The sequence below is a fragment of the Electrophorus electricus genome, chromosome 1 (genome assembly GCF_041902795.1).
Source record: "Electrophorus electricus isolate QZ-2024a chromosome 1, ASM4190279v1, whole genome shotgun sequence".
Taxonomy (NCBI): Eukaryota; Metazoa; Chordata; class Actinopteri; order Gymnotiformes; family Gymnotidae; genus Electrophorus; species Electrophorus electricus.
The window spans coordinates 8847379-8964679 of NC_137497.1; the positions used below are offsets into that span (position 1 = coordinate 8847379).

At 39.9% G+C, this 117301-nt stretch overlaps 6 protein-coding genes, 2 long non-coding RNA genes and 4 other non-coding genes across 19 annotated transcripts; 8 read left to right on the plus strand and 4 right to left on the minus strand.

Moving 5' to 3' along the window:
* The first annotated feature begins 6399 nt into the window (after window positions 1-6399).
* Window positions 6400-70991, plus strand: LOC145651825 (uncharacterized). The gene is made up of 7 exons (XM_081700118.1): window positions 6400-6724; window positions 61607-61669; window positions 62873-63160; window positions 63416-63706; window positions 68930-68946; window positions 69583-69660; window positions 70770-70991. Exons 2-7 carry the CDS (start codon window positions 61609-61611, stop codon window positions 70989-70991), a joined length of 957 nt encoding a protein of 318 aa, XP_081556244.1. The 5' UTR covers window positions 6400-6724; window positions 61607-61608.
* LOC145657015 (uncharacterized) lies at window positions 6661-13870 on the plus strand. 8 transcript variants are annotated; one of them, XR_014122789.1, is made up of 6 exons: window positions 6661-6799; window positions 8548-8610; window positions 9594-9881; window positions 10132-10422; window positions 10926-11482; window positions 12053-12187. XR_014122789.1 is itself a non-coding variant. In XM_081711180.1 (6 exons), exons 2-6 carry the CDS (start codon window positions 8550-8552, stop codon window positions 12235-12237), a joined length of 954 nt encoding a protein of 317 aa, XP_081567306.1. In that variant the 5' UTR covers window positions 6661-6799; window positions 8548-8549; the 3' UTR covers window positions 12238-13870. The 8 variants fall into 8 exon arrangements, 6 of the variants coding, with proteins under 6 accessions (XP_081567306.1, XP_081567315.1, XP_081567324.1 ...); XR_014122791.1 differs by lacking the exon at window positions 12053-12187 and adding an exon at window positions 11544-12045 and having other exon boundaries at window positions 10926-11447; XM_081711180.1 differs by having other exon boundaries at window positions 10926-11054; window positions 12053-13870.
* Window positions 16843-25143, plus strand: LOC145657014 (uncharacterized). Its single transcript, XR_014122784.1, has 3 exons — window positions 16843-16912; window positions 22401-22468; window positions 22988-25143. It is a non-coding gene; the product is annotated as an uncharacterized LOC145657014 (long non-coding RNA).
* Window positions 43346-53479, minus strand: LOC118241382 (uncharacterized). The gene is made up of 5 exons (XM_081700081.1): window positions 53467-53479; window positions 52387-52443; window positions 50894-51181; window positions 50356-50646; window positions 43346-45434 (listed from the first exon to the last, which is right to left on the minus strand). The coding sequence occupies exons 1-5, from the start codon at window positions 53477-53479 to the stop codon at window positions 45289-45291; spliced, it is 795 nt and encodes a 264-aa protein (XP_081556207.1). The 3' UTR covers window positions 43346-45288.
* On the plus strand, window positions 53742-57529 carry LOC145659939 (uncharacterized). Its single transcript, XR_014126122.1, has 4 exons — window positions 53742-54027; window positions 56181-56349; window positions 56890-56943; window positions 57267-57529. It is a non-coding gene; the product is annotated as an uncharacterized LOC145659939 (long non-coding RNA).
* Window positions 70992-71878: 887 nt separating the features above from the next.
* LOC145659692 (5S ribosomal RNA) lies at window positions 71879-71997 on the plus strand. The gene has a single exon (XR_014125795.1). It is a non-coding gene; the product is annotated as a 5S ribosomal RNA (ribosomal RNA).
* Window positions 71998-75021: 3024 nt separating this feature from the next.
* LOC145659798 (5S ribosomal RNA) lies at window positions 75022-75140 on the plus strand. The gene has a single exon (XR_014125938.1). It is a non-coding gene; the product is annotated as a 5S ribosomal RNA (ribosomal RNA).
* A 2308-nt stretch (window positions 75141-77448) lies between these two features.
* Window positions 77449-77567, plus strand: LOC145659816 (5S ribosomal RNA). Its single transcript, XR_014125951.1, has one exon. It is a non-coding gene; the product is annotated as a 5S ribosomal RNA (ribosomal RNA).
* A 1729-nt stretch (window positions 77568-79296) lies between these two features.
* On the plus strand, window positions 79297-79415 carry LOC145659767 (5S ribosomal RNA). Its single transcript, XR_014125902.1, has one exon. It is a non-coding gene; the product is annotated as a 5S ribosomal RNA (ribosomal RNA).
* Window positions 79416-93343: 13928 nt separating this feature from the next.
* LOC145651827 (cilia- and flagella-associated protein 184-like) lies at window positions 93344-96863 on the minus strand. The gene is made up of 4 exons (XM_081700186.1): window positions 96384-96863; window positions 96031-96111; window positions 93448-93618; window positions 93344-93349 (listed from the first exon to the last, which is right to left on the minus strand). Exons 1-4 carry the CDS (start codon window positions 96861-96863, stop codon window positions 93344-93346), a joined length of 738 nt encoding a protein of 245 aa, XP_081556312.1.
* A 517-nt stretch (window positions 96864-97380) lies between these two features.
* LOC145651836 (cilia- and flagella-associated protein 184-like) lies at window positions 97381-100837 on the minus strand. The gene is made up of 3 exons (XM_081700255.1): window positions 100358-100837; window positions 100005-100085; window positions 97381-97392 (listed from the first exon to the last, which is right to left on the minus strand). Exons 1-3 carry the CDS (start codon window positions 100835-100837, stop codon window positions 97381-97383), a joined length of 573 nt encoding a protein of 190 aa, XP_081556381.1.
* A 4493-nt stretch (window positions 100838-105330) lies between these two features.
* LOC145651844 (cilia- and flagella-associated protein 184-like) lies at window positions 105331-108789 on the minus strand. Its single transcript, XM_081700324.1, has 3 exons — window positions 108310-108789; window positions 107957-108037; window positions 105331-105342 (listed from the first exon to the last, which is right to left on the minus strand). The coding sequence occupies exons 1-3, from the start codon at window positions 108787-108789 to the stop codon at window positions 105331-105333; spliced, it is 573 nt and encodes a 190-aa protein (XP_081556450.1).
* Window positions 108790-117301: the final 8512 nt, after the last annotated feature.

Sequence of the window (117301 nt, forward strand, 5' to 3'; positions counted from 1 at the left end):
TATTTTCCAACTCCTGATGTGATCTATACAGATTTAGATCCTTTCTCTCTCAGTACATTCACTGTAAAGCTACTAACCCCTCTGTCTGATCACAGCCAAATCACTGTGTTCATTAATAAGACAGAGACTAGCAGTGCTGCACCCACACAGACCAGTAAGCTCTTTAATACCAGAAGACCATACAGATGGGCCCAAAACAGCACAGAAGAGTTTCAGAAAGCAATCAGCTCTCAAGAAATTCAAACATTTTTAGACACATTTCTTCAACACTCTTAATAAATCTAAATCAGAAGAATCGGCTTTTCAAAACAGTGACAAATGGATAACATATTAAATCTCTTTACAATCAATTACTCAAAAAATACAAGACCTGAACAAAAGCATATAACTAAAAAATGTTATATATTAGAACTACCAATAAAAGACTTCTAGAATCCCTTAGACTTAGAAATCAAATTTCTACACTTAAAACCAAAAAAAGCAAGTGTGCCTGATGGCATTTGAAATAAAATGATTAAACACACAAGTAAAAAATTCCTGAAAAAGACCAAAATCATTTTCAAAGAAGAGCCAGATCTCAAACACACCAAGTTTCACAATATGGACACAAACACTAGAAACCTGTACAAATTACAATTACTCAGGATTAAAGATTAGTTCATCTGGAAACTTCAATCCAGCACAGTCAACTGAGAGAGAAAGCACGCAGGACGTTCTATGCAATCAAATGTCAAATTCACAATCAAACACCAATTCAAATTTGTCTCAAAATATTCCAGTCCATCATACAACCAATTCTGCTGTATGGTTGTGAAGTGTGAGGGCCACTCACAATGGAACAAACACCCATCTGAAATTATGCACTCTGAATTCTGTAAAAATATCCTGAAAGTGCACAGGAAAACAACAAATAATGCCTGTAGAGCTGAATTAGGCCAATTTACACTATTACTCCAAATTCAAAAAAGGATTATTGTTACGATCAGTCCCTCCCATCTTCCGTGTTTTCCCTGTCATGTGTTTAGTTCCGTTCTATAGTTTCGTTTTGTCCTCACCTTGATTGCTTACAGCTGTCCCTCGTTTCTAGTTTTGTGTTTCATGTATTTAAACCCGTTGACAAAGTACAGACTCAGGGAACACAGCCTGCCCATCCAGACCAGCCAATATAAGTCATGCAGTCTGCAGAAGAGCAGAGACTCTGTCAGCAGTGTAAAAATGACACTGTAGAGACAGAGCTGCACTTTCTCACTGAATGTGAAACCTTCAGTCAAACACAACAAATTTACTTTACAAAATTTGAGACGACTGACCCCAACTCTAAGTATCTATTGAACACTGACAAATTGTCCATCCTATTGGATGAAAAGAAAGCAGCGCTTTAACTGGACAATATACAGCTCCAGAAAAAAATAAGAGACCACTCCAATTTTTTCTTAAATCAGCATCTCCACATGTACCGCAGCCCTTCCATTCAAGTGTTTGTTGAAATCCTTCACAGACACACCTCATTCTACTTAATAAGATGCTGAATAGGTGATCACCTTAACAAAATCCTGTTCTAACAAGCAACAGGATAAAAACCACTGCTGCTGTTATCACTATTCTCTTGTTATAGAACCAGGTGGATGGGAAAAGCAGTGCTAGGACTACCCAAAAATAAGTATAGTCAAAATACAGCCACAAACCATAACAAAAGAGTTGAAAAGAAAGTTTCTTAATGAGGAAAGCTTTACTGGCAGAGGGATACAGTGAGCATCAGGTTGCTTCTATCTTGAAAATTTCAAAAACTGTGGTTCACAAGTACACAGTCCAGCAGCAAACACATGGCACAACAACAGCTCCAGACTGGCAGAGGTCAAAACGACTCTCTACCGACCATGATAATCGCCACCTCATTCAAATGTCACTTAACACCCGTAAGATGACGTCAAGTGACCTACAAAATGAATGGCACACAGCAGCTGGGGTGAATTGCACAGCGAGGACGGTTCAAAACAGGCTTCTGGGTGCAGGGCTGAAGTCATGCAAAGCTAGAAAAAAGCTCTTCGTCAATGAGAAGCAAAGAAGAACCAGACTGAAGTTTGCAAAAGTCCATAAGGATTGGACTTTAGAGGACTGGAGTAAGGTCATCTTCTCTGATGAGTGCAATTTTCAGCTTTGTCCAACATCTGGTCATGTAATGGTTAAATGGAGACCTGGAGAAGCCCACAAGCCAGAGTGTCTTGCACCCGCTGTGAAATTTGGTGCAGGATCGGTGATGATCTGGGGGTGTTTCAGCAAGGCTGGAATCGGGCAGATTTCTCTTTGTGAAGGACACATAAATCAAGCCACTTACCAAACTGTGCTGGAAGAAAACTTGCTTCCTTCTGCTCTGATAATGTTCCCCAACTCTGATGATTGTTTTTTTTTTTCAACAGGTCAATGCTCCATGTCACACAGCCAGGTCAATCAAAGTGTGGATGATGTACCACCAGATCAAGATCCTATCATTGTCAGCCCAATCTCCAGACCTGAACCCTATTGAAAACCTCTGGAATGTGATCAAGAGAAAGATGGATAGTCACAAGCCATCAAACAAAGCCGAGCTCCTGGAATTTCTTTGCCAGGAGTGGCGTAAAGTTACCCAACAGCAATGTGAAAGACTGCTGGAAAGCATGCCAAGACGCATGAAAGCTGTGATTAAAAATCAAGATTATTCCACCAAATATTGATTTCTTGACTCATCCTATGTTGAAATATTAGTACTGTGTTGTTTATAAATGAATATGAGCTTGTTTTCTTTGCATTATTTGTGGTGTGAAATTTCTGTAACTGTTTTGTTCTTTTGACCATTAGTCATTTTCATTAAAATATCATGATCTAAAATACAATATATTTAGCTGGAATTTGGAAGAAATGTTGCCAGTAGTTTATAGAATAAAACAAAACTGCTCAGCCTGGTCAAACACATACACATCAATTGTAAAACTAGAGAAACTGTTAATTTTGTAGTGGTCTCATTTTTTTTCTGGAGCTGTGTGTGTGTGTATATATATATATATATATATATATATATGTGTGTGTGTGTGTGTGTGTGTGTGTGTGTGTGTGTGTGTGTGTTGGGTTTTTATTTAATTAAAAAATGGTACCAATTGAGAACTTAAATGAACATTTATCACTGTTATTTTCTGCACTGTTTGCTTAAGTATATCTGTACTCTGTCAGCAGGGCACTTATTTTAAATAAAAATCTCCACAGGTAATAAAAAATAAATAAAGAAGACCCACCCCTCACCCCCCGCCCAACCTTCTCAGTCGACGGCAGAAAGGAAAAGAACAATGCCAGTGCTGATTATAAAAAAGACATTTAATTAGCCAATGAATCGGTCGACCACTACTTCACCCTGTGCTTCATGATAAACAACTGACATGGTGAGGTCTCGTACGGAGGTCTAGGATCCATTCCTCAGCTATGATTCTACACCAATAAATTCCCCTCCAAAAAAAGAAACCCAATTACCATAGCAACATGTTGTCACCGTTAGTCCCTCCCAGCTTCTGTGTTCCATGTTTTCCATCTTGTGTATTTTAGTTCCATTCCGTAGTTTCGTTTTCTCCGCCCCTCGTTTGATTTTCCACACCTGTCCCTCGTTTAGTTCATGTATTTAAACCCTGTCTTCTTGCTCTTGTCTTGTCTGTTCATGGCATTTGTGTGTTCATGGTGGTTGTTAGGCTTCATTGCGTCTGGTGAATGGTTTTGAAAGCCTGTATATGCATGTATTTAAGTTTGTACTCCATGCCTTTGTGTTTCCTAGCCTTTGTTATAGCCTGCTTCCCCTGTTTGCCTTCGTGTGTTTTATTTGTTTGCTCATGTATCCACGTACTCTCCGTGTTGGCTCCATCACCCTGGACTGCTACAATGACTCTGATTTTGGATTTGCCCGTAATAAATCTCGTTCTTCTCTGCTCTCGCGTCCGTCTCCTTACCGCTCACTTACATGTGTACAGGTCATTTACTGAACAGTTCTGTGGTTACCACTGTATTCATCACCCATTCCACACTGCCACTCAGTTTTTAACTGTTTATATGTGATTGTCATGTAAGAGAGAGTTAAACAGATGAAATATAAATGACCACTGTGAACCACAAACATTACTGGGTGCTGAAATAGATTCAGTAATGAACCTTCATTAATTCTAGTTAACAAAAACCTTATAGCCAGACCTGCCTAATCATGAACACACAACTAATTAGATCAGGAAACTAAGCTGTCCTTTAGACACACTTACACACCACCATAAAATAGACTAATAAACATTATCTACATGTAGTCCTGTGTGGAAAGGAATGTGTATATGATGTTATATGTGTATGTATGTATAAGTACTGTATATATTTATTTCCTTTCTTCTTGTTGTTTAAAGGAGAAACTGTGAAATTGTTTACAGTTTTTCATGTATATACTTGGTTTCTGTGAGCATTATTGTCACAGACTGCTACTCACCCATAAGTCACGTGGTGAGGCCCGCCGCATGCAGGGGGATCCACACGTACTGTGAATAAATGTTTTGTAACCACACCACTTCGGGATTACATACACAGGGTTTATTGTTAAGTGTCAATGTGTCTATTTAAACTCCTGTCCGTGTGTCCCTTTGTTGGTCATTGTCGCTACGTGTGTGTTCAATTAGATCTTTGTAGCTGTAACGTTAGTTTGTATAGTCCTGTGTTAAAGTGTATGTATTCTCCGTTTAATGTTAATTGTATAGTCATGTTCATCGTAAATGTTGAATGTGAGTGCCACCTTTTGTCTTACATATTTAATGTCAATAAATGTTCTGCACTGTCGAGGAAGTCTGTATGACCAAGTGTACAAAGGCAATAAATGTGTACTGAGAGACCTGGCACAGTTCAACTGGACCCAGTAAACAATTAAAGAACAGACCAGAAGTAGATGTTAACGTCCCATGTGATCAGCACACCTCTAACACCCGTGAGCAGCTTTTCCACATGTCCTGTCACACACAAAGATAACCAAGGTCCCTCGAAAGTAACACCACAGAGTATTTCTTGTTTCAGTATTCAGTGTTTATCTGGTCATACTATTAACCCAGGTCCCAAAAACAGACATGTAAGCAGACTAGAGAACATGTATGTTTTGATTGGTTATTAGATTATGCCCAGGTTCTGATGATTCTAAACTCATGGGTGGTGGGAGGAAGTTAGCTAGTGTGTTTAATTGAGTTAGGACCAAGTCTTTATTGTATTATGTCTCTGGTTAGGAGCAGAGCACACATACATGTATTTCATAGTGTCTCATTATCTCATATAGTGATTTAAAATTATAATAATAGTAGCATTAGTAACATGGTATACAAGATTTTTGCTTTAGAAGATTTTTGCTGGACCCAGGAACGCTGCTTTGCACAGTGAGTTAAGTATTGATGGCAAACGCACTGGCGCTTTTTCCTAATTGTATTAAAAAAAGGTTCATTACTCACAGCTTCATGATACAGTGCACAATAGCTGCATCTGGTGGTCAAAACATCAAAGTGCTTTGTGCATCTGGTTGGCAAGGTAGCTTTATTTATTTATTCAATTAGGTAGTTAGGTAGTTAGTTGGTTGACTTGCGCGTACTACCTTGGTTCCTAGGTACCGGACAGCGGCACTCTGCCAATTTCCAGCTTTTAAAACTGTTCCATCGCATTAAAAACATGACATTTGTTGTTTCAATAAAAGCAACTGATGAAACTAAATAGATTGTTGTGCATGTCTTCAAAATCTCATTGCTGATGTGGGTACATACATCCAGGCTTTGGCAGAATACCTTGATGGCTGAATAATGTGATGTATTCTATTACAATACATAAAACAGTAATATATTCAGAATACATTTAGATTGCACCCAGAACACAACTTACTAAGTCACATTTAAGAGCAAAAATATTTGATATATTTTAAATTTAATTTCTAAATTGTGAACAGCTTTAACAGAACTGATATAATGCCATCAATGTATAACTTTTTCTTTATTCTTGTTGAAGTGTTCTTTTAAAATAGTCTACCTTATTTGTTGGCAAGAGTTCAGTGTTCAGACTCCATAACGCCCTTTTTTTCACTATTTCCAGGCTGCTCTGTGGTCATTTGATCATTGTAGCCCGACTCAGGCACGGACACAAATCCACGTGTAAAGACCCTAAAAAAGGGAAGGAATTCCATATTGTTTACTGTGTATTTGTTTATTATTGTTGTACTGAGTGTTAAAAACTCTAAACTCTTTTCGAGTTTCGCGCCGGTTTTCTTGCTGGCACGGCCAGTCTCTCACCAAGGCGAGCAATCAGATGGCTGCTAGGATTGAGCGACGTTGTCGCTGACCAATCAGTGATTAGGAGGCGGGACCAGACTGGGGCGTTCTTGCGGGAGCGACACATCGGCAATTTTTCCACTTAAGTTTCGGTTGCTGGACACTTAATATACGCTGCATATAGGCCAAAACTGTAACTTTTCCCATTTTTCTTTCAAGTCTAACAGTGTTTGTTAGCGTGAAAGTATATTCTCTCTTCGGTAGGCATTGTCTGTGTGTTTCGGTTCTGTGAGGAGAGTTGGCCGTATGCGGTGGAGGAGCTCCAGCTCCAGACTGTACCGCTGAACTGGCTGCTTCTCAGCGAAGACTGAACTCTCCACGCTGCTGCTGTGTGGATGGATGAGGAGGACCAGAGTCTTAACAAAGATCATCGCACTTGTGTGAGAAGCTGAGAGGAGACGCGAGTAGGTGCTTGTTGTGGCGCTACGGCTCTTCTCCATATGAGTCATGGACTTGTGAGTATCGGAACAACCAGCTCCGTGTGTCTCAGGCACGTCATTTTGCACAACGATATACAACGCCATACCCCGTACTACGCTGGATTTAGCCAAACTCTGGTTCATGTTTGCTGTATTGACTATTTATGATTGAGCGTATATTTTCCGTGTTTATTTAATTGGTTGATTTGCAACTGAAGCCTCTGAGGGTAAGCGAAATATAAATATTGGTATTTTTTTCGCGTTGAGTTTTTTCCGCCGCTTGTCTTGACGTTAATAGATTTTAATCGGTTTTCGTTGTTTGTGATTTGCTTCTGTTATTTCGCGATTGCTTTCCTTTGTGCAGGGATAAACGCTTTAAAAAAAAATTAGTCATTTGGAGTATTTACTAACCTGTGAATCATTCGGGTCCTTAATCACGAGAGGGTTTAAAATGATTTATTACTATCAGCATAGTAGTAGACACATTTCTGGAGGCACCGCGCTGACTTACATTGATCTATTTCAGGTTTACTACCATGTTTGTCATGTACATTTAAGGCTGGTAACTGCACCCACTGGCGGACAGTTTCAGGTTTTCTGGCTCATCAAGTCTTTCATGAGCTGCATCAGATGGGAAACTGCAGGCCGATGACCCCAGAACCTCATGTGTGTTAAGAGGTTGCGACCCGCTAAAGCAACGTATCACACGTGGGTGTAGTAGTGAGACGGTAACAGATCCAGATCCCCACGAGTCACGTGGTACAGCCTGCTGCGTGCAGGGGATTCACAGCCGTGCTTGTAACCACGCCCCCCGGGATTACGCACACGTGCACAGGGTTTAATGTTGAATGTCTGTTTAAACTGTCAGTGTGCGCGGCCTGTAGCTCCTTCTCACTACGTTTGTGTTAATGTCGCTCTCTGAGCCGTAACGTTAGTTTGTGTAGTCATATATTAATGTGTTCTTAGTTTAATGTTAAGTGTCTCATGTTTATCGTTAGTGTTGTGTGAGTGCCACCTTTGTTGTATGTGTTTAATGTTAATAAATGTCCTGCCCTGCGCATTCGGGCCAGCAGCGTTACACAGAAATGTCTGTAATTTATGCTGAGGTTTCTGCTCCTGTGTGCGAGTCTGTCACTCTAGAGATCTTCTGGTAAAGTTGCTTTACGTACACATGACTGGAAAATGAGTCCCGTCTGATTAGTAGTTTAGTGTTGCCAGAAATATTAAACACAGCATGACTGCTGGGAATAAGGGAACTAAAGTGACACAATGTACTGGCAGGCAGGACTGTGATGTTCTGGACCCTGGACTAACCCCCTCTGGTAAAGGAGGATTACTGTGCTGCTGAGGTGTAGTGGGGTTTAGTCCCGTTTCTACTGTGGGATAGATGGTGCTTTAGTCCTGTTTCTAATATTGTTTAGTAGTTTACTCCTGTTTATTTTTTATAGCAGGTGCTGTAATCAGGGTACTGTAAATTATTGACTTTTTTCCTAATAGTGATCACTCTGCTCCTACCTGTACAGTACTGACTGGGCTCTCCTGTCTCCTCTGTACAGTACTGACTGGGCCCTCCTGTCTCCTCTGTACAGTACTGACTGGGCCCTCCTGTCTCCTCTGTACAGTACTGACTGGGCCCTCCTGTCTCCTCTGTACAGTACTGACTGGGCCCTCCTGTTTCCTCTCTACAGTACTGACTGGGTTCTCCTGTCTCCTCTGTACAGTACTGACTGGGCTCTCCTGTCTCCTCTGTACAGTACTGACTGGGTTCTCTTTTGTCTCCTCAGTCATGCTGTCCTGCAGCAGATGTCACTGTGTTTTGCTGTTACAGCTGCTGAGAGTCATAGCTGGTAAGTGGTCAAAACAGGTTCTCTTAGGTCATCAGAATTTCATCTTTGATTTTGGTGTGTTAACTGAACTATTGAACTTGCTTGACCTTTATGTATTATTTAATCATCTTTATATTACATAAAATTGATAGTCAGCTGGCTAAGGTAGCATGTACATAGACAGTAATGTTTTATTAATAATGTCATAGTCCCTTCTTCACAACACGGAGAAGGGCCAGGCTGCTATAGGCCCGCCCCCAGAGTCAAAATTTATTTAATTTATGAATTTAATTGGACAGATTCCCTGTCATTTTGCTAATAGACTTGCATTTCAGAACCCTTTAATTAAAAGATCACCAGAATGGTCATGTAGACACAGACATAGAAGACACAGATGTCTCTGCAGCCGTACTAATGAGCAGTATAAGTCAGTTCTGCTCTTACTTAGAAATGCATCTTTGAGTAACCAAGAATATTTAAGTAGATAAGTGAATGGGTTGATTATTTTTTGTTTTGCTGTATTTATAGAGAGAGCACGATACCAGTTTTTCTCCACTGATCTGATACCGATGTCTTGCTTTTGAATGTCGCCTGATATCAATACCAATCTGATATTTTTTCATTAAAAGCTACTGTGGTTCAGCTGTGTAGGGAATTATTTAATGTGGGATGTATTATATATGTATAATTATATATAGATACATATGCTGTATCATGCATGGATATGACAGATAAAATAAATAACATTCTAAATAATAAATATTGTTTACAAGTTGATATTTATTGCCTTGATATGTAATATTGGGTCATTTTCCTCTAAATAAATGACAGTCTAATATTTGGTTTAATTTGTTTGATTAGTTTCTTTTTATCTTTTAGAACCTGTTTGACAATCTGATGAAGTTTTAGTTCAAATATTTGCAGAAATATAGAAACTTCTAAAGGGTTCACAAACTTTCAAGCACCACTGTAATGTTTTAAACTCTTTTCTTAATGTCTTCCAGGCTCTTTTCCTTCAGTAAAGGTGAATCTTCATGAGGCTACTACTCTCCCCTGCACTCAGACATGTTCTGGTCTGGTCACATGGACTTTATATCATAAACCACATGACATACTGGCTCAGTGTAACCAGACATCTTGCCAGTCAGAGGAGGGATTTCACATGTCCCATGATCAGTACCTGAAGGGAGATCTCTCCCTCACCATCACTGATGCTGATTACACTAAGAGGTCCTTGTACACCTGCGCCTGTAAAGGTCGAGAGCTCTGTGATGTGAGTCTGCAGATAGAGGGTAAGTGTCCTCAATGGATTACCTAGTTATTGTTACTAAACCATTATTTATGTAGACAGAGAGAACTTTATTTATCTGGGGTAAATAAAGTAGAACATAGAATTGTAAACTTCAAATATCAGATATGTGGGGGAAAACAGAAGGAGCTTGTGTGTAATGTTTAAATGTTTATATCAGATTTGCAGTTCTGAGGTTACATGGTCAAATGAGTTGTATATTACATTGAAGTTTCTAATTGTTTTTTCCACAGCCTGTAATTCTTCAATTCAGATTAAGCCTGGTGAACCTCTGGTGCTGGATTTGCTCATATCAGAGTCAGTGGAGGTGATTTATAACAGCACAGATGCAGCTGCTCCCTCTAGTGGACAGATCTGCACAGTGGCTGGACACTCACTGAAGTGTAAACCTGAATACACTCGGAGAGTGTCGCTCATCTCTGCTGTGGAGCTGCAAGGAACCACACCATCTGATAGTGGAGTTTACAGCATCAGAGACACTAAGCATGAAGAGATTATACAGACATACACAGTTACTGTGGAAGGTAAGTGTGGTTACTGTGATTTTAATGTTGCCTAGAATTACTATGTTGGGGACGGGGTTGTGCATAGTATCAGTAACTATGTTTACATGCACATCAGTGGTTCAGTATTAGTTTGACTATGAATGCTAGGATCATGTAAACAGCGTGGACGGAGTGCCATAGTTTGAGGTCTTGGTCTTAGTTGAGGTCCTGTTTATCTAAGCATATCCCCAATAGAGCATGTGGACCTGGTTGGTTTTCACTGGACTCTTTGTGGTGGATTCTCACATGGACACTCCTGGATCCAGATACTGATGTTTTATGGCACTTGGTGTGATACCTGCTTACTCATACCAAAACAATCATGAGTTATTGAGTGATGAGTCAGAAAAATTGAAGTGTTGGTATTTGAAGGTGTTACAACCCTGTTTGCGTTATGGGTAGGGTTATTTGTGTTTTGTTTACGTTTATGTTACATCCTGTGGCTCCTCCCCTTCATGATGTTCCTCCTCCACCTGATCAAGTCTTCTGTCCTGTGCTGGAATTGTCCTGGGCTGCTGCCTCATTCTACCGCACGCATAAGGGGAAGCCTGGGAAGAAGCAACAGGCTGCGATTCATATCCACTGTTGCTCTGGCTGCTTGTGTTTGTTCAGTGAGTGTTGTTTGCCGATTATTGTGGTTTTGGGCCTCTGCTTGTTAAATCATTCTGACTTATCGCTTCCCCTTTTTCTGGTCGTGTTCACTGTTGTAAATATTATTCTGTGTATAGTGTATTGTAGTAGTCCTGTGTGAATCGTAGTTGGGAAGTTTGACACCATTTTTATTTGCTCAGTTCTTTACTTCTGTTTGTTTGTTTTTGGGAGTAGGGAGGGTTATTGTACTTAATTTTGTTTGTGTTCAGTTGGGACAGTTGGTTGTTTTTGGCAGCAGGGCTTGATGGTTGGCATGTTTGCCTCTCAGCCTCTGAGTCCCTCTCTGGGTGGAGTTTCCGTGTTCTCCCTGAATCTGTGTAGGTTTCCTCTGGGGTCCTCCCAAAAACATGGAGGTTAGGATGACTGGATACTCTAAAACTGTATCAATGTGAGTTGTGCATGAATATAGATAAAGATAGATGTGTGTGTGTGTGTGTGTGTGTGTCCAGTGATGGTTGGTGCTCTGTCCTGGTCTAAATCTCCTCCCGTTCTCCTACACCTGGTTCAGTCCCCCAGGGGTCTGGTTTCTGATGGAGAATACGCTGTTTGTAAATTGGTTGCTGCTTCTCATCTGTCTGTGAGTGATTTGAGTGTTAAAGCTGATGTCTGCCTGCAAAGCGTCCTTGAGTTTGAGAAAGGCACTAAATAAATGTAACCAACTAAATTAATAATTTTTATTTCTAGTGTGGCTTATGTTTTATTTTTTAGCTTGGCCTTGTCTGCTCCTGATGCTCAACCCTCTACATACGACCCTCAATAAATCTACAAATACTTCACCCCCAATACCACTGTTCACTGTAGTAATTATGCTGTGTGTTAATATGTAAATTAATCCCACAATCCCTCTCGATCCTGTCATGTTCACTCTGATACATACACATATAATTATAACTCTGTACTGTTTAAATAGTGGTTCATAATTTCTGACCATTTTTGTCTCTTTGTGTGTGTGTTGCAGAAGTCCAGCCATGTCCCAATCAGAGCTCCACAGTGACGGTGTTGACGGTGCTCCTGGCTCTGACGGGGGCGGGGCTTGTGGCAGCAGTGCTGGTGATTGTGCAGCTGAGGAAAAAAATTCAGGAGCTCCAGAAAGGAAGTACAGTGAATGGAACAGTAGCCATGACAACAGAGGAGTTAATATGAATGGACTAAACCACTCAGATGAAGAGCAGAGGTGATCTCCCAGTAATAACCATGAGAAAGTCTGAGAGAAGATAAATGACTTCGCTCTCTTATACACACACTCACACACACACACACACACACACACACACACACACACACACACACACACATATGTACCCACACTGCCTTTCTCTGTACCATTCAGGGGTTAAAGATCAATGTATGTTCAGTCATACATGATCAGAGTTTTATGACGTTAGCACTCCTGAACTCACCTGGTAGAGCAGGTACAGTAAGATACATCTCCAGAATCATGGGTTTGATACTCAGAGAGCACACATGATGTCATACTGATAAACATACATCAGTCACTATAAGAGCATCTGCCCAGTACTGTAAATGTAATGTAAAAATGTAATATAAAGCTGTTTATGTAAATATTACTATGAGATCCTGTGATGTAATTTAATGCACATATAAATACTTTTGTGTCAAGTCGTGGAAAAACAGGTATTTTTTTTCTGTAGCATCTTTTACATTTTAGTTGCCTTTTATTTAAGAGTCTCCCCTTATTGTCCAGGTTATATTTTCAAGAGTTCTCTTGTGGTCTTGGTGATTATGGTCAGTTGTTGTGGTTGGTTTTCCCAATGCTGTAATGCTGCATTAATTTCAAAGCATTCTGCTCAATAAGTAGCTAAGGTTTGCCTGCCCAGGTAAAGCAATCTCCAATATTAAGTAAATCAAACATGTATTATGGAAACAGGCCTGCTTCATGTCATTTGGTTTTGAGCAAGGTTGACAGACCCTGTGGTGTTTACTGTTTTTATCAGCTGGCTATTATTAAATGAAGTAATTAAGTGAAGTAATCTGTCTAAGGGCAAGATCAGTTCACTAGAGTTAGAGCCGAGATGCATATAGATAACAAGATGAATCAACAGGCATTAAGTAACTAGAAAGTAAAGACTGTAAACAAACAGTGAGTTGTATTAGAATCAGTAGAGTTGTCATTAAGTGCAGATATGTGCTTAACTACGTTTATTTTATGAGTGTAATAAGCTGAACATTTGACAAGTTTTATGCTTGTACCTTTAAACCTTTAAGGATCAGTATCAAAATAAATGGTTCCAAAGGGAGGATGAAGGCATTAATGAAAGGAGAGGAGAGAAGGAGTACAGAGACTGGTGCTGCTGGTATAATATGTAGTTTGGATGTCACGGAACGTTCGACTCCCGCGAGTCATGTGGTTTGGCCCGCCACGTGCAGTGGGAGGATCCTCATTTGTGGCCACACCTGCACCTCATTTGTTTATATGTATTTAAACCCTCGTCATAGTGTGCAAGATCGTTGGTCATTGTGGATGTAACATCTTAATGTCATGGTTAATGTTCTTGTCATCGTTAAACGTATGCGTGTTTGTGCTTGTTTCATGTAAAATTTTGCTCATGAATATTAATGAGGTGTTTCTGCTCTGTGCCTCTGTAAATCCAACTGCTTCTCTTGCAGTGCCTTATGGGTAAAAACCTGCCATGTGTTTTTATCTCAGACATATAAGATGTAATGCGTTTATTTTGTAATGCGTTTATTTTATGGAACTTTTTGTTTAAATGTATTACTGTATTTTGATGCCTGATGCATTGTTACCAAAATACAATCTTTTAAATCTATGGTCTGTTTATCCTGAAACTGTCGATTAGTCTGATTTGATATTTTGAAGTAAATGTTACTTCAAAAGTCTCAGTTTGAACACAATTTATTGCAGCAACAACAGACACAAAATGAATACTTTTAATGATGTTTGAGGCATTTAAAATGTTTAATAATTTGGGGGAGCCTTTATGGAAATGATTCATGTGAAATAGCCGTTATTTCTTAACAAGTGTTGGCAAGTAAAAACAACGCACTAAAAGAAAAACATTTGATTAGTGGATTTATGTTAGAGGACCAACTGGATAAAAATTTAATTTTGCTCCAAGTATTGATCTAAAACTCTAATGGATATATTTCAATTTACTTTAAGCTCTCGCGAGGAACTTGTCAGGGATCCCCACTCTCACCTTCTGTCCTGGTATCACCGTGTGGATATAAATTCAGAATTTGATGCTTTATTTGGATGATACTTTATTTGTAATTGATCCAGTTAATTCAGTGTCCGTGCTTCTTATAATTATTTAATCCTTTTTTGAGGGAAGGTTAATATTCTTAACATGAACTGTGTGTACCCAAAATTAATGATCTACTACAGTCACTTCCTCTGGAAGTTCCTCTGATATATTTTAAACAATTCGATGCTCTGTGTGAGGTTTATTTGAAATGCGAAAATTACAGCAAGCTGTTGAGAGTGGTGGTCTAGGGCTACCTAAAAGTTTATTTTATTAATACACTTTAGCCTTAGATGTTTGGCTCACTGGTCACTCCACTCTGAAAGGTCTCCCCCATGGTACAGAATTCACCATCAGCCCAACTACCACTTTTACACTGTGTCGCAGTAAAATTATCATGGTACAGTAGTTCAAACCCTGTGGCTTCAAATTTGCTAAACTTATAGAATAAAGATGTGGAATAAAGCCATATGTTTAAATGTAATCCCTATTTGAATCCTCTAACATTTCACTAAACCCAAAGTTATGTATTGCAAAATCCCCCATTATGTGAAAGGAGTGGGTTGACTGTATTATATTAAATATATATAGATAGAAGATATTTATGATTTATGAAGGGTATAAAAAACATTTTGGATCAAGACTCATTAAAATCTTTCAACCAGATGGTGCAGGTATTTAACTTGCCCAGATCACAAATTTGGAGATATTTGCAATTAAAACATCTGCTAAAGGGAACTTTTTGGCGAAGTCAAAATTATCCACAATAGGCAGAGTGGCTTTGTGAGATGTTAAATATATATGGTAAGAGACATGAAGTATCTGTTTACTATTCTTACTCCTCCCCATATCCGTGTGTGTATGTGTGAATCACGCCCCTCCCTCGTTAGTTGTGTGTTACACCTGTCCCTTGTTAGTCATCATTAACGTGTATATGTAAGTCCTTGAGTAATAGTCAGCCCTTGTCAGTGTTTAACCTGATGTATGCTGTTACCAGCCACTTCTGTAGTGTTTAGTGTCCTACTTTCTTTTACATGTAGTATCACTGGTCGTGTTTTGCTTTCTTTTTTATGTGTTTCTGTGTGCGACAGCTCGTCATCATTCCAGTGCTTCAGTCAAGATACGATAAATCATTCCTCTGTTCAAACACTGGATTCTGTTTAATCTGGTGTCCACACTGGTCAAACACTGGATTCTGTTTAATCTGATGGCCCACACCATTCAAACACTGGATTCAGTTTAATCTGGTAGCCACAGCATACAAACACTGGATTCTGTTTAATCTGATGGCCCACAGCATTCAAACGCTGGATTCTGTTTAATCTGGTGGCCACACTGGTCAATCACTGCATTCTGTTTAATCTGATTGCCCACACTGGTCAAGCATCTGTAGGCATGGCCTTGACTCTGCCACTGGCTGTAGTAACCAACCAATCAGTTAGGCTGAACAGATGGAAGGGCCATTTCCTGTTACAGTAAATCACCAATCAGATTGAAGAGTTAATTTGGGAAAAGAAGAAGCCCCAAAACAGCAGAACAACTAACATTTTAAATTATAATCTTATAATAAATGTGAGACATTGTTCCTTTATTTTACATTATTTATCTTCATTATTCATAATTATCTACATTCACAACATTTCATTCTGCTACAGATAAAACATGTTCCTGTGATATAGGCAGCACAGAGGAAGTGAGAGGTTTAGTTGAACAGACATGTTCAAGGTATACGATACTTGGATATACCTTTTCCATCTTTTCTGGATAATGTAAAAGAAAATTTTGGTCCGGTATTCCAGAAAATGACAGCAAATATTGGAAGATGGTCATCCCTAAATCTCTCTATTTGAAGGAAGGTTAATATTCTTAAGATGAACTGTGTACCCCAAATTAATGATCTACTACAGTCACTTCCACTGGAGTGCCCTCTGATATATTTTAAATAATTTGATGCTCTGTGTAAGACATTTATTTGAAATGGGAAAATTACTGCAAGCTGTTGTGAGTGGTTGTCTAGGGCTACCTAAACATTAATTTTATTATTATACTTTGGCATTAGACATTTTGCTCACTGGCTGCTCCACTCTTAAAGGTCTCCCCCATGGTATGGAATTCACTACCAGCCCCACTGCCACTTTTACACTGTTTGTAAATAAACCCCATGGTTTCAAACTTGCAAAACGTATAGAATAAAGATGTGGAATAAAGCCATATGTTTAAATATAATCCCTATTTGAATGGATCCTCTATCATTTGGCTAAAGCCAAGGTTATGTATTGCGAAATCCCCTATTATGTGAAAGGAGTGGGTTGATCGTGACATGTTGATAGATAGATAGATAGATAGATAGATAGATAGATAGATAGATAGATAGATAGATAGATAGATAGATAGATAGATAGATAGATAGATAGATAGATAGATAGATAGATGGATAGATGGATGGATGGATGGATGGATGCATATGAGCGACATTTGCTCCGCCCTCTACTTACCCTCAGGTGTTCCTGTACGAAATTATTTTCTGAAGTGAAAGTATTTTCTGAACTGTCATTTTCGAAGGTTGAGCGGACTGCAGATACGCGTGTTTAAAGGTATTTCTAAGTAAATTCATTCTGTTTGATAAGATGCGATATCAGTGCAGTTTAAATCAGCATGTTTTGTGAGATCATAGTTCCGCGTTTAATTCGTAGGTCATTTAATCCCAAAGGTGGATTAAAGTAAAGATTAAAATCCTGGTAAAGATACGCAGCTAAAATGGCGGACACCCAGCACGATTGCGCCCTTATGTTTAAAATAATTTAACGAGGTCAGATATAGATTGTCAGTTATTGTAAATCTGGATTTTAAGTTGTAGTTAGTCAGTAATCTTTCCAAATGGTCCCAGTTAAAATTCCTCTGTCCTAAACGTGAAGTCGCTGCTGTGATGTGTGTTTTTTACAGTTAGTTTTCTGTTCAGTTTCAGTCATTTTATAATGTTGTCCACATTCTCAGTGGACAGTTCAGATTCCCTGTATAGTTCATTAGCTGTAGTGTTACCTATAGTTAGGGTGGGACGGTCGACACTGACGTTTCTACGCTTGTTTGGAGTTTTTGAAGCGCAGCGTTTTGAAACGCTGATCCGAAGTGTGGCTCAAAACGGCCATGTCACGTGACCACGGCTAAACGAAGCTTGTTTCTACAAGTGTCATACAGTACCTGACAGTGTTTGAAACAAACCTGATCACACGTCTGTCTCAATCACAAACTATATGAATGCTTACAAGTCAAGAAAACACAACGCAACTTTGAGGGGTTTTGTGAGAAAAGAGAATTTAAGAGACGGAGATTCAGTGTTGTCTAGACAGAAGGTTATTGATAGGACATATTGACTGATAGGCTAGTGAGAGACATCCAGTGAGCACTAGTTAGGATAGATATAGTGACATTAATATATAGAAAGTGTATGTAGAGAGAGATCCTCTGGTTTACTGACAGGAGTGATGTGCTGTATATCCACACATTTATATAATGGTAAAAACACCTGTGCATGCCAGCAACATGTGTTCTATGTGAATGAATCTTTTCCAAGACTGAGGAGGTAATTTGGGAAGAGAAAAAGCCCCAAAACATCTATCATTTTAAAATATAAATCTTATAATAAAAGTGAGACTTTGTTCCTTTATTTTACTTTATTGATCTTCATTATCCATAATCATAATTATCTACATTCACAACCCTCAATTGCTCAAGTTGTGTTCAGTCAGAATTGTAAGTCGCTTTGGATAAAAGTGTCAGTTAAATGCCATAAATGTAAATATTTCTTTGTTTATCAAGTCATTGAGTCAGTTCTAGAGATTTGTCACTAGATGGCACCCAAGTACCAGTTACTGTATATTGATCTCACTTATTCATTACGATGATCTCACTTAGTCATTACAATGACTGTAAAAGGCTTTTCTGTGTATTGTGCATGTTGTCATTTACAAACAACATTGACATTTAAAGTCATATCTGTATTTGTGTGTTAGACCACACATTGGTGACAGAGACTTGATCTCATAGCATTATATAATATTGGATAACCTATTCTCTACTTCATAGTTCTGTAACATCAAAGTCCATGCCTGTTATTACACCTTTGAACTCAGTATGGCTTTAAGTGTTCTGGCCAACACACGAGGTTGAACAAAGTATAAAGCCAACCAGTGCCAGTCATACCAGTCCCCTACAGTAGTCTTTACTACACTTTTGAAACCTTTAAACTATTTTCAACACAACTGTTTTGAACATCTCAATGTTTCACAAAGCCTCACTTTTCCCACCACCACCTATATTGAACTGTAAATGTAGTGAACTACTGATGTACACTGATTAAGGACAAAGATACCACCATCTATATTGAACTGTAAATGTAGTGAACTACTGATGTACACTGATTAAGGAAAAAGGTACCACCACCTATAGTGAACTGTAAATGTAGTGAATTACTGATGTACACTGATTAAGGACAAAGATACCACCACCTATAGTGTATTGTAAATGTAGTGAACTGATGATTAAGGTCAAAGATACACTCCCAAACAATGTGCACATATACGGCCGTTTCAGTGTCTGTGTGCTGTGGGAACTTTGATACATATAAGAGCTTTTTCCATCCACATGAATTACACACGTTGCACACAACTCAAGGTTTTTAACTGATTAACTGTAAGAAATATCAGGGCACAGACACAGTGAAGGTATCCATCTTTCACAGGACTGTGGGGATTCTGAACCAGCACTGAAAATCTTTAGAAAATCACTAACCAAACATAATCTGTATATAATATTAATTCATTAATAATAAGTGGTTTCAATCGATTAAAAATTAATCCAGTTAATCACAATAATAGACTATGATTAATCATTATTAATCATGAAGTTTAACATCTTAATACAGTATTACAAAACTAGTATTTGCTTGTATTTTGGGGGATTAAACAAATTCATGTGTAGCAATCCACCATCGTCCCCGTCCCAAGGAAACCTCGACCCTCCGACCTCAATGACTACCGCCCTGTTGCCCTCACATCGGTCGTGATGAAGTGCTTTGAAAAACTAGTCAGAGACTTCATCACATCTTCCCTGCCAGACTCCATGGACCCACTGCAGTTTGCATACCGCCACAACCGCTCCACTGATGACGCAATTGCACATCTGCTCCACACCACACTGACTCACCTGGACGAAGGGAGGGGAAATTATGTTAAAATGCTGTTTGTCGACTACAGTTCAGCATTTAACACTATCATCCCCTCCCTACTCACTACTAAGTTGGAGGATCTAGGACTGCATACATCCCTGTGCGACTGGATCTCCAACTTCCTAACAGACAGACCACAATCAATAAGGGTGGGCAACTGCGCCTCATCCACCCTCACCCTCAGCACTGGAGCTCCTCAGGGTTGTGTCCTAAGCCCCCTGCTCTATTCACTGTACACCTACGACTGCACAGCCACTTCCAGCTCCACCATCATTGTCAAGTTTGCTGACGACACCATTGTCATGGGCCTGATCTCGGACAACGACAAGAGGGCCTACCTGGAGGAGATTAAACACCTGGAAAACTGGTGCCAGGAAAATAATCTCCTCCTAAACGTCAGTAAGACAAAGGAGCTGATCGTGGATTGCAGCAAGAAGCAGGAGCGGCACTACCAAGCTGTGAGGATCAGTGGAACCACGGTGGAGAGAGTAGATAGTTTCAGGTACCTTGGTGTTCACATCTCGCAGGACCTGTCCTGGTCCCACCATACCAACTCCCTGGCAAAGAAGGCTCATCAGCGTCTTTACCACCTCAGACACCTAAGAGACTTCAGACTGCCCTCCAAGGTACTGCGGAACTTCTACACCTGCACTATCGAGAGAATCATCACGGGGAACATCACAGTCTGGTTTGGGAATAGCATCAAGCAGGACAGACAAGCACTCCAAAGGGTAGTGCGTTCAGTAGAGTGCATCACTCACACGGAACTTCCTGACCTGCAGACAATCTGCTACAAGCGGTGCCAGACCAAGGCCAGGAGGATTGTGAAGGACTGCACCAATCCCAACAATAGGCTCTTCTTTCTGTAGAGGTCAGGGTGGCGCTTTTGCTCCCTGAAGACCACAGGCCATTCAGGCCCTGAATCAGGGAAACTGATAAACTGTGGGGACCACCACCACCATGTAACATAACTCTGTATATATATATATATATATTCAATTACCGTGTAACATAAAAACATAAAAACTGTAAATATTCTACAAAATGGATCTGTACATTCTGTACATTCTGTACATATATATACACAACCATATACATTGTACATTGTGTATATAAACATGAACTTGAATAAAGGAATCCATTGTTTTGCTTTATTGTATTGGAAAATCTCAGCTTAGTTGAATAAGAAGGAAGATTTTTAAACTTGCCTTTCAGCACATGTGTGTTAAAGGAATCAGTTCCAGCAGTTTGTCAATAAATTCATATTAGATACGTGTATGTTTAAGTAAGTGTCACGGAGCGCTCCGCCCCCCACGAGTCACGTGGTACTTTGTCGCGTGCAGGGGGATTCGTGTGTGTGTTTGTAACCACGCCCCCCAGGATTGCACACACCTGCCCAGGGTTTAATGGTGAATGTTTGTCTGTCTATTCAAACCCCTTTCAGTGAGTGCACCCTGTTGGTCATTGTTGCTACTTTGTGTAACTGTCGATATATGTAAATAACGCTGTAGCCGTAACGTCTGTTTGTGTTATCTCCATTTCATGTGTATGTGTTAGTCGTCCAATGTTCAACATGTTATCATGTTCACCATAGATGCATGTGAGTGCCAGCTTTGTCATCTGTGTTTAATGTTAATAAACCTCTTGCACTGTCAAGGGAGTCTGTGCGTCCTGCGGTACTCGGGCCAGCAGTGTTAAAATAAGTAATTTGCTTCTCTGAAAAATCCCACACTGACAGTAAAACCACAAATAGAACTCAGTGTCTTGATAGCTGTGCTTTTGCTTGAATTTAAAGTGGTCTTCACAGTTCATAATGTAAGTAATGTTTATTGTGATTAATACCATTTAAATTCTGCTAACATACCAAACACAGGAAAATAAATACTTTTTCTTCAGTTATTTACTTGAAATAAAGAGACACACATGCTCACATGCCCAGCATCCAGCAATTAAGAAGATTAATTTTTTCATTCATGTCATGGAATTTGAATGAATAAGTATGTGTACTGGATAGGACTGGACTTTACATTATTATTATAGAGCAAGAACAGAAAACTACAACCAAAACACAGTGGCACAGTTTTAAATATGAATAAATAAATGTGCAGGATGATTGTACATGTGTGCAGAGGCAATGCATCTATAGCAACTATCTATAAGAAATGTCTGGCAAGTGTCCATAACCAAAGCCATAAAGTGACAGAGTGCTGTCCATAAGTGACGAGTGAAAGAGATCAGCACTGACTACAGTGTATGTAAAGCACATGAACAGACACAAAGCTGAATGTATACCTGGAACATTAATGATTTAGTGACAACTGACATTTGAGAATGAAAAGCATTTTACTGAGTAATAAAATGCTTCAGTACAGCCTAATGCTCATGATGTTAGCTGCTACTTAGCATTAGCTTTAGGCTATAATGCTATAAATAGGATAGGTAATGTTGCTAATTAATGTTAGTGGTATTGACTCAACACATGGTGAATACAAATTACGTTTCTAGCAGATTGTCTAGCGAAATTACAATTAGCTAAAAGTCAAATACAAAAGCAAAGCAGTAAGTTAAGTTCCCCCAGCGTTTCAACCATATAAACATACTATATACAGTCTAAGGTTTCAGTTTCTGACATAGTACATATGTACTCTCAGTATAAACATATGCTTTATAACTCAAATAAATAAATAACAGAGCATAGAGTGGAAAACATGAATCAGAAGCAACTAAGAGCCCAACTTTAAACCTTGCAGTTAAACTGATGCCCTACCACCTGGACTAACCTCAGGGGTGTGTGTTTCACATAGTTAAGATGATGTCCTACACCTGTATTAACCTCAGGGGTGTGTGTTTCTCTTCAGGGGTTCCACAGATATGCACAACTACAGCATCCTGAGATCGGTCCTGATGGATCTACTGATCTTAGCTGGTATGTTTTACCTGTTTGTAGTTCTGAAACAAATATTGATAACCTCATAAATTAAATATTGGGTAGGATTTTTATATTGGAAAAACATTAACAACTAAAATAACTCGAACACCTTAGGTACAGTGGTGCCCCCAAGGGGTGGCTAGGGGATCTGCAGCCACCCCAACTGACACTGTTTCCTACAGGTTGAGAATTTACTTGTGAGGCTAAATGTGGCTGGCTAGTGTTGGTTGGTCTGTAGCAGATATAGTTGTAGTTTATTGGTGTGTATATCTGGTTTGGTAAGTCGTGTTACTTTATTGTTAAATTGACATTTTAGATGTGCTAGCCTCAGAAGTGGAGCTTAAATGGGTGTCATTCACCCGTCACAAACTATACAGAGAAGCATCCAGGAAAAAAGTATTTATAAAACGTATTGTTTTATGTTTAAGAAATACATTATACACAATTTCTGCTCATTTCGATTTATACTTTGGCTCATTAAAAGTACAAACAGCTGCAACCGTGTTGCTTCCAAAGGTTCCAGCGATCTGCTCAGACTACATGGCCTCTTTCCCTGAAGCCCTGTAGTGCGTCTCAAGAGTCAATCAGAATATGTCTGATACATTAAACACCTCCAATTACAGATTATCACATTAAGTGCATTTTTTGTTGAACAACCATATGACATAAACACAATAACATTCATGTACCCACACTGTTGCTTTTTAAAGCACAATTTCTTAGACGCTTAGTGTAATTTGTTATTATTTTTATTTTACTTTTTTTTTTACTGTGGCTACATTTACAATTTTGTATTTGTCTAATTTAGACTTTATGCAGTATTTACTGGGGATACCCATACAGTTCCCTGTATTTGGTTATTGTAGTGTTTGTAGTATTTACTGGGGTTACATGTACAGTTCTGTGCATTTGGTTAGTGTATCTTTATGCAGTATTTACTGGGGTTACATGTTACATTTCTGTGTGTTTGGCTACTTTAGGCATTGTCTGTAGCCTGTATCTGGGCGTTATGCTGTGTTTGTAGCCTGTATCTAAGGTGTTATGCTGTGTCTGTAGCCTGTATCTAGGTGTTATGCTGTGTCTGTAGCCTGTATCTAGGTGTTATGCTGTGTCTGTAGCCTGTATCTGGGCTTTTTTGCTTGCACTCGTATACTGACATTTCAATCTCTGCCTCTGTTAGTAATATTAAGATGAACAAATTACAGCAGATTGATCTGAATGGAATATATTTGTAAATATTTTTGTAATTTGTGCTGGACATAAATAAAACCTTTTGTTCTCAGCTAATTATTAATATTTATGTTTCATTAACCTACACCCTTGATTTATTGGTGATAATTAATTCAAATTGGAATTTCATAGGTTTATTGATGATCCCTTGGCTGATCGCATGAGAATATCATAATCTGATAAGGAATTAAATTGTGTTCAGTTTATTATACACTATTATAATATTGATTTGTATCTTTGTATTAACCTGCATAGCCTGAAACTACTCTGTGCTGTGATGCCTTTTTAGTGTACCACCACAACCCTAACCCTCTGCTGTAACACAGTTTAGTGTACTACCACAACCCTAACCCTCTGCTGTAACACAGTTTAGTGTACCACCACAACCCTAACCCACTGGCTGTAACACAGTTTAGTGTACCACCACAACCCTAACCCTCTGCTGTAACACAGTTTATTGTACCACCACAACCCTAACCCTCTGCTGTAACACAGTTTAGTGTACCACCACAACCCTAACCCACTGGCTGTAACACAATTTAGTGTACCACCACAACCCTAACCCTCTGCTGTAACACAGTGTACCACCACAACCCTAACCCTCTGCTGTAACACAGTTTAGTGTACTACCACAACCCTAACCCACTGCTGTAACACAGTTTAGTGTACTACCACAACCCTAACCCACTGGCTGTAACACAATTTAGTGTACCACCACAACATGTTCACTGGTCCCTTCTGTCCCCCACTAAATATTTTCTGATGGCACCACTGCATAAGTAACCAGGGTTGCAGATTGTAACCGATAATTCAAAGTTTAAATTTCTATCTATTAAATTTTCTATCTTTTCATAGGCAAATCAAATATAAAGTTGAAGAGGGACACAGTTTCTCCTTGTATTCTACACTGTCTCTCTCTGTCTGTGTATCTGCAGTTTTTTCAATCATGTTTCATGTAATGCAGCACAATTCATAAGATATGTTTTGATGTTACTGACTAACACAAAGATGTTAGTGACTTAGGTTGTTAGTTGGGAATTTGGTTCAGTATTTCATAGTAGGTGTTTTGGTATAGCAATGACTTATGCAGCCAGAAAGTATGACCTGGTTCTTGTGCAGTGATCTTGTCTCATAAATCATGATCTTTTCTCACTTACACTGTAGTGAGATTAAATGTATAAAATGTTTTAACAGGTAGTGTTAATTTGATGAAAAAGTTAAGACTGGTTCAGATCTAGCAGCTGAAGAAAGTTGAGTGTGTGCTGTTGAATGTGTTGAATGTGTGCTGTTGAATGTGTTGAATGTATGCTGTTGAATGTGTTGAGTGTGTGCTGTGTAACACAGAGTTTTCCATCCTCCGTCTTCTCCTCTTCTCCAGTTCTTCATTCTGCATCATCTCTTAGCTCACTAAAGGTGAATCTTCATGACAATGCTACTCTCCCCTGCATTCAGACATGTTCTGGTCTGGTCACATGGACTGTGTCCTGTAAACCACATGACATTCTGGCTCAGTGTGACCAGACATCCTGCCAGTCAAAGGAGGGATTTCACATGTCCCATGATCAGTACCTGAAGGGAGATCCTCACCATCACTGATGCTGATTACACTAAGAGGACATGGTACACCTGCACCTGTAATGGTAAAGACATCTGTGATGTGAGTCTACAGATAGAGGAGGGTAAGGGTTTGTTCTCTCAGTCTTTGCTGACGAACCCTTAATGATTTAGGTTTAATAGGGTGAATTAGATTGGAACCCATTTGAAGTTCCTGAGGGATTTCACATGTCACATGATCAGTACCTGAAGGGAGATCTCTCCCTCACCATCACTGATGCCGATTACACTAAGAGGACCTGGTACATCTGTGAGTGTGATGGTGTAGGGATCTGTGATGTGAGTCTACGGATAGAGGCTAAGTGTCGTCCTTTATTTTCCCTACTAAACATTTGCAATTGGAGAATAAAAATAAGGTGATTCCATTTGGTGGTAATCTGTGCGTGCGTGTGTGCGTGTGTCTGTGTGTGTGTGTGTGTGTGTCCTTGCAGCTCCTGAGGTTTTCATGCAGTTTACCTCTGGAGAATCTCTTATCCTGGATGTGCCCATATCGGAGCCAGTGGAGATGTTTATTAACAGGACTAGTGATGACAGTCCAAACGTTGTCAGATTATGTGAGGTCATAGGTCATGAAATTCAGTGTGTCTCTGAGCAGAGAATGAGCAGAGAATGTCAATCAGTTCCAGTCTGCAGTTGAAGGAGCTGAAAGCGTCTGATAGTGGCGTTTACATCATATGGGACATCAGGAATAAGGAGACTGTATTCACCTTTAGAGTCACCGTAGAAGGTAAGACTTTAACTTGCCTGAGCACAGTCATGTTCAGGATACTCTCAGGTAACCTAATGTGTAAATCAAATAGCAAGATTTCTTTTTTTTTTATGTTTCTATCTGTGTGATTTCTGGTTGCTTATAAGTCTGACTGTGCCTTCAGCAAAAGGTGAGTATAATCTGCTGTTTTATATTTTCATTATATACTTCACAATATACTTCAGTATGAAGACAATCAAAATATAGTTAAACTCACAGTTTTGAATAATAAACTCATTTACTGACCAGTAATATGAACGGTTCCTTAATAAACTTAATAAACAGAAAATACATCACCTGTGTGTGGTCCATCTACACTGATTGTACATTGTCCATAGAACATCTCCTACATGAAGCGGTTCTAGTGGAGGGGAACCCTGCACATCAGAGTAGACTCTTCCTCCTCCTCCTCTTCCTCTTATTAGTTACATAATAATATATACATTTCTCAGATTCAAGGATGCTTTACAGACATATCAGCTTTTACAAACACTCACACTGTAACGTTGGATGTTATATGTGAGTAGCAATTGGCGCGGAGCAGGACACACAGACCCCCTCATCTGTGAAAGACGTTTATTAATATAAAACGTGGACAATAGTGGCACTCACATATAACATACGACCCCTTGAAGACAGTGTGTGTATATACTGTAATGACTCTTCCTGTGACAGGCTGTAATGGAGGATAAATGTAGTCCTTCATAGTGAACAGGAGAGCTCACACTCTCAGGCAGCTGCTGGCCATGGGGTCTCATACTAGAACTGGAACTGGAAATGTACTACAGCCATTGATCTCACTATAGCATTAATCCCACTATAGCATTAACCCCTATGTAATCCCACCTACTTCCAAATACATCGATTCAATTTAGCATTAATGTCACTTTATGTGCTAAAATAATCAATCCACTCTTTTATCACTAAATCAAACAGTATTTACATATTTCCATTTCAACATTACTTTCTTAAAATGATCAAAAGTGCCTTTGTAACATCCATTGATGGGAACATCACACCTTGGTCTATGAAAAAGAAAAACCTTTTTTATGGAGTATAAATACATTTAGAAAAGGTGTGATTATCTCTCAGGTTTCAACTTGGACACACACACATGCACATGCACTGTAAGTCTTGCTTTTTTGGGAGGATTGATACCATCACCTGTGAGCTGTGTTACAGCAGGGTGTTTATTAAAAAACAGAACAAAACCCCAACTTTTTGGGTCATGTGACCAGCCAGAAACTCATTATGATGAACTTCCAATCACTGAATGTTTTACCATTGTTGTCTTACCTTTGTTTCCAAATACAGTATATTGTAAATAAGATCTGGCAAAGCTACTGAGATCACTGGTAAAATATTTACAAGTAGGTGTATTTTTGCACTGAAAATTCATTAGATTCCATTTATATGCACTGATGGAAGACTGTAAGCTTTTCTTCTTATTCTAGAGACAGTTGATTACCTGCATTGCCAAGTGAGAATTAATTAATCGTTTGTATGCTTGAAATTTAATAAATGCATTTATTCTTTTCTCCCTGTTGTTAAGTGTATTTAGGCTGTGCCAGAGGACTGTCCATTATAATTAATAAGTGTATAGTTACTGAAACATTTCTTTTATATTTTATATTCAGTGTGGAATAGTGGCACCCAGTCAGAGATGAGAGAATTGTTGGTAAAATGTTCTATATATTCTCTTCACATGTTCACTGTAGATGGCCTTCTTATCCCATGATATTTAACAACCTGTTGGTACAATCAAAGTCCTGTTGTATTATTTTACTTCCTTTGTCACATTGTTTAATGTTGTTGAGGTCATTCTCAGTGAAGGTCCTGATGAAATGTGCTGCGTCTGTGGCTTTAGTTCTGCTTTCTAGATGACAATGTCTCCAATTATATTTCATATGTATGTTGCACATCTTGGTTTGTTTTGACCCCTATGACCCCTATGTGTACAGTTCTTAGCCACAGTAAGAGAGCTTTTTAAATATTTTTATGTCGTACCATAACCCAAAGTCTGCCCTGCTATTGGGGGTATGTGTGGCTGCCTGATCTGCAAGGCAGAGGCCATTAAACCAGTTGTATTGTATATGGTTTGTTTGCACCTGGAGGTAGCTTGCATAACTGGACACTGCAGGGCACTAATAACCCATTGTAGGTGGTTACTGTGGCTTTGGAGAATAAAGGAAACTGAAGAAAAGCCAACCACCATGTCTCTTGAAGTGTTGTGTCTACTTACTCTGACGTAGTACTTTAGTGTGGCATTACTGGCTATAGATGCAACAATATTCACAGTCATTACATAAATAATTACGTGTAGAAACCTATAATAATTACGTTGACCAATTACATAAACGAAGACACTACATAGACCAATTATTGTATTAATATGTTTAACACTAAGAACTCTGCATTTATGTATAAACAGAAGATTGTTAAAAAGTTGACTATATAAGGCTGTAATTTTCAAACAAGCACATCTATGTAATGTTCGTATGTTTGATATGAAATAATGAACATGCATTTCCTGGCAGTTAAATTTACCGCCTTCCTCGTCCTGCCTCCCGCTAATCAAAGTGAAGGTACCTGCTTGTTTTGGACTGTGCATGTGCAGAACACCACACTATATTACACTACCTTTGTACAGCGTTACCTCACTTAAAGTTTATAATTTTACGGCACTGACCACATCTGCAGGTTAAACCAATTGCAGATATAGAATACTCACTGCATTAATGGGTTAATGGATCTGACATAGACCTATGAACATACAGACACAAAAGCAAATTATTTAAAGATAAAATGTCTCAAAAATTATTCTTTTATCTTGCAAACAAAGTCTCGACTAAGGAACAATATTCCTCTCGAATTTAAATGCAGTGTCTCTCGTTGCAAAACAAAATGAATAGGACAAAACAGCTCATTAAAATGGCCTAAATTTAGCTGCTAAATGGCCAGTTGTCAGGGGACTAATTAGTGTGCCTACCAAGTTCTTGGCGAACGATACGCTAGCAGATACCTGCACCCCCCTTGATACCCACAGTTTTATATTTCATTAGGCATCGTTAGTTAGCCAGCTAGCTAAACTTAACCAAATAAGACTGTAGCTGAATAAAGCAGTTCGGACCAAACACACACACATTTATCAGGCTAACTAATAGTTAGCTAGGAGATTTCTGTCATGTTCACACCGTTAAATAACTAGCTAGGTAGCTAATAAAAATGACATAATTACACCATGATAGATCCAGATTATAATTACAAAGAACCGAGTAGTTACAACACTATTTCGTGACAACTAGCTAGCTACAATATTTGCTATTTGTGCTAAAATGTGTTCGTTATGCAAGTTAAAATATACAGCTAGCCAGGTAATTTAGCTAGCTAGCTAACTAGCTTAGCTACCTTTCTTGAGGTACCTTAGCTAACTAGCTGTCTAGGTTAGCTGGCTAGGCTAGCTAAGATTCCAGTTATAATAGACGGAACATTTCGCTATTTATATCTAATAATACATTTCCTCATTTTTAGTTCCTCATTCCTCAAAACATTTTTGTTTTGTCAAATTACAACCTTTATCTTTGTGTTATATGTTGTACGAACGTTGAATGATAATTATGGGAAATGAGCTGCCGTTTCGCCGCAAGTCAATAGAAATCGGTTAAGCTTTCTCGTACTTAGATGCACAAATTTCATCTTGTTAAAGCGTTTAACATAATTAACATGATTGGGTTTTCATTTAAACAACACAGACCATCTTTTCTCCTTCACTCCCTCTGCCAGAACTATAGGGACAGCTAATCAAACCCTCACCCACAACTACCACACAGCCAGTTACCACTCAACCCTAATTATCCCCACAGCTAAACAGTCCTGGAGCTCTTGTATGTATTCATTGTTAACTACTGTATCTATTCCTTGTGTCTCTAGTTTTATCGCTGGTTATTGTTCACTCATCCTGTGTTCATTGCACTAAGCCTGCCTTTATATTAAGCCCCTGTCGTGTTCGCTGTTCGTGTAGCATGTGTTCTTTATTCCACATTTTCGCCATGTAACCTGTTCCCAGTTGTGTTTCTATCGGTGTATTTGTTCTTTGTTATTGTGCTTTCGTTTTCTGGCTCTGTCCGTCTCTACATGTTGACCCCCATTCTACTGACCCTGATTTTGTTCCAGTATGTTCCAGAATACTTGCGTCCTCTCATTGGTCTGTTCCAATTTGCTTCTCGAATTTTCATTGGCTCTCCCGTTGCCATCCCGTTGCTGTCCTGTTGCCTTGTTTCACTTCTGCTTTACAGCGTGCGGTAAGTGAAGCCGAGCGCGCTTTTTATATTTTCCCTTCGATTCTTTTTTGCTAAGTGTTGGGCTCAATTTCTTTTTGTGGCTTTAATTCCGGTACGTCAAGACCTTACTGGAAAAGTGAGATTTAATGGGCGAAGTTAGCGGCCAGAACCGCTCGAGCTAGCTAGCTGCTCGTTAACCTGTCTGTCGCTCATTTCTGTGTGAAATACAGGGTGTCTGACTATCTGGCTACATTACATGATTAAAATGACCTAAATGATTGATTAAATTCACCCAGCGCACCTGAAGTGGTGCTTCACATCTCGAGATGGACTGTGTTGCTGTATTGTGTGTTTTCCAAGTGTCGCTGCTTTTGTGGAGAGGCGTGCGTGCGTGAGTGAGTGTCTGACTGAGTCACCGAGTGCCTTTGAATGTGACTCCTTTCTGATGGCTGAAATTATTCCTTGGGTTCGTATGCAGGCAAAGTAAACATCAGATATGTTCACATTTATAGTTATGAGAAAATATGACTCAGTGAATTAACACTTTCCAGATTAAGCAAACTGTCAACACACAAATTGAGATTAATTCTGATTCACATTGTCATGATGGGATTCTTGATGTAAACATAAATGTAAACAGTTCACTTAAAAAGAAATCCTCTGAAATATTTGGTGTTCTGGTACAGGTGCAAACACCACAACCTTGGTGTTCTGGCAGCACACAGTTGCAATACACTGAAAGAACTCCATAGTATCCTTGACCATTAATGCGCAGCATTGTTCTTCAGCACCTGCAGGTGTATAAATAGGGAGACACGGTGATGAGGAGTAGGTGTCTCCAATCAGTTTTCAGGTGATTGAGAACGGGGTAGACAAACGGTATGGCCCCCGTCTGATGTGGGCATGTCCCTCTCGGTGGTGGACCGGCCACCATGACAGCATGCATACATTTTAAAGATATTGGAAAAGAAGGCACATTTATGACACATAGATATTGGAAAGATATTGGAAAAGATGACACATTTATCCAAGGTAAGTTAAAATTATGACTGAATACAATCTGAGCAAGTGAAGGTTAAGGGCCTTGCACAGGGGCCCAACAGTGGCAAATGTTTAGTATTGGGGCTTGAACTGGCATTTTTCTGACTGTAAGTTGAGTACCTTAACCACAGAGCTACTACTCATTTTTACCTGGTTTATGTTTTTCATGTGTACAAACAAAACTCTGTATTGTCTTTCCATTCATATAAGCAGTGTACTGTCTACATTTCTTTTTTGTAATTAACAGTCACTTAGGATCATTACACCAGCTTTGTCCAAATAGTGTTTAATGACTATTCCATTCACAAACAGATGTTCCTGCACATATCTTGAAAGACAGAGGTCCCATGAAAAATAGTATGGGTACATTTATTTTTAAAATCATTAGAAATTATTCGATACAATTGATATTCGATTGATAAAGTAATCCAAAGTTGAAGTAACTGGCAGAATACTCAATTACTAAAATAACCTATAGCTACAGATTAATTGATTCTTTTACATATTGCTATCTATGGTTTATCAGCCACAAGAAAACTATTTCATTTTTTATAACATGTTTGTCAGATAAATTTAAGGTTCATAGCAGTGCAGCCAATGACTGACAGTTTTTGGGTTTCCCTGTCCCAGTACACCTGATCCAAGTCATCAGCTCATCATCAAGTCTTCCATCAGCTGGATCAGGTGTGAAACTGTGCAGGGCAGTCTGTCTCCAGAACCACCAGATGTAGCAACCAGCAGATGTAAATTACTTTCATATGTAGGCGACTTTCATACTTCTCACGTGTGTTAGTGTTCCTAGAAATATCTAAATGAATGCTGGGAATTAGGGAATTTAACTGGGTGATACAACATAATGGCAGGACGTTGATGTTTTGGATCCTGGATTAATCCTCCTCTGGCAAATGAAGACTACTGTGCTGCTGAGGTGTACTGGGGTTTAGTTCTTTTTTTTACTGTGGGTTAGTGGTTTAGTCCCGTTTCTAATGTGGGTTAGTGGTTTGGTCCTGTTTCTATTGTGGGTTAGTGGTTTAGTCCTGTTTCTACTACAGGACTAAAGACTAAAGGCTAAAGGCAGACTATTGAAACACAGGGCTATAGGCCTGAGATAAAATGTGAAAACTCCTTTTTTACAGGGTATGACATAATGTTTACTCCAACAAGGCATTGTGCACATGAATAAAATAACCTGTTATTTCCACTAGTCATTACACAAAGGAGATTGAAAGTGGATTACTGTTATCTTCTGAACCCCAGTTCTGAGTACCCACTGCCCTGCAACCAGCCTTGTACCTGACAAACATGGTAATAAACCTGAACTAGTTTTTCTAGTAGCTGATACTGTACATGGCAATATGCAGAATCAATTAGTCTACAGGTCTGTAATGCACCTATAAACCAGGAATACCTACTAAAGTAGACAGTGACAGTAGGTGCAAAACAGTAGGTGCAAAAGTAGCCGTGTAAAACACAAAGACATTTATTGAAAGACACAACAAAAACAATGTAGCGCTTAAACTAACTTGGTCAAACACCGGCAACATCCACATTTAAACAAGAGACTTATATACACTCACAATAATGACACAAAGTGAGGAACAGATGTGATACACGGGGAGGGCGTGGCCATACAAACGAGCACGCACGCACACACACGTCTGAGACATTTGGGAGGAGGGGCCGTACCGTGACACCAAGAAAATGTTTCCACCTCAACTAAGCTTTAATTCCCCATATAAACGTCATTGTATTTGGCGCATGTTGTTTCCATGAACTTTGAGTTATGACACTTATACCGATACATTTAACCTGTCAATAAATAAACTTTTAAAAAATAAATAAATAAATTATAGATCTAATCTGTCAATAACCACCAACATCCCACCATTGCTCTGGTAATCTGCCTCTTTGTTTGATCTATTTGTCCTTCGGTTTTAAGTAACAAGCTGCAACTTTGGATCAAAGCACAAACTTTTGAAACTATCAAAATATTCTGAATAACTACAGGCCTTCATTTGATCACAGTATCATAAACGTTTTCGCATCTAATAACACATTAGACAGTTGCTATGTTCGTCTGCCTTACCGTCACAATGAATCTGTTCGTAGGTCAGACTTTCTGACCCTGATCACTTCTGCCTGAAATCCTGCTTCAACTATTCATAATCCAAGACATCAAAATGTTTCCATTCAAACCCAACAAAAGCGCTCGTCGCTATGATACTGCACATATTTAACAGGCATAAGAAGCACCGCTTCAGATCATGTTGGTATAACATTAAATTTACCGCCTTCCTCATCCTGCCTCCCGCTAATCAAAGTGAAAGTACCTGCTTGTTTTGGACTGTGCATGTGCAGAACACCACACTATATTACACTACCTTTGTACAGCGGTACCTCACTTGAAGTTTAGAATTTTATGGCACTGACCACATCTGCAGAATACGCGGTTAAACCAATTGCGGATATAGAATACTCACTGCATTAATGGGTTGACTGCCAGGAAATGCATGTTCATTATTTCATATCAAACATACGAACATTACATAGATGTGCTTGTTTGAAAATTACAGCCTTATATAGTCAATGGAAAAACTTTTTAACAATCTTCTGTTTATACATAAATGCAGAGTTCTTAGTGTTAAACATATTAATACAACAATTGGTCTATGTAGTGTCTTCGTTTATGTAATTGGTCAACGTAATTATTATAGGTTTCTACACGTAATTATTTATGTAATGACTGTGAATATTGTTGCAGCTATAGCCAGTAATGCCACACTAAAGTACTACGTCAGAGTAAGACACAACACTTCAAGAGACATGGTGGTTGGCTTTTCTTCAGTTTCCTTTATTCTCCAAAGCCACAGTAACCACCTACAATGGGTTATTAGTGCCCTGCAGTGTCCAGTTATGCAAGCTACCTCCAGGTGCAAACAAACCATATACAATACAACTGGTTTAATGGCCTCTGCCTTGCAGATCAGGCAGCCACACATACCCCCAATAGCAGGGCAGACTTTGGGTTATGGTACGACATAAAAATATTTAAAAAGCTCTCTTACTGTGGCTAAGAACTGTACACATAGGGGTCATAGGGGTCAAAACAAACCAAGATGTGCAACATACATATGAAATATAATTGGAGACATTGTCATCTAGAAAGCAGAACTAAAGCCACAGACGCAGCACATTTCATCAGGACCTTCACTGAGAATGACCTCAACAACATTAAACAATGTGACAAAGGAAGTAAAATAATACAACAGGACTTTGATTGTACCAACAGGTTGTTAAATATCATGGGATGAGAAGGCCATCTACAGTGAACATGTGAAGAGAATATATAGAACATTTTACCAACAATTCTCTCATCTCTGACTGGGTGCCACTATTCCACACTGAATATAAAATATAAAAGAAATGTTTCAGTAACTATACACTTATTAATTATAATGGACAGTCCTCTGGCACAGCCTAAATACACTTAACAACAGGGAGAAAAGAATAAATGCATTTATTAAATTTCAAGCATACAAACGATTAATTAATTCTCACTTGGCAATGCAGGTAATCAACTGTCTCTAGAATAAGAAGAAAAGCTTACAGTCTTCCATCAGTGCATATAAATGGAATCTAATGAATTTTCAGTGCAAAAATACACCTACTTGTAAATATTTTACCAGTGATCTCAGTAGCTTTGCCAGATCTTATTTACAATATACTGTATTTGGAAACAAAGGTAAGACAACAATGGTAAAACATTCAGTGATTGGAAGTTCATCATAATGAGTTTCTGGCTGGTCACATGACCCAAAAAGTTGGGGTTTTGTTCTGTTTTTTAATAAACACCCTGCTGTAACACAGCTCACAGGTGATGGTATCAATCCTCCTAAAAAAGCAAGACTTACAGTGTGTGTGCATGTGTGTGTGTGTGTGTGTGTGTGTGTGTGTGTGTCCAAGTTGAAACCTGAGAGATAATCACACCTTTTCTAAATGTATTTATACTCCATAAAAAAGGTTTTTCTTTTTCATAGACCAAGGTGTGATGTTCCCATCAATGCATGTTACAAAGGCACTTTTGATCATTTTAAGAAAGTAATGTTGAAATGGAAATATGTAAATACTGTTTGAATTAGTGATAAAAGAGTGGATTGATTATTTTAGCACATAAAGTGACATTAATGCTAAATTGAATCGATGTATTTGGAAGTAGGTGGGATTACATAGGGGTTAATGCTATAGTGGGATTAATGCTATAGTGAGATCAATGGCTGTAGTACATTTCCAGTTCCAGTTCTAGTATGAGACCCCATGGCCAGCAGCTGCCTGAGAGTGTGAGCTCTCCTGTTCACTATGAAGAACTACATTTATCCTCCATTACAGCCTGTCACAGGAAGAGTCATTACAGTATATACACACACTGTCTTCAAGGGGTCGTATGTTATATGTGAGTGCCACTATTGTCCACGTTTTATATTAATAAACGTCTTTCACAGATGAGGGGGTCTGTGTGTCCTGCTCCGCGCCAATTGCTACTCACATATAACATCCAACGTTACAGTGTGAGTGTTTGTAAAAGCTGATATGTCTGTAAAGCATCCTTGAATCTGAGAAATGTATATATTATTATGTAACTAATAAGAGGAAGAGGAGGAGGAGGAAGAGTCTACTCTGATGTGCAGGGTTCCCCTCCACTAGAACCGCTTCATGTAGGAGATGTTCTATGGACAATGTACAATCAGTGTGGATGGACCACACACAGGTGATGTATTTTCTGTTTATTAAGTTTATTAAGGAACCGTTCATATTACTGGTCAGTAAATGAGTTTATTATTCAAAACTGTGAGTTTAACTATATTTTGATTGTCTTCATACTGAAGTATATTGTGAAGTATATAATGAAAATATAAAACAGCAGATTATACTCACCTTTTGCTGAAGGCACAGTCAGACTTATAAGCAACCAGAAATCACACAGATAGAAACATAAAAAAAAAGAAATCTTGCTATTTGATTTACACATTAGGTTACCTGAGAGTATCCTGAACATGACTGTGCTCAGGCAAGTTAAAGTCTTACCTTCTACGGTGACTCTAAAGGTGAATACAGTCTCCTTATTCCTGATGTCCCATATGATGTAAACGCCACTATCAGACGCTTTCAGCTCCTTCAACTGCAGACTGGAACTGATTGACATTCTCTGCTCATTCTCTGCTCAGAGACACACTGAATTTCATGACCTATGACCTCACATAATCTGACAACGTTTGGACTGTCATCACTAGTCCTGTTAATAAACATCTCCACTGGCTCCGATATGGGCACATCCAGGATAAGAGATTCTCCAGAGGTAAACTGCATGAAAACCTCAGGAGCTGCAAGGACACACACACACACACACACAGACACACGCACAGATTACCACCAAATGGAATCAACTTATTTTTATTTTCCAATTGCAAATGTTTAGTAGGGAAAATAAAGGAGGACACTTACCCTCTATCCGTAGACTCACATCACAGATCCCTACACCATCACACTTACAGATGTACCAGGTCCTCTTAGTGTAATCGGCATCAGTGATGGTGAGGGAGAGATCTCCCTTCAGTTACTGATCATGGGACATGTGAAATCCCTCCTCTGACTGGCAGGATGTCTGGTCACACTGAACCAGAATGTCATGTGGTTTACAGGACACAGTCCATGTGACCAGACCCGAACATGTCTGAATGCAGGGGAGAGTAGCATTGTCATGAAGATTCACCTTTAGTGAGCTGAGAGATGATGCAGAATGAAGAACTGGAGAAGAGGAGAAGACGGCGGATGGAAAAATCTGTGTTACACAGCACACACTCAACACATTCAACAGCATACATTCAACACATTCAACAGCACACATTCAACACATTCAACAGCACACACTCAACTTTCTTCAGCTGCTAGATCTGAACCAGTCTTAACTTTTTCATCAAATTAACACTACCTGTTAAAACATTTTATACATTTAATCTCACTACAGTGTAAGTGAGAAAAGATCATGATTTATGAGACAAGATCACTGCACAAGAACCAGTTCATACTTTCTGGCTGCATAAGTCATTGCTATACCAAAACACCTACTATGAAATACTGAACCAAATTCCCAACTAACAACCTAAGTCACTAACATCTTTGTGTTAGTCAGTAACACCAAAACATATCTTATGAATGAACATGTACATGATTGAAAAAACTGCAGATACAGAGACAGAGAGAGAGTGTAGAATACAAGGAGAAACTGTGTCCCTCTTCAACTTTATATTTGATTTGCCTATGAAAAGATAGATAGAAAGATAGAAAATTTAATAGATAGAAATTTAAACTTTGAATTATCGGTTACAATCTGCAACCCTGGTAACTTATGCAGTGGTGCCATCAGACAATATTTAGTGGGGGACAGATGGGACCAGTGAACATGTTGTGGTGGTACACTAAACTGTGTTACAGCAGAGGGTTAGGGTTGTGGTGGTACACTAAACTGTGTTACAGCAGAGGGTTAGGGTTGTGGTAGTACACTAAACTGTGTTACAGCAGAGGGTTAGGGTTGTGGTAGTACACTAAACTGTGTTACAGCAGAGGGTTAGGGTTGTGGTGGTACACTAAACTGTGTTACAGCAGAGGGTTAGGGTTGTGGTAGTACACTAAACTGTGTTACAGCAGAGGGTTAGGGTTGTGGTGGTACACTAAAAAGGCCTCACAGCACAGAGTAGTTTCAGGCTATGCAGGTTAATACAAAGATACAAATCAATATTATAATAGTGTATAATAAACTGAACACAATTTAATTCCTTATCAGATTATGATATTCTCATGAGATCAGCCAAGGGATCATCAATAAACCTATGAAATTCCAATTTGAATTAATTATCACCAATAAATCAAGGGTGTAGGTTAATTAAACATAAATATTAATAATTAGCTGAGAACAAAAGGTTTTATTTATGTCCAGCACAAATTACAAAAATATATTCCATTCAGATCAATCTGCTGTAATTTGTTCATCTTAATGTTACTAACAGAGGCAGAGATTGAAATGTCAGTATACGAGTGCAAGCAAAAAAGCCCAGATACAGGCTAGACACAGCATAACGCCCAGATACAGGCTACAGACACAGCATAACGCCCAGATACAGGCTACAGACACAGCATAACACCCAGATACAGGCTACAGACAATGCTTAAAGTAGCCAAACACAGAAATGTAACATGTGACCCCAGTAAATACTGCATAAAGATACACTAACCAAATGCACAGAACTGTACATGTAAGCCCAGTAAATACTACAAACACTACAATAACCAAATAGAGGGAACTGTATGGGTATCCCCAGTAAATACTGCATAAAGTCTAAATTAGACAAATACAAAACTGTAAATGTAGCATCAGTAAAAAAAAAAAAAAGTAAAATAAAAATAATAAATTACACTAAGCGTCTAAGAAATTGTGCTTTAAAAAGCAGTGTGGGTATATGAATGTTATTGTGTTTCTAGCTTTTCGTGACTTTTACTTAAACATACATGCATCTAATACGAATTTAATAACAAGCTGCTGGAACCGATTCATTTAACACACATGTGCTGAACGGCAAGTTTAAAAATATTCCTTCTTATTCAACTACGATGAGATTTTCCAATACAATAAAGCAAAACAATGGATTCCTTTCACCAGTTTATCATGCATTCCTTTATTCCAACACTACACATGAATTTGTTTAATCCCCCAAAATACAAGCAAATACTAGTATTGTAATACTGTATTAAAATGTTAAACTTCATGATTAATAATGATTAATCATAGTCTATTATTGTGATTAACTGGAATAATTTTTAATCGATTGAAACCACTTATTATATATACAGATTATGTTTGGTTAGTGATTTTCTAAAGATTTTCAGTGCTGGTTCAGAATCCCCACAGTCCTGATATTTGTTATAGTTAATCAGTTAAAAACCTTGAGTTGTGTGCAACATGTGTAATACATGTGGATGAAAAAGCTTTTGTATATCTATTAAAGTTCCCTCAGCACACAGATACTGAAATGGCCGTATATGTGCACATTGTTTTGTAGTGTATCTTTGTCCTTAATCATCAGTTGTTCACTACATTTACAGTACACTATAGGTGGTGGTACCTTTGTCCTTAATCAGTGTACATCAGTTGTTTGTCTACTGTATTTTGGTGCACTACAGGTGGTTGCTTCAAAACACCTGACACTGATCTCCATGGTGACACCTACTAACCACGTTTACTAACATTTTGATAATGCTGTTCTGTGAAACTACAAAGTCTAAACTACATTGCCTAGATATTGTTCTGGTGGGTTATGCCAAGTTATCAATACATATGATCAATAAATATTTCAGAAAAATCACCATATAATAATAAAAGAAACAAAATATTTCACATTTTCAGAGACAGCAAGTTGGTACTGTAATTAACGATGTGTTTCAATACATTTTCTGTTGTGTTCTGTAAGTTTTATGTTTAATATGTGACATTTAGAAAGATAAAAAAAAGGCCAGTATGTTTACTGGAATAAATAACAACATGGATTCTGTGGGTTCACATGTACTCTGTAGCGTTGTGTGGGTTCACATGTACTCTGTAGGATTGTTTGGGTTCACATGTACTCTGTAGGGCTGTTTCAGTTCACATGTACTCTGTAGGGTTGTTTGGGTTCACATGTACTGTGTAGGGCTGTTTCAGTTCACATGTACTCTGTAGGGTTGTGTGGGTTCACGTGTACTCTGTAGTCTATGAAGTGGAGACCTATTTAATGAACTTTCTGTGTGGAACTGTCACGGTAGGCCGGTCCCCTACCGGGAAGGACACGCCCACTCCAGACCAGAACCGTACCACTTACCTGCCCCGCTTGCAATCAGGAGACACCTGCTCCTCATCACAACCTAACACTATTTATATTCCTACAGGTTCGGAGGGACAGCGCTGTGCATTAGCGGACAGGGTCACAAGTGTTGGTGCAACACTACTCCGACTCAGGAGATTTAACTGAACCCATTTATTGCTTCCTTAGAATTCAATGGAAAATAAAGAACATATCTGTTCGACTTCGCCTCTCGCTTCCTCTGTGCCGCCTACATCACAGGAACATGTTTAATATATGGCAGAATGAAATGTTGTGAATGTAGATAATTATGATTATGGATAATGAAGATAAATAAAGTAAAATAAAGGAACAATGTCTCACATTTATTATAAGATTATATTTTAAAATGTTAGTTGTTCTGTTGTTTTGGGGCTTCTTCTTTTCCCAAATTAACTCTTCAGTCTGATTGGTGATTTACTTTAACAGGAAACGGCCCTTCCATCAATTTAGACTAACTGATTGGTTGGTTACTACAGCCAGTGGCAGAGTCAAGGCCATGCCTAGAGATGCTTGACCAGTGTGGCCACCATATTAAACAGAATCCAGTGCTTGACCAGTGTGGCCACCATATTAAACAGAATCCAGTGTTTGACCAGTGTGGCCACCATATTAAACAGAATCTAGTGTTTGACCAGTGTGGCCACCATATTAAACAGAATCCAGTGTTTGACCAGTGTGGCCACCATATTAAACAGAATCCAGTGTTTAACCAGTGTGGGCCACCATATTAAACAGAATCCAGTGTTTGAACAGAGTCGCCACCGGATTAAACAGAATCCAGTGTTTGAACAGAGGAATGATTGAATGATTGAACACTTGAATGATTTAATGTATCTTGACTGAAATGTTGAAATGATGATGAGCAGTCTCGCACACAGAAACACATAAAACAGAAAGCAAAACACAAACAGCGATACTACATATAAAAGAAATGTTGCAAACACTAAGTAGGACACTAAACACTACAGAAGTGGCTGGTAACAGCATATGTCAGGTTAAACACTGACAAGGGCTGACTATTACACAAGGACTTACATATACACGTTAATGATGACTAACAAGGGACAGGTGTTGATGATTAACACGCAACTAACGAGGGAGGGGCATGATTCACCCACAAACACACATACGTACACACACACACACACACACACACACAAACACACACGGATATGGGGAGGAGTAAGAATAGTAAACAGATACTTCTTGTCTCTTACCGTATATATTTAGTAAAGATACTTCATGTCTCTTACCGTATATATTTAACATCTCACAAAGCCACTCTGCCGATTGTGGATAATTTTGACTTCGCCAAAAAGTTCCCTTTAGCAGATGTTTTAATTGCAAATATCTCCAAATTTGTGATCTGGGCAAGTTAAATACCTGCACCATCTGGTTGAAAGATTTTAATGAGTTTTGATCCAAAATGTTTTTTATACCCTTCATAAATCATAAATATCTTCTATCTATATATATTTAATATAACACAGTCAACCCACTCCTTTCACATAATGGGGGATTTTGCAATACATAACTTTGGATTTAGTGAAATGTTAGAGGATTCAAATAGGGATTACATTTAAACATATGGCTTTATTCCACATCTTTATTCCATACGTTTAGCAAATTTGAAACCACAGGGTTTGAACTACTGCACCATGATAATTTTACTGAGACACAGTGTAAAAGTGGCAGTGGGGCTGATGGTGAATTCCGTACCATGGGGGAGACCTTTCAGAGTGGAGTGACCAATGAGCCAAACGTCTAAGGCTAAAGTGTAATAATAAAATAAACTTTTAGGTAGCCCTAGACCACCACTCACAACAGCTTGCTGTAATTTTCAAATAAATCTCACACAGAGCATCGAACTGTTTAAAATATATCAGCAGGACCTCCAGAGGAAGTGACTGTAGTAGATCATTAATTTTGGGTACACAGTTCATGTTAAGAATATTAACCTTCCCTCAAAAAAGGATTCAATAATTATAAGAAGCGTGGGTACTGAATTAACTGGAAGGTGAGAGTGGGGATCCCTGACAAGTTCCTCAGGAGAGCTTAAAGTAAACTGAAATATATCCATTAGAGTTTAGATCAATACTTAAGAGCAAAATTACATTTTTATCCAGTTGGTCCTCTAACATAAATCCACTGTTCAAATATGTTTTTCTTTTAGTGTGCTGTTTTTACTTGCTAACACTTGTTAAGAAATAACATCTATTTCACATGAATCATTTCCATAAAGGCTCCCCCAAATTATCAAACATTTTAAATGCCTCAAACATTATTAAAAGTATTCAAGTTTCAAGTTTCAAGTTTGGTTTATTTGTCACATACATAGTCATACACAGTACAACACGCAGTGAAATGGTGGAGAGTGCTCTGTCCAAACTGAGGAAGAGAACCAGGGGTGCATAGAGAAAAAATATATATACAGATAAATATATATTCTATGTATGTACAAAAATATATTAACAATGTATGTACAATATATGTATATTATGATTATATACACAATGTACAATGTATATGGTTGAGTATATATGTACACAATCTACAGAATGTACAGATCCATTGTATAGTACCATATCTACAGTTGTTGTAACAGGTTAATTGAGTATAAATCTAAATCTATATATACAGATGTACAGATATACAGTCATGTTACGTGGTGGTGGTGGTGGTCCCCACAGTTTATCAGTTTCCCTGATTCAGGGCCCGAATGGCCTGTGGGAAGAAGCTCCTCTTCAGCCTCTCTGTCTTGGCCTTCAGGGAGCGGAAGCGCCTCCCTGACCTCAACAGAGAGAAGAGTCTAAGTATTCATTTTGTGTCTGTTGTTACAGCAATAAATTGTGTTCAAACTGGAACTTGTAACATTTACTTCAAAATATCAAAAATATCAATCAGACTAATCGACAGTTTCAGGATAAACAGAGCATAGATGCATTTAATATATTGTATTTTGGTAACAATGCATCAGGCATCAAAATACAGTAATACATTTAAACAAAAAGTTCCGTAAAACATGATTTCTTCTTGTATTTCAAAATAAACGCATTACATCTTATATGTCTGAGATAAAAAAACAAAAAAACAAAAAACCACATGGCAGGTTTTTACCCATAAGGCACTGCAAGAGAAGCAGTTGGATTTGCAGAGGCACAGAGCAAAACACCTCATTAATATTCATGAGCAAAGTTTAAAACATCATTGGCTCAAAGTAGTGCTGACAGATGAAAAATAAAATTTCTAATTTTTTAAAGATAAACATTAAGCAACTCCTGCCAGCAAATTGCATTTTGTACTGATGACATTTTATCTCCCTGAATTTGAAGGCTACAGCCACCAGGCTTGGCAAAGAGACTCAACAGTGGACCTCAAGCTCCAATTTAATGCGTGGTGGCCCGAGTGCTGCAGGGTGAGGCGCAGGACACACAGACTCCAGTGACTGGGACGTACATTTAGTTACACAGAACAATAACGGCACTCAAGTATTACACACGAAAAACATGAACCTGTAACAGTTAACATGAAACAAGCACAATAAACACGCATACGTTTAATGATGACAAGAACATTAACCATGACATTAAGACATTACATCCACAATGACCAACGATCCTGCACACTATGATGAGGGTTTAAATACATATAAACAAATGAGGTGCAGGTGTGGCCACAAACGAGGATCCTCCCACTGCACGTGGCGGGCCAAACCACGTGACTTGCGGGAGGCGAGCGTTCCGTGACATCCAAACTACATATTATACCAAAAGCACCAGTCTGTGTACTCCTTCTCCTTTCATTAATGTCTTCATCCTCCCTTTGGAACCATTTATTTTGATACTGTACCTTAAACCTTTAAGGATCAATCATAAAATTTGTCAAATGTTCAGCTTATTACACTTATAAAATAAACGTAGTTAAGTACATATCTGCACTTCATGACAACTCTACTGATTCTAATACAACTCACTGTTTGTTTACAATCTTTACTTTCTAGTTACTTAATGCCTGCTGATTCATCTTGTTATCCATATATATATCTCAGCTCTAACTCTAGTGAACTGATCTTGCCCTTAGACAGATTACTCTACAGACTGTTAACTAGCAAGTGCATTTAATAATAGCCAGCTGATAAAAACAGTAAACATCACAGGGTCTGTCAACCTTGCTCAAAACCAAATGACATGGAGCAGGCCTGTTTCCATAATACATGCATGATTTACTTAATATTGGAGATTGCTTTACCTGGGCAGGCAAACCTTAGCTACTTATTGAGCAGAATGCTTTGAAATTAATGCAGCATTACAGCATTGGGAAGATTAACCACAACAACTGACCATAATCTCCAAGGCCACAAGTGAACTCTTGAAAATATAACCTGGACAATAAGGGGAGACTCAAATAAAAAGCAACTAAAATTTAAAAGATGCTACAGAAAGAAATACCTGTTTTTCCATGACTTGACACAAAAATATTTACATGTGCATTAAGTTACATCACAGGATCTCATAGTAATATTTACATAAACATCTTTATATTACATTTTTACATAAACATCTTTCCATTACATTTACAGTACTGGGCAGATGCTCTTATAGTGACTGATGTATGTTTATCAGTATGACAGCATGTGTCCTCTCTGAGGATCAAACCATGATTCTGGAGATGTATCTTACTGTACCTGCTCTACCAGGTGAGTTCAGGAGTGCTAACGTCATAAAACTCTGATCAGGTACGATCAAACATACACTGATCTCTGATCCCTGAATGGTACAGAGAAAGGCAGTGTGGGTACATACGTGTGTGTGTGTGTGTGTGTGTGTGTGTGTGTGTGTGTGTATACAAGAGAGCCAAATCATTTATCATCTCTCAGACTCTCATGGTAATTATTGGGAGATCACCTCTGCTCTTCATCTGAGTGGTTTAGTCCATTCATATTAACTCCTCTGTTGTCATGGTTACGGTCTCCATTCACTGTACTTCCTTTCTGTATCTGCTGATTTTTTTCCTCAGCTGCACAATCACCAGTCCTGCTGCCACAAGCCCCACCCACGTCAGAGCCAGGAGCACTGTCAACACCGTCACTGTGGAGCTCTGATCTGGACACGGCTGGAGTTCTGCAACACACACACAAAGAATTGCCAGTAAATATAAGCCACTATTTAAACAGTATTGAGTTATAATCATGTGTGTATGGTTTTAACATGTGCCATATACTGTTTAAACTGTGGTTCATATTATGATAGTTCAGTGTTCACTCTGGTACATACACATATGATTATAACTCTGTATGTTTAAACAGTACAGTTATAATCATATGTGTATGTACCAGAGTGAACACTGAAGTATCATATTAGTTGTGAATATAGAATAGAAATATTTCCAGCATTTAGCTAACACTTTTATCCAAAACAATTTACAATTAATGTAAAGTTACAATTAATGTAACAGTGACAATTGTCCAACAGTGGCAACTTGAACTGGCAACCTTCTGATTACTAGTCAAGTATCTTAACCACTGAGCTCCCACTACCCAACTATACTCAGTTTAACAGTGACATATTGTTGTGAATGTAGAATAGAAATATACTCAAGAGTTCAAAGTGAATGACCCAGTGGAAAGAATGAGCTACACAAAGGGGGGGGGGGGGGTTACACAACAACAACAACAATAATAACAACCACCCTGACCACCACCTTCCTCCGATGATCCACCTGTGCTCTGTCATAACTATGATCACTGCTGAAGCTCCAGACCATCATATTAACACACAGCACAATTACTACACCATCATTGGCTGTATATATACAGTGCCTCCAAGTAGTATTCAACCACCTGCAGATTTTGCAATTTTTGGCTAAAATCTCCAGGTAGGCTGTGCTATCCATCTTCCTGTGGATGCAGACCAGATGGCCGGGCCCCTTGGCTGAGAAGCAGCCCCACAGGATGATGTTACCACCACCATGCTTGACTGTAGGGATGGTATTCTTGGGATCATATGCAGTGCCATCCTCTCGCCAAATGCCCCGGGTGTGGTCGGCACCAAAGACCTCGATCTTGGTCTCATCAGGCCAGAGAACCTTGACTCAGTCTGCCTCGGAGTCCTCCAAGTGATCATGAGCAAACTTTAGACAGGCATTGACGTGACGCTTTGAAAGTAAAGGTACCTTACAGGCTCGCCTGGAACGGAGACCATTGTGGTGGAGTACGTTATTGAAAGCAACGTCCCCACCACCATAAGATCTTCCCGGAGCTCCCTCCTTGTTGTCCTTGGGTCAGCCTTGACCGTTCGGACAAACCTGGTTTCAGCACGGGAGGAAACTTTGAAAGGCTGTCCAGGCCGTTGAAGGTTAACAGTAGTTCCATAAGCCTTCCACTTCCGGATGATGCTCCCAATGGTGGAGACAGGTAGGCCCAACTCCTTGGAAAGGGTTTTGTACCCCTTGCCAGCCTTGTGACCCTCCACAATTTTGTCTCCAATGGCCTTGGAATGCTCCTTAGTCTTTCTCATGTTGACTATGTATGAGTGCCGTTCACTTGTTTGGGGGGGGGGGCTTTTATAGTCAGAAAAGGCGGGAAAAAACAAAATTAATCCAAGCATGTGAAACTCATTGATCTTAATACCTCAATTACTTCTTAATACTTGAGGGGGCCAAACAGAATTCTGGTGGTTTGAGGGGTTGAATAGTAACTGACCCTCTGGTAAACTTTTTTTTTTTTTTTTTTTTTTTATTTTGCAAACAGAGAAATAACATTCTTTTTTGCTGCAGTGCATTTCACATGTCCAGGCCCATCTACAGTCCAAATTTCACAATGCTAAGTTAACTCCAAATGTGTAAACCTACAAAATCTGCAGGGGGTTGAATATTACTTGGAGGCACTGTACATATTAACACACAGCACAATTAGGTAATTACATTTATGTGCACACAACAGCAGGACTATGGCTTTGAGAACCAGGACTCTGTTTTAAAGACTAGTCTGTTCATATTTATATATTTCTGTCTCATTTACATGTACAACAGCACAGTCTGACTTTACAATGATAAACACCCTCTTCATGACACAATAAAGTTGATCAATGTGTGAGTTTATAGATTTTTTAAAAATAAAATCACACTACTAGGGTTTTTTAAGATGACAAGATGCCATTCTTTAACAGTCTGGAGCTGTAATGCAGTTATTGAGAACTACATTAAATGTAAAAATATCACAACTCCTTTCCTTGAGTCCCTCTACAAACAGGATTATAATGACTATGGGATTATATTTATGATGGTGTATTGGGGCGTCTTGCCCTTCTCCTTGTTATCACCTGGTCTGGTCTTCAGGTGCTACAGCACTGAGAGACTTGAACAGTGATATTGAGGGTGAAGTGTTTGTTGATTTATTGAGGGTCGTATGTAGAGGGTTGAGCTTCAGGAGCAGATAAGGCAAAACTAAAAAAAACCCATAAGCCACACTAGAAAAAAAAATTATTATTAGTTGGTTACATTTATTTAGCGCCTTTCTCAAACTCAAGGACACTTTACAGGCAGAAATCAGCTTTTATTCTCAAATCACTCGTAGACAGATGAGAAGCGGAAGCCAATTTACACACAGTGTTCTCTCTATCAGAAACCACAGAACCCACAGGACTGCAGGGTGCAGGGGAAGGGGAGGAGCTTAAGACCAGGACAGAGCAACACCCATAGCTGGGGGACACACACAGAGCACCAACCAAAGCTGGGACACACACACAGAGCACCAACCAAAGCTGGGACACACACATGCGCGCACACACGCGCACACACACACTCAGCACCAACCATAGCTGGCACACACACACACACACAGTGCACCAACCATAGCTGGGACACACATACAAACATACACACACAGTGCACCATCCATAGCTGGGACACACATACACACACACACACACACACACACACACACACACAGTGCACCAACCATAGCTGGGACACACACACACACACACACACACACACACACACACACACACACACACACACAGTGCACCAACCATAGCTGGGACGCACATACACACACACAGTGCACCAACCATAGCTGGGACACACATACACACACACACACACACACACACACACACACACACACACACACACACACACACACACACACAGTGCACCAACCATAGCTGGGACACACACACACACACACACAGTGCACCAACCATAGCTGGGACGCACATACACACACACAGTGCACCAACCATAGCTGGGACACACATACACACACACACACACACACACACACACACACACAGTGCACCAACCATAGCTGGGACACACACACACACACAGAGCACCAACCATAGCTGAGACACACATACACACACACACACACACACAGAGCACCAACCATAGCTGGGACACACACACACACACACACACACACACACACACACACACAGAGCACCAACCATAGCTGGGACACACACACACACACACACACACACACACACACACACACACAGAGCACCAACCATAGCTGGGACACACATACACACACACACACACACACACACACACACACACACACACAGAGCACCAACCATAGCTGGGACACACACACACACAGAGCACCAACCATAGCTGGGACACACACACACACACACACACACACACAGAGCACCAACCATAGCTGGGACACACACACACACACACACACACACACACACACACAGTGCACCAACCATAGCTGAGACACACACACACACACACACACACACACACACACACACAGTGCACCAACCATAGCTGGGACACACACACACACACACACACACACACACACACACACACACACACACACACAGAGCACCAACCATAGCTGGGACACACACAGAGCACCAACCATAGCTGGGACACACACACCCACACACACACAGAGCACGAACCATAGCTGGGACACACACAGAGCACGAACCATAGCTGGGACACACACACATCTATATCTACATGCATACACAACTCACATTGATACAGGACAGTTTTAGAGGATCCAGTCAACCTAACCTCCATGTTTTTGGGAGGAACCCAGAGGAAATCTACACAGACAGAAGATGGAAACTCCACCCAGATAGGGGCTCGAAGGCTGAGAGGCAAATATGCGAACCACCAAGCCCTGCTGCCCAAAACAATCAACTGTCCCAACTGAACACAAACAATATTAAGTACAATATCCTTCCCTAACTCCCAAAAATGAATAAACACAGGTAAAGAATGGAGCAAATAAAAAAGGCATCAAACTCCCTATTTCCTGACAACAATTCACACAGGACTATTATAATACTCTATACACAGAATGTCATGTACAACAGCAGAAAAGCAATAAGTTAGAATGATTTAACCAGCAGAGGACCAAAAACACAACAATCAGCAAACAATGCTCACTGAACAAACAAAACCAGCCACAGCAAAAGTAGAGATGAATCTCTGTCTCTCGCTTCTTCCCGGGCATTCAGCGTAGGGTAGAATGAGACAACCAATCAAGACACAACACAGCAGCCCAGCACAATTCCAGCACAGAACAGAAGACTTGATCAGGTGGAGGGGAGGAGCATCAAGAAGGGGAGGAGCTACAGACTATAAGATAAATGTAACCAAACCCAAACAACCCTACCCATAATGCAAACAGGGTTCTAACACCTTAAAACAGAAACACTCATGATTGTTTTGGTATCAGTAAGCAGGCATCACACAAAGTGCCGTAAAACATCAGTGGCTGGATCCAAGAGTGTCCATGTGAGAATCCACCACAAAGAGTCCAGTGAAAATCAACCAGGTCCACATGCTTTATTGGGAATATGCTTAGATAAACAGGACCTCAATTAAGACCAAGACCTCAAACTATGACACTCAGTCCACGCTGTTTACATGATCCTAGCATTCATAGTCAAACTAATACTGAACCACGTATGTGCATGTAAACATAGTTACTGATACTATGCACAACCCCCTCCCCAACATAGTAATTCTAGGCAACATTAAAATCACAGTAACCACACTTACCTTCCACAGTAACTGTGTATGTCTGTATGATCTCTTCATGCTTAGTGTCTCTGATGCTGTAAACTCCACTATCAGATGTTGTGGTTCCTTGCAGCTCCACAGCAGAGATGAGCGACACTCTCCGAGTGTATTCAGGTTTACACTTCAGTGAGTGTCCAGCCACTGTGCAGATCTGTCCACTAGAGGAAGCATCTGTACCTGTACTGTTATAAATCACCTCCACTGACTCTGATATGAGCAAATCCAGCACCAGAGGTTCACCAGGCTTAATCTGAACTGAAGAATTACAGGCTGTGGAAAAAACAATTAGAAACTTCAATGTAATATACAACTGATTTGACCATGTAACCTCAGAACTGCAAATCTGATATAAACATTTAAACCTTACATACAAGCTCCTTCTGTTTTTCCCCAGATATCTAATATTTGTGAAGTTTTCCATGTTCTACCTTATATACCCAAGATAAATAAAGTTCTCTTTGTCTACATAAATAATGGTTTAGTAACAATAACTAGGTAATCCATCGAGGACACTTACCCTCTATCTGTAGACTCACATCACAGATCCCTTGACCTTTACAGGCGCAGGTGTACAAGGACCTCTTAGTGTAATCAGCATCAGTGATGGTGAGGGAGAGATCTCCCTTCAGGTACTGATCATGGGACATGTGAAATCCCTCCTCTGACTGGCAGGATGTCTGGTTACACTGAGCCAGTATGTCATGTGGTTTATGATATAAAGTCCATGTGACCAGACCAGAACACATCTGAGTGCAGGGGAGAGTAGCAGCATCATGAAGATTCACCTTTACTGAAGGAAAAGAGCCTGAAAGACGCATTAAGAAAAGAGTTTAAAATGTTACTGTGGTGCTTGAAAGTTTGTGAACCCTTTAGAAGTTTCTACATTTCTGCAAATATTTTAACTAAAACTTGATCAGATTGTCAAACAAGTCCTGAAAGATAAAGAGAAACAAATCAAACAAATTAAACCAAATATTAGACTGTCATTTATTTATAGAGGAAAATGACCCAATATTACATAATAAGGCAATAAATATCAATTTGTAAACAATATTTATTATTTAGAATGTTATTTATTTTATCTATCATATTCATGCATGATACAGTGTATGTATCTATATATATTATATATTTATACACATATAATACACCCCACACTAAATAATTCCACAACTGAACCACAGTGCCACAATGGCTTTTAAAGAAAAAATATTGGATCTGTATTGCTATCAGGCAATATTCAAATGCAAGACATCAGTATCAGATCAGTAGAGAAAAACTGGTATCATGCTCTCTCTATAAATACAGTAAAATTAAAAATATCAACCATTCACTCAGGCTACTTAAATATTCTTGGTTACTCAAAGATGCATTTCTATGTAAGAGCAGAACTGACTGATACTGCTCATTAGTACGGCTGCAGGGACATCTGTGCCTTTTATGTCTGTGTCTACATGACCATTCTGGTGATCTTTTAATTAAAGGGTTCTGAAATGCAAGTCTATTAGCAAAATGATAGGGAATCTGTCCAATGAAATTTATTAATTTTATGTTTCTCACTCCAGGGGCGGGCCTATAGCAGCCTGAACCTTCTCAGTGTTCTGAAGAAAGGGTTACGACATTATTAGTAAAGGATCACTGTGTTAATGCTACCTTAGCCAGCTGACTATGAATGGGGTCTATGAGTGAGACAGACACTGTAGGTACAAGGAGCCGAGCATCCACAGTGAGTTATATAGTACAGTTCTCATGAATAGCAGCAATGCAGTAAACATGTTTATCCATTTAAATGTTATAAAAATGGACGGCATTGTTTACGCTGTGCAGCGCAAAATGAATTATTAAAAACAACCATCAGAATTTATTAATTAATTTAATAATTAAATTATTTATTAAATATAAAGAAGATTAAATAAAGATAAAGGTCAAGCCGGTACAATAGTCTGGTTAACACACCAAAGTCATGGATGAAATTCTGATGACCTGAGAGAACCTGTTTTGTCCACTTACCAGCTATGACTGTCAGCAGCTGTAACAGCAGAACACAGTGACACCTGCTCAGCATGACTGAGGAGACAAAAGAGACACCAGTCAGTACTGTACAGAGGAGACAGGAGAACCCAGTCAGTACTGTACAGAGGAGACAGGAGAACCCAGTCAGTACTGTACAGAGGAGACAGGAGGACCCAGTCAGTACTGTACAGAGGAGACAGGAGGACCCAGTCAGTACTGTACAGGTAGGAGCAGCTGAGTAAATCTCAGAGTGATCACTATTAGGAAAAAAGTCACTTATTTACAGTACCCTGATTATACCACCTGCCATAAAAGAAACGGGACTAAAGCACCATCTATCCCACAGTAGAAACAGGACTAAACCCCACTACACCTCAGCAGCACAGCAATCCTCCTTTACCAGAGGGGGATTAGTCCAGGGTTCAGAACATCACAGTCCTGCCTGCCAGTACGTTGTGTCACTGTTCAGCTCCCTTATTCCCAGCAGTCATGCTGTGTTTGATATTTCTGGCAACACTAAACTACTAATCAGACGGGACTAATTTTCCAGTCATGTGTACGTAAAGCAACTTTAGCACAAGACCTCTAGAGTGTATGACAGACTCGCACACAGGATAAGAAACCTCGGGATAAATTACAGACATGTCAGTGGCTACTGGATTTACGTATTACCGTCTCACAGAAATATCCACATGTGATGCGTAACTTTCGTTGAAAGAAACCACAGAATATTTTTCACACATCTGCACAGAATTCTGTTATTTGATGAAACCACTTATAGTAATAATGAATTGGGTTTGAATATTAGCAGGTTACATACGTGTAGGGGAATTTACTTAAAACTTCTGAGAAGTCATTTGCCTCCTCGAGCACTTCCGTGATTGGAGATAAAAGCGCCCAAACTCTACTATGTGAACCCTGGATATTCACCCGGGATTAAAAAACCCCTGAGATTACAGCAAACGGACGTTTATAGCAGGAAAAAGGTACAAGAATTCCTGCTGACGCTGAAGTAGGTAAAATGACTGACATGGCGAGAGTAAAATCACTGAGGAACGAGGGAAATGATTACATTACCACACCTCGCCATGTCAAATGAATCCTGTCTGAATATTCTTAACACACATGAGGTTCTGAATCCGGTTCTGGGGACCCACCGCCCATGCACAGTTTCCCATCTGATCCAGCTCATGAAAGACTTGATGACCCAGAAAACCTGAAGCTGTCCGCCAGTGGATGCAGTGTTACCAGTCTTAAATGTACATGGCAAACACAGAAATAAACCTGAAACAGTTTTTCTTTGGGCTGATAAACTGTTCCTGGCAACATGCAGAATCAATTAGTCTGTAATGCACATATAAAACAGGAGTATTGTAACGGTCAGTAATTTGCGGACTGTCCCCTTAAATTACCTTTACGTAAAAGGCGTGTGCACGTTGCCCACGCGGAAGAGTTGGTTTTGTACTGTGCGTGACGGACGTTGCTGGACCCAGCTCTTCATTTATCGTTATTTACTTCTTTAGTAACGCGTTATGAGCTGTGGATGTTTTTACAACTCATGTATAAGCTGTCTACAATACTCCAGGAGCGAGCCTGTGTCACGTGGTGAATAAACCAGCAAGTTTACTACTAAACTGAGTGAGTCTGGTCAGCATCTCCTCCACGTGTTTCACAGGCTTCTCTCTACCAGTTCCAAAGATCTGCTCATCTGGGTTGGAGTATAATTTAAACAGGACTAACTCCAAGCGTTACAGTATGTAATAAAATAGACAGTTACTGTATGTGCAAGGCAGGTGTTCTTAATAAAGTGACCGGTGAGCTTATGTAGCAACATTCGTACTTGGGATATTTATCTAACGACCTCGCAAATATTATTGTGGAGAAAAATGTGTGATAAAAAATAGAGGCAGTGAAACCCACTGGCTAATCACAGAGTGCGACAGTGCTTTTGAATATTATTATTATTATTATTATTATTATTATTTAATAGCAATAAAGGTTTGTACGCCACATGGACATTATCTCCTACCAAACGCATGTACTCTGAGGTACCTGCACGCCAGGAGACACACAGTCCATCTACTGAACTGCAGCATAAGAAGGCAGAACAGCACGCGGAGGGAACAAAGCGCACAGCTACTATCGCTCAGTGCACGAGCTAAAGTCCCTAAATGAACACATGAACCCGTTCAACAGTCCGCGAGAACAACCAGAGTTCTTAGCAGACATGCAAACTTTAAAACAGCTGCACTAAACATTACATATTAATTTATTATCTATGCAGTTGCCTAGTTGCGTTCATAAATCAGACTTTCTGACAGCTAGCGCGCATATTTGGACGGTAATCAGAAGTACATCGACATACAAACACTTTTAAACTCACCGCTAAATGTCGAATTTGAAGTTCGCGCTTCAGAAATGAAACCAATGGATTTGTGCTCGTGCTTGTGCTTGATTCGTTCTACAATGATCACGTGACGACAGAGCCGGAAATAGAAAAAGCGTTTTGAAGTTTGAACACTTTTACCATCAAATAAGGTAGAGTATTTTATAAAAGCACTATTATAATAATAATTATTTATAATTCTTTAATTTCTAAAGTCATAAATTGATGGCATTTTATCAGTTTTGTTTAATGATAAGCTGTTCACAATTTAGAACTTCAATTTAAAATATATAAAATATTTTTGCTCTTAAATGTGACTTAGTAAGATGTGTTCTGGGTGCATTCTAAATGTATTCTGAATAAATTACTGTTTTATGTATTGTAATAGAATACATCACATTATTCAACCATCAAAGTATTCTGCCAAACCCTGGATGTATGTACACAACTCAGCAATGAGATTTTAATGACATGCACAACAGTCCATTTAGTTTTATTAGTTGCTTTTATTGAAACAACAAATGTCATGCTTTTCGATGCAACAGAACAGTTTTAAAAGCTGGAAATAAATACATAGATAACTAACAAACTACCTAAATAAATACTACTATATAGTAGTATTAATAAGTACTACATATGTAAGCTGCGTCACATCCCAGTGTGCTTCAACGAGGGTGAAAATACTGATGATGATGATGGAATATTGGAGCACTGTGTTGTAGAGTAAATGTCTTTCAACAAACATTTTAGGTATAAATGTCAGTGCCTTCAGTGTCCTACTTTGGAACACTCTTCCTATATGACTGAATAATTATATGTTCCTGTAGGCCTGAGTAACTTTTACTCTGTATGTTCCTGCATGTTTGAGTAATTATTATTGCACTGTATATTCCTGCATATCTGAGTAATTATTATTATTATTACTCTGCATTGTCACGGTTGTCCCCTCCCTGTCATCTCGGTCACTTTAGCAATCCTGTCATGCTCTGTTTACTTTACAACTTGGTTTTCTTTCCATGAGCTTCTTTGTTTTGATTTTTCTGTTACTCCCCCTTGTCTGGTTGTTCTGCCTGTTTTCTCCTGTTTCTAGTTGTTCCTTGTTAATTCGTGTATATGTTCCTTGTTAACTTGTGTGTATATTCCTTGTTAACTTGTGTATATATTTCTAGTGTCTCTCCAGTCTTGTCGCTGGTTATTGTTCACTCAGCCTGTGTTCATTGTACTAAGCCTCCATTTATACTAAGGTCCTTCTTCATTTCATGTTGTTGCCTTGTAACCTGTTCCCAGTTGTGTTTCTGTCAGTGTATTGGTTCTATCGTGTTTAGCTTTCATTTTCTTTATCTTTTGTGGGTCTGTCCGTCTCAATATGTTGACTCATTCCACTGACCCTGATTTTCTGTTCCAGTATGTTCCAGAGAGCTTGCGTCCTCTCATTGGCCTGTTCCAATATTCTGCAAAACGCCGCAGAGCACCATTGGTCTGTTCCAACGTGCTTCTCCAATTTTTATTGGCTCTCCCGTTGCCATCCCGTTGCTGTCCCAGCATCCTACCACACTTCTGACTTACAGCATTTGGTAAGTGAAGCCAGGCTCCCTCTTTTACATTTTCCCTTCAATTTGTTGCGCTCAATTTATTTCTATGGCTTTTATTCCCCATCTCGGTACGTCCAGACTTTACTGTAAAAGTGAGATTTAATGGGCAAAGTTAATGGCCAGACCGACAGACCGAGCTAACTAGCTGCTCGTTAACCTGTCTGTGTCGGACACAGTGCAAGTTTTCTCTCAGACATCTTGGTTATCAGTTGTGGGTGAATGAATGAATGAAGTTAATGAAGTCGTTTCCACTTCATCTGAAGTTAACATTTGCGGTACAATGACCTGTGCTACTGAAAATGACTGATTGTTATTTCAAACAACAATTAAATAGCACTTAAGCTTCACTATCTGGGGATACAGAGTTATCTGGTTAACTGCAAAGAAGCTCCTTTTATCAAAGTCCATTTTCAAACACATGTTATTAACATAGTCCTGAGTAATGTACATTAATGCTGATTTAAAAAATGTTTAGGCATCAATTTTAGCATTAATTTTGGTTTGTTTCTCTTGATCCCTTAGAATGTTTTCCAAACTGGTATCTCCATATTCCAGGCCAGCACCTGTGAGGGTGAGGTGAGTGGCTAAATATACAGCTGAGAGAGCAGAGACATACAAATTAGTGGAAGGTGTGGTGGTTAAGTCCACCAAGAGGGTTGCTACTTGTGCTCGCTCTGACGGGGAGCATTTTGTAGTGGCCCATTTAAAAAAAAAAAGATGATAGTCATCGAATTGGTTGTCTTATTTCAATAGCTACAATTTATCAGAAAAATATGGTAGCTCTAAAATGTATTTCAGTCCATCCACAGGAGTGTTTATAACAGATGAGGTCACAGTATCTTCAGATCTGGAAGTATAATGCCGCAATGCTGTCTGTCCTCCCTCCCCAACCTATAAAGACCTTCCTGACTGGAAAGCAGACTAGTGTGCACTCTCAGGGAGGGTTGTCAGTGTAAGTATTATTTGTAAAAATATTAGCCTAATTAAATATATGCTATGACCCTTAGTGTCATAAGAGATAAATTTAACCTTAATCTTAATCTGCACATATCTTATACCGACCATAACAAACCATTACTGAAATGACAAACATGACACTTGTTTTTAAACTCTAAACTCGATTGACTGTTTAGATCTTGTCCATTGGTGTCCTCACAATAGCAGAGTGTAAATGAATTTTATATATTGTATCTAAGAACATTTATATAAATACTGTCTATGAAATCATTTCCAAATAGCATATGGCTAACAATACACTTTCTTACATAAACTGTGAGTCAGTGAAAGCACCACAGCAAATGTTGATTTTGCCTTTTAACACAAACGTTTGTGAAAATCCACGTACTAAGTTGCTGTATTGACCAATTTTTATTGAGCGTTTATTTGCTAATTTCAGTAATTATTCAATGTGGTTGATTTGCAACTGAAGCCTCTGAGGGTAAGAGAAATATTAATATTGGTATTTTTTCACGTTGTTTTTTCCGCCGCTTGTGGTGACGTTAATAGGTGACTGCATTAATCGGTCATACTTATGTTGAATCGGTTTTCGTTGTTTGTGATTTGCTTCTGTTATTTCGCGATTGCTTTCTTTTGTGCAGGGATATACGTTTTGTTTTTTTGTTTTTTTAATTAAGTGTCATTTGTTGTATTTACTAATCTGTGACTCATTCGGGTCATTAATCATGAGAGGGTTTAAAAGGATTTATTACTATCAACATAGTACTAGACACATTTCTGGAGGCACCGCGCTAATTTGCATTGATCTAACACGAAATTTCTGAGATGTGCTCCCTCTGAATGATTTCATTAGGGCGCCTTTAGGCAGAGGTTACACGCGGGTTTAATTTTTGAAACATTTTGAATCAAGTTTCAGGTTGAAAGGCGACATCTGTAACGGTGAGTTTAAGAGTTTTTATATAGATGTACTTCTGATTACCGTCCAGATATGCGCGCTAGCTGTCAGAAAGTGATTTATGAACATAACGGCTCAGCAATATAGGACGGAAAAAGTATCCATCTGCATAGATAATAAATGAATATGTAATATTTAGTGAAGCTGCCAGGAATGGCAAGGGTGATGGTTTCTATAAGGTAACAGTTAATATAAAATATTAATTTATACACTTGATCATCTTACTGAACCTGAGCTTACGCGACAATCGGCGACCTGCCTCCAAACGTCTCTCCGTGTCCGTGTCTCCGCCTCGGCCGCTGTACTCGAACAGAAAGCTGAAGTCAAACTCGGGTTCCCATTTCGGGTCGGCGTGGCTTAGACTGCGTGGATACGGCTGCCTATCCTCTGCTCGGAGAGGAACAGGGGCGCTCGCATCCTGCGCAGTCACACCGCACCTCTTAACTTTCATGTGAAAAAACAAATAAACCGCACACACATTTATCCGCAAGCATATATGCTTGCCTGAGTTGAAACGGATTGGCCTGCCACTTGTGTGTCTTGGTGAATTGTAGGTTGAAAGAACCATAAAGAGAAAGATAAGGGTTTGGAGGAGAAAAAAATTTGACATTTCAAGTTCCAACATCTCTAGCAGTTAGTTTAAAAGTGTTTATATGTCGATGTACTTCTGATTACCGTCCAAATATGCGCGCTAGCTGTCAGAAAGTCTGATTTATGAACGCAACTAGGCAACTGCATAGATAATAAATTAATATGTAATGTTTAGTGCAGCTGTTTTAAAGTTTGCATGTCTGCTAAGAACTCTGATTGTTCTCGCGGACTGTTGAACGGGTTCATGTGTTCATTTAGGGACTTTAGCTCGTGCACTGAGCGATAGTAGCTGTGCGCTTTGTTCCCTCCGCGTGCTGTTCTGCCTTCTTATGCTGCAGTTCAGTAGATGGACTGTGTGTCTCCTGGCGTGCAGGTACCTCAGTAAATGCGTTTGGTAGGAGATAATGTCCATGTGGCGTACAAACCTTTATTGCTATTAAATAATAATAATAATAATAATAATAATATTCAAAAGCACTGTCGCACTCTGTGATTAGCCAGTGGGTTTCACTGCCTCTATTTTTTATCACACATTTTTCTCCACAATATTTGCGAGGTCGTTAGATAAATATCCCAAGTACGAATGTTGCTACATAAACTCACCGGTAACTTTATTAAGAACACCTGCCTTGCACATACAGTAACTGTCTACTTTAGTACATACTGTAACGCTTGGAGTTAGTCCTGTTTAAATTATGCTCCAACCCAGATGAGGAGATCTTTGGAACTGGTAGAGAGAAGCCTGTGAAGCACGTGGAGGAGATGCGGAGCAGAATCACTCAGTTTAGTAGTAAACTTGCTGGTTTATTCACCACGTGACACAGGCTCGCTCCTGGAGTATTGTAGACAGCTCATACATGAGTTGTAAAAACATCCACAGCTCATAACGCGTTTCTAAAGAAGTAAATAACGATAAATGAAGAGCTGGGTCCGGCAACGTCCGTCACGCACAGTACAAAACCAACTCTTCCGCGTGGCCTACGTGCACACGCCTTTTACGTAAACGTAACTTAAGGGGACAGTCCGCAAATTACTGACCGTTACAATACTCCTGTTTTATAGGTGCATTACAGACTAATTGATTCTGCATGTTGCCAGGAACAGTTTATCAGCCCAAAGAAAAACTGTTTCAGGTTTATTTCTGTGTTTGTCATGTACATTTAAGGCTGGTAACAGTGCATCCACTGGCGGACAGTTTCAGGTTTTCTGGGTCATCAAGTCTTTCATGAGCGGGATCAGATGGGAAACTGTGCAGGGCGGTGGGTCCCCAGAACCAAGGTTCAGAACTTCATGTGTTAAAACCTTTCGGACAGGATTCATTTGACATGGCGAGGTGTGGTAATGTAATTATTTCCCTCGTTCCTCAGTGATTTTACTCTCGCCATGTCCGTCATTTTACCTACTGCAGTGTCAGTAATAATTATTACGCCCTTTTCCTGCTATAAACGGCTGTTTGCTGTAATCTCAGGGATTTTTAATCCCGGGCGAATATCCAGGGTTCACATATCAGAGTTTGGGCGCTTTTTTTTCCAATCTCGGAAGTGCTCGAATAGGCAAATGACTTCTCAGAGATTTTAAGTAAATTCCCCTACACATATGTAACCTGCTAATGTTCAAACCCAAGTCATTACTATAAGTGGTTTCATTAAATAACAGAATTCTGTGCAAATGTGTGAAAAATATTTAGTGGTTGCGACCAACGAAGGCTACGTATCACACGTGGATGTTTTAGTGAGACAGTAATACGTAAATCCATTAGCCGCTGACATGTCTGTAATTTATCCTGAGGTTTCTGATCCTGTGTGAGTCTGTTATACACTCCAGAGGTCTTGTGGTAAAGTTGCTATATGTACATATGACTGGAAAATGAGTCCCGTCTGATTAGTAGTTTAGTGTTGCCAGAAATATCAAACACAGCATGACTGCTGGGAATAAGGGAGCTGAACAGTGACACAACGTACTGGCAGGTAGGACTGTGATGTTCTGGACCCTGGACTAACCCCTCTCTGGTAAAGGAGGATTACTGTGCTGCTGAGGTGTAGTGGGGTTTAGTCCTGTTTATTTTATGCCAGGTGCTGTAATCAGGGTACTGTAAATAAGTGACATTTTTCCTAATAGTGATCACTCTGCTCCTACCTGTACAGTACTGACTGGGGTTGTCCTGTCTCCTCTGTACAGTACTGAGTGGGTCCTCCTGTCTCCTCTGTACAGTACTGACTGGGTTCTCCTGTCTCCTCTGTACAGTACTGACTGGGTTCTCCTGTCCCCTCTGTACAGTACTGACTGGGTCCTCCTGTCCCCTCTCTACAGTACTGACTGGGTTCTCCTGTCTCCTCTGTATAGTACTGACTGGGTTCTCCTGTCTCCTCTGTACAGTACTGACTGGGTTCTCCTGTCTCCTCTGTACAGTACTGACTGGGTCCTCCTGTCTCCTCTGTACAGTACTGACTGGGTCCTCCTGTCTCCTCTGTACAGTACTGACTGGGTTCTCCTGTCTCCTCTGTACAGTACTGACTGGGTTCTCCTGTCTCCTCTGTATAGTACTGACTGGGTCCTCCTGTCTCCTCTGTACAGTACTGACTGGGTTCTCCTGTCTCCTCTGTACAGTACTGACTGGGTTCTCCTGTCTCCTCTGTACAGTACTGACTGGGTCCTCCTGTCTCCTCTGTACAGTACTGACTGGGTTCTCCTGTCTCCTCTGTACAGTACTCACTGGGTTCTCTTTTGTCTCCTCAGTCATGCTGTCCTGCAGCAGGTGTCACTGTGTTCTGCTGTTACAGCTGCTGACAGTCATAGCTGGTAAGTGGACAGAACAGGTTCTCTCAGGTCATCAGAATTTCATCCATGACTTTGGTGTGTTAACCAGACTATTGTACCTGCTTGACCTTTATCTTTATTTAATCTTCTTTATATTTAATAAAATTATTATTAAATTAAGTAATAAATTCTGACGGTTGTTTTTAATAATTCATTTTGCGCTGCACAGCGTAAACGATGCCATCCATTTTTATAACATTAAAATGGATAGTAAACTTGTTTACTGCATTGCTGCTATTCATGAGAACTGTACTGTATAACTCACTGTGGATATGTGGCTCCTTGTACCTACTGTATAACTACAGTGTCTGTCTCACTCATAGACCCCATTCATAGTCAGCTGGCTAAGGTAGCATGAACACAGTGATCCTTTACTAATAATGTCATAACCTTTTTTTCAGAACACTGAGAAGGGATAGGTTGCTAATGGCCCGCCCCCAGAGTGACAAAATTAATCAATTTCATTGGACAGATTTCCTGTCACTTTGCTAATAGACTTGCATTTCAGAACTATTTAATTAAAAGCTCACCAGAATGGTCATGTAGACACAGACATAGAAGGCACAGATGTCCCTGCAGTCGTACGAATGAGCAGTATCAGTCAGTTCTGCTCTTACATAGAAATGCATATTTGAGTAACCAAGAATATTTAAGTAGTCTGAGTGAATGGTTGATTATTTTTAGTTTTACTGTATTTATAGAGAGAGCATGATACCAGTTTTTCTCTACTGATCTGATACTGATGTCTTGCATTTGATTGTCGCCTGATGTAAATACCAATCTGATATTTTTTCATTAAAAGCCACTGTGGTTCAGTCGTGTAGGGGATTATTTAGTGTGGGATGTATTTTATATATGTATAATTATATATTATATATAGATACTTGCGCTGTATCATGCATGGATATGACAGATAAAATAAATAACATTCTAAATAATAAATATTGTTTACAAGTTGATATTTATTGCCTTGATATGAAACATTTTCCTCTATAAATAAATGACAGTATTATTTTGTTTGATTTGTTTGATTTGTTTCTCTTTATCTACTTTCAGGACTTTTTTGACAATCTGATGAAGTTTTAGTTCATATATATGTAGAAATATAGAAACTTCTAAAGAGTTCCTAAACTTTCAAGCACCACTGTAACGTTTTATACTCTCTTTTCTTAATGTGTCTTTCAGGTTCTTTTCCTTCAGTAAAGGTGAATCTTCATGATGATGCTACTCTCCCCTGCACTCAGACATGTTCTGGTCTGGTCACATGGACTTTATATCATAAACCACATGACGTACTGGCTCAGTGTAACCAGACATCCTGCCAGTCAGAGGAGGGATTTCACATGTCCCATGATCAGTACCTGAAGGGAGATCTCTCCCTCACCATCACTGATGCTGATTACACTAAGAGGTCCTTGTACACCTGCGCCTGTAAAGGTCAAGAGCTCTGTGATGTGAGTCTACAGATAGAGGGTAAGTGTCCTCAATGGATTACCTAGTTATTGTTACTAAACCATTATTTATGTAGACAGAGAGAACTTTAAGTAGAACTTAGAGTATGTTCTAAGTAGAACATAGAATTGTAAACTTCAAATATCAGATATGTGGGGAAAAACAGAAGGAGCTTGTATGTAACGTTTAAATGTTTATATCAGATTTGCCGTTCTGAGGTTACATGGTCAAATCAGTTGTATATTACATTGAAGTTTCTAATTGTTTTTTCCAAAGCCTGTAATTCTTCAGTTCAGATTAAGCCTGGTGAACCTCTGGTGCTGGATTTGCTCATATCAGAGTCAGTGGAGGTGATTTATAACAGCACAGGTGCAGCTGCTCCCTCTAGTGGACAGATCTGTACAGTGGCTGGACACTCACTGAAGTGTAAACCTGAATACACTCAGAGAGTGTTGCTTATCTCTGCTGTGGAGCTGCAAGGAACCACACCATCTGATAGTGGAGTTTACATCATCAGAGACACTAAGCATGAAGAGATTATACAGACATACACAGTTACTGTGGAAGGTAAGTATGGTTACTGTGATTTTAATGTTGCCTAGTTACTTTTTGTTGGGGAGGGGGGTGTGCGTAGTATCAGTAATTATGTTTACATGCACATCCGTGGTTCCGTATTAGTTAGACTATGAATGCTGGGATCATGTAAACAGCGTGAACTGAGTGTCATAGTTTGAGGTCTTGGTCTTAGTTGAGGTCCTGTTTATCAAAGTATATCCCCAATAGAGCATGTGGACCTGGTTGATTTTCACTGGACTCTTTGAGGTGGATGGACATGCTTGAATCCAGCCACTGATGTTTTACACCACTTGGTGTGATGCTTGCTTGCTGATACCAAAACAAAAGAGTGATTGAGTGGGAAAAATTTGTGTTTGTTTACGTCCCCTTCTTGATGCTCCTCCTCCACTTGATGAAGTCTTCTGTCCTGTGCTGGAATTGTTCTCGGCTGCGGTGTTGTCTTGATTGGCTGCCTCATTCTACCCAGCGCATAAGGGGAATATAAGGGGAAGACTGGGAAGAAGCGACAGACAGAGATACATCTTCACTGTGGTGTTCTTGTGTCTGTGTGGGGGTCGAGTCCCTATCTGGGTGGAGTTTCCATGTTCTCCCTGTATCTGCGTAGGTTTCCTCTGGAATCCTCCCAAAAACATGGAGGTTAGGATGATTGGATACTCAAACTGTCCTGTATCAATGTGAGTTGTGCATGAATATAGATAAAGATAGGTGTGTGTGTGTGTGTGTGTGTGTGTGTGTGTGTGTGTATGTTCAGTGATGGTTGGTGCTCTGTCCTGGTCTTAACCTCCTCCCCTTCTCCTACACCTGGTTCTCCTGTAGTTTCTAATAGAGAGAACACTGTGTGTAAATTGGCTGCTGCTTCTCATCTGTCTGTGAGTGATTTGAGTGTGTCCAGCTATGGTTGGTGCTCTGTGTGTGTGTGTGTGTGTGTGTTTATGTCCAGCTATGGGTGGTGCTCTGTGTGTGTGTGTGTGTGTATGTCCAGCTATGGGTGGTGCTCTGTGTGTGTGTATATGTCCAGCTATGGTTGATGCTCTGTGTGTGTGTATATGTCCAGCTATGGTTGGTGCTTTGTGTGTGTGTATATGTCCAGCTATGGGTGGTGCTCTGTGTATGTGTGTATATGTCCAGCTATGGGTGCTGCTCTACGTGTGTGTGTATATGTCCAGCTATGGGTGGTGCTCTGCGTGTGTGTGTATATGTCCAGCTATGGGTGGTGCTCTGCGTGTGTGTGTATATGTCCAGCTATGGGTGCTGCTCTACGTATGTGTGTATGTCCAGCTATGGGTGGTGCTCTGCGTGTGTGTGTATATGTCCAGCTATGGGTGCTGCTCTACGTGTGTGTTTATATGTCCAGCTATGGGTGGTGCTCTGCGTGTGTGTGTATATGTCCAGCTATGGGTGCTGCTCTGCGTGTGTGTGTATATGTCCAGCTATGGGTGGTGCTCTGCGTGTGTGTGTATATGTCCAGCTATGGGTGCTGCTCTACGTGTGTGTGTATATGTCCAGCTATGGGTGGTGCTCTGCGTGTGTGTGTATATGTCCAGCTATGGGTGCTGCTCTACGTATGTGTGTATATGTCCAGCTATGGGTGCTGCTCTACGTGTGTGTGTATATGTCCAGCTATGGGTGGTGCTCTACGTATGTGTGTATATGTCCAGCTATGGGTGGTGCTCTATGTATGTGTGTATATGTCCAGCTATGGGTGCTGCTCTACGTATGTGTGTATGTCCAGCTATGGGTGCTGCTCTACGTATGTGTGTATATGTCCAGCTATGGGTGCTGCTCTACGTATGTGTGTATATGTCCAGCTATGGGTGCTGCTCTACGTATGTGTGTATGTCCAGCTATGGGTGCTGCTCTATGTATGTGTGTATATGTCCAGCTATGGGTGCTGCTCTGTCCTGGTCTGAACCTCCTCCCCTTCCCCTGCACCCTTCAGTCCCACAGGGGTCTGTGGTTTCTGACAGACTGTGTGTGTAAATTGGCTGCCGCTTCTCATCAGTCTATCAGTGATTTGAGAATAAAAGCTGATTTCTGTCTGTAAAGTGTCCTTGAGTTTGAGAAAGGTGCTAAATAAATGTAACCAATAATAATAATAATAATAATAATAATAATAATATTAATAATAATAATAATAATAATAATAATAGTAGTTTTATTTCTAGTGTGTCTTATGTTTTATTTTTTTTTAGTTTGGCCTTGTCTGCTCCTGAAGCTCAATCCCTCTACAGCCGACCCTCAATAAATCAACAAACACTTCAGCCTCAATACCACTGTTTACTGTAGTAATTATGCTGTGTTAATAAGTAAATGTAGTCAGTGAAGGTGCAGTAATTATGCTGTGTGTTAATAAGTAAATGTAGTCAGTGATGGTGCAGTAATTATGCTGTGTGTTAATATGTAGATGTAGTCAGTGATGGTGCAGTAATTATGCTGTGTGTTAATATGTAGATGTAGTCAGTGATGGTGCAGTAATTATGCTGTGTGTTAATATGTAAATGTAGTCAGTGATGGTGCAGTAATTATGCTGTGTGTTAATATGACAGACTGGAGCTTCAGCAGTGATCATAGTTATGACGGAGCACAGGTGGTGATCAGGGTGGTGGTTGTTGTTGTTGTTGTTGTTGTTGTGTACACCCCCCCCCCCCTTTGTGTAGCTCATTCTCTCCACTGGTTCATTCACTTTGAACTCTGAGTATGTTTCTATTCTACATTTACAACAATATCTCTCTACAAGATCCAGATTTGTTTTAGTTTGATTTCTAAACAGTTCTCCATCACTGTACTAGTTACTTCCTGATTGAATTTGATTGAATTTGATCCCACAATCCCTCTTGATCTTGTCACAGTGACCAATCTCGTACATACACATATAATTATAACTCTGTATGTTTAAATACACACACACACACACACACACAGATCCGCACTGCCTTTCTCTGTCCCATTCAGGGGTCAAAGATCAGTGTATGTATACATGATTAGAGCGCTCCTGAAGCTCACCTGGTAGAGCAGGTACAGTAAGGTTTGATCCTCAGAGAGGACACATGCTGTCATATTGATGAATATGTATCAATCACTATAAGAGGATCTGCCCAGTACTGTAAATATGTTGATGGAAATATTACTATGCGATCCTGTGATGTAATTTAATGCAACTGTAAATACTTTTGTCAAGTCATGGAAAAACAGACAATTTTGTCTGTAGTATCTTTGAATAGTTTAAATAGTTTAGTTGCCATTTGTCAACATGTTTTATTTAAGAGTTCCCCTTATTGTTCAGGTTATTGTAATGGTGAGCGGTAATGAGGTGGTCGCATGTGCGGAGGAGAGCGAGATTTCTTAGGGGCAAATCCAGAGTTGTAGTCAGAGTAGTCCAGGGTCCTAGAATACATAACAAAAACAAGGGCTAGGATAACAAAGCCTAGGAAACACAAACCAAAAGCACACGAAGGCAAACAGGGAAAGCAGCTATAACAGAAAGAAGTAACATACGGAGTTAAGGAAATACAAAACAGCTAGAATCAAACAGGCTAACATAAACAGAGGCTTAGAAACAAAGACGAGCTTACACACATGCAATACATGCAATACATGCAATACATGCAATACATGCAATACATGCAATACATGCAATACATGCAATACATGCAATACATTCCACACAAACACACGCAATGAACAGCAAAAACACAGGGAACCAGACAGGGTTTAAATACTTGAACTAATGAACACTAAACAAGGCGCAGGTGCAAATCATGAACAGTGAAAACCAAAACAGGGACTGGAACAGGAGTGGAAAAGTGAAACATGAGAAAGGAAACCATAGAGACGGACAATAGGAAGGACCAAACAAGACATTCATTCATGACATACATTCTGTTTCACAAGTGATGGGCACTATGTCCACAAACTGGACAACAGACTAAAGCAAACCAGGGGGAAAGAGAAGAAGAAAACACATCTGAGAAATTCATCTCATGCGATTGTGAATCCAAATTAGATTACAAGACACTTTTCTTGGTTTCTGTCTTTGAGGTTGTGATTACATTTTAATTTTTGCCTGATTTTACATTATCTACGTTTTGTCCTTTTACTGGAATCCCAGAGATGACCATAAACATCTTACGAGGCTTGTTTTAAATTTCATAGTTGAATTTCCTCTCAACTAAAACAAAACATTTATTTTTTAAATATCTGCTGTGGAATTCCCTACATGTTCATGTGAGTCGGGTAGAATGTCAGGCTCTCTTGTTAATGCTTCCTTGATGTTTTTAATATGGTGCACCACCTAGTTTGAGTGGCTCACACCCCTCACTTCTACTCCTCATTCTCACCCTTCACTCCTATTTACTCTCTCACCCCTCACTCTCACTTCTCATTCTCACCCCTCACTCCTACTTACTCTCTCACCCCTCACACCTACCCACTTTCACCCCTCACTATCACTGCTCACTCCTACTCCTCACTCACCCATCACTCCTACTCACTCTCACACCTCACTCTCACTCATCACTCCTACTCCTTACTTTCACCCCCCTCCTCAATCTCACCCCTCACTCTCTCCCCTCATTCCTACTCACTGTCAACCCTCACTCTCACTCCTACTCCTCACTCTCACCCCTCACTCCTACTCACTCTCACCCCTCACTCCTACTCACTCTCACCTCTCACTCTCACCCCACACTCCTACTCCTCACTCTCACCCTTCACTCCTACTCCTCACTCCAAGTGAGATACTAGTGATGGCCCCTACTGTGCCGAGGCTTCTGAGCACGTGTCGAGAGCTCCAGGAAGTCTTTTATGAAACATGTATCGAGGCTTGCTTCTTTAAGGATGAATGACGTCACTGATGATGCCTGAAACCTCACTGGTTCAGGAAGCATTTCGAGTGTTGGCACAATTTATGAACACACATAAAGCGCAATGGATCCATGCAAAATTTGCATGTTTGTGTTCTGTCAATTTGCCTGTGACATTGATGAGCTTGTTTTCATGGAGCCTGCTAAAAGGAAAAGGGTTTCCCCTGTATGGAAACACTTTGAGCAGATCTCTACAAATAAGGTATTGCACATAATATGCCTGTAAATAATGAAATGTGTTACTACTATAATATTCACAAGGCATTTTTTTTTTTCTATTCCAAACCACTGGGATACAACAACAACATCTCATCTGTGTTATTGTACTTGTCATGTATAATGAGGGGGATAGAGTTGGATCCAGCCAAGGTGGGTATGGGTTTCCAATTTTCATATTTGTTAATCAACCATGATAATAATGACATTGACCACGATGCTACATTCATCACACACATCAAAAAATAAAAACAAAACATGTGCACATGTTCATGTAATGACTTCTGACATGCAAATACTGTAATTAAACCATAACCTAATTTAATTTTATTCACTGTTAACATTAATATGCATATATATATATATATATATATATATATATATATATATATATATATATATATATATATATATATATATATATATATATATATATATATATAAAATATAATGTGTATATACTGTGTATATATATATTTATATACTGCATTATTCTCTGCACCTTACATGTTATTTGCAGTTTGGATTGGATTACAAAGTGTAAAAATGACAAAGTGTAATCTAATCTTTACAAAGCAGTGACCAGAAAGGAAGAGCTGGATGAGGCTTTGGTCTTCATGATTGTTAGAGACACACAGCCATTTAGCACAGTTGAGGATAAAGGCTTCAGGGATTTAGTAGCAAAATTTGATCCAATCTATATTTTCCCAACTAGGAAAGTATGTGTGGTGACATGGATAAATTATGAGAGTAGTATTAAAAAAATAATATTTTCTTCCTTCCCTTTAGACCGCAAAGGCCATGGTTGAGACCAAATATCAACAAGAGAAAGAGAAGACCAAAGTTGAGGTCCAGAAAGTTCCTGCAGTGAGTGTGACAGCAGACAAACTAGTTGGCTGTGACCTGCCATTTTATAGATGACAACACATGACTGAAGTCCACATTACTCGGTGTAGTGAAATTCCCACAGGCGCACACAGCTGAAAATTTGGCCTGTGTGAAATCCTCTCTTATGGAAGAATGGGAAATAAAATCCAAAGTAACATGTCTAGTTACTGATGGCGCATCTGATATGATTGCCTGTGGTAAACAGCTGAAGCTGCATCATGCCTTCTGCATTGCTTACACCCTGAAAATAGTTGTTAAAAAAGCTCTTGAACTAACCCCAGTGCTGTCTGCCATTCCTACAAAGGCAAGGAAGCTGGTGGGCTATTTTAGAAGCAGCACAACTGTCAAAGTTAGTAACATTATTTTCACATTTGTTTACACATTGTTTTATATTGCTACATATGTAACGTTTAGGTTTTTATTGTTAAAGGAGAAGCTGGACCTTGTTCAAGAGCATATGGGAAAACCAAAAAAGAAACTGATTCAGGAGGTTGAAACAAGGTGGTACAGCAGCTTTCAAATGCTGGAGCGATTAGTAGAACTCAGGGAGCCTGTAAGCATTGGCAGGCTTACAAACTGGTATTCCTGCGCTGACCTCTGATGAGTACAATAATGTTTGTGAGCTCCTGTCTATACTGTCTCCTTTTCACACGGCCACTGTGGTGCTGTCAGAGGAGAAAAAGGTATCTGGCTCCAAAGTGGTGCTATTATTGAAAATGGTGGAAAAGATGCTCCAGGAAGAGGCAGCAAAGGCAACGGTCCCAGTAGCTAGTGAACTGGGAGAGACCTCATCAGGCTCATTAGGGAAAAGCTCCACACAGCATGAGCATTATATCACTGGCAATGCTACTAGACCCAAGATACAAATCACTTGGATCCTTTAGCCTAAAAAAGGCAGATAAAGGAATAAAACAACTCACCTTTGAATGTACCATTGTAATAGGGTCTAGACAGTCACATTCAATACCAGCTGCAGCTTCAACATCACAAGATGCTGTAGCTGAAAGACCTGGTTAATATTTTTGCATTGGATTAAAGTCAATTTCAGAGTTATGACCTCATTCATATTATCTGGTTTTGCTTCTCAGGAAACAAACTGTGGTGTGATTTTGATGCCACATTCATGGAGGCCAGAAGAACACACAATGTCACTGCTGATGCCACAGTTGAAGTGCAGACCTGGCAGAACTGAAGAAAAGCAGAACACAGGGTCCCCTCCAGTAATGGGAGAGGCAGAGGTGCATATATCCAAATCTCTACAGGTTTGCTGTGGGATACTTGTGCACCTCTGCCTTCTCAGTACCATGTGAAAGTGTTTTCTTCAAAGCCAGGGAAGTTATTTTCAAACAGAGAAACCAACTGAGTCCAAGCACAGTGGAAAAAATATTATTTCTTAATAAAAGTGAATAAAGTCACCACAGTATTCATAAGCATAACCATATTCCCATCTTTGAAAAAGTGGTTGATCATTCCTGTTTATATTTGTTATTATGACATTAGGCTACTTACGTTATTTATGTGACCTACAGGACATTGTTGTGCTGCGCTTAACATTACACAGCACAATATAGCAACTTAGATTTCCAGATGACATTTTTTTTTTACTAACGGACCTTGAGGGGAGGAGAGTCTGCCAGTCTCTCTCTCTCTCACATGCACACACACGCACGCAATTTCATTTTTCCATGTTTTTACAGTAAAGGTTCACAGACCCAGTACTGCCGCTTGCCTCGTGATGTTAACAGTGCCAGAACAAAACGCAGCATCACAGCGAGTAGACAGAATTGTCGGGGTGCACAAGCTGGCTTGGTATTGTGAAACAGTGCGGTTGTGCACAGCTGGATCTCTTGAGTTGTCGCGTATTTGTTCACTGAACGTATGGATGGACAGGTAGCTAGCTCACGTTAGTTGTAGGAACTAAGCACAGCTTAGCTTGCTCTAGCTAGAAGTGTCCAATACAGCGATACGCTGTATAATGATCCCATAAACTAAACTTCATATCATTTTAAGCAACGGATCATCCAGCATATTGCAGAGAGGAAGAGCATGTTAAAGCAATGAAAAAAAGAAAGCAAAAACATGAAGGCATTGTGTAAGGCATTGTTTTATCGCTTCGACAAGAGCTTAATCGGGTGATTGTGTCTGTAGCCACGCTGTCGATGTATTGCATAAAGGCGCATTTTTCGCCGCTTTCATCGCTTACGGCCATACCACTCTGAACACGCCCGATCTCGTCCGATCTCGGAAGCTAAGCAGGGTCGGGCCTGGTTAGTACTTGGATGGGAGACCGCCTGGGAATACCAGGTGCTGTAAGCTTTTCTTCTTAGCTATGTTTCTTTTCATTTTTGCCTCTTTTCACGTACAACGTGGCTTCATTTCTTTAGGGTTTTATTTTATGCTTTCTTTCTTGCTTTTAGGTTTAGAACTGTAGCATTTTGGAGCTTAGTAAGTGCACCGGGTTCTCATAAACGTATGTATGTTTGTCTTATCAATTTCACCAAAACAACTCCATGTTTCTTTACTTTTACATCTTTCTCTTACCTTCATGTATTATGCCGTTTGTGTGTGCGAACACTTTCGGAGCAATTATCTAGGTGCGTTGGACCGCACGCCACTCAAAGCTTTTATTAACGGAACTGGAGGTTGGTTGCGTCGAGTTCAACTCCGTCCAATCATTTTGGGATTAGAACATGGTTTTACTCTTGAATCCCTTTCGACATTATATGTGCTATGTACATTTTAATGGGTGTTGTTTTGGGAAGGGATAGACTAATTTTAGTTACTGCAGCCTTTCTTTCGTTTGCTAACTATATTCATTCTGTTCCTTCTACCAGGGGAGCCAAGTCTGTCTCTCACTCATACATACACACACACACACACACACACACACACACACACACACACACACACACACACACACACACATTAACAAGCAGTTGATTTTTTACATGTTTATATATCATCACAGGTACAGAGATATTATTTTTTATTTTATGTTTCTTTTGAAAATGTTAGTTTGCTAATCGCAATGTAATGAAATCTTGTATCCTGTGGAAAAGCACAGTGGAAAAAATATTATTTCTTAATAAAAGTGAATAAAGTCACCACAGTATTCATAAGCATAACCATTTTTCCCATCTTTGAAAAACACTGCAACAGTCTTAAAAACATCTCAACATAAACATCTCATGTCCTATTTGGTTTATTTAAACATTGACTGAAATCAACCTGTTTTTTGACACTAGTAGACCTCCAAAACCATTACCTACACATCAAAAACAGATTAGATGAATGAATGAACCACACAAAATCATATTAAGGTGTTTTTATTTCTATTGTTGGCAGTGACTATTCCCATGCTGTCACTGGTGCAAAACAGCCAAGAGATCCATCACAAATAGTTGAAATGACAATAAAGGTTTAGCCAGCAGGGGGGTTTGTGTGCACATGAAGCCTCCAGATATGAACCTTTTTTTGAATCAATTGGATGGAAAGCTTCAAGGATTCATCTGGCAATCACTACAAAAACAAACAAAAATGTTTTAAAAAATAGAATTTAGCATTTACAAGTTACAAGTTCAATAAAAGAAAATCAGCAATCATAAATTCTCCAAAATAAGTCAACATCAAAACTCCACTCTTGAAATTTCCTTTGGAAACTAATACAAGGAAAAACAGGAAATTGGGTGATGTCACTTCCTGTCTTTAAGCAGGACAATTCCCCATAAAGCTCCCCTTCAAAGACAACATGGAAGACTCTCCACAAAAAAAGTCACAGGTAAGTTCATTTTTTCTTAATATACTTTTGTTTTACCTACTTTGTTAAAATATACCAACTTTTCTGTGTTAATCCTGTGTTTTAATTTACATACATATATAAATATATATACACACAGCATATGTGCATTTCAAACCCACAGTCCATGAACACACTGTGGTGGAGGGTAACTATCACAAGACATTACACTCATACTGTGTGCATCTGTGCCTGTATCACTCCACCACACAGAAAACAGCATGAAAAACCTTTCCCAGTTTCCAAAGATTTCCAACTTTAATGTGTTGATTTGTACAGAGACTTCTACATGTGTAACTTGTAGAACAGCGTGTATCATATGTACAGAAATAAACTGCAGCTGAAGAGTCCTTTAGCATCATTTATTGTGCATGTGTTTTTTTTGGGGACTTCTCACTGGTGCTCACAATTTATTATTACATGGGTAGTACACACACACACACACACGCGCACACACATACTAACAAGCAATTTTTACATGTTTATATGTCATCAAAGGTACAGAGATATTATTGTTTATTTAATGTTTCTTTTGAAAATGTTAGTTTGCTAATCGCAATGTCATGAAATCTTGTATCCTGTGTAAAAACCCCAGCTGCTGTGGTTGCTATGGTGACAGCGATGCTTGTTAATGTTAGCGCAGATCTTTTCGACATGTTATTATGTTGTTTTTTGTTGTTGTGATTTTCTATCTTTCATTGGTTAAATGATAGAATATGGGTTTTCTGGTTAAGTTTCACTTTCTAAATGTTTACTCGATTTGTAATCAACTCGTTATTTTTAGTATTTTAACATGCTGTTTGTAGTGGTTGATCATTCCTGTTCATATTTGTTATTATGACATTAGGCTACTTACGTTATTTATGTGACCTACAGGACATTGTTGTGCTGCGCTTAACATTACACAGCACAATATAGCAACTTAGATTTCCAGATGACATTTTTTTTTTACTAACGGACCTTGAGGGGAGGAGAGTCTGCCAGTCTCTCTCTCTCTCACATGCACACACACGCACGCAATTTCATTTTTCCATGTTTTTACAGTAAAGGTTCACAGACCCAGTACTGCCGCTTGCCTCGTGATGTTAACAGTGCCAGAACAAAACGCAGCATCACAGCGAGTAGACAGAATTGTCGGGGTACACAAGCTGGCTTGGTATTGTGAAACAGTGCGGTTGTGCACAGCTGGATCTCTTGAGTTGTCGCGTATTTGTTCACTGAACGTATGGATGGACAGGTAGCTAGCTCACGTTAGTTGTAGGAACTAAGCACAGCTTAGCTTGCTCTAGCTAGAAGTGTCCAATACAGCGATACGCTGTATAATGATCCCATAAACTAAACTTCATATCATTTTAAGCAACGGATCATCCAGCATATTGCAGAGAGGAAGAGCATGTTAAAGCAATGAAAAAAAGAAAGCAAAAACATGAAGGCATTGTGTAAGGCATTGTTTTATCGCTTCGACAAGAGCTTAATCGGGTGATTGTGTCTGTAGCCACGCTGTCGATGTATTGCATAAAGGCGCATTTTTCGCCGCTTTCATCGCTTACGGCCATACCACTCTGAACACGCCCGATCTCGTCCGATCTCGGAAGCTAAGCAGGGTCGGGCCTGGTTAGTACTTGGATGGGAGACCGCCTGGGAATACCAGGTGCTGTAAGCTTTTCTTCTTAGCTATGTTTCTTTTCATTTTTGCCTCTTTTCACGTACAACGTGGCTTCATTTCTTTAGGGTTTTATTTTATGCTTTCTTTCTTGCTTTTAGGTTTAGAACTGTAGCATTTTGGAGCTTAGTAAGTGCACCGGGTTCTCATAAACGTATGTATGTTTGTCTTATCAATTTCACCAAAACAACTCCATGTTTCTTTACTTTTACATCTTTCTCTTACCTTCATGTATTATGCCGTTTGTGTGTGCGAACACTTTCGGAGCAATTATCTAGGTGCGTTGGACCGCACGCCACTCAAAGCTTTTATTAACGGAACTGGAGGTTGGTTGCGTCGAGTTCAACTCCGTCCAATCATTTTGGGATTAGAACATGGTTTTACTCTTGAATCCCTTTCGACATTATATGTGCTATGTACATTTTAATGGGTGTTGTTTTGGGAAGGGATAGACTAATTTCAGTTACTGCAGCCTTTCTTTCGTTTGCTAACTATATTCATTCTGTTCCTTCTACCAGGGGAGCCAAGTCTGTCTCTCACTCATACATACTCACACACACACACACACCAAAATAAGTCAACATCAAAACTCCACTCTTGAAATTTCCTTTGGAAACTAATACAAGGAAAAACAGGAAATTGGGTGATGTCACTTCCTGTCTTTAAGCAGGACAATTCCCCATAAAGCTCCCCTTCAAAGACAACATGGAAGACTCTCCACAAAAAAGTCACAGGTAAGTTCATTTTTTCTTAATATACTTTTGTTTTACCTACTTTGTTAAAATATACCAACTTTTCTGTGTTAATCCTGTGTTTTAATTTACATACATATATAAATATATATACACACAGCATATGTGCATTTCAAACCCACAGTCCATGAACACACTGTGGTGGAGGGTAACTATCACAAGACATTACACTCATACTGTGTGCATCTGCGCCTGTATCACTCCACCACACAGAAAGCAGCATGAAAAACCTTTCCCAGTTTCCAAAGATTTCCAACTTTAATGTGTTGATTTGTACAGAGACTTCTACATGTGTAACTTGTAGAACAGCGTGTATCATATGTACAGAAATAAACTGCAGCTGAAGAGTCCTTTAGCATCATTTATTGTGCATGTGTTTTTTTTGGGGACTTCTCACTGGTGCTCACAATTTATTATTACATGGGTAGTACACACACACACACACACACACACACACACACGCGCACACATACTAACAAGCAATTTTTACATGTTTATATGTCATCAAAGGTACAGAGATATTATTGTTTATTTTATGTTTCTTTTGAAAATGTTAGTTTGCTAATCGCAATGTCATGAAATCTTGTATCCTGTGTAAAAACCCCAGCTGCTGTGGTTGCTATGGTGACAGCGATGCTTGTTAATGTTAGCGCAGATCTTTTCGACATGTTATTATGTTGTTTTTTGTTGTTGTGATTTTCTATCTTTCATTGGTTAAATGATAGAATATGGGTTTTCTGGTTAAGTTTCACTTTCTAAATGTTTACTCGATTTGTAATCAACTCGTTATTTTTAGTATTTTAACATGCTGTTTGTAGTGGTTGATCATTCCTGTTCATATTTGTTATTATGACATTAGGCTACTTACGTTATTTATGTGACCTACAGGACATTGTTGTGCTGCGCTTAACATTACACAGCACAATATAGCAACTTAGATTTCCAGATGACATTTTTTTTTTACTAACGGACCTTGAGGGGAGGAGAGTCTGCCAGTCTCTCTCTCTCTCACATGCACACACACGCACGCAATTTCATTTTTCCATGTTTTTACAGTAAAGGTTCACAGACCCAGTACTGCCGCTTGCCTCGTGATGTTAACAGTGCCAGAACAAAACGCAGCATCACAGCGAGTAGACAGAATTGTCGGGGTGCACAAGCTGGCTTGGTATTGTGAAACAGTGCGGTTGTGCACAGCTGGATCTCTTGAGTTGTCGCGTATTTGTTCACTGAACGTATGGATGGACAGGTAGCTAGCTCACGTTAGTTGTAGGAACTAAGCACAGCTTAGCTTGCTCTAGCTAGAAGTGTCCAATACAGCGATACGCTGTATAATGATCCCATAAACTAAACTTCATATCATTTTAAGCAACGGATCATCCAGCATATTGCAGAGAGGAAGAGCATGTTAAAGCAATGAAAAAAAGAAAGCAAAAACATGAAGGCATTGTGTAAGGCATTGTTTTATCGCTTCGACAAGAGCTTAATCGGGTGATTGTGTCTGTAGCCACGCTGTCGATGTATTGCATAAAGGCGCATTTTTCGCCGCTTTCATCGCTTACGGCCATACCACTCTGAACACGCCCGATCTCGTCCGATCTCGGAAGCTAAGCAGGGTCGGGCCTGGTTAGTACTTGGATGGGAGACCGCCTGGGAATACCAGGTGCTGTAAGCTTTTCTTCTTAGCTATGTTTCTTTTCATTTTTGCCTCTTTTCACGTACAACGTGGCTTCATTTCTTTAGGGTTTTATTTTATGCTTTCTTTCTTGCTTTTAGGTTTAGAACTGTAGCATTTTGGAGCTTAGTAAGTGCACCGGGTTCTCATAAACGTATGTATGTTTGTCTTATCAATTTCACCAAAACAACTCCATGTTTCTTTACTTTTACATCTTTCTCTTACCTTCATGTATTATGCCGTTTGTGTGTGCGAACACTTTCGGAGCAATTATCTAGGTGCGTTGGACCGCACGCCACTCAAAGCTTTTATTAACGGAACTGGAGGTTGGTTGCGTCGAGTTCAACTCCGTCCAATCATTTTGGGATTAGAACATGGTTTTACTCTTGAATCCCTTTCGACATTATATGTGCTATGTACATTTTAATGGGTGTTGTTTTGGGAAGGGATAGACTAATTTTAGTTACTGCAGCCTTTCTTTCGTTTGCTAACTATATTCATTCTGTTCCTTCTACCAGGGGAGCCAAGTCTGTCTCTCACTCATACATACACACACACACACACACACACACACACACACACACACACACACACACACACACACACACACACACACACACACACACACACACACACACACACATTAACAAGCAATTGATTTTTTACATGTTTATATATCATCACAGGTACAGAGATATTATTTTTTATTTTATGTTTCTTTTGAAAATGTTAGTTTGCTAATCGCAATGTCATGAAATCTTGTATCCTGTGTAAAAACCCCAGCTGCTGTGGTTGCTATGGTGACAGCGATGCTTGTTAATGTTAGCGCAGATCTTTTCGACATGTTATTATGTTGTTTTTTGTTGTTGTGATTTTCTATCTTTCATTGGTTAAATGATAGAATATGGGTTTTCTGGTTAAGTTTCACTTTCTAAATGTTTACTCGATTTGTAATCAACTCGTTATTTTTAGTATTTTAACATGCTGTTTGTAGTGGTTGATCATTCCTGTTCATATTTGTTATTATGACATTAGGCTACTTACGTTATTTATGTGACCTACAGGACATTGTTGTGCTGCGCTTAACATTACACAGCACAATATAGCAACTTAGATTTCCAGATGAAATTTTTTTTTACTAACGGACCTTGAGGGGAGGAGAGTCTGCCAGTCTATCTCTCTCACATGCACACACACGCACGCAATTTCATTTTTCCATGTTTTTACAGTAAAGGTTCACAGACCCAGTACTGCCGCTTGCCTCGTGATGTTAACAGTGCCAGAACAAAACGCAGCATCACAGCGAGTAGACAGAATTGTCGGGGTACACAAGCTGGCTTGGTATTGTGAAACAGTGCGGTTGTGCACAGCTGGATCTCTTGAGTTGTCGCGTATTTGTTCACTGAACGTATGGATGGACAGGTAGCTAGCTCACGTTAGTTGTAGGAACTAAGCACAGCTTAGCTTGCTCTAGCTAGAAGTGTCCAATACAGCGATACGCTGTATAATGATCCCATAAACTAAACTTCATATCATTTTAAGCAACGGATCATCCTGCATATTGCAGAGAGGAAGAGCATGTTAAAGCAATGAAAAAAAGAAAGCAAAAACATGAAGGCATTGTGTAAGGCATTGTTTTATCGCTTCGACAAGAGCTTAATCGGGTGATTGTGCCTATAGCCACGCTGTCGATGTATTGCATAAAGGCGCATTTTTCGCCGTTTTCCTCGCTTACGGCCATACCACTCTGAACACGCCCGATCTCGTCCGATCTCGGAAGCTAAGCAGGGTCGGGCCTGGTTCGTACTTGGATGGGAGACCGCCTGGGAATACCAGGTGCTGTAAGCTTTTCTTCTTAGCTATGTTTCTTTTCATTTTTGCCCCTTTTCACGTACAACGTGGCTTCATTTCTTTAGGGTTTTATTTTATGCTTTCTTTCTTGCTTTTAGGTTTAGAACTGTAGCATTTTGCAACTTAGTAAGTGCACCGGGTTCTCATAAACGTATGTATGTTTGTCTTATCAATTTCACCAAAACAACTCCATGTTTCTTTACTTTTACATCTTACTCTTACCTGCATGTATTATGCCGTTTGTGTGTGCGAACACTTTCGGAGCAATTATATAGGTGCGTTGGACCGCACGCCACTCAAAGCTTTTATTAACGGAACTGGAGGTTGGTTGCGTCGAGTTCAACTCCGTCCAATCATTTTGGAATTAGAACATGGTTTTATTCTTGAATCCCTTTCGACATTATATGTGCTATGTACATTTTAATGGGTGTTGTTTTGGGAAGGGATAGACTAATTTTAGTTACTGCAGCCTTTCTTTCGTTTGCTAACTATATTCATTCTGTTCCTTCTACCAGGGGAGCCAAGTCTGTCTCTCGCTCACACACACAAACACACACACAAACACACACACAAACACACACACAAACACACACACACACAAACACACACACACACAAACACACACACACACAAACACACACACACACAAACACACACACACACACACACAAACACACAAACACACACACACACACACACTAACAAGCAATTGATTTTTTACATGTTTATATATCATCACAGGTACAGAGATATTATTTTTTATTTTATGTTTCTTTTGAAAATGTTAGTTTGCTAATCGCAATGTATTGAAATCTTGTATCCTGTGTAAAAACCCTAGCTGCTGTGGTTGCTATGGTGACACAACAGCATGCCTGTTAATGTTAGTGCAGATCTTTTCGACATGTTATTGTGTTGTTTTTTGTTGTTGTGATTTTCTATCTTTCATTGGTTAAATGATAGAATATGGGTTTTCTGGTTAAGTTTCACTTTCTAAATGTTTACTCGATTTGTAATCAACTCGTTATTTTTAATATTTTAACATTCTGTTTGTAGTGGTTGATCATTCCTTTTCATATTTGTTATTATGACATTAGGCTACTTACGTTATTTATGTGACCTACAGGACATTGTTGTGCTAAGTTTAACATTACACAGCACAATATAGCAACTTAGATTTCCAGATGAAATTTTTTTTTTTACTAACGGACCTTGAGGGGAGGGGAGTCTGCCAGTCTCTCTCTCACACACACACACACACACACACACACACACACACACGCACGCACACACACGCACGCAATTTCATTTTTCCATGTTTTTACAGTAAAGGTTCACAGACCCAGTACTGCCGCTTGCCTCGTGATGTTAACAGTGCCAGAACAAAATGCAGCATCACAGCCAGTAGACAGAATTGTCAGGATACACAAGCTGGCTTGGTATTGTGAAACAGTGCGGTTGTGCACAGCTGGATCTCTTGAGTTGTCGCCTATTTGTTCACTGAACGTATGGATGGACAGGTAGCTAGCTCACGTTAGTTGTAGGAACTAACCACAGCTTAGCTTGCTATAGCTAGAAGTGTCCAATACAGCGATAGGCTGTATACTGATCCCATAAACTAAACTTCATATCATTTTAAGCAACGGATCATCCTGCATATTGCAGAGAGGAAGAGCATGTTAAAGCAATGAAAAAAAGATAAGCAAAAACACCAAAGGAATTGTTTAAGGCATTGCTTTATCACTTCAAGAAGGGCTTAATCAGGTGAGTGTGTCTGTACCGACATATTCTGGAGGAGGAGCGGACGGCATGCCACACCCACCCTCTATACTAACCTCAACTCTCTATAGCAGGGTGAAACTTTGGAGCACGGCTCCATCCCCCATGAATATTTCTGCTCCATTCATGATGCTGGTTGAGAAACTGTAGGGTTATGCCTCCTAACATGACTGATATCAAAAATAGGCAGCTATCACATTTTTCTAGATGGCCCATGTTTTAAACTGTCTGACCGTTTCAACCGGTTATTGTGTCTGCTCTCTGCCTAACCTCATTTGGGCGGCTTACTCTCTCCCTTACAGGTCTGCTCAAGAATCTGAGCTGATGCTGTTGACCAGGGTCTGCCATCTACTCCAGGATCAGGTTGTCACCATCTACACTGATTCTCATTCTGCATTTGGGGTTGCTCATGACTTCAATAAGATTTGTCACTCCGGGGGTTTCGTGTCTTGGAAGGTAAGCCCATTTCTAATCCAGGACTAGTGTCTGCAACTTTGTCTGCATGTACACTACCAGCTTGGCTGGCTATCATAATGGTCAAGGGTCATGACTCAACCTCTGAGTCTGACACGGCCACTGGCAATGCTTCAGCAGATGAGATTCCACGTTGGGCAGCTGTTAATGCCCCCTCATGCCCATACACTATATCCTCGATGTGTGAAGCTATCGCCATGTTTTCTCATTGCTTTGTGCCGAATAATATCAACCTGCATTTCTTACAAACTCAGAGTACACAACAGGACTGCTCTCACTGGGTTGATTAGGGCTGTAGTCCTGATTAAAATGGTCTAATGGCGTGTCACCCTTCCTAAATCTATTTTTCCATTTCTTGTGCGTCATTTTCATGGGATTTCACATGTTGCACAAAGGGGGAGTGATGGCTAGCATTCAAAAAACAGTTTTGTATTCCTGCAAAACGTCTCACTGTAAAACTCCTCCTAGATTGCTTTTTAACCTGTGCCAGAAGCAACCAGGGTAAAACACAAGCCAAATATGATGCCTTACCGGCTCCAGAATATCGCTTTCAGTGTCTACAGATAGACTTTATGCACATTCCACCTTGTGGTCAGTTGAAGTACTTGCTAGTGATTGTAGGCAGGTTTTCCAAGTGCACTGAGGCATTTCCTTGTTCTAAGGAAGACTTTCAACAGGCCTGTCATCACACTGGAACTTACACTAACTTCATTTAGATTTAAAAAACTGATCAAAATGTTTCCTCCTTCATTTAAATCATCACATCCGTGTTCAGGGAATTCTTGCATCCTTACGGGACTCCCAGGAAGTTCAAGAAACACGTGTAAGAGCCCTGCTGTTCACACTGCTTTTTGTAACCCTATTCAGATATTTCTATCAACAAAAATTCAAAAGAAAAAGAACAACAAAACTCCCCAAAACTGTGCAAACCATCTTAAAACAATAAAGCTGTTCTAGGTACAGCTGCAATTTAGCGAATCCTGAAAAATGTATTTCATCAGTTCCACTCCTTGGGCCTCTGTGTTTCTTTGCTCCTATAAGGCTTGTCTTGTACATATTTGTTTGTTGGTGGAGTTGTTTGTGTTAACATTGCTTGTTTACACTCACCTGCTGTCAGAGGGTATATGTATTTTTTCTGTCATTTAGGCATCTGATAAAGTGACAAAAGAATTAATCTACAAAACCAGACTGAGTCGATCTACTAATAGGTGGTAGCGTTGTAACACTGACAGTGGTAGAAAAGAGAAATTTTTTAAAACCAGAATTTATTTTTCACGTTACATTCTATATTAAATAAAAAATAAATTTACTTCAGATCTCAAGGCACAGCTGTCTACTGTATGGAAAATAGTAAATTGTTAATAAATAGATTTAATTAAGTATTGAACGCAGAACATTCGCATTGGCTGAATGAACCTTTCACTCTTCTGTCATGTCTATCTGCCTAACTATCAGGTGTTTGTGTGTTTTTACTCACTCACTCACTCACTCACTCACTCACTCACTCACTCACTATCTGTCTCTCTCAATGTCACATTCTCTCACTCTCATTCTTGCATGCTGGCCTTCGGTAACACTGCCCTCCACCACCTGCACCTCCCGTTCTCCACCTGTACCTTGTGGCCTCTGCCCCCTGCCCTTCCACCCCACCTGGCTGACTGAGTGAGTACTTGGCCATTCCAGCCAATCCAAGCATCAGGGTCAGCTGTTACAGAGGACAGACGAGTGTCACACAGTACACTGATCTAAGCCCTCTATTCACCCCTACACTGTTCTAAGCCCTCTATTCAGCCCTACACTGATCTAAGCCCTCTATTCACCCCTACACTGATCTAAGCCCTCTATTCACCCCTACACTGATCTAAGCCCTCTATTCACCCCTACACTGATCTAAGCCCTCTATTCAGCCCTACACTGATCTAAGCCCTCTATTCAGCCCTACACTGATCTAAGCCCTCTATTCACCCCTACACTGATCTAAGCCCTCTATTCACCCCTACACTGATCTAAGCCCTCTATTCACCAGTACACTGATCTAAGCCCTCTATTCACTAGTACACTGATCTAAGCGCTCTATTCACCAGTACACTGATCTAAGCGCTCTATTCACCCCTACACTGATCTAAGCGCTCTATTCACCCCTACACTGATCTAAGCCCTCTATTCACCCCTACACTGATCTAAGCCCTCTATTCACCAGTACACTGATCTAAGCCTTCTATTCACCCCTACACTGATCTAAGCCCTCTATTCACCCCGACACTGATCTAAGGCCTCTATTCACCCCTACACTGATCTAAGCCCTCTATTCACCCCTCTATACACTGATCTAAGCCCTCTATTCACCAGTACACTGATCTAAGCGCTCTATTCACCAGTACACTGATCTAAGCCCTCTATTCACCCCTACACTGATCTAAGCCCTCTATTCACCCCTACACTGATCTAAGCCCTCTATTCACCCCTACACTGATCTAAGCCCTCTATTCACCCCTACACTGATCTAAGCCCTCTATTCACCCCTACACTGATCTAAGCTCTCTATTTTCCAGTGTACTGTAATGATACATTGCAAACTGCCCTGACTACCCTGTCAGAAATGCAGAGCTCCAGTGTGAGATCTGTCATCAACTCCACTAGCCAGTAGTCTGGCAGGAATTATCCACAAAGCATCAGCTATTATGGATCTCTGTATGGACCTCCGTTCTCAGACGAGGACCATGGCAAGACTTTAAGGCCCATGCAGTCAAGACCACATCTTGTTTTATTAATGGACTAAACAAGGTGCAGTTTGTTTGAGTCGAAACATCTGGTTTATGAAGCTCATGTGATACACCCATCATCTTTAACCCAAACTGGATCAACTGCACCGGTCGTTGAAGCTATGGCGGCATTCACGACAAATAAACAAAGAAGGATATATGACTGGAGGAGAGCGGCTCAAAGTGGTGTGTGTTTTACTGCTTGCGGTGAGCTAGGAGAGTGGTGGATGTTGTATAAAGGCTTTTCGCCAGATACTTATGACACAAGAGTATGTGTCCCTGAACTATTTCCCTAAGGAGAGAGAGCATGAGGGGAAAACAAGAAAGAAAAGAGCCTGAGATTTGGAGAAACATGTTTACCCTCAGCACATCTTTGTCTGGCTTCCATGAACAAAGTTGAAGCTCTCAGATGAATACAATCTTCTGAAAGGCACAAACAGGGATTGAAACTGTGGGCTTTGGTTTATAAAACTAACACCTTGCTACTTGGCCATCATGCCTTAGAAGCAAGTCATGAACTGGTCTTTAACAATGCACGAGCTTGCACCTTAAGTCTGACAGTAGAAAAGCCTTGAAAGGGTTGGAAGTTACTAAAATATTGACAGCCTTCTGACTCATGAGTAACTGTCATTGGAAGCTGATCGTGCACTATCGATAGCATCAGCATAAAGCACAGCTGTATATGCTTCCAAAATGAACCCCTTCTAGAGAGGATATATCTAAATTCTAAAGCACATGCAGTTATTCTAAAGATCAGTCAACTAGGCTGGAGGTGCTGAGTATGGAACCAAGGACCTCTGACATGCAAAGTATGCACTCTAGCACTGAGCTACACTCCCACCACTCTCAAACTTTGAGGTAATAACGCTAAAAAGAATATCTGCAACTGTTTGTCAGCTAATTTGCAGGAGTCAAATGTGTAGCAGAAACGTTGCGTTGGGTGCCTGAGGACTGTTCAATTTCTCAATCAACATTTTGGTGTAGTCAACCAGGATCACGTCCATGTCACCTCAAAGAGAAACACCTGGGTTACCTCTGGCACATGGGGTGGTAAATAGTCTACCATAAATTACCTCAAATGGTGACAATTTGGTGGTGGCACTGGGCATCATTCTGATCTCACAACACTGCTGACCACCTTGTGCTCAGATTCAGAGGTTGTGTCATGACCCTTGACCTTTACGATAGCCAGCCGAGCTGGTAGTGTACATGCAGACAAAAGTGCAGAGACTAGTCCTGGATTAGATATGGGTTTACCGTCTGAGCTGCGGAACCTCCTGGAGTGCCAAATTTTACCCAAGTCATGAACAACCCCAAACGCATAACAGGAGTCAGTGTATATGGTGACAAACTGATCCTGGAATAGATGGCAGGCCCTGGTCAATGCCATTAGTTCAGCTGCTTGAGAAGACCTGTAAAGGACAGAGTGAGCCTCCCAAATGAGGTTACGCAGAAATCAGACAGAATAACCACAGACAATTTCAGAGTCAGACGGTTTAAAACATGAGCCATCTACAAAAATGTGATAGCCGCCTTCCAGCAGCGTGCTAGAAAGTTCAGAACGCATGCTAGAGGACTCATGGATAACCTCCATGCAGTCATGGGGCACAGAGTCAGCAGAATGATTTAGCGATGTCAAAAATGATTGTAACAGACTAGGTGAGCGCAGGGTCATGTGTGATTTAATGGTTAAGTTCCGAGTGGCACAGAGGATGGCCTCAAGGCCTGAACGTTGCTGTGCTGTCATGTGCTGTGTTTGAATGTTATTCAGAATAGTAATAACTTGATGTGAAGTGTGAAGAACCATTGGATGAGACAGTGCCAATTTCTCTACGTCAGTGACCAGCAGGGCAGAGGCAGCCACGGCGCGTAAGCAGGCCGGCATGCCTTGAACGACCGAATCAAAAGGTTTGGAAAGGTAGGCCACAGGTTGATAACTGCCACCATGCTCCTGGGCCAGGACACCCATGGCTGTGGAGCCGTTTTCAGAAACGTAAAGGTGGAAGGTCAGATTATAATTTGGTAGGCCAATTTCAGATTCCTGAATGAGTGATACATGGGTTGAGTCCAGACCAATGTATCAGTACAGTTTTTTCCACAGCCGTTCCTGAGGACTTTATCATGAAACTCAACATGGGTTGTTTTGTGTTGGGCGGAGGGATGTCACGTATGATTCCCCACACTCATTAGAGAAAGGTACTGTAAGTATTTGAGATTAAATATTGTTCTTATAATTTTATTTCTGGAGTTTAAGTTTAATGTTTATCTTGCCAGGAAAGTTTGTTTATTTTAACTAAGTAGGTAAAACAAAGTAGATAAAGAGAAAAATTAACTTACCTGTGATTACTTTTGTGGAGAAGCTTCCATGTTGTTTTAGAGTGAAAAGAAACTGTAGCCTGTGTTGAAGGGGACTTTTATGGGGAATTTTCCTTCCCAAAGAAAGGAAGTGATGTCACATAATTTCCTGTGGTGATGTTTCCTTATATATGTTTCTAAGGGAAAATTCACTAGAGTTGTGTTTTGAAGTTGATTGATGTTGGAGAATTTATGATTGCTGGATTTTTTCCCCTTGAACTTGTAAATACTTGTAAATACTGCATTTTCCTTTTTTTGAATATTTTTGTTTGTTTTTTATTGGCTATGGATTTTTTGTTTGCACTGGACTACTGAGAGCCAATAAATACCTTTTCTTTTGTATCCACTAGGAGTGTATCCGTGTGTCTTTACTAGTGGACCATTGCAATGATATTTCCATATGTGCAGGATTAAAATACTCTACAAATAAATGCTCTTAAAATAGTCCATAAATAAATATTCTTAAATACTCCACAAATAAGTACTCTTTAAATACTGTACAAACAAATCATCTTAAAATACTCCACAAATAAATGAGTCCAGTCTGTGTTTGAAGAAAGCAAGAGTGTTAGTTCGTCCCTGCATCTGGGAGACAGGTCAGAGAAGAGGGAATGGAGAGGGCATGAAGCATTTAAGGCTCACACTTTATAATAACGATAGTTTATAGAGCATTTATATGCTTGTAATTCATAATGAACTAATCATGAACTAATGAGTTAGTGTTATTCATCATGAATTAATATATTAGTGATCATTTATAAGATGTATCTAAGCTCTCACTTCATAATTATCTGATCATGAACAGATCAGGAAGTCAGATGTTATGCTTAATTGGGTTTTTAAGCGTTATTCTTTATTAGATAATGAATTGTGCCATTGCATACGTGCAGGAACAATGGAACTGCATTTAGTTAAAGTAAATGTTCAGAATGTTGTTAGGTTACTGTGTGTAGGGTTTGGAGTTGGGGCTCCAGGGGCTTTAGGTGGCAGGTCGTTTTTCCTAGAATAACAAGTGGACCAGTGGAGTGGAGCTTCAGGTGCAACCTGCTTAACCTCCATCCTTTAAGAGGCCTGGAAGACAAGCATCAAGACTCCTTGTTGTAGCCCTGCAGGTGGTGAAGTTTCTCTGGTTGTCTGAACACCAGAGTCCCTCATTGTCTTCATACGCCGACTGAAGATGCACTTACCTGAACATTAGTTTTGCACTTATTAAATCTTATTAAAAAATAAAAAAGTTTTAATTGCATTTATGAAATATGCTATTGTGTTATGCACAACAAAGTCACTCTGGATAAGAGAGTCTGCTAAACACCTTAAATGTTAATGTAAATATGTATGTTACAATTTCAGAATTAATGGTGACCAATTCAGGAATTCAGAGGATATGCACCATTAGTTAATATATTATTAAAATGACAGCTTTATTAATCCTGGCTCCTAAGAATCTTTGTGAACCTGTTAAAATAATTAAAAAGTGTAGTCATACAAATTATTTGTTAAACAGTAACAAACAGCAGCTGTAGTTTCTAAATTACTTGTCATATAGAAATTGTCTGTAGCATTTTACAGCCGCTAAGGTGAAAACTATTCAATATACACGAATATCTATAAATGTCTGTAGGCCATTTATAAACGACACACTTTCAAATAAACTTATCATTTGAAGTTGTCTGTTAAGAAATGTATAAATTACTTGGTAATATTTTATAAAACACACATTAAAAAAAAGACTTGATGTCTTCAGACTAATGTGCTTGTTAATAAATATGCAATAGTAGGAGTTCTCATTCATGGAGTTTTCCAAGATCATGAATGAATCGTCCTAGAGGACCATTATTGTGTTTTTTGCTAGCCGTTCATACATTTCTATCTCCGGTTACCTCTAAGCCTCCAAACAGTTTCCTTGTATGTTCTCCAGGCCCTCCGTATATTCTACGTGTGAGCCCCTGTAGGAGCATCCATGTATGATATACTGTGGTTAGCTGTGTAATGTCTGTAGCCAAGCTGAGACAGAGCCTGCTGGTAGACACACCACTCACCACTGAGGATTGTGGATCGCCTCCTTACATGCTGAATGATAAGTGGCACTAGTTCCCTTCTGGACCTTCTCTGAACTAGGTGAAGAACTGGCTGTCTTTGTTTAGTGTGGACAGCATTTTCACCAAGCATCCCAGAGACCCACTGCCTCCTCCACAACGCCCGGCCATCCGCCCTCTTCCATACCGTGTAACATAAAAAGTAAAGCATTATTACATTAATTAAGAACTATTAACAAGATGAAAAAATTACAGATATGAAGCATGAAGACTTGTATGTCCATTATACATTATTAAGACTATACAAAATTCTATACCCACATAAAAGATGCACCTGCATTTCTTTTATGCCTGAAGTTACTCTCATCTATGACAGTGAACTGTCTGCATCCTCCTTTCCTTCTTCTGAGTTCTTCCATCGCCACCACACAAGCCTCTCTCACTTTCTTAGACAATTTTGACAAGAAACTTGAGAAAACCTGAAGGGACATAATGGTGCTAAATTGATTAAATAACTGAATAAATGGATTTAACACTTAGTAAGATATTGAATGTACTCAGTAAAATTGTAAAGTTTATTTGTTAATTAAGTTAATTTGGTCATGTGAACTGCTCTGGTTATTTTGCTTCTTTTAATCAAACAATTTACTTGATTTGAATAAAACCAATTAACCTGCTCGTTACACATGGATGTTTGCGGTTGCACCATTAAAATATTTCAGCACTGCAGAAAGTATCTAGATGTGCTGAACAAAAATCTGTTTGATTACAGTTCAAATGGCCACTCAGTCCACACTTGTTGTATAAAGTAAGACATATAAGCCTGCGTGTGTTAGCTGCTCCCACCTATACGTTGTAAATTAAAGTTACACTAAAACATCTAAGTAAGCTCGTTAGTCTACCATTCACATCAGTCCCAGCAGTCGCTGTTGTGTAGTTTCATTTTATGATGACAAAGATCGCATTTAATCTCTTTGTAGTACTTTCTTATTTTGCAGCCACTTTATACTTTTTAAATGTTTCCTTTTTTATTTTTTGCCCTCCATCAACTTCCTCAATTTCTTCGGCATTTTGGTCCAATTAAAACCGGATGTGTCCCCTTTACATTTGTTATAGTGGAATTTATGGCATTCCAGATTCTCATCGAGTGTACAAGATTTTAAACTTAACAATGCAATGAGTAATACATCCAAATATTTTTATATATTGTGTATGCTTATATTCAGCAGACACATTCATATTTTCTGGACAAACAGCTCTTTGTGAATTTCATATAAACCATCAACAGTAAAGGTGGAGCGTTCGTGGACGTTGGAGTTCATTCAGGTCTGCGCATCTAATGAGGAGACGCCGGTACAGGTGTGTTTGGAGTCGGATGACAGTGGAGATCAGCACAGCACCTGACGCTCGTCCTCACAGTACACAAAGATGAGGAGAGTTCACAGTTCAGAGAGAAAACCAGGGCAAAAATCATCAAAAAACAAAACAAAACAGCCAAGACACTGGAGAGAAATACAGATGGAGAGGCTGGAACAGGTCAATGCTGTACTGTACTGTAGCTACAGTGCAGCTTAAACTAGCGTTAGCTAGAAATCAACATTAGCAAATGTGTTTTCAGTAGCTTTCTTGAATACTAACATTAGTGGGTTATGCTTGAACAACGCCATGGTAGTTCACCGTCTTTATGACCTTTAGTACATTTTATTCAGTATGAGTGGAATCTGAACACATCCGCTTTGTTAGATTACTCTGAAAGAAAGCTGTCGTACGTTAGCCAACTAGCTAGTAAACTAGCGCGACTGGAAAAGGTGCCGAACACCAGCTGACTGTCTCCGGATTACAGTGGAGATCAGCACAGCCGGTTTCTCCTGTTGTCTGAAGTTTAGCCCTTCGATCCGTTTTCGGTAGGTTTTACGCTCTGGTTCTTTACCTGGCTTTTATTCCCCGTCTACGTACGTCAAGAATGTAAAAGTGAGATTTAATGGGCGAAATTAGCAGGCACAACCGACCGACCGAGCTAGCTCGCTAAATCGGTCGCTCGTCTCGGTCATTTATGTGTAAAATACAGTGTGTCTGACTGTCTGGCTAGATGACATTAAAATGGCTGATTAAATGCACCCAGTTAGCTTGCATGCGTGTCCGAAGTGGTGCTTCACAACTCGAGATCGACCGTATTGCTGTATTGTCTGTACTGTATGTATTGCAGACGTGCAGCGGTGTACCGCGTTCATTGTAAGTGTTCACTAAGCAAACCGCGACCGTGTCGGTACTATTCTATATGTGGCACTGATGTGTGTGTTCTTCTTTCTACAGTTTGGGTATCGACTATGGATTCAAGTAAGTAGCCTGTCAAAGATTTATGCGTGCGCATGTCGTATTTTGTCTCCACAGACGTGCGTGCGCACGATGTCTCTTCCTCTCGTTACCTTTTGGACAGAATTGGATTGCTCAGTGGCCCAGCGTCAGCCACCTTGTCCAGGCCGTGTGCCTGGCGATTTGTCCACTTCACCTGGCCGGTCAGACCATCGTCAGGGTGAACAGGTGGGTTGTTGTCATGAGGGACTACAGTGTCATCTAGGACGTAGTCCTCAGCAGCCCCGGCCTCATGGCCCAGACCCGTATTCAACTTGTTGAGTTGAATCTGCAGACACTGACCCAGTGCTGAGTTTACCGGGTTTTATATTTACCTTATTAGCACTGTGGACTATAAAGGCTGAGCACTAATAGGCTGGGCTGCATTTTTCGTTACAGGTACAATGCAAGGAACAAAAAGCAGGAACAGGATGTTCTGCACCTGAGCGTTGGCCAGTCCAACACACCCATGTTGGCCCTGAAACCTCTCCCTCCCGCGCCGAGTAAGCTCCCAGAGCGTCTGACTCACGGGCACCCTGCTTTTGACTTTAACATCCAGCAGGATGTGTCTGGGTAGGCTTCTCAGCGTGTCCGAGGCCAGCCTCCTCTTCCTCCCAGTGAGACCCTAGCACTAATGGATATGTAGATGTCGGAGAGTGATGTCTTATTATTGGTCTTATTTTGGCACAAATATATTTTACCTGGTTTTTCAGTGATAGACACTTCTGACCTTTTTTCAAAAATGCCGGTAACTCAGATACCACAGGTGCAAACTAAAATTAATTTCTTTACTCATAATGTCTTTAATCATATAGTCAATGTGTCAGCAATCCCTCTTCTGGCCAACAGAGGTCCTCCTAATCTGCAGTGCCATGGTATGAAACATTCATTGAAGTTTAGATTTTTGAGGAGTTCAATTAACTCACTGACTCAGTAGCCACGTGTTCTTGTACTATCTTAGTGTTTTTGAAGATGATCTTACATATAAAATATGCATGTTACACCATATACATAAAAGACACATTTTACATGCTTTTTATGTGTAAGACTCATCATCTAATTATAGGAGAAATATAATCTACTTGTGTGTTAATATTTTTAAGTAGCTACTAGTATAAGGCCAGAATGGGAAATGGGAAATATTATATACTTTAACAAGCTTTAATATTACTATGCTTCAGTGTAACCAAAACCATATCTCATAGCTAGAAACACTACCAACCACAATATGAAAGTCCTCTGTAGTGACAGGTGGATCCTTTTGAGTTTCTCTCTGCACTGCACTGGCCAAATCTGTCAGCTTCTTCTGTAGCAGAAAACAAACACATAATACAACATCAAGTTGAAAACAATTTGACCGTGGATGTCTAAGCATTACATAAGCCCAATTTTGGACTGATATATCAGCCCTTTTTTATCTCTGACCATCTTTCAGACTGGGTCACAATCATCCTTCCCTTTGTTGAGTTTTAGCCAACTGAGTAACAAAAAGTGAAGCTAAACAAAACAGAAAAAAAGACTAGTTTGTTTCATACTGTTGAAACGGTAATAAAAAGAGTGTTTACAGGAAAAAGAGGTTTAGCATTGAATTAGACATATTAATAACATAAAACATAAGGTAGTATAGAGATTCTGTGTCTTCTCAGTGTAACGCATTGGCCCGAGTGCAGAAGGGTGTGGAGCAGGATGCACAGACTCTCTCGACGTGGACATAAAACATAAAAACTATAGTGGCACTCCCATATAACGCAAACAGTGAACATAGAGACACTTAACACTAACAATTTTTAACATTAACACAAGCTAGACAAACATGGTTATGAATGTTGCATTTAAACATAAACTCATGAACAACACGCTACATCAACAATGACCAACAACACTGCACACACTGATGCAGGTTTAAATACACAAAGACAAACAAGGCGCAGGTGTGTGCAGGTGTGGATACAAACAAAGATCCACTCGCTGCACGTGGCGGGCCAAACCATGTGACTTGGGAGAGGCGAGTGTTCTGTTACAGAACCCCCTCCCAAGGGGCACGGCTCCTGACGCATTCTTCCAGTGAACACGAGTCTCAGGACACCGTGTACATGTACACACAAGCAGCTGCCTGGGAGAAAGGCAAGCTCTGTCTCTCTCAGGGCAGTCCGGTACACCCCCAACAACGTTACGCCTGTAGATGTACAAAAGTTGTAAACACAAACAAACAATAGCGCCCACACACAAACATATAAGGCGCTGTGACATGGTGCCCGCTGTCTGCGCAGGCACCTTGTACGTGTCCGTGGCCTCAATGGACATGCGGGGGTGCACGTCCGCCCCGGTTCCAGACGTGCTACCTCCCCCAACGGTCCTCCACTCGCCTGACACTCTAGGAGCATCCCAGCGGCGGTTTGCCTCCGGGGCGTTGGGCAGACCCCTCCAGTCTCGCTGCTGAGTCCGCTGAAGGGAAGGGACACAGGCTTCAGCTCTGCCCGCTGGAGATCCCGATGGGTCCACCCAACCGCCCTCTTTCTGGTTGTTGGGGTGCATTTCGGTCTTCCTCGGCCCAGGCTCAAGCCCCCCCAGAAATTCTTGGGGGTGTTCCCCTTCACTTCCAGGGTGGACATAGACACCAGTCACGGTCCTCTGCCCAATCTCTTGGGATCCAGGCAGCAGGGCAGTGTGCCTACGCATCTCCCGCTAGGAAGTCTGTCTTTAGCTGTGGTGGTTGGTCATTCTGTAACGCGTTGGCCCGAGTGCTGAAGCGCATAGAGCAGGATGCAGAGACTCTCTCAACGTGGACAAACATTTATTTACATAAAACGTAAAGATTATAGTGGCACTCCCGTGTAACACAAACACTGAACATAGAGACACTTAGCACTAACAATTTTTAACATTAACACAAGGTATACAAAAATGGTTATGAATGTTACATTTAGACATTAACTCACACACCTCCTGCTAGGAAGTCCGTCATTTGCCGAGGGAGTAAGCGTCCTGTGGTGGTTTGTCATTCTGTAATGTTGCTGCTGGCCTGAGCGCCGTAAGGCATGGGCCAGGACACACAGACTACCTTGACTTTGTGAAACATTTATTAACATTAAACACGGAAAACACAAGTGGCAATCACATACAACTATAACAGTGAACATTATTAAACATTCAACATATCAAGCTGTACTCAGAGGCCTTGGGATGTCTCTGCAGATTTGGTAGCTAGGCAATAAATAATGAAAATGCCTCAGAGAGAGAGAGATAGAGAGAGATGGAACGAGAGAGAGAATGGACTCAATAAATCTCTCAGTCCATGCTTTTACTATTACTAGCTAATTACTTTTCATTTCCTAGCCTAGGTCCAGTTCAGACAGTGCACCATCTGTGTATAGCATCTAGCACCAAGGGGTTATTGAGCTGGTCCTTTCTGAGTTATGAAAGCTCCATCGATGAGACTGGCTGTGTGCTGGGCTGGTGACATAGATGGAAAACTGTATTGTTTTTGTCATGGTTTTAAAAATAATGCACAGTGAAATGTACCCCTGGGTCAAATTGCTTAGCTATAGTATGAATCATCTGATTAGGAACCAGATAAGTCAAAACAATGACTTGGGCAAGTGTTTAGGGCTCTAGGTCTCTGGTGATAAATATCTTGGTCAGCCCATTTAACAGTGTGTCTGTAGCTTTTCATTAACTTTTTATTGCTTATTGGTCACTGTGTATTGCCTTTTCTTACTACTCAGTTTGAAATATCAACAAATAGGACAGAACAAAACATTATCTTTATGCTATGGTCAACTAGTGTTACTGGCAAACCCAAAGAAATTGGTTAGAGTGGGGATGGTTTTGAAGTCGTATCAGCAAAAATTAGCATAACATAGATGTTTGTAACTTTGGGATTCGCCTGTCTACTGAACTTTTGGATGAAGAAGTCACGGAGCTGCTTTCTCAGTAGGACTCTGCTCTGAGTCTCCCTCCTTAAATGTAAGATATATTTTCTTCAGTAATTTGTGGCCTTTAGAATGGCTCCCTTAATTACAGCTATAATAGTGTTCATGCCAGCTGTGTTGAATCGCACAACGATGTCAGAATCTGGCACAATTTAACTGTGGAACTAGGTGGAGAGAATCTGACTAGCAGTACATTGGTAAGGTTTGATGCATATCCCAAGATAAGTCATAAAGCCTTGAGTAAAGATGAAGGCTAAGAGAGCAAAAGTTATTTAATTCTTCAAAGATGAATACTAAACGTACAATTCTGGCAAACCATGTCAATTACAATCCATTATACTGATGTGTTTATTTGATTCACTGGAAGACAACGAGTGACTTGTGTTTGGAACATAGTCTTCCTTCCCAAAGTTATACTGACTTCTTATTCTGACATTTTTTAAACATGTACAGACAGTTTTATTCCCTGGAAAGTAACATATACACACACAGACAGACACACACACAAACACACATATATCAGATATTTTGTCAACTTTCAAATATAAAAGGCACAGCACTAATTTCAAATATAACAGTGTACTGTTTTTATTTTAGCTCTGCACAAAGAGCGTACAGCATGTATGTGCATATACGTGTACACGTGTGTTCAACCGTGTTATACACAATGCTGCAGTGGCCTGCTCTGCTTCAGCTTGCTCTTTACTGTGCTACACTTGACAGAGAGCTTTTCATGCTGCCTCTTGAGAATGTCTAGTTGGCTCTGCAGGTCCTCGCATGCATCCTTCACCTTCTCAAAATCCTGGAGCAGCTTCTTGTTTCTCAGCAGGCTGCAGCGCTGGTACAGGCGCAGATTGTCTGCACGCAGCTTGTCTTTAGCTATCATTACCCCTGCCAGAGCTTTCCGTTTGGTGCCGATCATTGCCTTTATCTTGGCCAGATTGGCTAGTTTGGCCTGGATCTCCAGCTCCACAAAGTTGATCGTTTCCTTGAGATGTGACTGGAACTGAGAGTGGAGGTACACAATACTGAGATTATTTTCTATGCATTCAAGACTCTACTGTACAATACATCTTCCCATCCTACTCCGTGGCAATAAATTTATTGCATTTTCAGTTTTAAATGGGGGCTCGAAATTTCCAAGTTTTGTGGTGGGATTTATGGGATGGGTCTTGTTATTTTTTCAAGTCTACTTGACAGTTCCATGGCTATCTAAAAAATCAACAGAAATTGCACCCACATTAGTCTTAATCTACTGAGTTTTATAGGACGTCATACCTCTCTAGTGCTGGTAATTCCTTTCTTTATTCGAATAATCTCCTCTTCATACTCCAAGATCATAGTCTTATAATTCTCATTTTCAAACTTCAGTTTTTCACACTTTGTCCTCTCCTCCAGTTCTCTAATAGATTCTTCCCGGCTTTGTACCCTCATCTGCAGCGCAAGGTTCCGTATTTTTGCAGCAGTGAGCTTATTCTCCGTCTTCTGCTCAGCTGCAAGGAGCCGTTTCACTTCAACAAGAGCTGCTCGCTTCCCCAGCCGCCGGGCGAGAGCCGCAACGACTACTTCTTGCATCATCATGATGAAGGCTTGATATTCACAGTCCCACTGCTTCTTCTTCTCCTGGCACCGGGGCCGGAGTTCTTCAACTTGCTGCTGGTAGAGCTGTGATTTGCGCTGCCACTGCAACTTTAGGTCCTCTAGAATTTTTAGCTGGTCCTGGTAGCCATGGCGACTCCGCCTTGTACACACAGGCATTGGCACGTTTTCCCTTTCCAACCAGTCAGCTATTATCATCTGCTGCTCGCTGTTCAACTGGCAGAGTTCATCCCTTTCTGACAGGAGGCTCTGCAGAAGCGCTTGGTGTTCCTTATACTCAGCTTCAAGATTATATCTCTCCATCTCCAGCTGCTCTTTGGAAGATTCAATGTCATGACATCCATCCAGACCAGTCTTCTGCAGCTGCTCATCTGAACCTAAAATTACAGGGCAGAGTTATACTAAAGAATCATCCAGTTCTATTAATTAACAGATGGCAACAGCTAATTTTGCCCTCTTGAAATTGAGCTATGTTCAGATGAGAAGGCTCAGTTTAAAAATATATTACGACTCTTCATATGAAACCATGTGTTAAAAACCAACAGGAATGAATTGCCATGTAATTTTCTCTAGAATGTATAGAATTTATAGTTCTTTACCTTTTTTTCTCTGAAATGGTAGTGGATGGCTACCATTGATTGGAGGTAGAACAAGTTGAGCAAAATGTGTGCTGCCTCTAGTTTCTGGGCTGTGCACACCCACATCAAGAGCCTAAACAAAGTATACAAGGTATTTTTCACACAAGAATCTACATACTGACACACAAGCACACATAACCATACACAACCTTCCATCATAGCCAAACAACGTTTTATTAAAATGTACTAAAAATGTATTTCTATTAGTTTCTTTCTTGAGGCACCAGTACAAATATTTTTAAGGTATCCCATATCATTTAAAGATTCAAAAACACATGCTCCTTCATTTCAGCATTTAAATGAAATGTGTATACACGTACCTGAACATTGTTTGCTTTCTGAGCACTGTGGTTTGGTCTTATTGGTGGCAGCTTTGTGCAGCCACCTTTCCTCTGTTCCATATCTACTGGCGCCTCTCGTCTTTTGATGTGAATTCTAAAGATCGATAAGCCTTTTAGTTTTTGGGGAACAGACCTCAGCCAATTACAATAAGCAGCAACGAAGCAAATGAGTACTATGGGAATGGTGACAGGCGTGATTAATGTGATAACTTGTGTGACTTCACAGCCCCTTTATTACATCATAATTATGCCACAAGTACCATCTCTACATCAATATCAACTTGCTAAACCTGCTAAACCTTGCACGGTTTAAGGTTTTTTCCCCTTTAGATTTTAATCAATTTATCTGCTCATTCAACCACACGGAAATCAAGCCAACGTGTATCAGAAACAGTACACGCTGTATACATCACACGTGTAAAACCTAATAATGAAAGTTGGAAATCCGCACAGATAGCCAAGCTAGCTAGCATGTAGCAGGTGACTCAGGAATGGAGCTGGTATAGATGTGGTCTGCAAGCTAGAGATCAACGCTGCACCCTGCTCTTTAAGAAAATGAGCTTCAACCTTTCAGTAAACAGATTGGGTTTTTGTTGGGCTAAAAACATTTTCTTTATCAAGCTGAACTCAGAGGCCTTCAGATGTCTCTGCAGATTTGCTAGCTAGGCAATAAATAATGAAAATACCTCAGAGAGAGAGAGAGAGAGATAGAGAGAGATGGAACGAGAGAGAGAATGGTCTCAATAAATCTCTCAGTCCATGCTTTTACTATTACTAACTAATTACTTTTCATTTCCTAGCCTAGGTCCAGTTCAGACAGTGCACCATCTGTGTATAGCATCTAGCACCAAGCGGTTATTGAGCTGGTCCTTTCTGAGTTATGAAAGCTCCATCGATGAGACTGGCTGTGTGCTGGGCTGGTGACATAGATGGAAAACTGTATTGTTTTTGTCATGGTTTTAAAAATAATGCACAGTGAAATGTACTCCTGGGTCAAATTGCTTAGCTATAGTATGAATCATCTGATTAGGAACCAGATAAGTCAAAACAATGACTTGGGCAAGTGTTTAGGGCTCTAGGTCTCTGGTGATAAATATCTTGGTCAGCCCATTTAACAGTGTGTCTGTAGCTTTTCATTAACTTTTTATTGCTTATTGGTCACTGTGTATTGCCTTTTCTTACTACTCAGTTTGAAATATCAACAAATAGGACAGAACAAAACATTATCTTTATGCTATGGTCAACTAGTGTTACTGGCAAACCCAAAGAAATTGGTTAGAGTGGGGATGGTTTTGAAGTCGTATCAGCAAAAATTAGCATAACATAGATGTTTGTAACTTTGGGATTCGCCTGTCTACTGAACTTTTGGATGAAGAAGTCACGGAGCTGCTTTCTCAGTAGGACTCTGCTCTGAGTCTCCCTCCTTAAATGTAAGATATATTTTCTTCAGTAATTTGTGGCCTTTAGAATGGCTCCCTTAATTACAGCTATAATAGTGTTCATGCCAGCTGTGTTGAATCGCACAACGATGTCAGAATCTGGCACAATTTAACTGTGGAACTAGGTGGAGAGAATCTGACTAGCAGTACATTGGTAAGGTTTGATGCATATCCCAAGATAAGTCATAAAGCCTTGAGTAAAGATGAAGGCTAAGAGAGCAAAAGTTATTTAATTCTTCAAAGATGAATACTAAACGTACAATTCTGGCAAACCATGTCAATTACAATCCATTATACTGATGTGTTTATTTGATTCACTGGAAGACAACGAGTGACTTGTGTTTGGAACATAGTCTTCCTTCCCAAAGTTATACTGACTTCTTATTCTGACATTTTTTAAACATGTACAGACAGTTTTATTCCCTGGAAAGTAACATATACACACACAGACAGACACACACACAAACACACATATATCAGATATTTTGTCAACTTTCAAATATAAAAGGCACAGCACTAATTTCAAATATAACAGTGTACTGTTTTTATTTTAGCTCTGCACAAAGAGCGTACAGCATGTATGTGCATATACGTGTACACGTGTGTTCAACCGTGTTATACACAATGCTGCAGTGGCCTGCTCTGCTTCAGCTTGCTCTTTACTGTGCTACACTTGACAGAGAGCTTTTCATGCTGCCTCTTGAGAATGTCTAGTTGGCTCTGCAGGTCCTCGCATGCATCCTTCACCTTCTCAAAATCCTGGAGCAGCTTCTTGTTTCTCAGCAGGCTGCAGCGCTGGTACAGGCGCAGATTGTCTGCACGCAGCTTGTCTTTAGCTATCATTACCCCTGCCAGAGCTTTCCGTTTGGTGCCGATCATTGCCTTTATCTTGGCCAGATTGGCTAGTTTGGCCTGGATCTCCAGCTCCACAAAGTTGATCGTTTCCTTGAGATGTGACTGGAACTGAGAGTGGAGGTACACAATACTGAGATTATTTTCTATGCATTCAAGACTCTACTGTACAATACATCTTCCCATCCTACTCCGTGGCAATAAATTTATTGCATTTTCAGTTTTAAATGGGGGCTCGAAATTTCCAAGTTTTGTGGTGGGATTTATGGGATGGGTCTTGTTATGTTTTCAAGTCTACTTGACAGTTCCATGGCTATCTAAAAAATCAACAGAAATTGCACCCACATTAGTCTTAATCTACTGAGTTTTATAGGACGTCATACCTCTCTAGTGCTGGTAATTCCTTTCTTTATTCGAATAATCTCCTCTTCATACTCCAAGATCATAGTCTTATAATTCTCATTTTCAAACTTCAGTTTTTCACACTTTGTCCTCTCCTCCAGTTCTCTAATAGATTCTTCCCGGCTTTGTACCCTCATCTGCAGCGCAAGGTTCCGTATTTTTGCAGCAGTGAGCTTATTCTCCGTCTTCTGCTCAGCTGCAAGGAGCCGTTTCACTTCAACAAGAGCTGCTCGCTTCCCCAGCCGCCGGGCGAGAGCCGCAACGACTACTTCTTGCATCATCATGATGAAGGCTTGATATTCACAGTCCCACTGCTTCTTCTTCTCCTGGCACCGGGGCCGGAGTTCTTCAACTTGCTGCTGGTAGAGCTGTGATTTGCGCTGCCACTGCAACTTTAGGTCCTCTAGAATTTTTAGCTGGTCCTGGTAGCCATGGCGACTCCGCCTTGTACACACAGGCATTGGCACGTTTTCCCTTTCCAACCAGTCAGCTATTATCATCTGCTGCTCGCTGTTCAACTGGCAGAGTTCATCCCTTTCTGACAGGAGGCTCTGCAGAAGCGCTTGGTGTTCCTTATACTCAGCTTCAAGATTATATCTCTCCATCTCCAGCTGCTCTTTGGAAGATTCAATGTCATGACATCCATCCAGACCAGTCTTCTGCAGCTGCTCATCTGAACCTAAAATTACAGGGCAGAGTTATACTAAAGAATCATCCAGTTCTATTAATTAACAGATGGCAACAGCTAATTTTGCCCTCTTGAAATTGAGCTATGTTCAGATGAGAAGGCTCAGTTTAAAAATATATTACGACTCTTCATATGAAACCATGTGTTAAAAACCAACAGGAATGAATTGCCATGTAATTTTCTCTAGAATGTATAGAATTTATAGTTCTTTACCTTTTTTTCTCTGAAATGGTAGTGGATGGCTACCATTGATTGGAGGTAGAACAAGTTGAGCAAAATGTGTGCTGCCTCTAGTTTCTGGGCTGTGCACACCCACATCAAGAGCCTAAACAAAGTATACAAGGTATTTTTCACACAAGAATCTACATACTGACACACAAGCACACATAACCATACACAACCTTCCATCATAGCCAAACAACGTTTTATTAAAATGTACTAAAAATGTATTTCTATTAGTTTCTTTCTTGAGGCACCAGTACAAATATTTTTAAGGTATCCCATATCATTTAAAGATTCAAAAACACATGCTCCTTCATTTCAGCATTTAAATGAAATGTGTATACACGTACCTGAACATTGTTTGCTTTCTGAGCACTGTGGTTTGGTCTTATTGGTGGCAGCTTTGTGCAGCCACCTTTCCTCTGTTCCATATCTACTGGCGCCTCTCGTCTTTTGATGTGAATTCTAAAGATCGATAAGCCTTTTAGTTTTTGGGGAACAGACCTCAGCCAATTACAATAAGCAGCAACGAAGCAAATGAGTACTATGGGAATGGTGACAGGCGTGATTAATGTGATAACTTGTGTGACTTCACAGCCCCTTTATTACATCATAATTATGCCACAAGTACCATCTCTACATCAATATCAACTTGCTAAACCTGCTAAACCTTGCACGGTTTAAGGTTTTTTCCCCTTTAGATTTTAATCAATTTATCTGCTCATTCAACCACACGGAAATCAAGCCAACGTGTATCAGAAACAGTACACGCTGTATACATCACACGTGTAAAACCTAATAATGAAAGTTGGAAATCCGCACAGATAGCCAAGCTAGCTAGCATGTAGCAGGTGACTCAGGAATGGAGCTGGTATAGATGTGGTCTGCAAGCTAGAGATCAACGCTGCACCCTGCTCTTTAAGAAAATGAGCTTCAACCTTTCAGTAAACAGATTGGGTTTTTGTTGGGCTAAAAACATTTTCTTTATCAAGCTGAACTCAGAGGCCTTCAGATGTCTCTGCAGATTTGCTAGCTAGGCAATAAATAATGAAAATACCTCAGAGAGAGAGAGAGAGAGATAGAGAGAGATGGAACGAGAGAGAGAATGGTCTCAATAAATCTCTCAGTCCATGCTTTTACTATTACTAACTAATTACTTTTCATTTCCTAGCCTAGGTCCAGTTCAGACAGTGCACCATCTGTGTATAGCATCTAGCACCAAGCGGTTATTGAGCTGGTCCTTTCTGAGTTATGAAAGCTCCATCGATGAGACTGGCTGTGTGCTGGGCTGGTGACATAGATGGAAAACTGTATTGTTTTTGTCATGGTTTTAAAAATAATGCACAGTGAAATGTACTCCTGGGTCAAATTGCTTAGCTATAGTATGAATCATCTGATTAGGAACCAGATAAGTCAAAACAATGACTTGGGCAAGTGTTTAGGGCTCTAGGTCTCTGGTGATAAATATCTTGGTCAGCCCATTTAACAGTGTGTCTGTAGCTTTTCATTAACTTTTTATTGCTTATTGGTCACTGTGTATTGCCTTTTCTTACTACTCAGTTTGAAATATCAACAAATAGGACAGAACAAAACATTATCTTTATGCTATGGTCAACTAGTGTTACTGGCAAACCCAAAGAAATTGGTTAGAGTGGGGATGGTTTTGAAGTCGTATCAGCAAAAATTAGCATAACATAGATGTTTGTAACTTTGGGATTCGCCTGTCTACTGAACTTTTGGATGAAGAAGTCACGGAGCTGCTTTCTCAGTAGGACTCTGCTCTGAGTCTCCCTCCTTAAATGTAAGATATATTTTCTTCAGTAATTTGTGGCCTTTAGAATGGCTCCCTTAATTACAGCTATAATAGTGTTCATGCCAGCTGTGTTGAATCGCACAACGATGTCAGAATCTGGCACAATTTAACTGTGGAACTAGGTGGAGAGAATCTGACTAGCAGTACATTGGTAAGGTTTGATGCATATCCCAAGATAAGTCATAAAGCCTTGAGTAAAGATGAAGGCTAAGAGAGCAAAAGTTATTTAATTCTTCAAAGATGAATACTAAACGTACAATTCTGGCAAACCATGTCAATTACAATCCATTATACTGATGTGTTTATTTGATTCACTGGAAGACAACGAGTGACTTGTGTTTGGAACATAGTCTTCCTTCCCAAAGTTATACTGACTTCTTATTCTGACATTTTTTAAACATGTACAGACAGTTTTATTCCCTGGAAAGTAACATATACACACACAGACAGACACACACACAAACACACATATATCAGATATTTTGTCAACTTTCAAATATAAAAGGCACAGCACTAATTTCAAATATAACAGTGTACTGTTTTTATTTTAGCTCTGCACAAAGAGCGTACAGCATGTATGTGCATATACGTGTACACGTGTGTGTTCAACCGTGTTATACACAATGCTGCAGTGGCCTGCTCTGCTTCAGCTTGCTCTTTACTGTGCTACACTTGACAGAGAGCTTTTCATGCTGCCTCTTGAGAATGTCTAGTTGGCTCTGCAGGTCCTCGCATGCATCCTTCACCTTCTCAAAATCCTGGAGCAGCTTCTTGTTTCTCAGCAGGCTGCAGCGCTGGTACAGGCGCAGATTGTCTGCACGCAGCTTGTCTTTAGCTATCATTACCCCTGCCAGAGCTTTCCGTTTGTTGCCGATCATTGCCTTTATCTTGGCCAGATTGGCTAGTTTGGCCTGGATCTCCAGCTCCACAAAGTTGATCGTTTCCTTGAGATGTGACTGGAACTGAGGGTGGAGGTACACAATACTGAGATTATTTTCTATGCATTCAAGACTCTACTGTACAATACATCTTCCCATCCTACTCCGTGGCAATAAATTTATTGCATTTTCAGTTTTAAATGGGGGCTCGAAATTTCCAAGTTTTGTGGTGGGATTTATGGGATGGGTCTTGTTATGTTTTCAAGTCTACTTGACAGTTCCATGGCTATCTAAAAAATCAACAGAAATTGCACCCACATTAGTCTTAATCTACTGAGTTTTATAGGACGTCATACCTCTCTAGTGCTGGTAATTCCTTTCTTTATTCGAATAATCTCCTCTTCATACTCCAAGATCATAGTCTTATAATTCTCATTTTCAAACTTCAGTTTTTCACACTTTGTCCTCTCCTCCAGTTCTCTAATAGCTTCTTCCCGGCTTTGTACCCTCATCTGCAGCGCAAGGTTCCGTATTTTTGCAGCAGTGAGCTTATTCTCCGTCTTCTGCTCAGCTGCAAGGAGCCGTTTCACTTCAACAAGAGCTGCTCGCTTCCCCAGCCGCCGGGCGAGAGCCGCAACGACTACTTCTTGCATCATCATGATGAAGGCTTGATATTCACAGTCCCACTGCTTCTTCTTCTCCTGGCACCGGGGCCGGAGTTCTTCAACTTGCTGCTGGTAGAGCTGTGATTTGCGCTGCCACTGCAACTTTAGGTCCTCTAGAATTTTTAGCTGGTCCTGGTAGCCATGGCGACTCCGCCTTGTACACACAGGCATTGGCACGTTTTCCCTTTCCAACCAGTCAGCTATTATCATCTGCTGCTCGCTGTTCAACTGGCAGAGTTCATCCCTTTCTGACAGGAGGCTCTGCAGAAGCGCTTGGTGTTCCTTATACTCAGCTTCAAGGTTACATCTCTCCATCTCCAGCTGCTCTTTGGAAGATTCAATGTCATGACATCCATCCAGACCAGTCTTCTGCAGCTGCTCATCTGAACCTAAAATTACAGGGCAGAGTTATACTAAAGAATCATCCAGTTATATTAATTAACAGATGGCAACAGCTAATTTTGCCCTCTTGAAATTGAGCTATGTTCAGATGAGAAGGCTCAGTTTAAAAATATATTACGACTCTTCATATGAAACCATGTGTTAAAAACCAACAGGAATGAATTGCCATGTAATTTTCTCTAGAATGTATAGGCTTTATAGTTCTTTACCTTTTTTTCTCTGAAATGGTAGTGGATGGCTACCATTGATTGGAGGTAGAACAAGTTGAGCAAAATGTGTGCTGCCTCTAGTTTCTGGGCTGTGCACACCCACATCAAGAGCCTAAACAAAGTATACAAGGTATTTTTCACACAAGAATCTACATACTGACACACAAGCACACATAACCATACACAACCTTCCATCATAGCCAAACAACGTTTTATTAAAATGTACTAAAAATGTATTTCTATTAGTTTCTTTCTTGAGGCACCAGTACAAATATTTTTAAGGTATCCCATATCATTTAAAGATTCAAAAACACATGCTCCTTCATTTCAGCATTTAAATGAAATGTGTATACACGTACCTGAACATTGTTTGCTTTCTGAGCACTGTGGTTTGGTCTTATTGGTGGCAGCTTTGTGCAGCCACCTTTCCTCTGTTCCATATCTACTGGCGCCTCTCGTCTTTTGATGTGAATTCTAAAGATCGATAAGCCTTTTAGTTTTTGGGGAACAGACCTCAGCCAATTACAATAAGCAGCAACGAAGCAAATGAGTACTATGGGAATGGTGACAGGCGTGATTAATGTGATAACTTGTGTGACTTCACAGCCCCTTTATTACATCATAATTATGCCACAAGTACCATCTCTACATCAATATCAACTTGCTAAACCTGCTAAACCTTGCACGGTTTAAGGTTTTTTCCCCTTTAGATTTTAATCAATTTATCTGCTCATTCAACCACACGGAAATCAAGCCAACGTGTATCAGAAACAGTACACGCTGTATACATCACACGTGTAAAACCTAATAATGAAAGTTGGAAATCCGCACAGATAGCCAAGCTAGCTAGCATGTAGCAGGTGACTCAGGAATGGAGCTGGTATAGATGTGGTCTGCAAGCTAGAGATCAACGCTGCACCCTGCTCTTTAAGAAAATGAGCTTCAACCTTTCAGTAAACAGATTGGGTTTTTGTTGGGCTAAAAACATTTTCTTTATCAAGCTGAACTCAGAGGCCTTCAGATGTCTCTGCAGATTTGCTAGCTAGGCAATAAATAATGAAAATACCTCAGAGAGAGATAGAGAGAGATAGAGAGAGATGGAACGAGAGAGAGAATGGTCTCAATAAATCTCTCAGTCCATGCTTTTACTATTACTAACTAATTACTTTTCATTTCCTAGCCTAGGTCCAGTTCAGACAGTGCACCATCTGTGTATAGCATCTAGCACCAAGGGGTTATTGAGCTGGTCCTTTCTGAGTTATGAAAGCTCCATCGATGAGACTGGCTGTGTGCTGGGCTGGTGACATAGATGGAAAACTGTATTGTTTTTGTCATGGTTTTAAAAATAATGCACAGTGAAATGTACTCCTGGGTCAAATTGCTTAGCTATAGTATGAATCATCTGATTAGGAACCAGATAAGTCAAAACAATGACTTGGGCAAGTGTTTAGGGCTCTAGGTCTCTGGTGATAAATATCTTGGTCAGCCCATTTAACAGTGTGTCTGTAGCTTTTCATTAACTTTTTATTGCTTATTGGTCACTGTGTATTGCCTTTTCTTACTACTCAGTTTGAAATATCAACAAATAGGACAGAACAAAACATTATCTTTATGCTATGGTCAACTAGTGTTACTGGCAAACCCAAAGAAATTGGTTAGAGTGGGGATGGTTTTGAAGTCGTATCAGCAAAAATTAGCATAACATAGATGTTTGTAACTTTGGGATTCGCCTGTCTACTGAACTTTTGGATGAAGAAGTCACGGAGCTGCTTTCTCAGTAGGACTCTGCTCTGAGTCTCCCTCCTTAAATGTAAGATATATTTTCTTCAGTAATTTGTGGCCTTTAGAATGGCTCCCTTAATTACAGCTATAATAGTGTTCATGCCAGCTGTGTTGAATCGCACAACGATGTCAGAATCTGGCACAATTTAACTGTGGAACTAGGTGGAGAGAATCTGACTAGCAGTACATTGGTAAGGTTTGATGCATATCCCAAGATAAGTCATAAAGCCTTGAGTAAAGATGAAGGCTAAGAGAGCAAAAGTTATTTAATTCTTCAAAGATGAATACTAAACGTACAATTCTGGCAAACCATGTCAATTACAATCCATTATACTGATGTGTTTATTTGATTCACTGGAAGACAACGAGTGACTTGTGTTTGGAACATAGTCTTCCTTCCCAAAGTTATACTGACTTCTTATTCTGACATTTTTTAAACATGTACAGACAGTTTTATTCCCTGGAAAGTAATATATACACACACAGACAGACACACACACAAACACACATATATCAGATATTTTGTCAACTTTCAAATATAAAAGGCACAGCACTAATTTCAAATATAACAGTGTACTGTTTTTATTTTAGCTCTGCACAAAGAGCGTACAGCATGTATGTGCATATACGTGTACACGTGTGTGTTCAACCGTGTTATACACAATGCTGCAGTGGCCTGCTCTGCTTCAGCTTGCTCTTTACTGTGCTACACTTGACAGAGAGCTTTTCATGCTGCCTCTTGAGAATGTCTAGTTGGCTCTGCAGGTCCTCGCATGCATCCTTCACCTTCTCAAAATCCTGGAGCAGCTTCTTGTTTCTCAGCAGGCTGCAGCGCTGGTACAGGCGCAGATTGTCTGCACGCAGCTTGTCTTTAGCTATCATTACCCCTGCCAGAGCTTTCCGTTTGTTGCCGATCATTGCCTTTATCTTGGCCAGATTGGCTAGTTTGGCCTGGATCTCCAGCTCCACAAAGTTGATCGTTTCCTTGAGATGTGACTGGAACTGAGGGTGGAGGTACACAATACTGAGATTATTTTCTATGCATTCAAGACTCTACTGTACAATACATCTTCCCATCCTACTCCGTGGCAATAAATTTATTGCATTTTCAGTTTTAAATGGGGGCTCGAAATTTCCAAGTTTTGTGGTGGGATTTATGGGATGGGTCTTGTTATGTTTTCAAGTCTACTTGACAGTTCCATGGCTATCTAAAAAATCAACAGAAATTGCACCCACATTAGTCTTAATCTACTGAGTTTTATAGGACGTCATACCTCTCTAGTGCTGGTAATTCCTTTCTTTATTCGAATAATCTCCTCTTCATACTCCAAGATCATAGTCTTATAATTCTCATTTTCAAACTTCAGTTTTTCACACTTTGTCCTCTCCTCCAGTTCTCTAATAGATTCTTCCCGGCTTTGTACCCTCATCTGCAGCGCAAGGTTCCGTATTTTTGCAGCAGTGAGCTTATTCTCCGTCTTCTGCTCAGCTGCAAGGAGCCGTTTCACTTCAACAAGAGCTGCTCGCTTCCCCAGCCGCCGGGCGAGAGCCGCAACGACTACTTCTTGCATCATCATGATGAAGGCTTGATATTCACAGTCCCACTGCTTCTTCTTCTCCTGGCACCGGGGCCGGAGTTCTTCAACTTGCTGCTGGTAGAGCTGTGATTTGCGCTGCCACTGCAACTTTAGGTCCTCTAGAATTTTTAGCTGGTCCTGGTAGCCATGGCGACTCCGCCTTGTACACACAGGCATTGGCACGTTTTCCCTTTCCAACCAGTCAGCTATTATCATCTGCTGCTCGCTGTTCAACTGGCAGAGTTCATCCCTTTCTGACAGGAGGCTCTGCAGAAGCGCTTGGTGTTCCTTATACTCAGCTTCAAGATTATATCTCTCCATCTCCAGCTGCTCTTTGGAAGATTCAATGTCATGACATCCATCCAGACCAGTCTTCTGCAGCTGCTCATCTGAACCTAAAATTACAGGGCAGAGTTATACTAAAGAATCATCCAGTTCTATTAATTAACAGATGGCAACAGCTAATTTTGCCCTCTTGAAATTGAGCTATGTTCAGATGAGAAGGCTCAGTTTAAAAATATATTACGACTCTTCATATGAAACCATGTGTTAAAAACCAACAGGAATGAATTGCCATGTAATTTTCTCTAGAATGTATAGAATTTATAGTTCTTTACCTTTTTTTCTCTGAAATGGTAGTGGATGGCTACCATTGATTGGAGGTAGAACAAGTTGAGCAAAATGTGTGCTGCCTCTAGTTTCTGGGCTGTGCACACCCACATCAAGAGCCTAAACAAAGTATACAAGGTATTTTTCACACAAGAATCTACATACTGACACACAAGCACACATAACCATACACAACCTTCCATCATAGCCAAACAACGTTTTATTAAAATGTACTAAAAATGTATTTCTATTAGTTTCTTTCTTGAGGCACCAGTACAAATATTTTTAAGGTATCCCATATCATTTAAAGATTCAAAAACACATGCTCCTTCATTTCAGCATTTAAATGAAATGTGTATACACGTACCTGAACATTGTTTGCTTTCTGAGCACTGTGGTTTGGTCTTATTGGTGGCAGCTTTGTGCAGCCACCTTTCCTCTGTTCCATATCTACTGGCGCCTCTCGTCTTTTGATGTGAATTCTAAAGATCGATAAGCCTTTTAGTTTTTGGGGAACAGACCTCAGCCAATTACAATAAGCAGCAACGAAGCAAATGAGTACTATGGGAATGGTGACAGGCGTGATTAATGTGATAACTTGTGTGACTTCACAGCCCCTTTATTACATCATAATTATGCCACAAGTACCATCTCTACATCAATATCAACTTGCTAAACCTGCTAAACCTTGCACGGTTTAAGGTTTTTTCCCCTTTAGATTTTAATCAATTTATCTGCTCATTCAACCACACGGAAATCAAGCCAACGTGTATCAGAAACAGTACACGCTGTATACATCACACGTGTAAAACCTAATAATGAAAGTTGGAAATCCGCACAGATAGCCAAGCTAGCTAGCATGTAGCAGGTGACTCAGGAATGGAGCTGGTATAGATGTGGTCTGCAAGCTAGAGATCAACGCTGCACCCTGCTCTTTAAGAAAATGAGCTTCAACCTTTCAGTAAACAGATTGGGTTTTTGTTGGGCTAAAAACATTTTCTTTATCAAGCTGAACTCAGAGGCCTTCAGATGTCTCTGCAGATTTGCTAGCTAGGCAATAAATAATGAAAATACCTCAGAGAGAGATAGAGAGAGATAGAGAGAGATGGAACGAGAGAGAGAATGGTCTCAATAAATCTCTCAGTCCATGCTTTTACTATTACTAACTAATTACTTTTCATTTCCTAGCCTAGGTCCAGTTCAGACAGTGCACCATCTGTGTATAGCATCTAGCACCAAGCGGTTATTGAGCTGGTCCTTTCTGAGTTATGAAAGCTCCATCGATGAGACTGGCTGTGTGCTGGGCTGGTGACATAGATGGAAAACTGTATTGTTTTTGTCATGGTTTTAAAAATAATGCACAGTGAAATGTACTCCTGGGTCAAATTGCTTAGCTATAGTATGAATCATCTGATTAGGAACCAGATAAGTCAAAACAATGACTTGGGCAAGTGTTTAGGGCTCTAGGTCTCTGGTGATAAATATCTTGGTCAGCCCATTTAACAGTGTGTCTGTAGCTTTTCATTAACTTTTTATTGCTTATTGGTCACTGTGTATTGCCTTTTCTTACTACTCAGTTTGAAATATCAACAAATAGGACAGAACAAAACATTATCTTTATGCTATGGTCAACTAGTGTTACTGGCAAACCCAAAGAAATTGGTTAGAGTGGGGATGGTTTTGAAGTCGTATCAGCAAAAATTAGCATAACATAGATGTTTGTAACTTTGGGATTCGCCTGTCTACTGAACTTTTGGATGAAGAAGTCACGGAGCTGCTTTCTCAGTAGGACTCTGCTCTGAGTCTCCCTCCTTAAATGTAAGATATATTTTCTTCAGTAATTTGTGGCCTTTAGAATGGCTCCCTTAATTACAGCTATAATAGTGTTCATGCCAGCTGTGTTGAATCGCACAACGATGTCAGAATCTGGCACAATTTAACTGTGGAACTAGGTGGAGAGAATCTGACTAGCAGTACATTGGTAAGGTTTGATGCATATCCCAAGATAAGTCATAAAGCCTTGAGTAAAGATGAAGGCTAAGAGAGCAAAAGTTATTTAATTCTTCAAAGATGAATACTAAACGTACAATTCTGGCAAACCATGTCAATTACAATCCATTATACTGATGTGTTTATTTGATTCACTGGAAGACAACGAGTGACTTGTGTTTGGAACATAGTCTTCCTTCCCAAAGTTATACTGACTTCTTATTCTGACATTTTTTAAACATGTACAGACAGTTTTATTCCCTGGAAAGTAACATATACACACACAGACAGACACACACACAAACACACATATATCAGATATTTTGTCAACTTTCAAATATAAAAGGCACAGCACTAATTTCAAATATAACAGTGTACTGTTTTTATTTTAGCTCTGCACAAAGAGCGTACAGCATGTATGTGCATATACGTGTACACGTGTGTGTTCAACCGTGTTATACACAATGCTGCAGTGGCCTGCTCTGCTTCAGCTTGCTCTTTACTGTGCTACACTTGACAGAGAGCTTTTCATGCTGCCTCTTGAGAATGTCTAGTTGGCTCTGCAGGTCCTCGCATGCATCCTTCACCTTCTCAAAATCCTGGAGCAGCTTCTTGTTTCTCAGCAGGCTGCAGCGCTGGTACAGGCGCAGATTGTCTGCACGCAGCTTGTCTTTAGCTATCATTACCCCTGCCAGAGCTTTCCGTTTGTTGCCGATCATTGCCTTTATCTTGGCCAGATTGGCTAGTTTGGCCTGGATCTCCAGCTCCACAAAGTTGATCGTTTCCTTGAGATGTGACTGGAACTGAGGGTGGAGGTACACAATACTGAGATTATTTTCTATGCATTCAAGACTCTACTGTACAATACATCTTCCCATCCTACTCCGTGGCAATAAATTTATTGCATTTTCAGTTTTAAATGGGGGCTCGAAATTTCCAAGTTTTGTGGTGGGATTTATGGGATGGGTCTTGTTATGTTTTCAAGTCTACTTGACAGTTCCATGGCTATCTAAAAAATCAACAGAAATTGCACCCACATTAGTCTTAATCTACTGAGTTTTATAGGACGTCATACCTCTCTAGTGCTGGTAATTCCTTTCTTTATTCGAATAATCTCCTCTTCATACTCCAAGATCATAGTCTTATAATTCTCATTTTCAAACTTCAGTTTTTCACACTTTGTCCTCTCCTCCAGTTCTCTAATAGCTTCTTCCCGGCTTTGTACCCTCATCTGCAGCGCAAGGTTCCGTATTTTTGCAGCAGTGAGCTTATTCTCCGTCTTCTGCTCAGCTGCAAGGAGCCGTTTCACTTCAACAAGAGCTGCTCGCTTCCCCAGCCGCCGGGCGAGAGCCGCAACGACTACTTCTTGCATCATCATGATGAAGGCTTGATATTCACAGTCCCACTGCTTCTTCTTCTCCTGGCACCGGGGCCGGAGTTCTTCAACTTGCTGCTGGTAGAGCTGTGATTTGCGCTGCCACTGCAACTTTAGGTCCTCTAGAATTTTTAGCTGGTCCTGGTAGCCATGGCGACTCCGCCTTGTACACACAGGCATTGGCACGTTTTCCCTTTCCAACCAGTCAGCTATTATCATCTGCTGCTCGCTGTTCAACTGGCAGAGTTCATCCCTTTCTGACAGGAGGCTCTGCAGAAGCGCTTGGTGTTCCTTATACTCAGCTTCAAGGTTACATCTCTCCATCTCCAGCTGCTCTTTGGAAGATTCAATGTCATGACATCCATCCAGACCAGTCTTCTGCAGCTGCTCATCTGAACCTAAAATTACAGGGCAGAGTTATACTAAAGAATCATCCAGTTATATTAATTAACAGATGGCAACAGCTAATTTTGCCCTCTTGAAATTGAGCTATGTTCAGATGAGAAGGCTCAGTTTAAAAATATATTACGACTCTTCATATGAAACCATGTGTTAAAAACCAACAGGAATGAATTGCCATGTAATTTTCTCTAGAATGTATAGGCTTTATAGTTCTTTACCTTTTTTTCTCTGAAATGGTAGTGGATGGCTACCATTGATTGGAGGTAGAACAAGTTGAGCAAAATGTGTGCTGCCTCTAGTTTCTGGGCTGTGCACACCCACATCAAGAGCCTAAACAAAGTATACAAGGTATTTTTCACACAAGAATCTACATACTGACACACAAGCACACATAACCATACACAACCTTCCGTCATAGCCAAACAACTTTTTATTAAAATGTACTAAAAATGTATTTCTGTTTATTTCTTTCTTGAGGCAGCAGTACAAATATTTTTAAGGTATCCCATATAATTTAAAGATTAAAAAACACATGCTCCTTCATTTCAGTGTTTAAATAAAATGTGTATACACGTACCTGAACGTTGTTTGCTTTCTGAGCACTGTGGTTTGGTCTTATTGGTGGCAGCTTTGTGCAGCCACCTTTCCTCTTTTCCATATCTACTGACACCTCTCATCTTTTGATGTGAATTCTAAAGGTCAGTAAGCCTAACGACTGATTATAATTGGAGTGTGGACAAACACTAGCTAGCTACAAATCACTTACACAGTAGCGTGTGATTGACTGCGCCAGTACCCGCTCCTATTGTGTTAACAGCTTTATGAATATTAATGAACTTTCCGCCGCTCTCTCCACCCCCGGTATGAAAGCTTCCTTCCTATTGGCTGTGCCAGTTCTCTGTATGACGCAGAGGTGTTTTGAACATTCCTAGTGGTTTTAGAAGAAACCCTCTGATACACATAGAAATAGAAATAGAAACAGAATTTACTGCTGTGTATACACTCTCACAGCACTATATTCTAAATACCTACTGCTGTGCAGAGTGTAACGGGCAGTAATTTGTCTGCTGTCCCTTTCAGTTGTGTTTTACGTAAAATGCATGTGCATGAATGCCACACAGGAGAAGACTTTTTTTTGTACTGTACATGACGGACCTTACTGGACCCAGCGATTCTTTTGTCCTTAATTTCATTTCTCTGTTAATGTGTTTATGAGCTTTGGATGTTTCTACAGTTCATGTACGCACTGTCAACAGAATTCCAAGAGCAAGCCTCTGTCACGTAATGAATAAACTGGCAAAATTATTGCATAACTGAGTTGAGTCTGACTCGCGTCTCCTCCACGTGCTTCACAGGCTTCTCTCTACCAGTTCCAAAGCTCTCTGCTAATCTGGGTTGGAGCATAATTTAAATAGGACTAACTCCAAGCATTACAAGAGGCACCTCGTGGTTGCATAGTTAGAGTCCATGGTCCATTCTGCCGCCATCCACATTTCTACACATTTTCTAGCCCTTTATCAGTGGTTTGCTTCTGACCAAACGACTACAGTTGCCAAGATTTTTTGGGTGGCTGACCACTCTGCAGTGACAGTGACATGCTGGAAAACTCCAGCCACCCTGCTGGGCACGACACACTTGCAACACTCACTATCTCAGTGCCTCCACTGTGCCGATGCTTTGAAAGTATATGCTCCATGCTAATAACCCTGAAAAATGTACAACTTATTTAATTAGTCTACTATTGCATATTGAAGATTACACAGTGCATGGGTATGCTCAAATGAAATGTGGCCAGAGTTCCTCAGTGTGTTTTTGATTTATGAAGATTCATGAAGAGTAACATTGACATCTCAGGAAATGTTTGAGATATCATGCTTGTCCCTAGTCTAATTCTCTCACAAGCAAATATATTAATAAAGCAGAACTAAAGCAAAGGCAGAATTTTTGGAACTGTTACTGAAAGACAACAGAGTAGCATAGAAGGATAGAAGAAGAACATCACAGAAAAAATAATGCACATATCACTAGCCTAAGACCCTTTAAACACAAGAAATGCTGAGAGCTAAAACTACTATTTCCATATTTTGTTAATTTATTGCCTCATCGAGAAACAGTCCAAAACATACATTATCCTACAACACCATGCATTATTCTCCATGACAAAGGATTTTCAGGCACATGGCCATATTAACAAGGCAAAATGATGGCCAAACAGGACTAAAACAACAGCAAATTATGAATATTATTCAGCTTGCACATATGGGACTATAAAATGCTTCTGCCACTAGGCATTTGTTTATGACCCAGAGGCTTCTGATTTGTTTAAATAATCAGCAGATTTTTGTGTCACATGACACTTGATGAAATGCAAAGTTATTGCTTCAATTATGCATTTACACACCAGTAAAAATGATAAAGGTGTCAGTATACTTCTGGTAACACAGAGACAGCCAGGAAAGAACAGCTACTATCTCTGACTTACTCACTCTCTCTTTGCTGATACTTTTGCTTTACCAGAAAACCTGACCCTCAAGTTCTGGTTTCTTTAAATCTGGTTTTGGTCCAGGTTAATTTGCTAAGTCGTTAAGTTCTCAACAAGAACAACAAAATATCTACCTGCTCACTAGGCATGTTTTTCACCTGCTCAACCCACAAAAGCTGACAGGCACATGGGAAGAATGAAAAGTAGATTGCAGACTGCCTCGTATTTCAGGCACAAGCAATATTTTTGGAGAAAATATTCAACATGTAATTTTTACAATTACAAGTAGACTTGTGGCACACTTGTGGATCTTCCAGATATCTCTGTGCTCTCAAAAGATGATGGCAAGTGGAGGCTTTTAAGAAAAACATGCTGTTGGGAGGTATGCTTTTCTCCCATATTTGTTGTTTTGCCTGAAGTCAACATGGATATTGTCTGTGGACCAAGATTTCCCCAGAGCACCATGTCCATAATATAACAAGTTCCACTGAGTTGCTATTCTGGCTAATGACATTATGAACTTGTGACACCACTTTAGTCCACTTAAACTGGGACTCTCAATCACTGCCTCCTCCTCTGCCCACTGTAAGCCTTAACTGGTGTTAGTGGGAACATGCAGTGCACTTACACTTTCACCCGCATGTGCTCACACATGTAATGGCACTGCAAATATTGGGAGATAGTCCTCAAAACCAACAGTAAATGGGTTAGAATAGTTCATTTAAAATTAGATTATTGAGGTTAACATTGTACTTATTCTTTCCTGGACACATTCTGAGACAAGGTGGGGGCATGAGAACAGCCACAATTTCATCTATGGGTACGCTTATCATCCCAGTAACAAACAAGAGGAAAACATACATAAATGAGTGAAAGTGAGAGGCAGGGAGGGAAAGCTTAGCTACACATTCTGCATAAGTGGATGCCATAAGAGCATCATCAACAGCTTTTAAAAGATCCCTATAAGGACAAGCCCACTGTCACACACAACACCATCACTCCAGCTGTCTAAGCATCTGGTCTAAGCATTGGCATCACTGAGAGACATGTCCTGATCATCTCCACAGGGCACTGGGACAAAACCACTGCCGTTTAATCTGACATCACGTTTATCACATGTAAATGTCTGGTTCCTGTTACACACACAAAAACAAACACCTCAGTCAGACCCCAGAGAGTCCCAGCTGTTTATCCTCCGCTCGTAGAAATATGGACAGAAAGTGCAGTGTAATTAGATCATCTAACCAGTGACAAAGAGATACTGAGAAACATGCAATACTTTCTGCTAAAACAATCAGAATAATACAGTGAACATGGCACAATACAGGACAGAAATGTATAAAAATAAAGAAATAAACACACACACACACACACACACACACACATATATATATATATATATATATATATATATACATATATATATACACATATATATATATACACACATATATATATACACATATATATATATATATACACACATATATATATATATATATATATATATATATATATATATATATATATATATATATATATAAGAGAGAGAGAGAGAGAGAGAGAGAGAGAGAGAGAGAGAGAGAGCACTGCAAAAGTGAAAGAAGACCTCCACTTTTATTCAGTACAAGAACGTTTTTGTTTTTTTGTTTTTTGTAAAATCAATTTTATTAAACTTAGTGGTGGACATCTCAGCATTCACAACTCCTCATAAATACTAAACGTTAAAGTACTTCATCTTTGTCATTGTTAAAGTATGTCCACACTTTTTGCCTCTACAGTTGAATGTCATGCTATTTAAAAAACAAAATAAACATTAGAAGATAGTTCTT

Excerpts from the sequence above, each read along its gene's own strand:
- LOC145657015 (XM_081711180.1), top strand. The coding sequence starts at position 8,550 with ATGCTGTCCTGCAGCAGATGTCACTGTGTTTTGCTGTTACAGCTGCTG. Across the intron at positions 8,611-9,593 it reads GCTGCTGAGAGTCATAGCTG|GCTCTTTTCCTTCAGTAAAG; the intron begins GTAAGTGGTCAA and ends AATGTCTTCCAG. Across the intron at positions 9,882-10,131 it reads TGTGAGTCTGCAGATAGAGG|CCTGTAATTCTTCAATTCAG; the intron begins GTAAGTGTCCTC and ends TTTTTTCCACAG.
- LOC118241382 (XM_081700081.1), bottom strand. Across the intron at positions 51,182-52,386 it reads GCTGCTGACAGTCATAGCTG|GCTCTTTTCCTTCAGTAAAG; the intron begins GTAAGTGGACAA and ends TGCGTCTTTCAG. Across the intron at positions 45,435-50,355 it reads ATACACAGTTACTGTGGAAG|AACTCCAGCCGTGTCCAGAT; the intron begins GTAAGTGTGGTT and ends TGTGTGTTGCAG.
- LOC145651825 (XM_081700118.1), top strand. The coding sequence starts at position 61,609 with ATGCTGTCCTGCAGCAGGTGTCACTGTGTTCTGCTGTTACAGCTGCTG. Across the intron at positions 61,670-62,872 it reads GCTGCTGACAGTCATAGCTG|GTTCTTTTCCTTCAGTAAAG; the intron begins GTAAGTGGACAG and ends TGTGTCTTTCAG. Across the intron at positions 69,661-70,769 it reads AGGTCCAGAAAGTTCCTGCA|GAAACAAACTGTGGTGTGAT; the intron begins GTGAGTGTGACA and ends TTTGCTTCTCAG.
- LOC145651827 (XM_081700186.1), bottom strand. The coding sequence starts at position 96,863 with ATGCCTGTGTGTACAAGGCGGAGTCGCCATGGCTACCAGGACCAGCTA. Across the intron at positions 96,112-96,383 it reads GAATTACCAGCACTAGAGAG|TTCCAGTCACATCTCAAGGA; the intron begins GTATGACGTCCT and ends CTCCACTCTCAG. Across the intron at positions 93,619-96,030 it reads CCAATCTGGCCAAGATAAAG|CGGACTCAGCAGCGAGACTG; the intron begins GCAATGATCGGC and ends CCTTCCCTTCAG.
- LOC145651836 (XM_081700255.1), bottom strand. The coding sequence starts at position 100,837 with ATGCCTGTGTGTACAAGGCGGAGTCGCCATGGCTACCAGGACCAGCTA. Across the intron at positions 100,086-100,357 it reads GAATTACCAGCACTAGAGAG|TTCCAGTCACATCTCAAGGA; the intron begins GTATGACGTCCT and ends CTCCACTCTCAG.
- LOC145651844 (XM_081700324.1), bottom strand. The coding sequence starts at position 108,789 with ATGCCTGTGTGTACAAGGCGGAGTCGCCATGGCTACCAGGACCAGCTA. Across the intron at positions 108,038-108,309 it reads GAATTACCAGCACTAGAGAG|TTCCAGTCACATCTCAAGGA; the intron begins GTATGACGTCCT and ends CTCCACCCTCAG.